Source organism: Manis javanica, chromosome 15, assembly GCF_040802235.1.
Source record: "Manis javanica isolate MJ-LG chromosome 15, MJ_LKY, whole genome shotgun sequence".
Classification (NCBI taxonomy): domain Eukaryota; kingdom Metazoa; phylum Chordata; class Mammalia; order Pholidota; family Manidae; genus Manis; species Manis javanica.
Window position 1 is genome coordinate 55593284 of NC_133170.1, and position 102003 is coordinate 55695286.

Consider the following 102003-nt stretch of genomic DNA (forward strand, 5'->3'; position numbering starts at 1 on the left):
CATAGGGGTTCCTCCTGGCCCTGTTAATGTCAGGGCCAAGCCCTGGGAGGATGGCTCCCTAGAGCCCAGCCTTGCTGGGGCAGGGGTGGGGTGGGAGGGAATGGAGTGGGGACTGGCCATGTTGGATGTGACCCAGCAGCACTGGGGTGCCCGTTTTAGGAGAGGCACTAGCTTCTACTCTTGGGATCAGCATCAGCTGGTGGAGGCAATAGATGAGTATCAGATATTATTAGCAAGACATGTACAGAAAGAGGCCCCAGCTCAACCAATAATTCTGAATTCACAGAAGAGCAGAAGAAAATCATAGGTAAAATTGCAACATGCTTGGAATTACACAGTGCAGCTTTACAATCCACACAGTCCCAAGAAGAATTTAAACTGGAGGATCTGAAGAGGCTAGATCCAATCTTAAAGAATATTCTTACATATAATAAAGAATTCCCATTTGATATTCAGCCTGTTCCCTTAGGAAGAATTATAGCCACAACAGTTTGAGGGGATGAAGCAATTTGCCTTGATAAATTACTTTGTTGTTCACTCCAATCCTAGAGTGTAAACTCCTCAAGGGGCAAGAACCACATGTTCTCCATGTCAAATTTTCTAAGTGGCCATCTTGTCTATTTATCTATCAGAGTGCTTGGCAGCACTCTATGCCCTGTGAAGTACTTAGTATCTTTTGTTTGATGTTGCTGACAAGACCTCAAAAATAATCCCTTAACAAAAACCTATTCAAATGTAGCAAAACTGGGAAAAAAATAAAAGTGGTTCCTTATGGGGATGATGGGCTGAAATTGGAAAGGGGCCCAGAGAGGGGCCTTTGGAGAAGGGGAGGCAACCAAGTGTTGCTTATTGAACTGGAGGGTGGTTATAAGGGATCCACGATAATATAACTCATTAGGTAAGTTATTTATTTTTTGTCCCTTTCTGTATCTGTTTTTAAAACAAGTTGGAAAACTACTGTTTACTTTTTACAAGGTTTAAAAAAAACCACCATATCTGTGTTCCAAACAACCTTTGATTTTGTGTAACTAAATAACTAAAATTCCATATCCTCATTCCTTTCTCCTTTCCCGCTGGATATTTCCTTGAGTAACTGAGAAACGATCACTGGCTCTTCCTTCTTCAGTTCTTTTCAAGCCGACTGTGTCTCCTAGTTCTGGGAAGCCCTTTCCAAACTCCACAATTGTAGTCCAGTACTAAAGAGCAAGGGCTCCAGAAGCAGGCACACTGGAGCTGGAATTTCCAGCTTGGACAGTTAATAACTGTGTGACTGTGGGCAAGTTACTCAACCTGTCTGAGCCTTAGTTCCTTCTTTGGCAAAATAGGGACAACACTGAACTCACTGTGTAGTTGGGGGAGTTTCCACATGATGACCATAAGACATGTGGCATATATAGGATGTTAGCTGATAAAAGCAGAATTCAACCTGTAGCAAATGTCCTCATTTTGATAAGGGTGTTAAGATATGGTCTAAAGATCTAACGATTAAATAATAGTTTCATATTAATTTGTTAATTTTGATCATTGCAATGTGGTTATGGAAGAGAATGTCCTCGTTTTAAGAAACAAAAGGGCATAATTTTCACAGGTGACTCTAAAGCAGTTCAGAAAAAAAAAGTGTATACATGCGCACAGCATGATAAAGCAAAATGTGGCAAAATGGTGACATTTGGGGAATCAGTCAAGGGATTCTTTGTACTCTTTTTTTCCAGCATTTTTCTAAGTCTGTATTGCCAAATGAAGATGTTTAAAAAAAATACTTAGTGAAAGGAAAGGAGCGACACACAACAGCAATTCACCGGAGAGTTCCGCTTTATTAGGGAAAGGTACTGGGTTATATAGGAAGGGGCATAGGGTGATTGTGGTGTTACTTCTACGGGGCTGGTGGCTGTTGGCTAGGTGCTGGGATTGGGAGGGGGGCGAGAGGTGATTGGGCTTCAGGTGGCGCCGGCGGGAACCGAGGACCCCGAAAAGAAGCCGGAAGTTTGCCATCTTACTGGTGGGGACCCTTCACTTAGCACAGGCAGGTTCAGCTTTTCCCACCTTCTTTGCCAGTTTATGGACCCAAGGTGATCATACACAGTGAGCTATTTAACTGCATTGAGATAGAAAGGGTTTAGTGTAGGGGTTGACAAATAGGGATTGCCTGTTATTGTATAGTCTGCCAGTTGAGAATTGTGTTAAAAATTTCAAATGGTTGGGAAAAAATCAAAAGAAGAATAGTATTTTGTGCAATTTGAAAATGCGATGAGATTCAGATGCCAGTGTCCATAAATAAACTTGTATTTAGAACACAGCCACTTCTGATCTATACATTGCAGACTTCTGCTTCACACTAATGGCAGCATCCAACAGGTGAAACAGACCTTATGGACCACAAAACCTAAAATATTTTCTATCTGGCCTTTTATGGTAAAAGCTTTCCCAGAAAGTATAGATTGTAGTTTGTTTCTGAGATTGTACATTTTTTCCCTTTTTAAAAGCTGAAGTATAGTTGATACACAATGTTTCTGAGATTTGCATTGTATTGAACTAGCACCTGTAACAACAGCCATTGTTCTGCTGAGTGCTTTACCAGAGCTCACCCTGCCTCACAAACTAGCTAAATAACTTGCTAATAGCCACAGATCTAGGAAGTGATGGAACCCCTTAGTCACAGCGCCTGACTTCACAGTTACTTTTACAAGGCCATGCTTCTGTCCACGCTCTATTTTTTAGATCCTGTCCAAGTGTGCATGTAGCATGTGCTGGGATGTAAAACCTCCAGCTCCAGGTTGTGGGGGATATGAAATAATCACAAGAAGGTTGTCAGCCTGTAGGGATTCATCTCCAGTGAGAAAGGTGTACGCATACACAACTAAATGTGGTGCAAACTCAAAGATAGATGAGTGCTAATCAAAGTGTGGTCTGAGGACCAGGGGCATGAGGTAAGCACAGAAATTCAGACCAGATATTTAAAAACGTGTAGCAATTTGGGAAAGTTTGTTAGATCTAATGATGAAAAAGTGGATGTGAATCTTGTATGTATATTTTTATTTTCTTTTTCTGGTGATTTATTTTTACCATATTTTTACAATAGGATCAGTCCTTGAGAGACAGTGTGGGTAAAATTCTAGTATTTCCATAATATCTCTCCTGGCTTTGGTATATCTGCATATCAACAGGCATTCAGAGGTGGAGAGAAGTATGGCTTTAGTGCATTTGCATCTTTCCTCAGGGGTGGAGAAGTTCATCGCCATATCAATGGGTAATCTCCTGGGCAACAGAGGGTTTATCTGTACCTGAGAGGTGAGGGGGAGGGCTGGTGTTGTGGCTGCTTGAGCAGGAGAGAGATGGGCCAGACTGCAGTTTTGTAAGCAATAAACGGGGTTTAAACTTTATTTCTCCCTTTGACTGATTTCGGTTTTTAGAGGTATTTTGCCCCAGGATTTCCTTTCCCCAGACTTACAATTGGCATAGTCAGCAGGATTCCTGTGAACCCGAAATCTGTCATAATAGGTGCGACCTTTGGGAGGGCCTCCCCTAGAAATGATGGGGAGAAGTGGCGCTCGCACCGAGGGACATGTGTCTACACTCGTGTGGTCATGGAGGCGCCACCACCGCTGCTGGCCATGCCAACCCCAGCCTGTGGCCCGAGCCTAAGGCTACTACTTCTGCCACTGCTGCTGTTCTTGCTGCCAGCCAGAGCCTGGCCACAACCATGGAAAAGAGCAGAGGTCCAGGTCACCTTGATAGAGAAGCAACTGGCTGCTGTGTACCAAGCCTTGCTGGCTACAGAGCCCATCGCCGGAATAGCTCTGACCAAGGTAATAACCTCCTATTGAAGGGCCCCCACCAGTAAGATGGCAAACTTCCGGCTTCTCTTTGGGGTCCTCAGTTCCCGCCGGCGCCACCTGAAGCCCAATCACCTCTCGCCCCCCTCCCAATCCCAGCACCTAGCCAACAGCCACCAGCCCCGTAGAAGTGACACCTCAATCAATTCATGCCCCTTCCTATATAACCCAGCACCTTTCCCTAATAAAGCGGAATTCTCCGGTGAATTGCTGCTGTGTGTCGCTCCTTTCCTTTCATTGGTGTCGAAACCCGGGAGACGGGACACCCCAACGGGGCCCCGTCTTTCCCCCGACACCAGCAGCAGCTTGCCCTCGTCCTCTTTTTCCGGCACTGGCTCATCACACTCACCAATCCTCTCTGGCCTTTAGGTAAGTTTTCCCCCCGGAGTGGGCCACTCTTCCCTGAGCTATTGCAGTGCCATTGACCGTGATCATCCGGCAAGGCCCTTACTCTCAGGTACGAGGAGGGAACTCTCCCCGCCTCAGGCCTTCATGGCTGCGGCGGACCCTCAGGCCCCCCTCCAACAGCCATAAACGAGGTGACTCCTTTGCAGATGAGAACGCTCCCTTCCCCACCCCCACCCCCGTTCTGTCCGCCGAAATCTGTTCTGTCTGCTGAAAATTCCTAGTGCTAGGTACCTCGTGACTCCGGCAAACCGCCTTCTTAGGGAAGTCTGGGTGACGACCCACACTTCCTAAGAAATTCCGACTCATATACGAGTTTCTGCAGACCACCAAGGATCATCGGGGACGCCCTTTGTCTCCTTGCGGTCTGCTTCCAGTCCGAGGATCTCGGTTCGTCTTCCCCTGTTTGTCTCCTTCTCTGTCCTTTAGCCATGGGAGCCTCCTCATCCCTCCCTGAAAGTTCACCTCTTGAATACCTGCTTAAGCATCTGGCTACCCTCTCCCTGATGCCTGATATAAAACCAAAACTTCTCCGTAAATATTGCTCCCAAGATTGGCCAACATACCCCCTAGACAATAACAACCAATGGCCCGCAGGGGGAACTCTTGATCCTAACACCACTCGTGATCTTTTTAACTACTGCCAGCGCCTGAAAAAATGGAAGGAGATTCCCTATATCGAAGCTTTCTGCCTCTTCCCCCCCCCCCTGCCCCCTCTCAGGTTCTCCTAGCCTGCAAGCCGCCACCCCCGCAGAAGCCTCCCGTTCACTCCCTTCCCCTTCTTCTCCTACAACAGTCCTCTCCCTTCCTCCCCCACCATCTCCTCCCCCATCTCACCTCCTCCGCCTTCGTCCCCCGCAGATTAAGCCTGAGCCTTTCAGCCCCCGCTTTAACTAGGTCCCGGGGGCCTCCTCTGTCTTTGCCCTCAACACCTGTTTCTCCCCTGTTAGAGACCGCCTTTGTCTTCTCACATGTTTGTAGGGAGAATGGGAAAGCACCTTCCCCCATGTCTGAACACAGCATGGGAAAGCACAAGCTAGAGAACAACCAGTGCAATCCTTAGAAGTTATCTGTCCACAAAAACATATCTTGTCCTCGAAGATGAGCCAAGACTCCTCACTCTGAAAATAGGGAGACCTTGAAGATGTGTAGAAACACCGCCCCTGCTTCTAGCTATACCCTTCCCCTACTTGCCCATGTGGCAGGAATGGAGAACAAAGAACATTCTGTTTACGCATTCCATAAGCAATTAACTGGAGCCCTGCTGTAGCTCAGTTAGTAGAGCATGGGACTCTTAACCTCAGAGTCAGGAGTTCAAGCCCAACTAGAGTGGCAGAGGCAAGCAGCTGGGCTGCTAGCTGGTGACACGTGGGTCCGATTCTATCTTTCTTTATTTTCTTTGACCCCCTTCCACACTTCAAGACATGCTCGACTAGGCGCAGCTAGACCGCGTCACTCCCCCACAGACTGAGCCAGAACCCTTCAGTCCCCCTCAGACTCGGTCCTGAGGGCCTCCCAAAATTATCGCCCCCCTCCGAGAGGTAGCAGGATCCGAAAGCATCAAGCGCGTTCACGTCCCTTTCTCCTTAGGAAATTTAGCCCAACTAGAGAAATGCCTAGGTTCCTTTTCCACTGATCCCACGACATACATCAGGGAGTTTCAATGGACCCTCCAGTCTTACAGCCTCACGCATCATGACATTTTCATGCTCCTGGCCAATACTCTCCTCCCTGAAGAGCGTAGACGAGTTTGGGACTTCACTCAAACGCACGCTACCGAAACCCACAGGACTGACCCCACCTATCCCCCTGGCCCCACTGCTGTCCCCGAACAAGACCCTCACTGAGATTATAACACCGCCATGGGTCTCCGCTCTTGAGATATTTTTGCCTCCTACTTAACAGCAAGTCTGAAAAAGACAGCTCGTAAAGTAGTCAATTTTCAAAAGCTCCAAGACATAATTCAAAAGAGAGATGAAACCCCCTCTGAGTTCTTAGACAGACTCACTCAAGCCCTATTACAGTATACCAGCCTGGACCCAGAAACACCTGAAGGAAGACATGTCCTTATGACATACTTCCCAGCTCAAAGCTACCCCGACATTAAAGCTAAACTCAAAAAGTTAGAACAGGGCCCCGCTACCCCACAGACTGAGATCCTAACAGTGGCCTTTAAAGTCTTCCATAACCGGGAGGAGGAGAAAGAACACCGTAAACAAAAGGCTGATCAGGCGAATTTCCAAATGTTGGCCCAGCTGATAAAACCACAACCTGGGCGCCCCTCTACAAACAAGCCCCCACCAGGAGCTTGTTTCAAGTGTGGAAAAGAGGGATATCCCCCAGATCTCCTACCACCCCATGCCCCAGATGCCACAAAAAGGGCCACTGGGGGTCTGATTGCCCAACCACCCGAAGGGGAGGCTGGACAAACAACCACCATCCTAAGCCCGCCGTAGTGGGGCTGGCAGAAGAAGATTGACGGGGACCGGGGGCTTCTCGCCCAACCATTTCCATCACCAAACAGGAGCCCAGGGTTACTTTAACAGTAGACGGTCGCCCCATCTCCTTCCTCCTAGATACAGGAGCCGCCTTCTCAGTCTTGCGAGAATACCGGGGCCCTACCACGCCAGCCATTACTCCTATAGTTGGGGTAGGAGGTAAACAGATTTTCCCATTAAAACCCCCCCCTTTTATGCACAATCCTAGACAATCCCATACCTTTCTCCCACTCCTTCCTGGTTATGCCCCAGTGTCCCATCCCTTTACTAGGATGAGACATCCTTTCCCTCCTCCACGTTTCCATAACTATATCCACTCCCACAGCCCCCAGTACTCCCTTTCTGATGGCCCTCATAGCCGATAACCCCCCTCTACCCAATGAAAGCTCCGGTTCCACCCTCATGCACCCTGCAAATCCCAAAGTTTGGGACATTACAAGCCCCTCCGTGGCCCTATGTCCCCCTGCCTCTATCAAATTACGTGACCCCTCTCAGTATATCTGTCAGGCCCAATACCCACTAACCACTTCAGCCCTCATAGGCCTCCAACCCATCATTCAAGATCTCTTGAACAAAAATTACCTCAGACCCACTCACTCCCCGTTTAATACCCCCATATTAGCTGTTAAAAAAAACAATGGACCTTCGCCGTATCAACATGGCCGTTGTCCCTATCCATCCCTTAGTTCCAAATCCATACACCCTTTTATTGCAGATCCCTGCCTCGGTATCCTACTTCTCAGTCCTAGATCTCAAGGACGCATTTTTTTCTATCCCTCTGGACCCCTCCTCCCAAGATTTTTTCGCCTTCACCTGGACGGACCCATGCACAAGACTTTCTGAACAACTTACTTAGACAGTTTTGCCACAAGGCTTCTGAGATAGCCCCCATATTTTTGGTCAAGTCCTAGCTCAGGACCTCAAACAGTTTCATCATGATCACCCCAAGTCCACTTTATTACAATATGTAGATGATCTTCTACTCTGCAGTCCCTCGTGGGAACAGTCTCAACTTGACACTGCATCTCTACTTAACCTTCTAGCTTCCAGAAGTTACTGGGTATCCCCTGTCAAAGCTCAAATCTCTTCCACTTCTGTCACTTACCTTGGATTCCTTCTGTCTCAACAAAGAAAGTCCATTATCTTAGACAGAAAATGACTCCTCTCTGACCTGCCCGTTCCCAAAACCAAGACAGAAATCCTTTCCTTTCTAGGCTTGGCTGGGAATTTTAGAGCGCGGATCCCTAACTTCTCCCTGTTGGCAAGACCCCTATACGACCTCAGCAAGGGCCCCCTGAAGAACCATTATCATCCTCACCCCGACACTCCTTCATTAAGGTCCGTCAAGCCCTTTTAGAAGCTCCAGCTCTCCATCTCCCTGATTTGTCAAAACCCTTCTCATTATACATTCATGAGAGGTCCAGTCAAGCTCTAGGAGTCCTAGGCCAATATTATGGCCCATCCTTTGCCCCAGTAGCTTATCTCTCCAAGCAATTAGATCCCACAGTTTGGGGATGGGCCCCCTGCCTACAGGCATTAGCAGCTGGACAACTCTTGCAGAAAGAAGTTCATAAACTAACATTCGGAGCGCCCCTTACCATTCTGTCCCCACATCACCTAAAAGATCTCTTAACCTACAAAAGTTTACAGACTCTCCCTCCCTCCAGACTCCTGACCTTACTGTCCTCTTTCCTCCAAAATCCAAACATTTCTTTCCTCCCCTGCCAGCCCCTGAATCCGGCCACTCTTCTTCCTCTGCCCTACTCTCCTCATACTCCCTCGCATGATTGCCTGGAAGCCCTTCACAACTTCCTTCCGTGCCACTCCACGATCTCCGAAGGAGCCCTCTCACACTCCGACTTCATCTGGTTTACTGATGGGTCCTCCTTTAAACATGAGGGCACCCACTACTCAGGATACGCAGTAGTGTCCCTCGAAGATGTCATTGAGGCACAAGCCCTACCCCCCGGTACAACCAATCAACAGGCCGAACTCATTGCAGCCACCAGAGCTTGCACTCTGGCCCGGGACATGTCTCTCACACTGTACACTGATTGCAAATATGTATTCCACATTCTCTTGTCTCACGCTGCAGTATGGAAAGAACGAGGCCTCCTCACCATGAAAGGAAATTCCATAACTAATTCAGCCTTAATTACTAAACTTCTAGGGGCTTCACAACTCCCACACTGACTAGGCATAGTCCACTGCAAATCACATCAAAAGGATGACTCCCCCATTGCAAGAGGTAACAACAAGGCCGACAGAGTAGCCCGGTCAGTTGCCCTATCAGAAGACACACCAGACAACAATCCATCTGCCCTTGCAGTTTTAGCCTTATCACAAGACACCCTCTGCTCCCAGGACAAAGAGTCTCTCTTCCGCATCTTACATGACCTGTTCCATCCCACCCCCAATCCTTGATCCATTTTTTACAATCTTTTTTTCCTCTCTCTCCTGAAGACAAAACCCTACTTAACCAAATCACCTGCAAATGCACCATCTGCCAACGCACTAACCCTAATACCCCTCTCAAGGCCTGACCCTTCCTGGCTCATCAAGCAAGGGGTAATGTCCCTGCTGCAGATTGGCAAATAGACTTCACTAACATGCCCCCTGTACGGCGTACCAGATACCTACTCGTGTTAGTAGATACATTTTCAGGATGGGTCGAAACTTTCCCCCCACTAACAAACGAGCGTCTGCAGTTGCCTCTATCCTCCTCCACCCAGATCTTTCCTAGGTTCGGGATGCCCACTTCCCTCCAATCAGATAAAGGCCCTGAGTTCACTGCCCAAATTATCTAGAACCTCTCCAAGTCGCTCTCGCTCCCCTGGCATTTACATTGTCCTTATCGACCACAAGCTTCGGGAAAAGTAGAAAGAGCCAATAGGACTCTAAAAGACATCCTGACCAAACTATCTCTAGAACTACACCTTGACTGGGTTCGCTTACTTCCCTTAGCTCTACTCCGCATTCGGGCCCTCCCAAAGAAACCTTCCTTCTTGTCGCCCTTTGAGATCATGTACAGCCGCCCGATTCTACCCCCGGGGCTCCCTTCCCACAAAGGACCAATTCCTCCCAATATAGCCCTTCCACTACTCTCTCTCCTCCGCACTGAATTGTGGAAATATCAGGATTGGCTCCTTCCTGATCCATCCGCCTCCCAAAATCCTCCTATCTTACAGCCCGGCCAACTAGTGTTTTATAAGCCACCAGAGGATCGGCCCTCTCTCATCCCGAAGTGGGAAGGTCCACACTCAGTTATTCTCTGCACCCCCTCGGCCGCCAAGCTCTCATTGCCTGATAACTCTGTCACCCCTTGGATTCATATCTCCAGGTTGAAACCAAATACCCAAGACCCACCTTCTCTGGACACCCAAGACCCATCAGTCACAATCTAGAGTCCTTCGGATACAGCCCAAGACGCTGTCTACTCTACCACGCCTCATCCCTCTGATCCCTTGAAGCTCCGCATCTCCCGTGCACCCCCTTTGCCATCCATACCTGAATCATGACTTTTTCCTCCTTTACTGCTCTCTTGCTTTTTTCCCTCATTCCTATTGTCTTCCCTGCCGCCCCACCCTCCTTTGTACGGCGATTCAAAGTCAAGCAGACTTACACACAGCATCAAACAAAAGTTACTGCCCTCATTGCCACATCAGACTGCCCTCTGAAAGGCTGCTCTGAGCCTTTGTACCTCCACTTTCCTCCCTCCACCGAAGTATTCATTTACAGCTACCTTTATTCTCCCTACCTCTGCTTCCTCTATGACCAAAGACAAGCCTATTGCAGGCGATGGCAAGACACCTACGGGGGATGCCCCTACTGGTCTTGCACCATTCACTACATGGGTGACTTCCAGTACCCACAGTATTACTCCTCCAACCGTTTCATGAAATATCCCAACGGCTCATTCTCCTTATCAATCCCAAATCCCTGGGACTCTCGATGGGCTGCTGGAGTAACAGCCTCAGTTTACTACAAGGGGTCCTCGACCCCCCATGGTACCCTTCATATCTCTCGAGAGTATGTTCCCTCTCGCTCCCAGATCTCTCAAGTTGCATCAGATATCAGACATTCTGAAAAAGTCATTATCCAAACTCTTGATGGCGCCTCTTCATCTTCTTATTCCTCCTACTCTTGGTTACAGCTCATTCAAGACACCACCATCTTTCTCAACCACACCCTCAACACCGCCAATTGTTTCTTGTGCGCATCACTACAGAGCCCACTGCTGGCCGCCGTGCCCTTAATATTTCCAACTACTTCCATGCAGAAGGACAACCCCTCTGCCCCCTGGGAGACATACCCCTATGGGAACCAGAATACGCAGATAATATCACCATCCACCACTGTGTAGGCCCAACTCCACCCCCCTCCAGTGCACTTCACTGCCTCTCTATCTACACCCCTGCCTCCGGCTCTAAGACTTTTACACAACTGGGACACTTCTTTTGGTGTAATGGCAGTCTTTTCAACTCACTGCCTCTCAACTCTGATACACCCTGCATTCTCGTCACCCTAATCCCACAGCTTACACTTTACAGCATGGCAGAATTTCTTGAGCTCCAACCTCCCTTGCCCTCACGCACAAAAAGGGCTGCTTTCCTTCCCATCATGGTTGGTATCTCTTTGATCACCTCAGCCATTGGGGCAGGGTTTTCAGGAGGAGCCTTGGGTCACTCTCTATGGGCAGTTAGAGATCTCGACGCCAAACTTGAGGGAGCCCTGACATCCACTGCCGATTCCCTGGCTTCTCTCCAAAGACAGGTCACTTCGCTAGCTAAAGTCACCCTTCAAAATCGGCGGGCCCTAGATCTGCTTACAGTCGAGAAGGGCGGCACCTGCGTCTTCCTCCGGGAAGAGTGCTGCTATTACATCAACGAATCCAGCATTGTAGAAACTAACATTACGAAACTCACCATCCTTGCCTCCAGTCTCCACTCTGCTTCCAATTCCAACCCATTCTCTTCAATACTAACAAACCCCCTCCTCACCTGGCTCTGGCCCATTGCAGGCCCCATAATAATCATTCTTCTTGCCTGTCTCTTCTTACCCTGTATAATAAAGTTCATCAAACCCCAAGTCGGAAAAATCTCTAATCAAGCTTTCAACCAGCTTTTACTCAGGAACTACCAGCTTCTGGCCACAGAAGACCCCTCACCCTCACGTGACCTCCTCACCACATGCTGAGATGGACCCCTCTCTCCACTGGAAACTGTTCCTGGAAACAATGGCCACAGACGCCTGGCTCCTGACACCCATATCCTCTTGGCACCATTAGAATCAACAGGTCCTCGACCTATGGTTACAGGGAACCTTCATTGATTTCCAACCTGAAGAAGTCCACATCTACTCGTCCTTACTGTGGGGAGTCCTATCTACCCTTTCCTCCCGGTCCTCAAGCCCTCACTCCCTTCTCCGCCCCCATTCAGCAGGAAGCAGCCAGAGAGAAAGCAACGTCCACAACCCCATAGAGAAGAAAGGGGGGAATGAAGGGCCCCCACCAGTAAGATGGCAAACTTCCGGCTTCTCTTCAGGGTCCTCAGTTCCCGCTGGCGCCACCTGAAGCCCAATCACCTCTCGCTCCCCTCCCAATCCCAGCACCTAGCCAACAGCCACCAGCCTGTAGAAGTGACACCTCAATCAATTCATGCCCCTTCCTATATAACCCAACACCTTTCCCTAATAAAGCGGAATTCTCCGGTGAATTGCTGCTGTGTGTCGCTCCTTTCCTTTCACCTATCCCATCACAGGGTGGGTGCAAGACTGGACCCAAAGGCCATGGAGTGGCATGGCACAGACACCTCAAAAGACAATGTGCGCCCAGCGGTGTGGCTTGTCTTTCACCTTTGAAGAAGTTAGCCGAGCCCAGAAGGAGGAGTGCCCTGCATGTTGTGCAGATCAGCAAACCACCAAGAGCGACCTAGAGCGTCTCTCTGCAGCCTATGGTCAGTCGCTGGTGACTGAGAGCAATCAAGGTACCCACTTTATTGGACATGCATTGCAAGGATGGGTGCAGCAATTAGGAGTAATATGGACATGGCCCTGGATATTTCAACACATGGACCAGCGATGGCTGGCTCTTCTGGCACCTTGGGGAAAAGGCCTGGAAGCTGGCCTTCTCTGTATTCCTGGAATAACAGCAAATTGGCCCTCAAGAATCACGGTTATTTGCTTCTATCATCTTTGTGTCCTGGATGTGCCCTCTGGCTGCAGCTGCCACGTGATGGCTGGAATGGTCAAGCTTTAGACTTATTCTGCATGGGACTTTGAACCTAGTTGAATCCTCTGGCTTGAGAATTATGATTGTATTGCTGTTGTTAAGAAAATAATGTTTAAAGAGAGGCTTGACTTTGTCTAATGTTTGGTAAAAGTTTTGTGAGCAATCTAGAATGATTGTTAGGAATGAGTAAACATGTAGAAACGTATTTTGTGCTTAGTGAGACATTGTTTTGTAAAGTACATTTACTTAATCTGCGTAAGCTGAATCCTTTGGTTTGAGGATTATCAAGATTTTATTGCTGTAGCTTTTGCATGTTACTAGCTTGGTTGGAAGAGGGAGATTGAGTAAATTGTAAGGCGAGATTTCTGGAGGGGTGGACTGTGGATAAAATTGTAGTATTTCCAGAATATCTCTCCTGGCTTTGGTATATCTGCATATCAACAGGCATTCAGAGGTGGAGAGAAGTATGGCTTTTGTACATTTGCATCTTTCTTCAGGGATGGAGAAGTTCATCTCCATATCAATGGGTAATTACCTGGGCAACAGAGGGCTTTTCTGTACCTGAGAGGTGAGGCAGAGGGCTGGTGTTGTGGCTGCTTGAGCAGGAGAGAGAGATGGGCCAGACTGCAGTTTTGTAAGCAATAAATGGGTTTTAAACTTTATTTCTCCCTTTGACTGATTTCGGTTTTTAGAGGTATTTTGCCCAGAGATTTCCTTTCCCTGGATTTATAGATAGGAAAGGGCACCGATAACCACAGAAACAAATTTGATCCTTCACCAAAGGCAGTTTGAGGAGCATAGAGGTCTTATCAGTAGCCTAAGAACAATGAAGCCGAGGGAGATGCACAGGCCAATAACACAGATGAAACTGTTTTGCAACAGGTCTTTGAATGCAAGTTAAGAACCAACCTGAACTCTTGTGACCCATCTATTTTCCTCTTTGGCCCTAACAGAGCTTTCCTATTCAGTAAATTGTGAAGTAATCGGCCAATAGTTTTCCCGCAGTTCCAGTCCAAGTTAGCAGCTGTGTGTCAGGAACTGGACCATGCTGTATAGCAGTCATGAGTATTAGGATGAACTTTCCCCTGTTCTCAATCTTCCTTGCGGGAGTTCCAGATATCTAAAAACATAAAATGCCCCAAGTGAGGCCTGCCTTAGGGGAAAAAAATGCTGACTCTGTAGGAAACACTCTTTTCTCCTACCTTCTCTGTATATCCTTACTATCTGTCAGTGGCATCTGCACCCCAAGGGCTCTCAGCTGCAGCTCTGCAAGGTCATTTTCCTCTCCATGTTTGATCTAATCCGTCTGTTTCTTCTTCTTACAGGCACCTAGATTTAGCCCACCCCTTCTTTCTTATAGCCTCATCTGCAACTGTGGCTTACTTCTCTGAAGGATTGGTTTTCTAGCTCAACTGAAGGTTACAATTAGATACAGCCAGAATGGCTATTTGTTTCAACAATCACCATGTTGGCCTGTCAGTGTCTTAAATTTTATATAATACTGGAGTTACTGATGTTTAATCAGATTAATTTATATAATGTGGATTTTCATCTTTTCAAAAATCAGAAGGTCTGGCCACACTGGGCCCACAATGTCACGGCATAACTGTAGACCAGAGATACACATTGGGACATTCTTGAGGCAGGTTAGGTCTGTCTGGATGGTCACAATCTCCATCTGATTTACCTCAATTTTCACAAGACCTGCAGGCCCTATGAGAGACTTAAGTTTGCAACTTCTGGGTAGGTCAGAGGGTGTCAGTGGTGATCTGATCACTACCTCAGTGATGGCTATCAAACACACCCATATGAGGCCTCAGATTCCCCAGTCACTGTCCTTTGAACCCTAGGCTGCCTGCTGTACCTCAGCTGCCCTTGCAGCACATGTGTGGCCCCAAGCCAACCACCTGGAGTCTCTGGCTCCTCCAGATACTCTTGACCTCACTGAAACAAAGCACCGTGTTTCTCAAGCAGCTGCTAAAGAGGTTGGTGGGGGTGTAACCTAGAAGGGCAGGAATAAGGTATTAATTAGCATTTAGCTCTGGCCTCAGGCTCTGTTTCTAGGGAGCCCAAGATGAGATAATTGTTTGTTCCATAGGAGGAAATTGCTCGGCACCCTACCATTTCCTGAATGCATTTCTTTAGCTTTTTGCAACTCTGGGTTTGGGAATATCCTCTTAAGAGTTTGTTTTTAGGACCATCACAACTCATTTCCAATTCAAACCCCAGATTTCATGCCTCTTTCTTAGTGAAGTGATTAGTTATTGCACTGGCTGAAGGAGTTCTTTCCTTCCAGAAATTTCCATTGCACTCTATCTATATCTAACTTATGATATTTATCTTTCTCCATTGTGTGGCTCTCCCTGTTCCCTGCTTTAACTCAGGCCCTCATCTTTCTTATGAGATCACTTTGGGGGCCTCCTACACTGGTTTTTGGCCCCTAGTCCCATCCCCTGCTCCTGATTCCTCAATTTAGCCGTTGTTTCTCTGTCTGCCAGGAGCCTTCTTCCTTTCTTTCCTTGCTTCTCCAGCCAACTTCTATTCCATCTTTTCAGACCTTTTAAAGGAGTTCAAGCATGGGTTCTTGCAAGAAACCTTCCCAGACTCACCCTCAGACTAGATTACTGCTATAGAATAATGTGTGTTCCCTCAGATACATGTGTTGAAACCTAATCTCCAATGTGACAGCATTAGGAGGTGGGATCGTTGGGTGATTAGGTCACGACAGCAGGGCCCTCATGGATGGGATTGGTGCCCTTTATAAAGGAGACCCCAGAGAGTGACCTAGACCCTCTGTCATGTGGGGACAAGTGAGAAGGTGGCTGTCATGAATCAGGAAGTGGGCTCTCACCAGACACCACATCTGCTGGCATCTTCATCTTGGACTTCTCAGCCTCCAGAGTGGTGAGAAATAAGCTTGGGTGTTCATAAACTACCTTGTCTGTGGTATTTCTATTAAAGCAGCCTGAATAGACTAAGACAGGCACACAGCCCTCTTTGGGGTCCACACAGTATTCAGTCTGTTTCTATTCCAGCTTTAATAGTAGGATAATTGAAGGCTTACTTATCCATCCTCCTCAGACCTTGAATTCCCCAAGAAAAAGTTTGTAATTTTTTTCTAACACAGTGCCTGGCACACTATATAGTTCACTATAGGTTTACATAATGAATAATAAAAAAAATAGCTGTCTTATTCTTTACTGGACTTGAAGTCCTTTGCAGTCAAGGATATATGCCTGATTCACCTTTGCATTCCAGCACCAAGGATCAGGAGAATGCTGAACAGTGTATGGAAAGAATGAGTAAATTCATGACATGATGGAGAATTTGTCATTAAAGTCACCTGGCAGAACTCTGGCTCGAGGAGACACTGTTAGCCCTGAACAGCTCCACAGGCAGGCGGCAGGCAAGCCAGACCCTGTCTGGGTTCACTTCCTTTTACGAAGTGTGCAGAAGCAACTGTACCTCAGCCTCCACGTGCCCACCCACCATCTTGCTCCTCAGAGGCAGGACACTTTCCTCTGCTACCCCTGCTCCCTTGCCCCCACTTTGTGTACTCCTGCCACCTGGCCTCCTCTCAGTCTCATGTACCCTCCACGTCTCCTCCCCTAGAGCCACCTTCTTTGGGGACTGCACTATGTGGAGGTGACCTGGCATCCAAACAGGGATCCCAGAACATGGACATGTAGAGGGTTGGCCAAAGGTAATGAGGGACAGCTCCTCCATGGTGACCAGCCAGGACCAAATGATGTTTCAGCAGAGGCCACAGCATACCTGCAGATAGGGACTGTCTCCAGGGGAACAGGGGAACTCTCTTCCCTGCCTGCTCCCTCCATGCCCCTTCCCCTATTTAGGTCTCTGCTCAGATGTCCTCCTTATGCAATCTGCTCTTTGTCCCATCCACTTCTTCAGCTTTCTTTATATCACTATTGCAGTTTTTTTCTAAAAATTGTTTTTAAAATCATGAGTAACTATAAAATAATATCTTAAAAATATATGTGTAACATATAATAAGTGAGAGTGAACATGCAATACTCGCTCCCATCCGCTGGCCTCATGTGACCCTCTCCCAATCCCATGCCCCTCCTTCCACCTTATAGGAAAACACTAGTTTCTGTTTTTGGCTTTTTCATTAGTTTTACCCTATATGAATGTGTGAGGTAAGACTCTATTATTTGCATTCCTAAATAATATTTTGCATCCTTTAGCATATTTTTAAACTTTAGACAAATGCAATTGTTCTTTTTTTTCCCCCAAGGTTGAACAGTGTTTATATGTGTAGCTATAATTCATTCACTTTCCCTTGCTGTAAGATATTTTTCTATATGCACATACTCTCAGTTCTCAAAAAAAAATCCACTCTTCTGTTTATGGACAGGTCCTGTTTTCTGCTGTTAAGAATAGTGCTGCTGTATCTTACCAAAAACACTTACTAATTACACAGGAAAAAAAGGAAGCGGAGAAAATGGACAAGACCTTAACAAAGTAATCAAAATGAACATTACTTATCCAGCACAGACACTGTTCTGCCCATGTGACACCCGAGAAGATGAACATCTCTTCTGTGATATCCTAGTCAGAGGAGCTTAATCTGAATCTAATCACAAGGAAACATCAGAACCCCAAACGAGGAACCTTTTATAAAATAACTGGCCTGTATTCTTTTTAAAAATAGACATTGTTTTTACTAGAGCAGTTTTAGATTTGCAGCAACATTGAGCAGAAGGTATAGAGATTTTCAATACTATTTCCTGCCATAGCATATGCACAGCTTTCACCACCATCAAAATCCCACACCAGATTTGTACCTTTGTTACAATCAATGAAATTACATCAACACATCACAATGCCCCGAAGTCCATAGCTCACTTTACTGTTCACTCTTGGTGGTGTACATTCTACACCATCAAGACAAGATCAAGGGTTTTGACAAATGTCTAATGACATTTATTTAGTACAGTATCATATACAACAGTTTTACTGCCCTAAAAATCCTGTCTGAGCCTGTTCATCTCTCTCTCCCCCTAACACATGGCAACCATGATCGTATTGCCATCTTCATAGTTTTGCCTTTTCCAGCATGTCCTATAGTTGGAATCATACAGTATGCAGCCTCTTCAGATTGGTTTCTTTTTCTTAGTAGCGTTTAAGTTTCTATGTCTTTTCAGGGCTTGATGGTTCATTTCTTTTTAGTATTGAATAATATTTCATTGTCTGCATACACCATGGTTTACTTATTCAATCACCTGTTGAAGGACATCTCGTTAGCTTGCAGGTCTTCACACTTATGAATAAAGCTCCTATAAACATTTGTGTACTAGTTTTTGTGTAGACATGTTTTTGACTCATTTTGGTAAATACCAATGAGTGCAATTGCTGGATAGTATTGTAAGAGTATGTTTAGTTTGGTAAGAGACTGCCAAACTGTCTTCTAAAGTTTCTGTACCATTCTGCATTCCCACCAGCAATGAATAAGAATTCCTGTTGCTCACATTCTTTTCAGAATTTGGTGTTGTCAATATTTTGGATTTTGGCCATTCTGATAGGTGTGTAGTGGTTCTCGTTGTTTTAGTCTGTGTTCTTAAAAATTTTTCAGAGAAAAAAGTGCAAAGACGTTATTACAACATTGACAAAATTTTAATTGGGAATGCAGATTAAAGTCTTCTATTAAAGTCTTAAGTTTCCTTAATTTGATCATCTGTAGTTTCATTCTTAGGACATATATAGTGAAAGATTAAGGGGCAAGGGCGCCTGATGTATGTAAACAATTCACAAATGTCAGGAAAAAAAGCATATAAAGGAAGGAAATGTGACATGCCCTTAGTTTGAGTGCGGATGAATGATATGTACGAGTTTGTACTAACTAGTCTTGCATTTTTTCTGTAAACCATTTAAAAATAAAAAGTTTAAATAATTTTTAAAAAGTGCTGCCTTTAATATCCCATCCAAATATTTTGATGCAGTTTCTCGAGCATATTCGGAAGCGTGGAATCACAGACTCGCAAGGTGTGTGCCTCTTCAACTTGATTAGCTAAATAGTTACAAAGTGTTACTGACACCCTTATTGATTTTATTTATCTATTTATTGTCTTTCTCACTGAACGTAAGGTCGTTGGCAGTGCTCTAGAAGTGAGTAGGCCTTGCACCCGCAGCATCAGCCTCACCGAGGTGCTGGTTAGAAGGGCATACCCTCAGACGCCCACTCCAGACTTGATGAACCAGAAACTCGGGGGCAGGGAGCACCACCCGGGTTATCTGCACTTTCACAAGTCCTCTAAGTGATTATAACGCTTTAGTAGCGCCAATCAACGATCCATTAGGGCCGCGCCTGTCTTGCAGAGCGCCGTTTCCAAGACCAGTGGACGGCGATGCTGGACCACGGGTCCGGAGGGTGCCGGAGACAGCACGCAGCGCGTCCTCCCAGGGCACCTCCCCGCTCCGGCACCTCCGCTGGACCCCTGGCTGGGTGGGGAGGGGCGGCCGGACGGGGCGGGCCGGAGGCTGGCGTCCCGCCTCCCGAGCAGCGGCTGGCCGCGACGTGCCCTCTCTTCCTTCCCTTCCTCCTTTCTTCCTTTTCTTCCTCCCTCCTTCCGCCGGCGCGATGGAGCCGGGGCGCGGGGCGGCCACGGCGCTACTGGCGCTGCTGTGCGCGGGCTGCGCGCTGCGCTCGGCGCGCGCCCAATACGAGCACTACAGCTTCCGCAGCTTCCCGCGGGACGAGCTGATGCCAATCGAGTCGGCCTACCGGCACGCGCTGGATCAATACAGCGGCGAGCACTGGGCAGAGAGCGTGGGCTACCTGGAGATCAGCCTGCGGCTGCACCGCCTGCTGCGCGACAGCGAGGCCTTCTGCCACCGCAACTGCAGCGTGGCGCCCCAGCCCGCGCCGGCCGCCGGCCTCGCCCGCTACCCCGAGCTGCGCCTCTTCGGGGGCCTGCTGCGCCGCGCGCACTGCCTCAAGCGCTGCAAGCAGGGCCTGCCAGCCTTCCGCCAGTCGCAGCCCAGCCGCGAAGTGCTGGCCGACTTCCAGAGCCGAGAGCCCTACAAGTTCCTGCAGTTCGCCTACTTCAAGGCAAGTCAGCAGGCCCCGCCCCGCCCCAGGCTCAGCCCCGCCCCGCCCCAGGCTCAGACCTGCCCCCGTACCCCGCCCCGCCCCAGGCCCCGCCCCCAGGTCCCGCCCCTCCCCGCCCCTCCGCCCCGGGCCGCGTCCAGCCGTCCTACCCTGACCGCGTTCCCTCCCACGCAGCCCCGCGGAAGGACGCTTTCCAAATCCTGGCCCGCTTCTTCTTTAGTAGAGATGAGAGTACATTTCTGGAAGGACTGTTCTGAGGCAGAGAATACGTACAAAGAACGTCAAGCAAAGTGTGGCACCCAACAAAGTGCCTGACAAGTATTAGCGCTATTTGAACACAGACCCCTTTTCTCTATACACCATTAAAATCCCCTCTTCGAAGAGAGTGGCGACTTTGAGGAATGGGACGGAAGCAGACCTGGGGAACCGCCGGTGGTGTCCGGGGTCACCCCGTACCGGGGGCAGAGCTGCGACCCGCTGTGGGCGCTCCCTAGGGTCTGTCGTGAAGAACCCGCACAGCCGTCTTCCTCCTCGTGGCTGCTGCCGTTCTGTCTGTGATGGCTAGCTAAAAATAGCCACAAATTGCAGTTCTCGACCTTTTGAGCCCCTGCTCTCGGGACCCATAAATTTGAAGAATGGGCTGAATTTCCTGTTACCGGATAAAAAGGCTTTCAGTTGGCATGTCTTTATCAGGTTTTGCCAAAAGCTCTCTCCAAGCCCAGTTTCTACTTTAACTAATTGAAAAGGATTTTTGTGGGAATATTTTGCATTTATTTTAATGGAAACGAAGATCTCATAGGCATTTCCCAGATTTTCTGCTGACAGAGCTACCTGTATGTTGCATTTCCCAGATTTTCTGCTGACAGAGCTACCTGTATGTTGCATTAGTAACAACAATAAAATAGCACAAAATCCCAAAGAGGAGAAAAGCTGGTGATTTCTATCCTTAGCTACACTTTTATATACTGTCAGTTCTATGGACGTTTGTCCTGGAAATAAAAAAACAAAAACAAAAAAACAGTTTTAAAATAGAACTAAGGGGTAAGATTAATAAAGTTCCAGGACATTAAAAAATGATGACTGGCTCATTAAAAAACTTGTTTAAATTAAAAATGACTCGTTTTTCTCTCTTATTTGTATTGCTTTTAGCAAATAGAGTCTAAACCAAATTTGAGCCACATAATCAAGGGGGAAATGTTTTACTTTTAAACATGTAAAATAGCTCTGATTTATATACAGACGAGTTAATTCAAAACAAGTGATACAGGGAGGAAGGAAAGAGCATTGTGCTTAATATGATCAGAAGGCATAGGTTTTCTTCATCATTGCATCCTGGAAGGTTAAAGTGGTCATAGCTTCTCTTCAAAACTTTTTATAGGTCTTGTAACAATCACGTGAGAGTCAGTAAAATACCATCTGTCTTAGTATTTTGAGATCTCTTACAGGTCAGTACTAGGTTAGGAATTTTACTAATAAACCAGAGTGGTGGTCACTTATGGTCACTTAATTGCTTCAACTAAAAATCACCAAATAATCCATTTTAGGTGGCGATGTTGTGTGGCTTATTTTTTTCCTTAATGATGTTTATATTTTCAAGCTCAGTTTATGGGTAGGGAGACTGATTGGTGACAGGCACATTCATGCCATCTGGCACCAGCTGTTGGAGGTAGATGGTGCTGCCTGCTGTCCTGGGACTGAGGTGCCATTCTGATTTGCAGGCCTCTGTTTCAGTGATTAGGGACAAACGCCTGAGCTGAACCCATGGATGACAATGGTGAGTTTGGGCTGTCAGAATGAGAGGTGTGGGTGTGTGATCATGTAGAGGAGGGGCTGTGCCCCTGGGGTGTGGCCCTCAAGCTCACACTAGGTTTCATGTCACCAGCCTACCTTAGATCCTCATCAGCTGTGGGTTTTCTTCATGGCCACCATCTCTGTGAAATGCTCATCTCCCCATAGGCTGAGCAAAGGGTGGGTCCCAGCACTTTATGTAAAGTCCTACTGATTGTTTAACTCTGAGTGGAAGTAGAGCCAGCCCCCTCGCAGACTCTTACCACCCTACACCCCTCTCTAAGCGCTCCTCTGAGAATTAGAGAATCCAGTTTCATTGGCAAATGCTTTAAAAGGGCCATGTTCATACCATCTCCCTCCCTTCTAGCTGCCAAACTAGACTTTTTCAGCCAGGAGTGTAGACTTTCTGTAGAACTCTTCCCACGGCTGACCCACTTCAGGCCACTGGCTGCCATTTCCAAAATATCAGCATCAGTGTCTGGAGTCTTCCCTCACTGCCACCCACCTCTGCCCCAATGCAGCCACTGCCACTGTCTCCAAATGACTTGGCTCTAATTCTGGGGCAATTCTGTACAGATATGTGCTACCCTTTAATTTTCAGAAATCCAGAGTGTACCAAATGTCCCTTTGTTTTCTCTCTCCAAACCTGACTCCCTGCTTCCCACCTTTGAGTGTCCCTCTGGATTGGCTGAAGGACTCTCTGTACATATGTGGGTGTCTTCCCTCCTCTCACTGGGTTGTGCCATGATTCCAGGGGTGGCCAGAGCCACAACATGAAGGTGGGGGTCCTCTGGTTGTTAATTGTGTGTTCACATGAGGTGTACAGACCCACTTGCCTGCCATCTTGAGGTCCCCTGACAACAGGCCATTCCTTCCGAGGACTTCAGCCCCCTTGGCCCAGAAGAGGCCAAACCTGAAGGTCTAGGGCCACAGAGCTGGCTGCTCCTGCAGTCCCCAAGGGAAACTTTGTGTTCTGGCCTGGGAGAGTGCCCCCCTCTCTTTTTCCTCCAGGCCAGTCAGCTTCTTCCTGCAGCTCCCTCCCCGACTCCTCACCTCGTCACTCCTGCTTAGGCCTCTCAGGAGTGCAGGACTCCTGTCATATGGGTAATTTCTACATTCTGACCAGACAGCTACCTCCTTTGAGGCAGTGAACCCAGAATCAGCTGACCACCGCTTAAATGGGGAGAAGAGAAAGAGGAAAAGACAGGGAAATGCAAATTCATTTTATGAAAATATTATATAGTCATAATGTCATGTTCAGATCACTGTGTCCTGCCATGTCCCAGGAACTGTGCCAGGTGCCAGGAACATAGACATGAATGACACTGCTGGGTCCATCAAGGATCATAGTCTGGAGGGAGAGATAGACACATACTAGCTGAGACTACAGAGCTCTGAGAAAGGTGGGAAGACAGAACACAGGGTAAGGTAGAAGAGAGGCAATTGATCAGGGTTCCTAGGAGGTAGGGAAACTTACGTGGATGTAGGTACATGCCACAGGTGTTTTTTTTCCTTGGTTGCTCATTGTTACATACCTACTTCTTAGGAGTGCCTCACAGGTAGGAGGCTCTCAACAAATATTTCCCAAGTGAGTGGGTAAGTGAGGAGGCAATGGAAGTCATCGAGAATGGGGAAGCAGCAGGTTCCATGAGAGATGTGGGAAAATATCACTCTATTTGTTAAGGTTCCAGCAGAATACCCATGGTACTGTCATATTGGGTAGTTGGAGGAACATTTAGTAAGGTAGTTATTTAGAAAGTTCTAGTAACGGTGGGTGTGACTACCCATAGACCAAGAAAGGCAAAGGAGAGATCAACTTCTAGAACCTGGAGAGAGAGAGAGTATATGGAGAAGCCACCGTGTGGGGAGCTGTGACCTTCAGCTAAGGGACAATGGCGGCCTGCGGAGATTGTGCAGGGAGGGAGCCAGGAGACAAATCACCCAGCCTGACTTTCCTTGCTTCCTTCAGGCTTGTCCTCATTGGTGACCCCCAAGGGGAGCTGGAAGGTAAAAGAGTCCATTCCTGATGGACCCTGGATGTCACTGAGCTGGACACACTGTGAAGGAACAAAAAGTTACCTGAAGGACTGAATGGACATTCTTGTTTTGCAAAAATCACTACTCATCACCTATTGGGTAGCTCTCATCTTTCTCCTTTGTTCATAGGCAAATAATCTTCCAAAAGCCATTGCAGCTGCTCACACATTTCTACTGAAGCATCCTGATGATGAAATGATGAAGAGAAACATGGCATATTACAAGAGCTTACCCGACGCCGAGGACTATATTAAAGACTTGGAAACCAAGTCATATGAGGTATAGTTGGATTTCTACACAACGGTTCTTCACCATGTGAACTGCCGAAGAAGTATGTTCCAGTGATCGGCTATTTACATCTCAGGCCCCCTAGTGATCTTTGATGATGTTGATGAATATTAGGACAATAGAAAAGATTGACTTGTGAGCACAAAGTTGACCCATTTAAGAATGAGATTTTACATTTCATGATGCTTTTGAAGCCATCTTTCCTTTAAATGCTGTAGGGGAGTTCTGAGGACGATTGGTGATAACAAGAGGAAGAATCTAATAACCCTGCCAAGGGTTTCCTATGGTCTGGGCCTGTTAAGGCTCAGGCGCTGGGGGCATGGGTACCGAGGAAGGGAGGCAGGGTTGAAAACAGAGGGATGTATTGACAATATCCATAGGGAGCTGTGAGGTCCCAAGTCTGCCTACAGGGTTTCCTGCAGTGTGACCAGATTGCAAGTCACTTATTCACTCATGGTGACCCTCAAACATAATATGCGAAGTCTTTTTACTGGATAGCCCTTCAGTGTTCCAGGGAAGAGCACTCCAGCCTCCTGAAGGACTGCTGGGGGCACCCATGCTTGTCTGCTGGTGTCTGGACCAAGTCTGGGGAGAGGGAGGGAGACCCTGTGGCCTCTAGGCCTTCAGCCCCATGCCTTGGCCCCAGCTCTGCTCTGCCTCATCCCTGACCCCTCAGCCCTGTGGACAGAATCTCTAGAATCAGTCACCAATCTCTGGTGAGGAGTAGCTTTGAGAGGTGTGATCCCTGGGGTGGGCAGGTGAGTGCTGGGAGGGAGCTTAGGGCTCTAACAGCCCTGTTCAGGCTTTTAGGCTGGCTTTCCATTGCATGCCTTGCACCAGCCGTCTGTGGTCCCCAGTGCCTGCAAGAGCCAACAGGTGGTAGCTCATGTCCCCTGCAGACCCTCCTATGATAATTGGCTTTCTGTCTTTCCAAAAGTTGTTGAAGTCTCTTGTCTGCTGTTTGCTTCTTTTCCATTCTCCCATGAAAAGGATTTGTGCCTTCTTACTTTTCTTCACTGTTGATTTCGTGGGGTTTGGGGAGCAGAGCTAGACCTCTCTTTCCCCCTTTGGAGTCCTGTGGGGTACTGTGGGGCTGCCCACATGTGTGCCCCCTGAGGATCCCTCCTCTTTGTGGCTTTCTTCCTGCTGCTTCTACAGAGCCAGCTGCCTGGAGCACTGCTTATTTACTCAGCCTCTAGGAGAGGCTCCTGCAATTTTCTATCTGTCTTGTTTCCAGGGATGCTGCCTGCCCAGGAGGTTTGGGAGAAATCAGAGCAGTGGCCCACCTTCTCTACCTGCCACCTTCAGCTTGGTAAAAATCCCAGGCCCAAGCGGTGGCCCTCAGATACCCCCATTCTGGAGCAGCTGGTAAAGGAACTCCAAGTCGAGTCCTATGCTTTTTTCAAGACCTGTCCTGGCTCCTCCGAGTGAGCAGGGTTTTGCATGTATCTGTTGGGAAAGAATTGGTTTGGAGATGCAGGGAAGTCAGAATGAAAGGTGAGGAAGGAATTCATTAAAGTAAGAGTGGCAGGGAATGGCAGCTGCCTTGCAGGAAGCAGAGAGCAAGAAAGAACAGAGGCAGGAAAGGGAAGCTCATTGAACTCCTGCTTGGCATTGGGCAAATCTCTTGCCAACTCCTAAAACCAGGGTCACCTGGCATCCAGTGTCTGCTTGAATCTGCTTGGCACGGGAACTAAGTTCATACCACCCCAGGATTTGGAGGAGCCACAGAGCACTGGATGGAAGGAGATTATCTTCTGAGAACTTCTCAAAGGCAAAGAAAGGAGATTTTCAGGCAGGTTACTGCAAGATCGTACAGCTGCAGTCCTGTGGGTCACCCAGGCAATGGGAACTTGCAAGCCTAAGTCAGACCTCTTAATAGCCCTTCACTTCTTATCTGGAGTAGAACAGAGAGAGTGGCACACTTAAAGAAAGGGGAGTGTGGGTAATCTCAGAGAGGAGGCATGCTTGAGGTTTAGGGTTTGGGGTTTTATAGGGCCTTTTGGGTAAGGGTCAGCATAGAATTCCTTTGAAGTTTTGTCTTAAGAACAGGGTTATTTAAGTGACTGTGTTGGTCCGGATCTCAGCATTCTTTATCCACATAGGTTTATTTACAGGTCTATCTCCTGTTCTGGTTATAAAGCTACCTGATGAAGGGGCTGGAAGAAGAGAAATAACAACATATAGATTAAATTAAAGAATAAGTTGGGCCTTTTTTGCAGGCTAAGTTGATTTTACAATGGCATGATCTAATTGGTACAATCAAGACATGGACTGAGCTCTAATACTTTACCTGGAGAATATCTGGACATTCCAAGTTACTCCTAGCTTTTGAAACTTCAGCGAATTAACTCATTAATTCTGTGGGTCCTTTCTGGCTCATTGGTCTTACCTGGTTAGCTCTTTGAGTCCCTTTTAGTGGACTCCACTGGCCTTATTCTCCCTACGACCTGGTCTTATCTTGTCTTTCTGCCTTACATATCCAAGATCTCTACTTATTTCTTGTGAGACCTAGCTGCTTCCTCAGCCCTAGTTATTTCTATTTTATCTGGTCCAGTTAAAAGTTAGCAGAAATTCCTTGACATTCCCACTGTCTGGCACACAGCCACCCTCCCCACTAACTAGGGTGGATGCATAGCCCTCCTATTTTATACTATACTGTTAGAGGGCACCTGTCCAACACTTGCTCTCAAGCTTGAGTCTTTCCCATGGTTCAGTTTTTAAAATGAAAAATGTCTCCCTTAAAATGTCCCCTCACACCTTTGTTGTCAGGCCTTTGTCCCATCCACTGTCTGCTGGTGTCCACTGCTCTGATTTCTGTTTTTATAGTTTTCCTTTTTCCTTGATTCTCATTTTACTTTATTATCATACTCCTGTTACTTTTTGAGTTAAAGTTAAGTGTCCCATTGTACACAGGGTAGAGAAGGCGAGATCTAAGTAAGTCATTGCTTGGCTTCATACTTAAAAGTCAGCATAGTTTCTTCAGAACTAATGAAAGTGGAGCTGTGTGGTGGTTCGATTCCTTTTTGGGGGGCGGATCTGTCTCCCTTCATGTCCGGGAACCTCACCGGCTCCCACCTGCCTTCCAGACCCTGTTCATCCGCGCGGTGCGTGCGTACAACGGTGAGAACTGGAGGACAGCCATCACGGACATGGAGCTGGCCCTTCCTGACTTCTTTAAGGCCTTTTACGAGTGTCTCGCAGCCTGTGAGGGCTCCAGGGAGATCAAGGACTTCAAGGATTTCTACCTTTCCATAGCAGGTTGGCAGTGGGTTGTATCCTGGCTGGAAATGGGACAGCCCCCTGTGGAATCAGCAAGCCGTCTGGGTGACTTGAGAGGCCCCTGAGGAACCGTTGAGCTTAAATGTGAATGTCTGACACTTACACAGACCAGCCTTTAGCTTTGGCGGGGCTTCTGGAGAAGTAGCCAAGCACAGTGTTCAAGCACTGGCTCCGAGAGGAGGTCTTCCTTCCCAGCCGTTCCCAATTATAGATTCCCCACAGGCTTTTGGAGAAATAAAAATGGGCCCAAGAGCAACTCATGACTCACATGACTGAGATAACTTTGATCATGGAATTTTCCAGCACCATAAAGGTAGAATGGAAACAACAGTGAACCTTTTAAGTTCTCATGACAGTGACTTTCAGAAAAGTTTCCTGATTATAGAACAATGCCTGCTCATTATAGGAAGTTTAGAAATCACAGAAAGGAATGAAGAGAGAAAGAAAATTTTAAACTCTACCCGGAGATAGCCCAGATCTCCCCAGGGTGTATGACATTTAGTGAGCACTGTTGCTCCAGAAAATGGGAAATGGCCAAGAAGAGATTTCCCAAAATATCTGGAGAGCATTGATCCTTGAACTGCACCTCACAGAAAGGATGCCCCAGTCAAACACGTCTGGGAATGTGTCTGCTGCTCCGAGTGCCGCCGTATACTTTAATGGCTAATGGCTTGTGGAAATCTTGCAGTATGACAGCTCTTTTAAGTTACTGAACCCAGGGTTTTGGTTTGCTTTTTATCATTTTTGTTCATGAATCTCTTTTTCCACAGAGGAGCTTGTTTTTTTCTTAACAAAGCCTTTTTATTGTGGAAAATTTCAAACATATGCCAAAGATAAAGAGAAGAGTATAATGGACCCTCGTGTACCTATGACCCAGCTTCACAGCTGTCACCTCACAGCCACGGGGGCTTCGTCTGATTCTCACCTACTAACCCTCATGTTATTTTGAAGCCAATCTCAGATGCTCTATCCCTTCATTTATAATATGTCAATACGTGTATCTCTAAAAGACAAGAGCTTATTTTTTTTTAAATAACCACCAAACTATTCCACCTGAAAGAATTTTAACAATATTTCTTTGATCTTCATCAGCTATCCAGTGTCTCAGTCATCTCAGAAATGTTGCACATTTAGTTAAGAGTTTATTTGAATCAGGATCCAAAGAGGGTTGTTACATTGCATTTGGTTCTCTTCTTAACATTTTTATTTTGGTAGCATATATATAACATAAAATATTACTATTTTAAGTGTCCTTATGCATCCCAGCCCTGTGGCATGATGTGCATTCACCTTGTTGGGCAGCTGTCCATACTGAACCTTTTCTATCCATCTCCAGAACCTGTTCATCCTCCCAAACTGAAGCCCTGAACCCAGGAAATGCGAACTCCCGTCCTCTCCCCCGGCCCCCGACCACCACCAGTCTACTCTCTGTCTCTATGGATTTAACTCCCCTAGGTACCGTACATAAGTAGAATTATTCAATATCTGTCCTTCAGTGACTGGCTTATTGCACCAACCATAGTGTTCTCACCATGTCCCAGCAAATTGGTTATCTTTTAAATCTCTTTTACTTTATAGGTTCCTCCTCTGTAACTTTTTCCTCCCTCGCTATTGAGAAAACCCGCCATTTGTCCTATAGAGATTCCCACCGTCCGGAATCGCTGATTATGAACCTGTGGTCCTCTGTCCTCTGTATTTCTTATAAATTGGTAGGTAGATGGAGAAGCTTGATCAGGCTCAGATTTTTCGGTTTTTTTTTTTTTTTTTTAGTGGGATTGGGGCCAAGAGGACTTCCAAACTGGTGCTGAGTTCTCCTAGCAGGAAGCACAGAATGTCTGGTTGTCTCTCTCTTTGTAACGTTCGCAGCTGCTGGTGCTCCTGCCTGGACCTCACATAGCATCTCTTGGTGACAGGTCATTCCTTCCAACCTCCTGTCCTGCCTACAGTGCTAGGAAGTTTTCCCTAGACTCAGAATAAAGAGAGGAGTGCCAGCCTGGTGCTTGCTTAGAGCTGCAGTGTTTTGATTATAGATAAAAAATAGGTATGAGAAAAGATAACATTTATTAAGCTCTAACTAGATACCAGGCTCTGTTCTATGCTCTTTATGTGTATTATCTCAATTTGCAGCCCTATGAGGAAGGTACTAGCATTCTCCCCATTTTACAGCTGGGAAAGCTGGGCACAAAGAGGTTAAGAACTGTGCTTACTGTCTTCAGGGAAGGTCTGGGATTTGCCCCCAGGCATCTTACTGTAGCGTCTTACCTCTTAATTCCAATAAAATAGTCTCACCTTCTGAGGTACATCATACTTAATTTCAAACTTTATTTTATTTTTGAATAGATAATGTATGTGCATAGTTCAATCTCTGAAAGACACCAAAGGATATACTATGAAAAATAAGTCTTCATCTGTATAGTAAGGATCTGGCGATAGATGGCACATGAGCATCAGGGAAGTTCAAGAAGAATTTGTCTACGAAGGGGTTATTTACAGAAGTGTGGGTAGAGGGGAAACCCAAGGGGGCAGAATAGTACCTGGGGCTGCTAGGAGCTGATTTACATTACCTAGGCTGAAGGGAGGTGAGGAGTCACAGGTAGCTAGGAGGAAGTCTTGCTCCCATCCATCTCTTCTGCCCATTCCACTCACCCCCAAAGGTACTGTGTTTATTAGCTTCTGCTTTATACTTTAAAGGTTTTTTTTTGACAAAAATAAGCAGAGATCACTTTATCTTTGATATACTGTAGTCTTATCTATATATTTGTTATGTATGTGTGTGTATATATAGATAGATGACATAAGATCTTATGTAAGTATATATGTCTTATCTACCTATATATCTCATCTGTAAGATATGTATCTATACCTGTATCTGTCTGTATCTAGGTAGACAGACAGATAGATAGATGCTTAGGGATTTTTTTTAGTTTTTATTTTTAAATAATTTCAAACCTGTAGAGAAGTTGCAAGAATAATACAAAGAACTCAATATAGTCCTTACCCATATTTACTAATTTTTAACACTGATTGTACCATACTTACTTTGTCACTGTCTCTATATGTATGTGTATAATTATTTCAGAGCCATTTAAAAATAGGTTGGATACATCATGACCTTTTAACCCCAAACCTCAGTGTATTTCCTAGGCACAGTAATATTCTCTACATAGCCACAGTACAGTCATTAAATCCAGGCAACTTAATATTAATCCAATACTTTAATCCAGTCTACAGGCCATATTCCAATGTTGTCAACTAGCCCACCAACAATGTCTTTCTGGCAACATTTTTCCTGGTACAGTCCAGTCCGGGATCATGTTTCCTATTTACTTGTCATTTCTTCAATCTGGAATAGTTTCTTGGACTTCTTTGTCTTCTTATGCCATTGACATTTTCTAAGAATCAGACCAATTACTTTGTAGAATATTCCTCAATTTGGGTTTCTATGACTTGTCCTCAGAGTTACCTTCAGGTTGTGCATTTTTGGCTGGAACATTACAGAAGTGTGCTTCTGAGGGTATCTCATCCAGATGTGCATGGTGTCTGCCCATTATTGGTGATGTTAATTTTTAAATATTTGATTAAGGTGTTTTCCAGTTTTCCCACAACATAATTACTACTTTTGTTTTATGAGATTAATGATTTGTGGAGAGATACTTCAAGACTGGCTCAATTTGCTCCCCCCTCCACCCCACCCCCACACACTCACTGATTTAAGTCTATTGCACAGAGAGTGTGTCATTCTTTTTGACTGTTGCCAAGTACTCCAATGAGGAGTTGGGGGCGTGGTGATGTACTGCTGTTTGTTCAGCTGTGTAATGGACATTTCGTTTATTCCAATCTTTCGTTCTTGCATATAGTGCTGCAATGGAGAACTTCAGGTTTTGTGTTTTGTTTTTGTACTAAGGGTGGAGATGTGTTTTCAAGGTCAACATATGTGGGATTGACAGTTCCAAGAGTAAATGTCTCTGTAAATTATTTAGTATTTTAAGTTACCATTTTATATTCCTACCAGAAATGTAGGAGAGTACCTTATTACCCACGGTCTTGCCAAGAAAATGTGTATCATCCTCTGGCTGCATGAAGGGGGAAAAGCATCAAGGGTCATGTGGGTGGCTTTTAGGGCCCAGTCCTGGAAGTAGCATTTATGGGTTTTTGCTATCCACATTTCCCTGGTCTAGACACGGTCCCCACCCACCTGCAGAGGAGGTTGGGAAATGTAGTTTTTGACATTGCTCTCTGTTATATTTCAGTCCACATATTCTCTTTTAAAGTCTGTATAGATTTTATTGTTTGTAGGTACTGTAATATGTCAATCACCATCCTATTGATTGGCATTTAGATTTTCAGGGTTTATTTGTTGTTACAAATAGTGCTATGACTAATAATATTTCCCAAAGCTGATTTCTGGGTCAGAGGGTATGAAAACCTTTGACACATAGTGCCCGATGGCTCTCCAAAACATTTACTCCTATTCTGCTTCTACCAACAGAATATGAGTGTCCGTTTCTTCATTCTCTCCCTAACACTGGGTGTTTTCAAATTTAAAAGATGTTGCCAATTTAACAGTCTAAACTATTTTAGATGGGATTGTATTTCTCAATTACACATGAGGTTTAGTGTCTTTTTACAGTGATTATTAGCCATTTTTATAATTTGTTTTCTGTTAACATCCATTGGCCTCTTCCTATTGACTTTAAGGAACTTTGTATAATAGACTTTAGCCTTTTAGCATCAGTGTTACAAATATGTTACATTTACCATTTTCACCTTTTCCTTTATCCTTTGGGGTGGGGTGAAAGCACTCTGAAGGAAGTGATAACTGCACTGCTCTGAAAATTTGTGTGTATTCTCTCAGATCACTACATAGAAGTTCTACAATGCAAAATACAGTGTGAAGAGAACCTCACCCCAGTTATAGGAGGCTACCCGGTGGAGAAATTTGTGGCTACCATGTATCATTATTTGCAGTTCGCTTATTACAAATGTAAGTAATCATTTTCTATGAGATCTTGGACAAGGTACTTAATCCTTCTGAGACTCGGCTTCCCCATCTGTAAAATAGGTGTAATGACTCTTACCTATGGCTATTGAAAGAATTCGTCAAGCATTGACAGCTTGGTGCTGGGCTTTACACAGATTAGCAGCATGGCCTGGTGACTCAGGGCACAGGCCTTGGAACCAGACTGCCCGGGTTTAAATTCCAGCTTCATCACTTACTAACTTCTCTGTGTCTTGGTTTCCTCCTCTGTAATGCAGAGGGAACAGTATTAACCTCATAAGATTGTCTCAAGGATTTAATGAGTTGGCAGACGTGGGCTGTGCGGATATTCCCACCCTGGCACACAGCAAACTTTGCATTTGCTCCTTTTATCATTATTGCCTTTCAGCCCCACTATCGGCCTTACTTTTCTGGCAGAGTTTCATTCCAGGGGATCTGAAGTTAGAGTTTATCAGAACATTCCAAGTGGACAGATGGGAGAAATGCAGGATTAGAGAGAAAGTCGTTCAGAGTTCAGGCTCAGAGCCTGTCTTTTCAGCATGTCCTCCTCTCCCTGTGGCTGACGTGCTGAGTGCCACTCCTTTGAGCAGTCTGCGCCTCAGCGGTTCAGTGACAAGCACAGGAGATTATCGGGGCTGATCCGAGCAAGAACTGCTCTGCCCTCCTGATGAAGTGTGTGGGCACAGGGCAGGCTTCCACCGAGATTCCCCTAGGCCATCCTTCAAACTCGGGATCCAGAGATATCCTGGGAAGAGAGAATAGTGACCTTGGCTTTCACAACCCTCCTTCCCTGCTGTGGCCCTTTCGTTCTTTGCTGGCTTCCTCCTCCTGCAACAGCCACCTGCCCTTTTAGCCCACCTCCTGCCCTTGAGGACCTAGTGCACATTGAAAGACTTGCTGCTGAAGGGCTAAAAGGGAAAAAAATTGCTTTTCCTATATAGATGTATATTTACATAGAGCATAGATAGGATGTTTTAAATTGTTTGCTGCTAATGAGGATTGTTCCTGAGAAGGCCCTACACCAGTCTTGAGTAAGGTAATGTGCCCCTTTCAGCAGTGAACCTCATCTTGCAGCAATCTGCACCTCACCTAAAGATGCAGTGAAATGTCCAGAAATGCCTGTCCTTTAGGACATTTCTGAGATCAAAAGGAAGGAGAGGTGTGTCTTAAAACAGATGTCCTTCCCAGAAGTCCCCTTGCATGGAGAGCAAGGATGACATTTTATCCCTCATCCAGGCACCAGCTGTTTGGTACAGGATTATTTGGAGTACAGCATGAGAATTTATACTATAAATCTGTGAGCACACTTTCTTATATTAGACAGCATGGAGCCCACAGTAGGTCCCCAGCAACTATGTATTGATTGTATTCAGACTACTGGAATTCTAAAATTCTTTTAGGTGGAATAGTTTGGTGTTGAAGGGGCAGTATTTTACGAGGCAATATTTTTGCATATGAAGAGCCCTCTCTTTTAATAGAAGTGACTGATAAGTACCTTTTTTCAAGAAGTCTTGAAGCAGGCTTATTGCAGCAGACCAAACATCTTGGGGGTGGATGTACAGAGAGACATCCAGAGCAGACCACCCCGTCCCATCCCCCGCCCCCAATACTTGCTTATATTCACCTCTGCTTGGGAGAGCCCTGTTTTAATGAGAATTATGAAAAATTATGTACATGGGTTTTTCAAAAACTTACTCTGGAAACTTAAAGACATTAGAGAGGGTGGTATAGTGAACTCTAGTGTGCCCATCACCCAACTTCAACTTTTATTAACACTTTGCCCCTCTTGGGTTCACGGTTTAAAGATTATCTTTTGGAGGAACATATCAGCTGATGCTTTTATTTCATTTTCATGAATATCTGTGCTGGCACATGGCTGAGCTGGCCCATGTTGGACTTTGGAACTTGAGGGAATCTTTCAGGTTCAGCCCTCTGAGAAGGGCTGGGTTCTGTGTGCACAAAGCCAGATGACTGGGAAGTTAGCAGGGTTCTGGGCACCTCCGGGCTCCAGCCCACTGGTCCTCTGAAGTCCTCACATGCTGTGGAAGTTACCCTGTGTAGCAGAAGCTTGGCAAAGACTTACAAACGCCGGTGGACCAAAACCTCCAGTTTTGCTTGCTAGGAAATCTTCACTTTGTAGGCTTATAGGAAGCAGTACAAGTAAAATTTACTTCTTGAGATTGGCTTCTTGGAAGTCAGCCCTGTTTTGGACATTTTCTAGATTATCCATCATACTGAACTTTTTGAGGGTAGGTGCTACATTTGAACCCTCTCCCAGCTCAGCTGGTCTGTTAAGTGCCCCGAAGTGCAGGTTTAAAGTTGTCATTATAGGAAACAGCCACTGGGCGGCACAATTTTTCCACACCAAAGCTTTGGTTACTGAGGCCAACCAGAGCGTTAGCAAAGGTAGGTTCCTCGGTTGTAAATTGGAGAGTCCTGTGTCAGGATAAATATCCAGGATCTTGTAGCTTATCACCTCTCTCCCTTTGCACCCAACCCCCTAGACAAATCCCACTGCCTGCACAACCCCTATGCTGAAGGTGGTGCAACTCTAAGAAGGGATGCTGGGGTAGGAACCCCCAGTCTCCAGATGTCAAGACTAGTGGCTTTTCAAACCTCTTCCAGCCCAGAGGTTTTTTTAGGTTTGGTTTAGCTGTGGGAGGGCTCACCTGGATCTGGGATTGTGGTCCTATCCAGGTGGGACCAGGTACATCCCTCCATCCGTTCCTCAGCCCCAGGATGGTCCCAGCCTGGAGACCCTGCCTTCTCAGGCTCCAAGGATGTGACACCAGTGCAGGTAGGCATTTCTGCTAAGACATATGCCTAACAAGCAACTCCCTGTTTCAAAGCTGATTTCCAGGCTGCCAACGGGGACCGAGTCTGGGACCTGCCCACTAGGGATGATTCCCACTGGTCACTGGTTTTTCTTTCCAAAGGAGGGGCTGCAGAGGTACTTGTCCATGGCCTTAAGCTTTCAGAAGCTGTGCTCCAAGGAAAGGCAGCTGATGAGAGGAATGGCAGGGCCTGTTTTTCTGATTTCCTCTTCATCTTTTCTCCCTGCCCTCAGTGAACGACCTGAAGAATGCGGCCCCCTGTGCAGTCAGCTATCTGCTCTTTGACCACGATGACAAGGTCATGCGGCAGAACCTGGTGTATTACCAGTACCACAGGGACAAGTGGGGCCTCTTGGACGAGCATTTCCAGCCCAGACCCGTAAGGGCCATTGCATGAGGCGTGAGGTTTCTGTCCCCTTCATTCTTACTTTCAGGAGCTTGCTTTGTACCTTAACAGAAGTTATCTCAGAAATGAAGGGAAGCTCATTTTTCCCTGTATTTTTTTGTCTTTTAACATTTCACTGCTTTATTCTGATTTCTAAATCAGTAAAAACCACAGAGTCTAAACATTATGGAAATATTTTACTTAGAAAGAGAAATTTCATCCTAATCTTGTAACTCCTGTTTACCCCGTGCCTTACAGCTATCCAGTTACTCATACATAAGCAGGCATGCATTTATTTTTACAGAAACAGGATCATACCTTACATACTGTTTTGCCACTTGCTTTGTCTTTCTAACAATTCATTGCAAACATTTTCCGTGTCATGCACACGTACCTACTTATTACTATTTTTTTAACAGCTCCCTGGTAGGCTCACTTATGGATGGACCATCATTTAATTCCCTTGATGGACAAACTCAGCTTTGCATGTGCTGTCAGGGAACTCCATAGATAGGTTACTTTCAAAGGATCTTTTCTGATTGATCTTTGCCCTTTGACTTCTATTTTCATTAGGATTTCCATACGCTGTCCCACTTTGCCGTACGTACATTTCCCTTTACACCTCACTCTGTTGCTGACACATGCACACACTCTCTCTCATTCACTTGGGGTTGGCCATTTTTTAAAAAAATTGAGGTCTAATCCATACACAATAAAATTCATACTTTGAATTGCACAGTTTAGTGGGTTTTACTACATTCCTTGAGCTGTGAGGCCATGACCACTATCTGATTTTGAACATTTTCATCACCCCCCCAAAGAAATCCATACCCCACTCCCCAGACTCCCTGTTGTAACATTAAAAGTTTGGTCATATAAACTGTTCTCCATGTCTGAACAGGAAGCCGTTCAGTTCTTTAACGTGACCACACTCCAGAAAGAGCTGTATGACTTTGCTAAGGAAAATATCATGGATGATGATGAGGTAAGTTTTCATGTTTAGCAGACGTCTGGCTAAGATAAAATGTTACTCACATCTATGCTAAAATCACTGGAAGGACGAGTATTCCTGAAATAAGAAATGGAACGGGACCTTGAGAGATACCCTTTCTGTGAGCATTTTAATGAATGCCAGAGCGTTGGTTCAGGGAGGAATGGCTTTGTGGGAAACTCAGGTTGCAGACCTTATTTCTGGCTAGGGAGTATGGAGTGATGCTCCCGGAATCTCTCACAGGAGTCCTCCAACCACTATTTCTTAGCTTTATAAAAACACAGGGCATTTTTCATTATTCAGCACTGTGCAAACACTTGGAACCCCACCCCCATCCTGATTTTTCTATGAGATGATTTATTTATTTATTTTATAAATTAGATCTTTGTTGTCCATCATTTTCTCATTCTCTGAGCTTGCTTGACATTCCTGATTCTCACTAGCAGACTCCTTTTCCATTGCTCCTGGGGCAGTCCTTTTGTGGTGGGGCAGCCTAGTCACAGAAAAGTCACAGCATTGGGGAAGTACGTAGACTTGATTTGGGACAGACTGAAACATTCTTTCTCAGACAGCGGGGGCCTCACCAGCCATTGGAGCTGGAAGGGAGCTGGTTCTGGCCTGACTCCTCACTTCATAGATGAAGAGCATGGGGGACAGGAAGGTTCTGCTAGCTGCTTGGCCAGACCCAAAGGCCCCGAGCCTCCAGGCCTGCTCTTTCCACTGCCCTGGTTTTCAGTGAATGCGTCTAAATAAGACCTTGCCATGGAATTTGTCTTCTGTGTATATGTTTGCATGGGAAGGAGGACCCATCATGGGATTAGCTATGTCCACCTCATGGGGTCGGGAGAATGAAATACTGTGTTGCACATGGAAGTGCTTTATGAACTAGAAAACAGTAAAAGCGGATAGATCATCATGTGTTGGGTTGTGATCCCTTGATGCCAAGCCTCAGGTAAGATCACAAGGAGGTCACTGGTCAGACACAAACGAGGTTGGCTACTGTGGTTTGGAAAGTGGAGAAAAATATATTTAGAAAAAGAGGGACCAGTTGAGTTTCTAATTATCCAGAGGTAAGTGACTATTGCTCATTTGGTATATATGCCACTTCTTTCTTTCTTTCTTTTTTTTTTTTTTTTATTGAAGGGTAGTTGACACACAGTATTACTTTAGTTTCAGGTGTACAACACAGTGATTTAACTTTTATATACATGATAATTCTAGGTACCAGCTATCACCATACCAAGTTGTTATAATATTTTGACTATATTCCTTACGCTATACATTACATCCCGGTTACTTATTTATTTTACAATTGGAAGTGTGTACTATTTTTTTTTTTTTTTTTTTTGTGAGGGCATCTCTTATATTTATTGATCAAATGGTTGTTAACCACAATAAAATTCTGTATAGGGGGGTCAATGCTCAATGCACAATCATTAATCCACCCCAAGCCTAATTTTCGTCAGTCTCCAATCTTCTGAAGCATAACGAACAAGTTCTTACATGGAGAACAAATTCTTACATAGTGAATAAGTTACATGGTGAACATTACAGGGCAGTCGTCACAGAGGCTTTTGGTTTTGATCATGCATTATGGACTATAAACAGTCAGTTCAAATATGAATATTCATTTGATTTTTATACTTGATTTATATGTGGATACCACATTTCTCTCTTTATTATTATTATTTTTAATAAAATGCTGAAGTGGTAGGTAGATACAAGATAAAGGTAGAAAACATAGTTTAGTGTTGTAAGAGAGCAAATGTAGATGATCAGGTGTGTGCCTGTAGACTATGTGTTAATCCAAGCTAGACAAGGGCAATAAAACATCCACGTATGCAGAAGATTTCTCTCAGAACAGGGGGGAGGGAGGTTCTAAGCCTCACCTCTGTTGATCCCCATTTTCTCGCCTGATGGCCCTCCTGCGACTGTGCCTGTCTTAGGTTGTTCCTCCCTTGAGGAATCTTACCCGTCTCTGGCTAACCAGTCATCTTCTGGGTACATGCCACTTCTTTCTATGGCTTTTCCATTTGGCATTGTAATATGAAAGGTTTCCCTTGTTATGATTTTCTAGATCTAGCTTTACTGAAATATTCACATACCATGAAATTCTCCTTTCCAAAGTGTAGAGTTTAATAGTTTTAGTATATTCACAAAGTGGTGCATCCATCCCTACTATCTAAGAGCCCTTTCATCACCCCAAAAAGAAACCCCAAACCTATTAGTCACTTCCCATTCTGTGCCTGCCCCCCACTGCTCTCCCACCTCTCCTCTCAGCCTCTGGCACCTCCTCACCTACTTTCTATCTGTATGGACTTGCCTGTTCTAGGCATTTCATGTAAATGGGATGGGATGGTGTGTGGTTTTTTGTGACTGTCTTTCTTTCACAGAGCATAATGTTTTCAAGGTTCAACCATGTCATAACATGCATCATGTTACATGTAAAAATTCATTTTTATTGCTGAATAATATTCTACTATATGGATATACTGTATTTGTTTATCAATTCCTCTGTTGACAGACGTTTGAGTTGTTTCCACTTTTTGGCTGTTTTGAAAAATGATGCTCTTAACACCTGTGTACAAATTTTGTTTGGGCAAAAGTTTTCAATATACCCAGATGTATATACCTCGGAGTGGAATTGCTGAGTTATGTAGTAAATCTGTGGTTAACTTGTGGAGGAACTGCCAGATTGTTTTCCAAAGGGGCTGTACCATTTTGCATTCCCATCAGCAGTGTAGGAGCATTCCAGTTTGCGGCATCTCCATAAACACTTGATGATGTCATCTTTTTTGTCATAGCCATCTAGTGGGTGTGAAGTGGTATCTCACTGTGGTTTTGATGTTTGTTTCCCTAAAGACTAGTCATGTTGAACATCTTTTCATAGGCTTATTAGCTATTTGTATATCTTCTTTGGAGAAATATCTTGTCTAGTCCAATCCTTTACCCTATTTTAATAGGGTTATTTATCTTTTTATTGTTGAATTGTAAGAGTTCTTTGTATGTGTTGTAGTTATAAGTTCCCTGTCAGATATATGAATTGCAGGTATGGGTTGTCTTTTCATTTTCTTCATGGTGTCTTAAAGCATAAAATTTTAAGTTTTGATGAAATCCAATTTATCTATTTTTTGTTGTTGCTTGTGTTTTTGGTATCATATCTAAGAAACTATTGCCTAATCCAAAGTCACAAAAACTTCTACATTTTCCTAAGATTTTTATGTTCAACACTTATATTTAGACCTATAATCTATTTCAAGTTAATTTTACATATGATGTGAAGTAGGGGCCCAACTTCATTCTTTTGGATGTGGATATGCATCCAAACTGGCTAGTGGGTATACAGTTGTCCCAGCACCATTTGTTGAAGAGACTTCTTTTCCCATGGAATTGCCTTTGCACCCTTATAGGAAATCAGTTGACTATAAATGTGAGGGTTTATTTCTGGATTCTCAGTTCTATTCCACCAATCTAGATTTATATTCTTACTCCAGCACCACACTGTCTTGAACACTGTTGCTTTCTACTACATCTTGAAATTGGAAGTGTGAGTCTTCCAACTTCATTCTTCTTTTTCTAGATTGTTTTGCCTATTCTGGAACCCTTGCATTTCCACATGAATTAAAGCATCAGCTTATCGATTTCCGCAAAAGAAAGCTGGGATTTTTAATATCAATTATGCTAAATCTGAAGATTTCTTTAGATAGTGTTGACATCTTAACAACAGTAAGTCTAATGATCCATGAACATGAGATGTCTTTCCACTTATTTAGATATTTAATTTCCTTCAACAGTGTTTTCTTAAGTTTTGCTATTCTTGATGCTATTTCAAGTAAGATCGTTTTCTTATTTTTATTTTCTGGTTGTTCACTGCTAGTGTACAATAATACAATTGATGTTTGTATATTGATATGACAATCCTGCAAATCTATTGAACTTACTGGCCTTAATAGTTTTTTTATGTGTATTCCTTAGGAGTTTCTATATATAAGATCATGTTATCTACAAATAGAGGTAGTTTTACTTCTTCTTTTCCAATCTGGATGTCTTTTATTTATTTATTTTTGCTAATTGCTGTGGCTAAAACCTTTAGGACAGTGTTGAATACAAATGGAGAGAGTGGACATCCTTGTCTTGTTCCCAATCTTAGAATGAAACCATTCTGTGTCAGCATTGAGTATATTGTTAGCTATGTAGTATTTTTAGGTGCTCTTGTCAAGTTGAGGAAGTTCCCCTTGCATTCCTATTTGTTGAATGTTTTTATCATGAAGTGGTGTTGAAATTTGTCAAATGCTTTTTTTCCTGTATTTGTTGAGATGATTTTGTGGTTTTTGTTAACCTTGTTCGGTAATGTTCATTATAAACATGACTTTTTAATGACTCATGTTCCATGGTACGAATTTTTAAAATAAAGCTCTTTTTATAGGCATTTAGGTTGCTTCCAACTTTTTGCTTTTACAAGCAATGCAGCAGTGACTAAATCGGCTACCTCCTCTCTGGTCATTTCCTTAGTATAAATTCCCAGGGATGAAATTCTTGGGTCTAAGGCTATGAACACAGAAGACTTTTGATGTAAAAAAAAAAACAGTGTCATAGAAAAAATTCATACATTATCTGAACAAGAAGAGACCTTTTAGGAGATTCAGTAAAGCTCTCTCATGTTACAGACGAGAAAACAAATTCAGGAAAGGTAGAGTGGTGTGCTTACCTTTCAAGATAAAAGGACTCTGTTGAAAGTCCTGGAAGTAATTAGCTTATTAATTGAGGCTTTAGAATTGTGAAATAATTGATCCATCTCTAAAGAATGAGCTATTTTCTACATATCAAATTACAGCAAGTAATCATGAAACAAAATGTATTTTTTGTTTCTTTTCAATACAATAAAATTCTTAGTTTAATCTTTAAAATTTCCAAAGGACAAAATACTACTTTGACACAAATCATCAATACAACTTAGCTACTGATATTTGATAGCTAAGCTATCAAATAGCTTAGCTATTTGATATTAATATATATTGATAGTTCTTCTTTATCATCTCTCTGGGGTTGAAACGTATGGACGAGGACCTGAAAGTGTGCACACTGGTTGAAAATTTTGCAGAGGCCTATTAGAGTTTCAGACACTTTGGAACGCAGGCTGAAAATGCTTCATGTTTCAGGTTCTGAACATTGTGTGCTTTGGGAAAGTCTAAAAGAAGCAGGTAACTTGCTGGGGTTATTGATTGAAGGAGTGCTCTCGGGCAGGAAAGAAGTGAGGGACAGGGCTGGGGAAGGGGCTGTGAAATTTTGTGGTCTCAGGAGAGTCAAGCTGAGCTGATTCCGTGGGAGCTTGGGAGCAGGAGTTGTACCACAAGGCTCTTCCTGCCTTCTGTGCCACTCCTATGAGTCTCTTGTTGGTTGTTGACAGCCCTCGGAGGTTGGTGTAGACACGCCCTGGTGGAGCTGCTCCTTTTGGCCAAGGTCCATTGTCCAGAGATGGGGCAGCTAACAGCCATTAGCAAGGACACTCCCAGTGGCTGGGGGCAGGCTGCACAGAAGGTAGATCTGAGTGGGGCACCCATAGCCTTACTACATCCTGATATGTATGGGGGATGTATTTCTTTCATCCATATTGCCGTGGGCACTTATTAGTCAGCTGAAGGCAAGTAATACCATCATCCGCAGGTCACAGCAGCCACACAGCAGGAAATAGTAACTCTGGGAACAGATATCATGGCCATACACCTAACCCCTCTACTACACTATGTTTTCTTTTTGGGGTCCAGAAAGCAACTGAAAACATTTTTTTTTAAGTAATAGTCTTCTACTCCTGTAAATCTAGTCTCTAATCTCAGGCATGATATGGTATAAGTATTTGGTAAAAATCATAAGGCCTCATTTTGTGTCTCATGTACTCTATAGATTTTCCATCTATGTGCAAATGCTGAGAGATTTAATGACTCTCTGTGTTAAAATATCGAAAGGAGCCAATAGGCTCTTGGCCTGGGGTAGTGAGCTCTGTGTGGGAGGCCAAGCTTCAGCAGGGGGTAGTCAGCATCAGTGGGGCTGGCCTGACTGGCCTTCCTGGGGGGGTTGGCCTTGGTGATTCCCTGCATGCTTTGCAGTAAAGGGAGTGGGTGTCATCGGCCGGTGACCCAGGTGTGATGTGGAGAGAAATCAGTGCATAGAAGGAAATCAGCAAGTACATGGGCAGTTTCAGGTGGAGGCTTAAGACTGACTGCAGTAGGGGGAGCAGGTGGGGAGCAGGGAGACTTCTGTCTCCCTGTACTGACAGTGGGCAAGGGGGTTCCCTGTTCAGAAGTCTCTGTTTTAGGCGGAGTGACTGTCACGTCACAGCAGCAGTATCCGCGTGCCGCCCTTAGCAGGCTCACCGAGCACCTTGCTTGGGCCAGGCTCTGGAGATGAAGTATTGCCCAGGCCCTGGTCCTTGAAAAGCTGGTGGTCTGGCAGTCAGGGCAGAAAGGGAACAGGCAGGAAGTGTTCCTGGAAGATGACTGCTATTGGGGGGAAGGGGTGCAGGACAAGGGGACACTGACAGGGCCTTTCAGAGGGTGGCTGGACTGCCCATGTCATACAGGCCCTCTGTGGGGGTTACCGAGCACTTGACTCCAGGTTCACATGGCGTGGAAGCCAGATCTGTTTCCAGGGAGAAGTCAGGGCCTGGGCCCAAGGGCGGTGCAGAAAGGCTGCTCCAGCCCCAGCAGGCAGTCGGCAGTGGCCTCCCAGAAACAGTCTCTGCTCCCCAGCATTTTTCAAGTCAGGCAGCCCACTTACCAGAGGTGTCATGTGGTCTCTTTCAGGGAGAGGTTGTGGAGTACGTGGATGACCTCTTGGATCTGGAAGAGACTGGCTAGTCCGCAGCCGCCAGAGACTCCCCTCGCTGTGCAGGAAAATTCTTTGTGTTTCTTTACCCAGTGGCCCAAGTTATGGACACCTCAAGGCCTTCTCTTTACTCTGTGGAGTAAAAGGGGAGCCTCCATTTCTCACTACGTATAAGGTGTGAGCCAGCCTTCCCCCTGACCACATCTGCCTTCCCTGTGTTCACACCTGTCACCCCATGTTCACACCCACCTCCCCATCATCTCACCTGCCTTCTCCATGTTCATGCTGCCTTTCTTACCATTTTCGTTGGGAGAACAGTCTTTCAGAGTTTTTTTTGTTTCTTTTCAAGAGAATTAGTATTATTTTTTAAATAAGAAAAATACTCCTAAAAGGCGATGATTGTGAAAACCTACTTTGGCCTTTCTGTTCTTCCAGATATTAGTCTCCCTTGTCCCCAAGCCCTGATCCAGGAAAGGTGGTGGAGGACAAAGGCTAACTTTATCCACGCCCCATGATGGACTACCCATGGCCTGCCCTGCACCATTCTGGCACCCACTGAGAAAGAAGTTGGGTAGACATTGCAGAATACAGAAATGTGGCTTTTTCTAGCACTTTTGCAGTTCCAAAGTCTTACAATGGTGCTTGATCCCATTTGAGGACAGTACGCAGTTATACATCTTAGAGTTGGAAATGGAAGAACTCAGAGTCTAGTTTGGTTCATCGTTTCAATAAATATTTAATGAGCACCTACTATGTGCTAACCATTGACCTGGGCGCTGGCAATATTGCACAGAGTAACAGAAAAAAATTCCCTGCACTCCTGGAGCCTACATTCTATAAGGAGATACAGACAAGAAATAAACAAGAATAAATACATATAAGGTATCAAGGGTGATAATTGCTATGGAGAAAAATAAAGCAGAGAAGGGCTAAGGAAGCCTGGGGGTGAGGCTGAAGTTTTAAATAGGATGGTCAGGGAAGGCCTCACCAAGAAAGAGACATCAGAGCTGAGAGCTAAGGGAAGTAGGTCTCAAGGAAAAGCATTCCAGGCAGAGGGAACCGCACATGCAAAGCTTTATGGTGAGAACATGCTGTGGTCAAGGAACAGCAAGGCCAAGGAAAGGAGTGGTAAGGGGAAGAATGGAAGGAGATTAGGCTGGGAAGGCATAAGCATGTGGGGGTGGGAGAGGCCAGATGGCTTAGGACCTTATCAGCCAGTGTGAGGCCTTTGGCTTCTACTCTGAGTGAGGGGAAAGCCTTTGGAAGGTTTGAGTAAAAGAGTGCCTTAGTGATGTGTGTCACAGGGGTCACACTGGCTTCGTGTTGTGCAAAGCCCGAAAGTGAGCAAGGCTGGGTGCAGGGGTGACAGACAGGAGGCTGTGCAAAACTCCATGTGCAGGGAATGCTGGCTTGGACCTGCTGCATGGCAGCAATGGACGTGGTGAGAGGTGGTCAGACAGTAGGTTTATTTGAAAGCAGGGCCAGTAGGATTGTTGACAGACTGGATTTGGAGTGTTAGAGAAAGAGGGAGGTCATGGTGACCTCAAGGTCTCTGGCCTGAATGTAACGGAATTGCTGTTTACTGAGGTGGAGAAGATGGCAGGCTGTCTGAGGTTGGGATGGGAGATGTTGGCTGAAATAAAATGTGAGCATTTTCTCAGGTCAGATCTTCAGCAGAGCCTGAACAGGGATCCAGATGCATGTGGTTTATGGAGGGGGTACGTGCAGGGAAGCCTGGGAAGGCCCCTGCCAGGCAATGTCACAGAAGCAGGATGTGCCTTTGAAGGTGAACAGCTTGGTTAGTGAGGGATGCCCTCTGGGAAGGGGCACAGCCAGCAGGAGGCACAGTGAGGGACAGGGTGGGCCTGGGGCCAGCTCACAGTGCCCATGGCTGAGTCATCTGCACAAAAGTGGTGTTCACAGTCCCAAGGCTGGCTGGGGTCACAGATCCTATGTATATATTGGGAAGCAAGAGTGAGGGGCCACAGACAGGGTCCTGGGAAATGAGACACCAGAGCCTGAGAGAAGTTGCCCAGGAGGTGGGAGACAACCAGGAGTGTGTGGTGCTCTGGGAGGAATCTGTGCTGTTGACTTGTCCCTCCTCCAATGGGCCACAGTCTAGTTGGGACCCTCTGAGGATGGGGCAATGGGGGCTGGCCCTGCTTTGGGCGCCAGGACTCCCACAGCAACGTGGAAAGGACTACAAGGAGATATGCAGGCTGGCGGGCTTCAGGTCCTAGCGAGTGATGAGGATACACTAGCTTATTTTTCCCAGGCTTCCTTAGGCCCTGGCTGGGCCTCCTCCCCAGAGCACTTCCTCTCTTCTTTGCCAAGGGCTCCTGCCAGGGCTCAGCTCCACATAGTCACCTGTACCTGCAATGGGCTGAACTTGCCTGCTTTGGGCAGCAGAGGCTGCACGGGGGTGGGGGTGGGGTCCCAGGGCACCACCCATGCCTGCACGTGTCCCTAAGGAGCCTTTTCTGGCCAACCAGCCAGTAGTCAGGTCCTGCATGGCTCCCCAGAAGGCTGCTTCCCTGTCCTTCCCTCACGTCCCTCTCCACCAGATAAACTTCCATTTGCAGGACTGTGAAGTAGGGGGACCCTGCCCCGGGGCGCCTGAGTCCAGGAGAGAGGTACCAGCAGCTCTTAGCTCCCCTCACAGTTCCTGGCTGCAGGCATCCCTCTGCCTGAGTAGGAAAATGAGGACTGCCCACACTCGTCTCTGCGTGCCCTGCAGGCTTCCATTCGCTCCTCTTCCTGAGTCCTCTGGGGGCTTTTGTAGACAGTGGTGTTCCGCAGGGGCAGGTGGTGGCTGTGGCAGGGCCTCATTCACTCTGAACTTGGCTCTTTCCACAGGGGATTGAAAAGCACCTCCACTCCCATCCTAGCATGTCCCTTGAGGAAGAAACCCCAGACACAGTCTGATCAGCATTGCAGCACTTGGCTTTGATCCAAGGCTGTGGAACTGAGTCACTAATGTTTTTACTTCAGGGGAAACCAAACCAGTTTTAAACAACCACAAAAAGGTGAGGCGAGTCCTCCAAACCTGCCATGAACCTCCAGTGTGCAGGCTGCACTCAGTGACCTCAGCCCAGCACCTCCCTGACACCTCCCTGGACACGTCTCTTGGACGAGGCTAGGAGATTCCTGCCCTGAGACCTCATGGGTTCAGCATCAGTTGGCCTGTTTTTTGAAAAAACAAACACATTTGTAAGCTTTGCGGGAGTTTCCAGGTCCAGCCTCAGATGCCTTGCCTGCCCTCTGACCCACCTGCCTGCAACCCAGAGGTGGTTCTGTTTGGTTTTCTCAGGCTGGTCCAACGGGCGGCTGCTGGCCCCCAGGGTGTGGCCATGTGTCCACTCAGACAGCCCAGGCGGGGCCACCATCTGGGAAGGGTCTGCCATCCTTCCCCTTCGGCCGTCTGAGCCTGCAGGCTTTTCATTAGCAGTGAGGGACTGAGGGTGCGTACCCATGTGTAAAAGGAGCCGAGTGACTGAAATACCTCCCATTCCAACATATTCAACATACCAGTATCTTTCTGAGTTTTGAGATTTTGTAATTACTGCCACTAACCTAAACTCACCTCTGGGAAAACAGCAGGGTATGTTGACCACAGAGGCCACCTTAGGAAATGTTGCTTTTCTGAGTTCTTACTAAGGGAATTTTAAGAGCACAAAAATTGTATTGAAGCAAACTTGGTCGCAAACACAAAATGATCTGTTAGATTGTCAGTGGGAAAGGGTTTATTATGACTACTGGTGGAATAAACAGCGGCTGGTTTCTGCCAACATTTATGGAAATAGTGTTTTTAGTTTCAAATGTGAGCTGTAAACCTAAGCTACTTCAACTTTTTTTTTTTTTGAATCAATACTTAAACTGTGGGGAAGAGCGGGACTTGTGCCAGAGAAAACATTCTCATTTAATAGTGTTTGCACATGGAACTGCAATGCAGTTTGTTGCAAGGCCCCGAGAAAACCCCCAACCAATCCTTCATTGCAGCTGTCTGAACTCTTGATCTTCTGCCATCCTCCAAACAGTGACTTCTTTTTTCTGGTGATTCCAGGCTTGAATGACCTAGTGTGGAGAGTTTAAACTATATACAAGGCGGGGGGCAGGGGGAAGGAAAGGAACCTTAAATAAGCCTCAGCCAACGGTTTTGTGTATAGGACTTCCTGTGCCTGTAGCTAGGGGCAAGGCTGGGCCCCACCCTGTCCTGTGGCATCTCCCTTGAGAGGGAAGAGACGCTGATAGACCAGCTTTGCTCTGACTGACCCGCTCCTACCTCCAAATGAGAGTCAGGAGCGCCTGAGATTTATGCCACGGTACAGCTCTTCTCTCTGTAGAGTGGGCATGGGAGCGGCCCTACCTTAGCACCAGTCGCTGGCCTGCCCCAAATAGCTGCCTCTGGAGGGTTGTTGAATGAATGAGTGAGTCAGCTCATTTTCTGGGAGCTGATAGGGTAAGATACTGGTGCCCCGTTTTACAAGAAAAGGATAGGATGGAATCAAGCGATTTGGCCAAGAGATACAAGATCAATCCCAGAGGTTTATCACTTTAAGGTGGGGGTCAGTAGGCCAAACTATAAACATTGCTAATGTCTTTTCCACCTCCTTTCCTTGGGTTAGAGCAGTATGTACAATCTCACTTTTATGGGAAGTTAGAACTTGGGAATCATTGAAACAAAGATTTTAAAAAATGGTGATCTTAAATGTTTTATTTTGCTGATTCTCTACTGTTTTCTTTCACTACTGGATGTGACCATCTGAACCAGCCCCAGTCAGTTATAATCCACCCCTAGGGCACATGTCGTAATGAGCTTTGCTTCCTCAGGTCTGTGAGATTTCAGACTTCATCTAGTGAAGCGGAACCCTGGCCCCAAGGACTCTTGGATGGCACATAGCAGGACTTGGGGGGTCTTTGCTAGCCATGGGTGGGCCAAGGAGGTAGATATCCTACCTCTCCGCTAGGAAAAACATTTGGAATCCAGGACTTGCTTTGGATCTGATGAGCTGGTCCCTTGCTGCCAATGTCTTGACGAGTACAAAAATATTCACTGTTTCAAACAAGGACCAGAAACCTCTTCAGGCCTGACTGCCAGCAAGCTGCCATGCTCCATGCATGTTGCTGCAGAGCGAGGAGAAAGAGAAAAGGGTTCAGGGAAGCAGCTGGAAAGAGTGAGGGACAACTGGAGCCACAGCAGGGGCTTGTGGAATGAGGAGCTCAAAAACATCAGCGGTTTGAGGAGGTGGAGGACAGGGGGATTTTGTTGAAGTCAGCCCAAGAGTTCTGGAGGGAGCCGTGTGAAGGTCCGGATGGCGACGGAGACTGAGTGGAGATGCAGGGAATGAGTTTGCATGTTTTGAATGTCTTGGGTCCGGGTCCCTTGGAGCAAAGCAGGGTGTAAGTGATGGTGTGCTCTGCAGAGTAGGGGTGAGGGAAGCAGGAAGGAGCTATCAAGGGTGAGGCCTCCCTGGAGACCAGCCTCAGCCTGACCCCACAGGAGCTCTGGAGCAGGAATTACACTGCACAGTGGTCCCACCTGGAGGCAGGGAGGCTGGCCCTCTGTATGCCTGATTCTTAGTCCCAGGCTGCAGGATAGAGGATGCTCCTGGTGAGGGAACTAACTCCCAAGTGGCAGGGTGCGTTTGTGCATTTTGAGCATTTTTGCAGCCAGTGTTCAGGGCAGCCTGAGGATAGGATCATTGGCCTAGAGCAGGGGATCTGGCTGGCCACCAGCAGTGTCCACAACACTGGCTGACTCAGGAGGCATGGGATCCTGGTGGTCAAAGAAGTGAAATGGAGCCGACAGCAGATGGGGTTGGTGCTGATCTCCTCTGACCTGGATCTCCCCTTGCCTCTCCAGATTTCTTTCCCACCCTGCCCTTGGCCCAGCGGCCTGAGCCCTCCAGCCAGCATTGCCACTGCTGGGGCTCCCGCACACTGAATTCTGAGACATGCCAGCAGGAGACTGCAGGGTGAGAGAGGAGGCCCAGGTCTAAAACTCCCTGCCCCCTCCGGGCCTCAGCTGGGCAGTGGCTGAGCCCTCCTAGAGGCTGAATCTTGCCCCTCAGTGCCTTTCCGCTCCCCAACCCCCACCATCCTTTGATGGTTCTTCTAACTCTGCCCACACTTTTGTGACTAGTCCCTACATCTAATCCTCTTGAACTGTTCGTTTGCATATCCAGTCAGCTAGAAGGGGGGAGTGATCAGCTCTGGTTCTCTTAGGCTGGTGCTTCTCACACATCACCAAGCTCACCTGCAGAGAAAATGAAAGTTCCTATGGCCAGGATTCTCACCTGACCCTGGTTGGCTCGCTCAGTGCACACGTGTGGGCAATACGTTATTATTGACTCTATAGAAAGAGCTCCGCCCAGTACTCTGGGCTGCACGGCTGCAGGAGAGCAGATGCTGGAGTGGTGGCAGCGCCGAGGACAGAGACTGAGATGGCTGCGGAGGTGGAGAGGCCCTGACACAGAGATGGAGATGGATTACGGACCTGCAGACTGTGGGATGTAGACACGATTCTGGTGTTTGATGTGAGAATAAAGCCAGGTATAAATCCTTTTACCTCAAGAACGTTCCACTGTCATTTCTCAGTCTCAGTGAATCCATAGTGAATTTGCCCAGGGCTGAAACCCTCAGGCAAGACAACACCCCTCACCTGGGCACACTCCTTACCCCTCATCTGGGCATCGTGCTAGAAGCAGAGTCTGAGTCAGCAAGCCTGAGACTGCATTTCTAACAAGCTCCCCACAAACTTTGAGCAGTGAGGGCCTGGGCTTTTTGCTGTAGCGAAGGGCATGGCCTCTGGGTGATGTGAGGAAGGGGGAAGGAGGTGGGGAGGGGACAGGAGCTGGGTAGACCTTCCTGGAATTCTGCTGTAGGAAGCAACATGGCTGGGAGGTAGGCTTAGAGAGGGTGGTCTTAGATGTAGCAAAGACATTATTTTCAAGATTACTGGAGAATCTTTTTTTTAATATAAATTATTGTGATGTAACCCAATACATTAAACAACTGTTTGGGGAAATAATTATTAAAATATCTCAGATGCTTTGTGTTAATGACCACCCCTCCACCCCACAGTTTCCATGAACATTAAATATTTACCAGTCTCAAAGCATGCATAATGGCATATCATTGAGGTTTACCAGGTTTTAGTCATTCTCTTTCTACACGCATTTTTAGTTAGATCCTATAACATTAATTTAGATGACAACAAATCAAACTGAAGTGTTGGGTTTATTTTGCAGTCCCATGTCTATAAAATGATAAATTTACTTGTATTAATGTATTTGTAATCAACTTATTAATACATCTGTATTAACATTACCTATTTTGGTGTTGGTATTGTCAATGTTCTTGGGTTATTACATAATAATAGTTGAATAACATAATCCCAATGTTGGGACAAAGGTTATTTCATACAGTAAAAAATAGAAAAGTTATCTTGAAACAGATTAGAGAAGAATCTAATTTATATGTATATACAGCCTCTGGCTTTTATTCTGTTGTGTTTTGCTCTGGCTACACACAGAAAGCACTTCATTCCTATTCTAGATTTCATCTGATGTATAGGTATTCTATTTGGTACCTTCAGACCTTTGTTTTACCCAGTGATGGGGGACTAAGGTATTTGATTTTGCTGTACTGTCTTTATAGCTACTTAGCCTATTATTTTTCCAAAGCTTGCACCAGAAAGAGATGGCAGGCTAGAAAACATGTTCCAAGAATTTTCTTCCTTAGGTAATGTATCACCAACAACTTTCAAAGATCAGTTCTCTTATGCCACACAAAAACACTAAGATTCTTACAGTGTCTCAAAAGAAATGTATTGCCTCCATCACTTTTTTACCACGGAAAACTATTTCTAAGAAAGTGATTCCTGTTAGAAAAAATAAAGAATTCAGTTTGTGCCAATCCGTAAGAGACTGCTGGAGATGGCATTTCGACAGCTTCACATGCTGCTTTCTGTGCCTCTAGAGCTTCCGCTGGCCTCAAAGCTCACAGCTTATGTTATCACAAACTCATTATGTTACGTTGTAACAAAACCCCATGACACTCAACCTTGAGTGTGCATTGAACTCACCTGGAGGCTGGTTAAAACACAGCCCAGACCCACCCCAGGTGGGTTCTGCTTTATGAGTCCATGAGGTGGAACCAGAGAATTTGCACCTCCAGCAAGTTCCCAGGTGATGTCCATACTGCTGGTCTGAGGAGCACACTTTGAGAACCACTGTCATAAGCAATACATGCTGAGCCACCATAAGATGATTGAGACAATATGAAATGGGACCCTTGATAGCTTGGACTCATCCCATATCCTACTGTCTCGATCATCCTGGACTCGAGCTGTTTCCATACAGCTCACAATTGCCACAACAAAGCAGATATTGGCACAGCTCATTTCGTATTCCTTTTTAATTCCACTGCTTCTCCATCAAATAGGACCCCATACTTGATAGCCTTGTCCTTAGCCCTCTTAAAACCTTTTTTTCCTCCCACATCACTCTCTCTCTCACTGGAGGTCAGAGACATGATTAATTTAGAGAGAAGAAAGCAAGAACTAAGTTTTTTGTTAGTCTTTGCAAAAAGTCTAAGACATTCCTAGGCACAGACCGGTCATGGACACCTGGGCCACCACTTCAGAGAAGAAATGTTATTGACCAGTACAAAACTAACCTCTCTTTTAAAAAATGGTGGGCTGTCCCACAGCATGGATGGAGCAGAGGGGGACCTGTGCTCTGCCACTGCTCACCTTGCCCCGACACAACGTCTGTTCTAAAGTCTCTCCAATTCCAACAAAGCATTAAAGAAAAACCTCGGAGCTTCTGGACAGTGTCCTGATTCTTGGCTCTTTGCCCTCAGTGACATCACATTAAAAGGAAACAAGCCATTGTTCTTGTACAGTCCTCCTCTCCCAACAACTATCTGTGTTCTAAATAACGCTGCTCGCAAATGCTCAGTTTATCACGCCTTTCTCAAAAATTCCAGGTCACGGAGTCAGTCATTTTCTTAAGAAAGGAAAAGAAGAACATGGTATGAGGAACTGAGAGGTGCATTTTGAGCTTATGTTGAAATTCGGCCTGGAGCACAGGTCTGGGATTAGTGCAGAACATTCCAGGGCAGGTCGGGAAGGAGATACTGACGCTGGTGTAACACCGCCGAGGCCTTCCTACTGGGCCAGGTGCCTCCAGAGACACACTTCTCGGCCTACAAAACAAAGACCTCGGGCAGTAGAGCAGGGAAAGACGAGCCGTGCTCCACCTGCTTCATGCCTGAGTAGCCGTGTCAATCAATGTGGAGGCATGGTTTATTTTTCTCCAGGTGGCTTTGGGAGAACCTGCTCCAAAGGTGGCTAGACCCTCTCCATCTCAATCTGCTGGTGGTAGTGCCGAGCCTGCCGTGGGCCGACGTTCAGCTTGTACACAGAGCTCTTGTGCTGGCACTTATGGTAGCCCCATGCTGCCCCCACACCCACCAGGAGCAGCAGCAGGCATAGCACAGTGGCAATGGTGGCAATGATGGGGCCTCTGCTGAGGCGGGGACACACATCCCCTACACATGGCTCCACCGTTGGAAGGAGCTCCTCACGGGCACCTGGGCCAGGGCCTTCCTGTCCCAAGAAGTCCTCAGACAGCAGGTATGGGAAGCCCTCCTGGACCTCAGGAGCAACGGTTTCCATTGGTGTCTGGCTGGCTGCCCTGGCAGTTGAGGAAATGTGGTTGGGCGTCTCCCGGAGAGCAGGTATCACAGCCTCTAGGGTCGAGCTGGTGATATCATAGGGTAGGGCAGCCATGGGTGACTTCTCTGTGGCAAATCTCCAAGGAACAGTTGACTGGTACCTGGTCAAATCATCAGCCCCCTCGCTGGGACTCTCAGTGGCAGACACGTGCATAGGTTTGAGAGCCAGAACTTCTGTGTCTAATGTTTGAGACGGAAGGACTGAGTTATGGGCCATGTCCTCCCTTGGTGTGAGGGTGGGACTCCGAGGCTTCTTAACTTCCAGAAGAAAGGGCTGAGCCGGGGTAACAAGAACACTTTCTTCCAGCCCTACTGACCCCTCTCCCCTGTCCTCACCTCCCTCCTCTTCTGCTTCCTCTGCCTCTGTCTTCCTCCAAGCGCCGTCAGTCACAGGATAGCCATCTAACCAGGACTCATCGCTGCTGCTCACCACTGGGTCCCCTGCCTTACTGTCATTCCTGCCCACAAATGGCCCCAAGGGGTCATCCGTGCTGCCATAAATCACCTTGGCTTCAGGTCCACCTGAAGCCTGCGCAAGGCTACTGTGCTCGTCTCCAGAAGGAAACTGCTTTTTGGTGTCATCATCCATCTCCTTTTCCAGTTCTGGCCTGTGGAAGGTCTCAGCAGGAAGCCAGAACAAGTACTTCTGGTTTGCTTGGGACCCTGGCAGGTCTGTGGGGACACTGTGCCCTGGGCTGGGCAGGCCTGTAGTTGGCACAAAGACTGTATCTCGGGCTATGTGTTTTCTCCCCACAGAAATGGAGACCAGATGGTCCTGTTTAGGAGGCCCCTCAGAGGCCTCTCCCTGACCCCTGTCTTCCTCTGCCTCTGTCCGGGAATCCTTCATGAGCTCCCTGAATGACACAGATCTGTCATCAGGGAAATTATCTTCATAGTCAATATGTGCCTCAGCCTCATCTGGAAGGAAAGGAGGGAAAACCTCATTAGGTCCAAGGTCACAGCATAGGACAAAAGATAGGGAGGAAAATGCACCAAGACTGGAACAGATGAAATAAAACTGTCATTCACAGAGCCTATGGCTGTGTATCACAGATGATCTACATATAGTGGTTACAACCAATGTGAGTTTATCAAGGACACTGGGGCTATGGTCACTATAAAACATTAACTGTATTTATTATACACCAGCAATAGACAGAAAATAAAAATGGAAAAAGATGTCTGTCATAGCATTCAAAACATCAAACATCTAGGAATAAAGCTAACAAAAGATGTGTAAGATTTCTACATGGAATGGTATAAAGACAACCTAAATAAATGAAGGGATATACCATGATTGTGTAGTGGAAGACTCAAAATTGTTCAGTTGTCAATTCTGTCCAAGGTGATGATACATATAGATTTACTACAACCCCAATAAAATCCTCAGATATTGAAAAGCTGATGCTAAAATTTGTGGGAGTGCAAAGGGCTAAGAATAGACAAGGTGAACTTGAAAAGAAGGAAAAAAGCTGGAGGATGTCCGCTCTAAGATTTCAAGATTTACTATGAAACTGGAGTGCTTTTTAAGACTGTGGTACTGGCACAAGGGTAGATAATTGGGTTACATGAAATTTGAAAACTTCTGTTCATCAAAAGCCACCATGAAGAGAGTTGACATGCAAGCCACAGACAGGAAGACACTTGCAAGACATATAACCTCCAAAGTGTTTGTATCCAGAATTTATAAAGAATTCCTACAAATCAATAATAAATAGGCAGACAAAGCCTAGAAAAGTTGTCAAGATACTTGAATTGGCACATCACAAAAAAAGATATCTCAATAGTCATTAAACATATGTAAAGATGCTTACCCTTATTAGTAATAGAGAAATGCTAATTGCAGCTGTAAAGAGATACCATTACATAGCGCCAGAATGGCTAGAATTCAGCAGACTGACAATACCTAGTGTCAACAAGGGTGTGCAGCACTGTTGTGGGGTGTGAATTGGAACAATAACTATGGAAAAGTGTTTTGGGACACTGCTGCTGAAATTGGACATATGCATGCTCCAGGCATGGCAGCAATTCTACTGAGCGTATACTCAACAGTAACGTGCACACTTGGGCACCAAGAGACATGCACAAGAACCTTCATAATCCAGACCTGGAAACAATCCCAATGTCCACCATCAGCAGGACTGATACACAAACTGTAGTAAATTTATACAGTGAGAATCTGTGCATCAGTCTAATCAAATCAACCACTGCTTCCAACAAGGACATGGATGAATCTTGCCACCATAACGTTGAGCAGAAGAAACCAGACACAAAGAACACACTCTGTGTGATTCTACTTACATAAGGTTCAGAAAAGGCAAACTAGTCTATGATGTGAAAAGTCAGGATGGTGGTCACACATGGACAGGAGGGAAGAGGTGATGAGTCTGGGCACAGCTGGAATTTGGGGGGTATTGGCAACATTCTACTTCCTGACCTGTGTTGGGGCTGTGTTTATTTTCTGGTAATTCATTGATCTGTTCCCTTAGGGTAGGTATGTATGAAATGTTTTTTAAAAAACACTGCTCTTTGTAAGACTTCTGAGTCCTGAGACTAGCTGTGAAGTCTTCTGAATCCAGCTGAGTGAGTGAAGGAGGTCCTGTGGCTTGAAGACCAGGACGTAAGGGCAGCAGGTCAGGAAGGCTCAAGTTGTATCCTCAGGAAAGAGCAGCCCACTGGGCTTTCAAAGTTAAGTCCTATTGGAAGACATATTTAATCATTAAAACAGAAAGGCTTCCTATGACACAGTGATAAAATAAGAAATATATATCCAGTCTTTGCCCTTGGTTCCTGGCACAGAACCCCTAAAGCCCTTGGAATTTCCTGAGTGATGGGCATAAGAACATCTTTTGTTATTCATAACAAGCTCCTTTCAACCATACCTGGTTTATGCTGGTCAGCCCCTGATAGATTCAGGATGGGGGCTGGATACCAGAGGAACCAACCCCTTGATTAGAGGGTCGAAACTTTCAGCCTCATGTCCTAACCTCTGGGTAGGGGAGAGGGGCTGGAGATTGAGCTAATCACCAGTGGCCGTGATTTAATCACCCATGCCTAGGCAATTATGATTCCATAACACCCCCTACACCACAGGATTTGAAGAGCTTCTGGGCTGGTGAAGTTCGTGTGGCAGGAGGGCGGTGACCCCGACATCCTGGGTATGGAAGTTCCCTTGCTCTGGACTCTTCCAAACCTCCCGATGTGTATATCTCCACCTGGTTGTTCATCTGTATACTTTACAACAAACTGGAAAGTGTAAGTAAAGAGCCTTTCTGAGTTCTATGGGCCATTCTAGTGAATTAGTGAGCCTGAGGAGGGCGCTGTAAGAATCCCCAATTTATAGGCAGGCAGTAGTACAGCAGGCCCAGGACTTGTGACTGGCATCTGAAGTGGGGACAGTCTCATGGGACTGAGCCCTTAACCAATGGGTCTGTACCAATTTGGCTGGTTCATGTTAGCATTGAATTAAATTGTAGGACACCCAGGTGGTGTCTGGAAATTTGGAGAATTGGTTGTTGGTGGGAGGAAACACCCCCACCCCATTTGGTATCAGAAGGGCTTTGTGGAAAGAAGCAACTCATAGTAGTTTTTCCCTGACTTCACTTTGCAATGTGAAAGCCCAAAGTGCAGAGCTCCAGAACCAAGGTCTGGATGGTAGGAGGTGTCACGCAGTGCATTTGTGGGCTCTGAAACTGGGGTAGTGGGCATTTGGTGTATTTCCTCATTTCTGCATCAAGTCCTTCTGCAACATGATTGTGTAGCTCTTCCCCTCAGAGAATGGTGCCTTTTTCCATCTCTGGAATCTGGAATCTACAGAACACAGTGAAAGCCGTGCATGCTTCTGTGCTCTCTCAGAACCCCGCCAGCTGCCAGGTGAACAAGCCCAGGAGCGCCAGCTGAAGGATGAGAGACCATGTGCAGGAGAGGCAAACTGTCCCAGCGGAGGCCATCCTAAACCCCCAGCTTCAGTCCACCAGGGAGCTGACCACATTCACCTAAGTGAGCTAGCCAAGACCAGGACGATCCAGCTATGCCCAGCCCAAACTGCTGACACAAAGCATTAGAGCCAAATAAATGTTTGTTATTTCGAACCAGTAAGTTTTTTGGGGTGGTTCATGTGCAGAAAAAGCTAACTAGTACACTTGCGAGGAGCTGTTTGAGGGCAGGTACTGAGGTATTACGGCTTCAGGTGGAACAGAGCTCAGCCCACCATAGGTATTCTTGAATAACTGAAGGAATAAATGGCCCTGGGAGGCAAAGGAAGGAAAATCTGCAGTCACTCAGACCCCAAGATGGTCCCGATGCCTGCCTCAGAACCGCTCAGAATTAAGATCCATTTCCAGGAGCACAATGCCCTGAACACAAGAGGACTATGGGCTCAATTACTTGTAACCATAGTCTCGTATAACACCCCGAAGACCTCAGAAAAGATGCCGTTACTAAAGGACTACTTATATACACAGACATATGTGGGGGCATGTACCCCCTCAACACACACGCACCCTTCACACGCTGGTGAGCAAACGAGCCAGGTTCCCTGGCCTGTGAGAACATCTGTTCTTTCCCAGCTTCTCCTTGGTGCCCCTGTGCCTACCAGTTCAAAGGGCACCTGACTTGGACATTCCAGATTCATTACAATGAAGTTTCGATTCCTTTCCATCAAAATTTTGTCCTGATGAAGAGGCTTGCCATTCCACACATCTGACAGGTAATTTCTGCCGCAAATCTGCCATATCCAATTTGTTTTTTAAAAGAACATATTTTATGGCACCGCAGAAAAAAATTAATATATTTGCAAAACAATATACACTTGCCAGTTGTCTCCCAGAGGTTCTGTTGTTGAGGATGAATACGCCTGTATTCTCAGCTAGAACAGAGTCGCCTTCCACGATGGGGACAGGCAGGAAGCAGGTCTCTCCAAGGAGCTCTCACTCACTTGAAATCACAGACTATTACCTCATGTGTGATCCACAACAGAATGCCTCCTACAGGCGTTGTTTTACTAGGGAGTGTCCCTTTGTGGCCCCCTCGCAGCCCTAGGTCACCAAACTGTCAAGAGCCCACAAATGGTTCTGTTTTATCCTAGGAACTGGTTTATTAATTTCTGGTTAAATTCTGATACAGCATTCATTTTCTTTCAGGTCATCAGCTGTGGCTCATTGCCTACTGGGTGTAAATAGGCTAAAGGAACCATCATTTGCCGAGTTTTGCCATAGTGAAAGCTGGCAGGGGGCCCACGTGCAGGTGGGCAGCCGAGCAAGAGTGCTCCCTCACTCTTTCCTGACCACCTTACAATGCCAAGCCAACGCCAAGATGGACCGGCCCGTGGGTACACAGAAGTCTATCCAAATAACCAACGGCTGAACAGAAGTGTGAGCGAGGGATGCTCAAACTCTCCCAGCGCTGTGCAGTATCTGTTGCCTTGACACATCCTCACAAGCCCCTGTGGTTTCTTCTCCCCACACCCCGTTTTCCAGTCTTATCACATCTACATGCTCCATTGTTCTTGCTTCTTCTGATTGCCCCCCTCTGTTCTGCTTTCTTTATCTTCTACCTCATCATGTACATTCTAGGCCACATGAGTATGTCATTGAAGGCATATGCAAAAATCACATTTTCATCAGGGTGGATTATACGCAAACTTGAAGATATCTGAGTGTTTCAGTTCAAACAGCATCACATATTTTCTCTCCCCATACCTATTAAAAGTGAGGAAACTCCAAGATAAATTTAAAAAACATGTACACACACATACACACACACAAAATGAGGCTTGCTGAATGTGAATTTTTTTAAATGAGGAAACTATACTAAACGTTACAGAAAATTTCTTTTACCAACAACAACCATGCATGGAAAAGGGCATAATATATTACAACAAATTTCAAAAACTAGTTACCAAGAGGAGAAGCAGAAGATTCTGGAATAGAGTACAGAAGGGCAACATGGTTCAGCTCCTAACCCACCCTCACCCTTCAAAAACTGTCCTGGGGAGTCAACAAATCCCAGAGAAAAGCCAAGTAGGTGAAGGGAAACAGATCAGTAACCAGCAAGTCTGGTTCTTCCTGATGGAATCCAAAATGCCAGGACTTTGCATTGCACAGGTGAAGTAAACCTTGACATATAAGACATTTAACAGCATTCCTGAAGGGAAAGCAGAGCTCGGATATTTTAAAACAGAGAAGTGTGTTTTGTTTTTGTTTTTTTACTTTTTGTGAAAGTAAAACTACATACGTACCACTACAGCTGAGTTGTCCCCTTCCAGCTACCATTCCCACTTCTGGATGAAAGGGAGATGCATGTAAAAGGCAAAGCACCTAGCTTAGAAGAAATAATAGTTTAAGGGACAGAACAAATCCCTTACAATTGTTTCACACTACAGAACTTAACAAGAAGGTGAGTATAAAGCAAAAGCTCAAAGGCAAGGTGATAAAATAACAGAACGTTATGAAAAGGGTGATTTTGAACTTTGGGAATCAAGTTGAAGATCAATGTCACATATGACAGAACTGAAAAAATAAATTAGAAACTGCAAGGGACAGAACAGATTGAAAATTTTACAAAACAGAAAAAACCATGAAGGCACATATTCAAGAGTCACTGCAAAGCTCAAGCAGAATAAATTCACAGAGTTGCATGTAGGCACACATGGGAGGCGGGGCAAAGGGCAACTGCTGTTTAATGGGTATAAAGTCTCAGGTTTGCAAGATGAAAATGTTCTGGAAAGCTTCACAACAATGTGAATATATTTAACACTACATAACTGAACACTTAAAAATGGGTAAGATGGTAAGCCCTGTGTTAAATGTTTTTTACCACATTTTTTTTTAGAAAAGGAAAGGATTAATAAATTAGTTTCCACTAAAATTCTATTCATCAAAGATAACAAGAAGAAAATGAAAAGGCAATTTACCCTGGCAGAAGATATTTTTTGCAAAATATATAACCTTAAAAGTTCTGGTATCTAGAATAATATAAAGAACTTCTGAAAAACTATATGAAATAATGGAAAACAAATAAACATGGAAAGCCCAGTAGAAAAAATGGGCAAGAGAATTAAAGGGGAATTTCACAAATGAGATACTCAAATAGCCAATAAACATATGTAAGGTGCTCAACATCATTAAAATAGGGGAAATTCAAATAAAGAAATATTATATATAACCTTATAAAAAATAAGACTGATAGTACCAACTGTTGGTAAAGATATGTGAGGCTCCTGGAACTCTCACACTGCTAGTGGGAGTGTAAATTTGTACAACATTTTGAAAACTGGTTCAGCATTATCTACTAAAGTTGAATATATATATGCCCTGAGCAATTTAACTCAGGGATTTGAAGGAATATACTAAAGAGGGATGCATGCAACATGGACACCAAAAGACTGGAATGAGAATGTTGTTTCAAATCCCACACTGGAAACAACAAAAATGCTCATCAATAGTAGAATAGAATACTCTACAGCAGAGAAAAAGAATGAACTACAGCTTCAGAGCAATATGAATGTGTCTCAGACATGGTGTTGGGCTAATGAAGCCACATACAAGAGTACATACTCTACCTTCTCCTGAAATAAGAGTTTGAGCAGGGAAATTGTAGCTCATGGCTTCAGAATTCTAGATAGTGATTATTCACAGGGATGTAGTGACTGGAAGGCAACATTAGGAGTGTTTTGGGATTGCTGGGGATGATCAACTTCTTGATGACCTGGGTGATGGTTACATGGGTGTATTTATAGTATGATGATACACTGACCTCTACAACTTTAGATTTTTTAAACATTCTGCATTTATGTTACTCTTGAATAAAAATTTGAACAATCAAAAGAACACAGTACACAGCATGTCCCAGGAAAAACTGACACAGAATTTGGCTACTGAATGCCAATAATTCAGGCAGAAAAGGTAAGTCACACACAAGGACAAAAATTAAATCAAGCTTGCAAAAGAACACTGTCTATGATCTTTCAGCAAAAAAAATTTAATTCAACAGTATTATACTTTGTTAGGATGTCACTCAATTATAAAGACAGCAAGCATTCATTCTTCTTAGGGTGTTTATACTTTGAAATATTTTGAGAATATATTATATGCTATTAGGCATGTGTAACTTAGACTAAGTTAGCAGTGGATAGTTAGCTCTGTCACCAGGGAACACCCTCTAGATGTGGCTACAAGTACTTTTGTTATCTGTATCTTCATCAAAACCATTGCTTTGCTCATTAGCACTCTGAATATCTGAAATGGCTTTCTGTTGATGAAATTAGTGGCTACTGACTACCATGATAAATATTAGAAATGGGATCTCACTGAAATCTGAAAGGTGTTTCTGATATGGGGATTGGCTCAAGATATTTTAGAGACACTTCTGATCCTTAGATGGATGGGGTAGACCAATGTAGACCTAAATGGTGCTGGAGATTTAAACCCTAAATGGTCTCATTTGGGAGTAATGTGTTACTAAGTTATGGGAACAGCATGCATCTGGACTGGCCATGACCCTGCTCTCACTCGGCCACAGCCCAGCTCCTCCCAGCCCAGGAACTCCAAGAACAACACATGTCCCCTCTGCCTTTGTATCCCCAGGACACAGCATGGTACCTAGCATGTAGTAGACACTCTGTAAATGTTGTTGAGCGAATAAACAAGTGATTGAAAAGGTAAATAAGTGAATTAGTGAGTGGTGGAAGCCCATTCTGATAAAGTTTGATTCAGCTGGGAAGACCCTCAGCCAGGGCATTATTTGATTTGACAGTAGCAAAGAACAGTAGGGAACCCCTTCATTCTGGTACTGGGCATAATCCATGTCTGCTAAATTCTTTTTCCCCTGTAATCCACCCATAAGCTTCAAAATGTCATTAAATCAAAAGGCATCTGGAATATGAGCAGGCCATGAGCCACGTTCTCTTCCCCTACCCCCTATCATGCAGGAAACACCAGTCCAGTGTATAATTCAAGTGCTGAGGGTTTGGGAAAGGTCAGCACCTCTGGCTGTGGGTAGGCCCGTGTTGACTTGGATCATTATGGTCAGGCTGAGCCCCATGCATGTGTGTGTGTGCATGTGTATCATGAGGGTCTGCCCCCAGACCTTCCTGAGCCTGGAGCATCTCCGGACACCATCTGGGTCCGGAGCCAAGTTCCCCCTGTTTCCCCAGGTTTGCAGGCCAAGGCCCTGGCTTAGCAGCAGGTTCTCACTGTGTCACAATTTTCCCTAAACCTCGAATGACGATGAGGACACCAACTGTTTACAAATCATCAACCCCCAAAAAAGTATTCCAAGCTTGTTTTTCTCCTCATGACTGACAATAAGTGAAGCTTGTTCTTCACTGGATTTCAACCAGATATTAAATTCTGCCCATGCGAGGAAAAGCCCAGCTCCGTGCCTAAGAGGTGCTATTTCTCTCACCTCCCCTCTGCTTTCCCGAGTCTGCCCTCTCCTTAATCAGCCCACCAGCCTTCCAGCCCCCTCCCCCAGGCTCCCCAGAAACCTGTGCTCACATGCCCAGGGCCTTCTCATTGAGACCCACGAGTTCAGGAAATGTAAACTTCACGGGTTTTCTCTGCAAAAATCAGGTCACTCCCTGAGTGTTTACATTTAGCTGTTACTTTAGTAAAACAGAAGAGCACAGATAGGGAACTCAGGAGGGAAAGGAGAAGGCAGGCTGCTGTGGCCTGTGTTCGCCAGGGTGTGAATGGTGAGGGGCTGACCTCAAGACCAGAGCCCAGAATTCTCTTTTTCATATTGTCACATTTCTGGAAGCCCACACATACCTTCCTTTTTTCCCCTGGTCTTGGCTACACAGCTTTTAAAAATAGTAATTTTGAAATAGACAACCAGACAAGCCAGAAATAACCACTGGTTCAATGTACCTCTGAACAAATATGGCAATATTGACAAGGAAATTCTAAATTCAGTTTCAAGTTCATGCTTTGAAGGAAGTGAAGTCTAAAAATGGGGAGAAACAGAAATTGAAGTTAATGTAAGAAAATGAAAAAAAAAACAGGCTTTAGAAATGAGAGAAAAGAGGGAATGGTCAGTTTGCAGAGGAGCTGGTGCGGCCCCATGCTGTGTGCCCCTGGAGGTTTGGAGGTCTCAGAGGAAGCATCCAGACACAATACAGATGTTGGAACGAGACATGCCTGGCTTTGTATCTGGCTTTGCTTCCTTCTGGCTATGCGATGCAAGCAAGTCACTGAGCCTTTCTGTACCTCAGGTTTCCCATCTGTCAATTGGAGCTAGCCATTTCCGTTCCCAGACATTGAAGAATAAATGATATAAAGTGTGTAAAACTTCTGTCGAGGAGACTTGGGGGGTGGAAATGATGATTGTGGTGGAGGTTTCATGGATGTATACCCCTGTAACAACTCAGAAACTTTTATACTTTAGAAGGGTGTAGTTGATTGTATGCAAATTAAACCTCAATAGCGTTGCTAAAAAACAGAACAAAACTCCCAAAGACAGCTCCCAGGGTAGAGACGGCACGGAGCGTTTGGTTTATGGTGGTTCTTTTCTCAGTGCCTGGCTGGGCAACATGCCGTGCTTTCACGGCTGAGGCAGGCCAGGAGAGGGACAAAGAAAGGTTGTCTATTTGTTGTAGGATTCAGAGGTGGTGGGGCTGGCAGGCTGCCGTGGACGTCGGGGGCACTCCCTTCCCTGATGCTACAACCAGAAGTACAAACAGAACCTACAGAGCTGCGGTGAAATGTCAGAGGCTTTCTCAGCTGGTCTCACCGCAGGGCGAATCACACAGGAAGCTCCTGTGGGCCTCTCACTTCCCCAGTTGTCTGTCCTACTGCTCTTGGAGCAGCTAGCCCTCCCGCCCCACCCACACGTACAGGATGATTCCGAACCCGGGGCAGGGGCCGCAGGACTGCTGAGTGCTGCAGTCAGGGACGGGTAGAGGGGCTAGAGGCCATGTGAGGCCAGGACAGTGAGTGGGGAAGAATCATCCGCCAAGGGAACTGCAGAGGCTCCTTAGGAAGGCCACACGTGGGGCCCCTGTGGGCACCGACACCAGGGTCATGTGGCCAGGGTGGCCACTTGGAGTGCTGAGAGGTCCAGACTGTTCTTAGGGTGCATGTGACCAGAGAGAAAACATGGCCTTGAAGACATATGGCATGTGGCAAAACAGGAAACCAACCCTAGCGGCGCACACGCTTTGGGAGCAGAGCACCTGGATTATCAGGGCAATAACTAATAGTACTTAGATACTGAGAATATCAGAAAGGGATGGCAGACATTCCCTGCTGCCCCGCTGGGAACGGAAACCAAGAAGATCTGTGGATTCACACAGGATGATGGAAAACGAAATGGCCAGACCCCGACCTGGCCTCTGGGAACCAAAGCTAGAAAAATCCCAACACACAGAGGGGAGAAGATGGCAGGGAAATAAGTCCTCATTCATGTTGATTAACAGTCAAGGCCAGTGTTCCTGTGCTTAAGTGAGGGACCTCACTACCACTTGAGGCGGCACCCCAGCTTTGTGGTGAACATAAGACCCAGGTGTCATGTGACCCTCATGCACCACCCTGCACCCACCCAGGAGTCTGTGCTCCCAGGGCTTCACTCCTGCTCATTACTGTACATTGCACATTTCAGCAAGCTCATTCAGGCAGTCCCCTTCTTACTAATGATTTTCTTTTTTAACCGCTGTTCTATGGAACTGAAGCTTTAATAAGCAACTAAGTTCTCCAGGGTAGCAGACGCTGCTGGTGTCCCACCTTCCAGGCCAATGCACCCACCCCCCAGCTGCTGAGAACAGGCAGCTAAAGGTTCACAGCTGCCCCCTTCTTTAGAGAACTGCCCTTGGTGGAATGGGAGCTTGACTTGGGAGGTAACGTGCCCTCTGTGCCCAGCCCCACAGCCAGAGACAGACAGATATTGGCTGGTCCCCTGGCTTCCATAAGGGACCAGCCATGTGGTGCAATTCATGGGATCAGACAAAGCAAGAATCTAGCAGAGGCCACATCCTTAACTCCTTCCCCTACTCCCATCCTGCATCTCTAATGCTTTCTCCCTCAATAAACCATGTACATCTGACAGGTTCTGCTACTAGAGAGTCTAGCCCAAGACATCCAGTCAAGTCTTCAACTGTGTATACAGCACCCAATTTGAATGCCATTGTGTTCACAGTGGCCCTGAGGGCCTAAGTCCCCAGGATCTCTGAGACCAAACTCGTCTGAGTCCCAAGTTCCTTTAAGTCTTAACCTCCAGGGAACCCAGCCTTAGGCTCCCTGGGCCTGTCAAGAGGGGAAATGAGGGCAGTGTCCTGGCAAGTTCATGGGCAGGGGGTTTGGAGTGGGCCCCAGCAACTCACAAGGAAACAGCAAAGTTCTGGAGTAAGGTTGGGGGACATCCCTGTACAGAGGGCATGGGGGAGGGAGGGTCAGTAGCCAGACCCCAGTACAGGGGAGGTAAGCCCTCCCAGGAGAAGTGAGGCCATGTGCCCCCTGCTGCTGGCCTCCAGACCTGAGGCGCCTGATGCCAGGACCAACTTCTGCCCCATGTAACAGCCAGCTGCAGTCCCACAACGCCTTCAATCACTGTTGTAAGGGGAGTGTCCTCCACAAACCCCCTTAGATCCCCAAGTGAGAGGGCCTAAGCACTCTCCTTGATCAGCATGGAGGCAAATGGGAAAGAACGAGCCATTCCCTGAGCCCAGCCCACAGGGCAGGTCCTGTGCTAAGCCTGAACCTGCAGGACAGATTCTACATAATAAGTAGTATCCATTTTTCCCTCTGAGCAAATGAAGGCTCAGGAGAGTCAAGAATATCGCTCAGTTCCCCTTCTACTCTAAACTTTTCCATTGTCATTTAAGTAAGTTTAAGTCACTCTCATCTTAAAATAACACAAACAAGTAAGCAAGCAAACAAAACAAACCCTGACAACCTCTTTGGCCCCCTGATGCTCTTCCAGTTCTGTTCTACCCTGTCTCTTCTCTAATAGTCTTCAAAACAGCAGAAATTGGAGAATGAATTGTCTGCCCTTGGTCCTCTTACTCACCCAGCTCATTCCTGTACTCGCTGCACTGCATTGCACTCCGCATAGACCCACTGAAAGTATAAGCCACCAGAACCTTCCTACACTGTGAAACCAGGGCATACTTTTTAGCTTTCATTACAGGCATGCCTTATTTTATGGCTCTTCACTTTATTGTGTCTTACAGATTGTGATTTTTACAAATTGAAGGTCTGGAGCAAGTCTATTTCTAATAGCATTCGCTCACTTCATGTCTTGTTTTAAACTTCATTATTATTATATTTGTTAGGGTGATCTGTGAGCAGTGATTACCACTCCACTCTCTGTAAGCTCAGATGGTGGTTAACATTTTTTAGCAACAAAGTTTTTTTTTAAAATTAAAGTTTGTATGTTGTTTTTTTAGACATAGTGCTATTTGTACAGTTAAGAAACTACAGTAAAGTGCAAACATAAGTTTTATATGCCCTAGGAAACGAAAACATTCATTTGACTTGCTGGATTGTGACATTCGCTTTATTGCAGTGGTCTGGAACTGAAAGTACAATATCTCCAAGATACGCTTGTACTTGGTCTCTGCAGCCTATAAGCCCACTGAGCAGTACTTCCATCTAGAAACACATACTTCCTTCAGAATTTCACTGTCTGCAACACCTTCTTTTTCCACTTTTCCTTCTACTGCATCATCTACTGCTTTTCTGTGTCCTTTGAGGCACCTCAAAAAATTGGTTTGCTCCAATTTTCTTATGGATTGGAACAGTTTTGCTCAACTCTGTACACACAGCACTGAGGGCCCTGCCAAATGAAGGGATGTGAGGTGGGCGAATGAACAGCCAATCAGCCAGTACAGGGAAGAGTTGTTATCCAAACCCAGACGGATCCAACTCCAAACTTTTGTTTGACCTACTCTCCCAGTTGACTTTTCTCCAATCCCAAGCAGTTCCCTAATCAAAAAAGCTGTTGTTCACTGGAAAAATAAATGTGCAAAATGGAGTGAAAGCCTAGGTGAAGATATTCTTGTAACACACACACACACACACACACACACACACACACACACATACACACCCCCTTTCTTATAATGCTAAATCTATAACAAATCTTACATGCAAATTATAAGAACCCCTATATGCAGCCAAGTGTTAGAAACCAGGATGCCTTCCTAACAGCGGAAAGCTCTGCAGTGAGAAAACAGACACCATTTCAGACACACAAAATCTGCACTTAGTTCTCATCCTGCTGGGGCCAGTAATGGCTCATGGAATGGTGTGGCTTCGGTGCCTCTCATTTACACTCTCACGGTGCATATGGGTCTGCTTTGAGGAGACACATTCAACAAACAGGAAGCTTGGGCTTTATGCCTGATTTTCTTAGGTGAATGATCAGAATGAGCAAGGGGCTCCTGCCTGCCGCAAACGAACAGCAACAGAAGCAAGAGGAGGAACTTTCTGGAAGATTGTGCAGAGTGCTTCTAGCTCTTGTCCTAGTCTGTAACATTTTGTTACCAGTATGCAGCAAGGCGAGTGGATACATTGAGAGAACATTTTGAAGAAGCTTTTATAACAATTTGAAACAAGAACTTTATGTCTGTTTAACAAAAAATAGTGTTTATATTTGGGAGAACTTTGTTTATTTAGCTTTATATTAATTCATTTTTATTGCATGTTACTAAAGTATCAGTCTGCTAATGACTAGAAAATAATTTTAATGGTCCACAGACAGTTTGAGAGGTAGTGAAATAGCCAATAATAATAATAAGAACCCCACTATTCATTAAAGACACTCTAAGAGGAAAAAGGTAAGTTGAAGAATGGGAGAAAATATTTGCAACACGTTAAGAAAGTTTTACATAAAAAAGAAATCCTACCTTATGTAAATAATCAATTCCAATCAATTAGAAAAATGGGTGAGACACCTGGACAGACACTTTACAGAGGAAAGGCTAGTTAATGCACAGTCAACATCGGATAAGTCCCACCTCACCATCACTGGACAAATGAAAGTTACAGCTCCAAGTCACCACAGAGTCAGTCGCCAGATTGGCAGAAAGGTATCAGTCCTGAAGGTGGGAGAAGCTGAAGAACAAGAGCTCTTGGACACAGCTGGTGGGCCGGTCACAAAATGGAGAAAACTCCCTGGCCTCAGCCACCTGCCAAGCCACATACACACCTACCCTGTGGGGATAGCAAGTCCATTCCCAGGAACCAACAGAAATGTGTTCACACGTGAACCACATGACGTGGATGAGAACAGTCGTGGCAGTGTAGTCTGTGACAGCCACAAAATGAGAACAAGCCAGGTGCCCAGCAGCAGACTGCAGAGAGAAGTGATGCTGTGTCTCACCACAGAGATGACAGCCCCAGCTCAGGCCAAAGTGAAGCTGAGTCTCATGGATGAGACAGCCCCCCAGTCTTGTGGTGGGACATCTGTAGGCCCTTCTAGGGACAAATCATCCCATACATTCAGTAAGTAACATCGTGGTGCTAGAGTCCGTCCCCTCTATGGAGCCAGCCTCCGCTTGGTACCCAGGTGCTGGGGTCAGGAAGGTGGTACCTGAGGAGTCTCAGGGTGAAGGAGCCCAGTGAGGTCAGCGGACAGTTCAGGGTCTGGTACGAAGTCTGCGGCATAGGAGCCATGAGAGAGGAGGGGACTGGAGAGGCCAGGCCGGGCTGTACCTGGAGACAGTGATTTCTGCTACTAAGAAAATTCCCAAGGGGCTTGGAAGAGGTGGGATGCAGAAGCCTAGGAGCCTCAGGTATAGAGTGATAATGGAATGGGGATACCTGTGTGGGGGTCATCAGATCAGGTTTGGGGAGCTCAGTGCCCACCACAAGTCTTTTTAGTCTTAACTAAATATTCAGACTCACATGACCTCCACAGGCTACAGGCCAGGGAATCAAGAAGGCAGCAGGGCAGCCGCCTACAATTCTTGTTGGGGGGAGCAGCCCGCACAGCTGGCCTAGGGTCATTGTCCCTGTTTCCCCCGACCCCCCAGTGATTACACAGGTGCAAGGGAACAGGACGTGCATGTGTAGAGGTGCACCTAGCCCGATTTACAAGGCCAAGAGCTTTGTCACAGCCCAGAGCCTAGCTCCCAGGGTCCCCACAAAGGGCATGTCCAGCTACAGTGACCACACTCAGGGAAGCCCAAAGCTGGCCTTCCTAACCTGTGTTCATGAGAGCCCACCCATCGGGGTCATTTGCATCATAGCAGTACTGCCTGGTACCATCTCTTGATCAGGTTTGCTGGAAAACAAGCTAGAAAGCCAATCCAGGGTCAGCTCTGTCCTCAGACAAGAAGGGGGAGTTTTGTTCCCTCTTGGCCCCCAGCAGGGAAGAAGAGGAGCGGGGCTGAGGGCACCCTGCATCCATATTTGCAATGCTGCAGGAGTACCCAGGGGAGATGCTGCTGGGTCCAGAGCCTCTTTCTAAGGGGCCTTGGTGGAGAGGAACCCACCAGGAGCCCCCAGCAGAAACAGAGCCACTGTCTCAATGTGAGGGCCCGTGGCCCAGGGCTTACCTGTCCCGCAGGCCTGCACCAGGCCGAACCACTCTCCGCAGCTGTTACACAGCAAGGTGAAGGCGGGGTGGTGCTGGCCCGCTGCCTGACCTGGGGTGCACACGTACAGCAGCTCGTCCCCCATCTCCAGGCGGCTGCGCCCCTGCAGGATGGCATGGGGAAATGATGGCGGGTCTCCACACGGTTTCTCTGGGGAGAGGAACCACAGTCAGCTATACCAAACTGGACAGAACTTTTGCAGCCTGGGAGAAAACAAACTTAGAAAGCAACTCACTCTTCCATGGGTGCTGCCTGTCCCCCCCAGGGGTCATGGGGCTGTTTCCCCTTCGCCCTGGAATCCCCAGAGCCTGGCAGAATGCCTGCCACAGGGAGGCACTCTGCAAATACTCGCCGAAGGAATAAATGTGCTATAACTTTGTATTTTAAAATGTCTAGGCAACATTACCCTTCATGCCTTCTTATGCTTGCAGCAGCTCCATTTTGTCTTATGCACCGAAGTGAACAGGTCCTCTGTCAAAAAGCTAAAATGTTACAGACTAGAGAGCACAGAACATGCCCCTCCCCTTCTCTGACCCCAGTCCTGCCGGTCACACCCTTATCAGTTTGGTAATATAAATAAATATAGATTCAGACACAGGTACTCACAAACCTGCAGACCCATAGGTAGATCCACTGATGTATCAATTGACAAATATACATATAAAAATACATATAGTTCTTTGTGTGTGTGTGGTTTTCAATATAAATGGGATTACATAGGTACTACTGAGTACCTGTTTCAAAAACATACCAACTATTTTTTAGAACAGTTTTAGATTCACAGCAAAAGTGAGTACAGAGTAGAGAGAGTTCCTGTACACCCTCTGTCCCCACACCTGAGGGCCTCCCACCGATCAACATCTGATGAATCCACACAGACACATCATTATTGCCCCGGTTCTGTGGTTTATTTACGTTGGGTTCGTGCTTGGATCTGAAGAAGGAGAAGGGCCTTCTGCCTCTCCCTGGAGCCTCTTCTGGCGCCTGCCCTCCGGGTCCCAGAGTCCATCTTGGGAAAGACAGACCCATCTCCTTCCAACCCCTTGCCCTAGTTCTCTTGTGAGAATGTTTTTACTGCTGTGTATTTTTTTTTTTTTACTGCAAATGAGCCTTTTAGTAATGAAGGTAGAACTGGTTTTTGTTAGAACTTGTAAACTACTTATGAAAAACCTGTGGCTGGTCCAGGAGGTGGCCACTAAGGGTCCCCAAGGCTTCAGCCAGCGATGGAGCTTAGAAGGTGAGGAGAGGGGAGCCCTGGCTTTCCTCCTTCCACACCAGCTGAGCCCTTGGGTGAGACCCTACAGCTCAAATGTCCATGGGACAGGTCCCCACACACAGCCAGGTCATGTGGAGGGAAGATGGTTTCAGAACAGGGCAGGGCCAGCCAAGTAGATTTCTAGCCCTGAGGTGGGCAGGGGGCACTTGTAATGTGGTGTGAGGCCTCTCTTCCACTTCATCCTCTCAAGTAGAGATAAATTCCAGTTCAAATGTAAAAAAATGTCTTAGTGGGAAAGCTTCAAATTTCCCACCATTGAGTTTTTTTGTAGATGTTATTTATCAAGTTGAAGAACTTCTCTATTCCTAGTTTGCTGAGAGTTGTCATCATGAATGGGTGTTGATTTTGTCCAATGCTTTTTCTGCATCTATCAGTATGATTGTGTGCTTTTTTCTCTGTAGCCTGTTGATGCAATGGGTTATATTAATTGATTTTTGAATGCTGAACAAACCTTGCATACCAGGGATAAATCAGTTATGGTATATAAATTTTTTTTATATATTGTTGGATTCAAACTGCTAATATTTTGTTGAGGATTTTTATATCTCTGTTCATTGCATATTGGTCTGTAGTTTTCTGTAATGTCTTTGTCTCATTAAGATGATGATCATAAAATGAGTTATTTGTACTCCCTCTGCTTCTAACTTTTGGAAGAGATTATAGAGAACTGTTATAATTTCTTCCTTATATGTTTGGTGGAATTCACCAGTGGACCTGATCCTTTCTGTTTTGGAAGGTTTTAATTACTGATTCGATGTCCTTCCTTACATTCTGGTCCAGAAACTAAAAGTCCTTTTTCTTTAATATTTTGGAGTTCTTTCCACATTAGTATTATAAGTTACTTCAATTGTTTGAAAGGCTACATTATAGCACAAATTATTTAATCATTATACAGAAATTTATGTTGATTCTAAGTTTTCACTATTATAAACAATGTACAATGAACAGTTCATACAATATTTTTGTACATATTGTTAGGATAATCTTCTAGGAGTGGAATTGCTGCATCAAAGTGATGCAGAGATGACTTTTCTTATCAAGTTTCCTATTCTAATACTTTACGTTGGAAAGGAAAGCCTTTAGTCTTTATGCAAGACCAAAAATAGAAAAGATGAAAGTAGAAAATACCACTTGTGCTGTAAGCTGACAGCTTATAGTCTTGGTAGCACTTTCTCAAAGACAGTCACTGCCTGTTTATCCTTTAACAGGAGATATTTTTAATGAAAAAGGGTGTGGCTGTACTTCAGGAAGTCAGCACAAAGTGCTGCATTTTAACCCAACTCCCTTGACTGGGTAGCCCAGGAGATCAAGTGTTTATTTCACCTATGCAGCAAATAGGGACAGGATGCCATTTGAAAGCTGCCACAAAGCCAGGAGTACCCCACTGAGCAGAGAGGCACCATCCCTGGGTTCACTTGGTCTGGGCAGGGCATCCTGAGAGGGGTGGACCAGTCATCAGCCTCAGTCAAGGAAGGCTGCTCGAATTCCAGCTGATACCTCAAGGGCAAAAGGCTCTGTCTCCCTCTCCACCATCCGCAGCCACCTATGACTCAGGCTGGACGCCCAGTCCTTTCTCCTCTTACTGGAACCTACTTTTGGGAAACTGGATGCTCTTCAGCAAACACCCACTCTTGAAACCCTGGGAAATCCCATCGGTCTCACCCAGCTCTGTCTGTGGAGTGCACCACCAACTCCTCAGAAGGAAGATACAGGACAGGGTAAGGGAGCTGAAAGCAGATAATGAGGAATGTCAGGCCAAATCCTACCAGACTCATGGGATCGTCTTCCTTAAGTTCCAGAATATCAGGGGCTAGAATCTGGCTCCAGCGAGTCTGGGCACACATACCATATGTTTCTGGATTTCCCACAAATGTTCAAGACAGGAAACACACTGCTTCTTTGGAGGTGTGATTTCAGAAGCTCCAGACACCAGTTCCGTGCATTAACACAACCAAGTGCCAAAAACACCACTCATGCCCTGTGCTCCTTGAATTAGCTCCTGTTACTAACCTTCCCATCTTGACGCTCACAGGGGAGCTCTGGAAAACAGCTGGCTGTCTATCTTGAGCCTACTCTCCTCTGGAGGAAAACTTATGTTTGAGCAGTCCTTACTGCCACCTTTCAATTACTCTGGAGGTAGGGGGTGTGGTTTGTGGATTTCTCAGACCTTAGAGCGGGGTTCCAACAGTTTCAACATAAAGAGCAATTTCTATTATTTCTTCCAAGAAAAGAGATTTTATGAAAGATCTTGTCTTTCAAAGCATTAATAAGGAATGACTCTTTTTTTTTTTTTCAATTTAAAAGGACACAGTTGCTTGCCCATCAGAGCTTCTGCTAACCAGTTTCTGTAGTGTTTAGAACTCATGAAAGTTGATGCTTTTCTTTTGAGAAATTTTAGGACTTCCATCAGGACTTTTGAAATTCTAAAAAAGAGTGTGAAAACCCCTATTACTGTTTCACAAAAGAAAGATGTAGAAATTCAGGCAGAAATGCTTAACCCTTCCTCCTTCCTTTTGGTATTACCTAAGGTCATCTTCTGTGCCCACCTGTCCAGCTCCCACCGAACCTACTCTGCCAAATACACCACCAGCATAGTCCCTCCAACCCCATCCAATTTTATCATTACTTCTCGAACTTTGTATCAGTGCTTCTCAAACTTGAACATGCATCAGAATTACCTGAAGGCCTTGTAACACAAACACACACACACTGCTATGTTTTTGAGTTTCTGACTCAGTAGGTCATGGTTAGGGCCCAGGAGTTTGCATTTATAACAAATGCCCAGGTGCTGTTTATACTGCTGGACCAGGAATCATTCTTGGAGAACTACTGCTGTAAATAAAAATCTACCCTCAAGAGCAGGTAAAACTAAAATAGGGTGACAGAAATCAGACCAGAGGTTGCCTCTAGCTCTGCTGGAACGGGAAAGGGGATCTGGGGAAAAGTCTGGGGTGAAGGAAATTCTGTTGATTGGGTATAGATTACACTGGTGTATGCATTTGTCAAAACTCAGCAAATTTAAGACCTGTGCATTTTGCTGATTAAATTACACCTCAATGAAATGTTAATCTAAAAAATACCTCCCCTCCAGAAAATCTGTAGTTTATTCAGCATGAGGTATAAATGGTTGGAAATTATTCACAGCCTCTTCCAAGGAAATTGAATTTGACAAGAATCTATGTCTTAAGAGAATAGTTTCTAACTTGTGGGCCTTCTACCCTAGAAGCACTACAGTATTTACAATGTGGAGAGAAGTTCATACACAACTAAATCCTGGGGCAAGCAATACATTTAAATCAATTACTTACGCATGGAATCTACATGCTACTAGATCCTGAGTTTCCCATCTGTAGAGAAAATGGAAGTTCCATGGCCAGAAGTCTCACCTGACCCTGGTCTGCTTGCCCACTGCTCCTGTGCAATGCTCGCAGGTGCAGGCTTGCACACGTGTGGGCAGTGAGTTATTATTGACTCTATGTAAAGAGCTCTGCCCAGAGCTCTGGGGCTGCTAGGCAGTGGAGAGGCCTGGAGGTAGAGACCAGCTTGCTGCACGCAGCTGTGCCCTGAGGCAGATGGGATTCTAGTGTTTGATCTCCCACCATGAAAATAAAGCTGGATATAAACTCTTTTACCCCCAAGAACTTTCTGTTATCATTTTTCAGTCTCACCGAATTCAGAGTGAACTTGCCCGGGGCTGAAACCCTCAGGAAAGACACCATCCTAAACAATTATTTTTAAAATGTTCTAGAATGAAAATGATATCCTGTCTGGCATTTGTTTTAAAATATCTCAATGGGAGAAAAACATTGCAGGAAGTAGATGAAACTAAATTGGCAAAATATTAACTTTTGAATCTGGGTAATGGGCAAATGAGGATTTGTTACATTAATCCCTCTACTTTTCTGTTTGTTTAAAAATTTTCAAGATAAAATGTTTCAAAATTGTCCAAATAGGTAATTCTTACACAAGTCAGAAAACTTGGAAAACTCACAGGGAAAAAACATCACAGGAAATATAAACATTCTCCTTTAATTTCACCAATGATAATCACTGTTAACATCATTTTTACTCTTTCAGCTTTACACACACACACACACACACACACACACACACACACACACAGTATTTTGCCACACTATAACAGTTTTGTTTTGCAGCTTGTTTGTTATTGCAAAAAATTTTCCTGTCAACAAATATTTTATTATTTGAATTTATGTTATGTATCACATATTGGGCTATATATTATTCTATTTGTATGGATTTATCACAATGGACCCCCACTGTTAGACATTAACTTTGTTTTTGTTTTCCCCTACTAAGTAGTGAACATCTCTGTCACATATCTTTGTACTTTTCCAAGCTAATTTTCTTAGCATAATATACTCACAATGGACTTGATGGATGAAAGGGCATATATATTTTTACAGCATCTGATAAGTTTTGCTAAGTTGCATATGAGTGTTTCAGAGTCTACACCCCTATCAATGGTATATAAATTTGTCTGTTTCTCCTCAGAACACGGGACTATCACTTTTTATATATACTTTGATAATTTCATGGGCTGAAAAGTGATTTCTTATACTAACATGCATATCTTTAATTGGCAAAAAAGTTGGATATTTATTGACTGTATTTCTCTAAAAATATTTCTTTATTGTGGTCTTTGTCTTTTTGTTGTCAATCTATCTTTTTCTATCAATCTTTTTCTTATCAAGAGATCTGCATATATTAGGACAATAATCCACTGTCTTATTTTACCAAATTCTTAACCAACAACCTAGTACTAACTACCAAGTAACCCTCCATCCTCTCCCCACTGATGTGAAGTTTCACCATTCCCCTTACCTCATAACTGGGTATGTTGGTTCTGTTTGGGTGTGTTCAGCCTTGTGCACTGAAGTATCTGTTATTTGTACATCAGTATCAAATGACTCAGTACTGAAGTGTGTTTTAAGCCTCTATTTGATGAATGGTAAGAAGTCGGTAAGATTAAAGCACAGAGTACAAGGGAGATAGCAGGCGTAAGTTTGTGGAGGGCCTTTTATGCCAGGTAGGAAGTCTCAAATTTGTCTGGCAGAGAATGAGGAGCAATGGAAGAGTTTAAAAAAGGACATAACATGATCCCCTTGGTAGTTTGGAAGGAGCACTGCTTGCAAGGTAGAGAATGATGGAGGAAACCAGCCTGAAAACTGGAGGACCAGTGGGGAGGCCACTGGCGATGTCCAGGAAAGCATGGCAGGAGCTGATGTGAGGCGCAGATGGCAAGAAGCAGGTGAATCTGAGAAATACCGAGAAGGGTAGTTTTCACAGAATTTAGGATTGGCAAGTTGTGGGTAAGGGAGAAGATTGGGAGGTTGAAGGATATGAGTGGAATTTGAAGTTCAGAGAGAAGCATCTATAAGTAGCTGCTTGTATGGAACGTGAGGCTTAGTGGAGAGAACTAGGCTTAAGGAAACAGTTTGGGATTAATGAGGATTTATGAAAATTGATGCCATTGGAGTGTTAAGTGAGGGGAGATGAAGGTCCAGGTCAGAGCCCCGAGGAGGTGAGCAGAGAACGAAGAGTTCACAAAAGATATCACTGCAGCAAGACAGATACAAATAAAACCCAAAGTAAGTCAAGGGAAAATGTGTTTCAGGGACAAGGCATGGTCAGGTACTTAAGGCTGCAGAAGCAGCAAGCAAAATCAGCTGAGAACTGGCCACTATAGCGAGTCGAAGGGAAGCTACGAGTAGCCCTGGTGAGGATGTTTTCACTGAAGTGATGGGACAGAGGCCAGAAAGCAGTGGACCTCAGAGTACCGCAGGTGGGATCATGGAGACCACGAAAGTAGAATAATTTAGGGCCGTGAAGGGGAGGATGAGAAAATGAATTAAACACTTTCAAAACTGTTCCAAATCATTTTATTTGCTCTGCCTCCTTAAAATAATTCCCTCTTTTCAAAATGCTGAGCCTTCTTACTTGCTTGTAATTCTTCTGTTTGCTGTTCCCCAAATGGACCAGTGGTGTGCTAATGGACGTGACAAGGAGCTGGTGGGGGCAAGGGAGGAAACGGCTGGTATGACAGTGGTTGACCATGTCCGGGGCAGGCACAACAGACAAAGTCTCAGTGCAATTTATGACCCATAAATAGTCCTCAATACATTGTAGCTATATAGAAAGAGTCTGAAATAATTAAAGATGCACAAAAGGTATGTGTATGAGGATGTTCAATCATGGTATTATTAGAGAGAAAACCAAGAAACTACTCAAATATCTAAGAACAGGAAAATGTTTGATTAAACATTAAAATTATTCTTTGAAGCATATTCAGTGTCAGGGGAAGACAAATTATTGAGTGAAAAAAGTCAGAATGCAAACCTACGTATTGTCCATAGAATTCCAATTTGGTTAACTAAATAAAAATGCGGGGGGAAAAAGACTGATACTAAAGTACATTTGTCAGGACAGACTGATCATGAGTGATTTTAATTTTCTTTAGACTTTCCACTGCAATGACCACCTACCCATGTTTATAATTAGAAAATGTATTAAAAGTGTAAAATGGAACTAATGACACCTATCCCATAGGGTTGTTACCATAATTAAATGAGTTTATGCCTTGCCCACTGCCCGCTGCACACATGAAACTTTATACAGACATGAATAAAAATGAGTTCCATTTCTCAATACTTGACGACTGATGGCCTTTTGAATCAATCTTCAAGTAATGATGGTACTAATGGAATGCCCAGTTCTCTCAAACCAAATGTAGCCAAGCACATGATGGCTGTATAGGAATTGAATGCCATCTGAAGAGGGGCAAAACAACATCTTCATAAGAAGATTGGAATGGATATGGGCCGTATTTCCCCTTGTTGATATGGCAATAATGGTGGGCAACAGAGGCCTGGGTCAAAGGCTTGGTTCAGGGTGAAAAGCAGCTGGCACAGCTGGTTGGGAACACAGAGGGATCAGTAACAGATAAAAATTCTTAGAATTGGGCTTTGGCCCATGAGAATAGAAAATAATTGGTTTAACTTTAGATGGTGACACGGGATCCCCTGGCCCACCATGGGCATGTGCTGCATTTCTGGCTCTGTTGGGTTATCTTGGCTCAACAGCAATGGACTTCTGTACCAAGCAGGGTGAGTCACAGATCCGACCACACCCGTTCTACCACTCACATACTCTCCACTGCTGGTAAGTAAGTTCCCATGGGAAATCTTTAAATCAAGCCTGTAAATATTAATATCAGCTAGGGTGACCTTATAATTTATTATCCATGTAAGGACACTTTTGAAAATAAGAGGGAGCCTTGTTAATAATTACAGTGGGAAAACCAGCATAAACACAAACTGTCGTGGGCAGACTGGAAGGCAGGGTCACATACCTCTCAGCTGGAACAGTAGTCCCTGGGAAGAGGAGCTATTCAAGAGTCAAAAGAAAAGAGAGCCTCAGAAAACAAAAATCCTTTAGTGTCTGGGTTTGAGTCCTATACTTACTAGCTGTGTGACTTGGGCAAGTTACTTACCCTTGCTATGCCTCAGTTTCCTCATCTGTAAAATAGGGAAAACAGCAGTAACTTTCTGTAGGGTTGTTGTGAAGATTAAATGAGTGAGCACAGGTAACAAGGTGTTAGCTGTTATTATCCTCTTCCTGAAGTTAAACATCTGAAGCACATGCTGAAGCCTTAATTACAGCTGTAGGCTTAAGGTCGGCAGAAGTGGTGGAGATGACCCACCAAGACTGACTGGGTCTTAGGGCTGGGAAGAGCAGCTCCCAGGAGCTGTGTGACTGAAGAAAATGCCCCACACCTCTCTGTCCCTCGGTTTCCTCATCTGAATGAAAAGAATGACAATACCCTCCTTACAGTATTGCTCTGAGGATTAAATAATAGATGGAGGAAAGCAATGGAAGAAGAGAATTTTAGAATTGTAAAGCTGCTTATTTTTTTCATGTTCTCTTTTTTGTTTTTATTCAGTATTATTTTTATAAAGAAAACACCAATTTTACACATACAGCTTAATAAGTTTTGGTAAACTTTACTTTGGTAAAAATACCACAAGCAAGGCATTGAACAGCTCGCCTAAACTATCTCCTTGCCCTCCCCATCTCCACCAGCAAACACTGTTCTACTTTCTCTTGCTGGCAGTTCACTTTTTCTAGAATTTCATGCAAATGGAATAATACAGTATGCAACCTTTTATGTTTGGCTTTTTCACTTAGCATAACGTTATTGAAATTCATTGGTTTTACATGTATTAATATTTCATTCTTTTTATTGCCAAATAATAATCCATGATATGGATGTACCACAATATTTCACCAGTTGATGGACATTTGGGTTGCTCCAGTTTCTGCTTTTATGATAAAGTTGCAATGAACTTTATCCTAAGTGTACCCATTTTTGTGTGGCATGTGTGGGGAAAATGGAAATTCCTATGGCCAGGATCCTCACCTGACTCTAAACTACTTAATGATGTAATTGGCCTACTGCTAGGCTACTGCTTCCACACCCATAGGCAATAAGCTATTACTGAACGAGTCACTATGTAAAGAGCTATGCCCAGTGCTCTGGGTGGAGGCAGAGATGGAGGAGGATTATGGCCCTGCAGACTGTTGGATGCAGATGTGATTCTAGTGCTCAACATGCTGCTGGGAGAATAAAGCCAGGTAAAGACCCTTTTACCCCAAGATGTTCCATTGTCATTTCTCAGTCTCACTGACTCCATAGCAAACTTGCCCAGGGCTGAAACCCTCAGGCAAGACAGCATGTTTCTCCTGGGGCTGACACCTAGATGCAGAATTGCTTGGATGTATGGTATATGCATATTAAACTTTGTTCAGTGATTTTGAAAGAAATGATTGGTTGATTCAGTGGAAATAGTGTGACATCAAGGTGAAGAAACCATGTTATTATCACTCTCTTATTAAAATTCCTGGGCAACTAGATACTAGTCATAGTCACAGATGGTGCTTGTTTGGTCCCACTAGTGCCAGGGACTGGGCTGAATGATTCACTGCATTATCCCACTCTGTCCTGTGACAACTCTACATATGGATTCGAATATTATTCCCAGGGCAGGTACAAGGTAGAGCTAATATTTGAACCCAGGAATTCTGGGTACAGATGCCATGGGTGTAAGCACTAGGCACTATTGTGTTCCAGATGTTTCCTCTGAACACACAATCAAGCACAATGGCCCGCCCAGAGCTAGTCTTCCTGGAACTTAGGATCTTCAATTTCTAGCCCTTGCTTCCCCTGTTCTCTCTGTCTGTAACGGCCTCTCCTCCATTCCCTATTATCCCCATGAAACAAAATCCTTCAAATTCCACCCCAACTGCCACTGCCTCAGTAAGTCTCCCCAATCACCTTCCTGCTTTGTGTCATGGAAATGCGTTCCTCCCTTACTGCTAACTCCCCGAGGGTGGGGATGAGTCCTCTATGCCTATCTATCAGTCATATATCTACCCTCTCTCTCTCTCTCTGTATCTGAAGCATCCACAAGTCTGAGCACTGGACTTTGCACTACCCTTGGACAAAGAAATAAGTGAATGGCCAAAGCTAGGTCAATGGTAATGAGCTCAGAGTCTTCCACATTCTTTTGGGAGACCGTGACCCAAATAGGTTCTATCAGCTGTGCAGGGGAAGGGCAGCCAGACCAGCCATGGCTTAGTGGGGAGAAACCCTGTGGGTGCATCAGCAATAGGGGGACGGTGAGAGAGACACGAAGCCTCCAGGCCCCACGCCATCAACCCCACAGACCAGCTGCCAAGAGGAGCACCACAGGGAACCTGAGCCGAGGCAGCTTGTTTCATCAGCATCCAGCCAGTTAAAAATAACTTCATTTAATAGTTTGAGTGAGATCACCACAGGGCTAGCAATTCACTGTCAGTGAAACAAAAGTACTGGAAGAAAGGGAGAAAAGTCTCTGTCTATGAGGAACTCTATTTCAAAAGAAGCAACACAGGAGGAAATTGCCTGATCACTGCCTGGGCGCTGCTTTCCTCCCGGCCCTCCGTGAGGCACACGTCTGCCATCTTTGGCATTACTGTTTGTCACTCTTCCCGTCTTGCCAAAGTGAAGCAGTGGCACAGGGTAAGGCCAGGAAACATCACAGGAAAAAGGCAGCCTTGGCAGGTGACAGTGGCCGGCTGTGTGCTGACCCGGGCTCCTTGGCACGCAGAAGTCGCCTGCTGACCGCGCCCTCAGAAAGGCCCCTGAGCAGTACAGAGGAGCCGCACATGCTCCTTCCACAGGATGGGAGGCAGAGAAACAGGGCCAGAGCTGTCTGAGCAGCCCTGGGGAATCTATCCTGCTTCTTTACTCATGTACCTGTCTAGGTCTAGCATCTGTCTGGAGAGAGAGAAGCAAGCAAATGGGACAACATGAGAACACTGGTGAATCTGGATAAAGGGTTTTACAGGAATTCCTTATTCTTACGATTGTTCTGTGACTTGGTTACAGTAACCAAGTTACAGAGAAACCCAAGAGATAGCAGCCCTCTGACTCTAATGTTCCATTCGTGGCCCACATGAAGCCTCCCCACAAATCAGGCCCTGCAGGAGCAAGACTCCAGGCTTCTCCATATAAGCCCCTCCATGTTGACCTGGAGGTGAGGGGAGGCCGGGCCAGCCTCCCCTAGGCTGCTCTGGGACGCCGAGCTCTCAGTCTGCCTGATGAATCACACATGGTGCTCACCCCACTAAAATGGCATCGGTCTTCCCAGACATGTATGGGTGTCATGCATGTACTTCATATACTGGCTCCCTGTGACTCAGAGCGTTTTTTTTTTTGTTTTTGGGTTTTTTCTTTCTCTGTTGTTTTTGGAGGAGTATGTAGACCATTGTAATTTTTTGAGATTTTTAATTTTTATATAATTTCAAAGTAACAGAAAAATTGTAAGAATAGGAAATTCCGATAAAACCCTTTATCCAGGTTCACCAGTGTGATTTTGTTTTGTCCCATTTGCTTTATCATTTTTTTCTTTCTAGATAGATAGATGAGAAATATAGTTATGTCTAGCTATAGATAGGTATATGGAGACACAAATGTATATCAGATATATGAATATGTATATATATGTATCTATATCTGTAATTATTTTCTGAACCATTGAGAATAAGTTGTATATATGATGTCCTTTTGTCCCAAAAATGTTGGTATGCATTTCCAAGAAAAAGGATACTCTCTTATATAAACCAGGATTTTAAGCATTGATACATCTAATTATCTCATTCATAATCCATATGTGATTTCATCAATTAGGGCCATTTTTTTACTGGTCCAGGATTCAATCCAGGATCACAAATTACATTTCACCGTCAGGTTGTTTTTTTTTTTTAGTCTATTTAGTCTAGAACAGTTGCTTCGCCTTTCTTGTCTTTCTAATCCTTGACATTTTTTAGAGTATAGGCCATTCATTTTGTACGTTCAGCAGTTTGAGTTCAATTAATGTTTCCTTATGATTAGATTCAAGTTATCTATTTTTGACAGGAATGTGACTGAACTGAAGGCATGTTCCTCTGAGGGCAATACAGCAGGAGACACATTACACGGGTTTGGCAGTAACTCAGTTTTGGAGTCACTATTATGGCTTTGACCTTGGTGCCTGATGGGCTGTAAACAGATGTTTCCAACCTCTGGCTCCATAAACTGAAGTTGTGGCCCAAAGGGGCACACAATTGCGTATATACAACCTGTTGGAAGTCTTGTGAGACAGGAAGCCCAGGCTAGCCTGTTGGATGTTGAGGAACACATGGGTTGGTGGCCCCCATCACCACAGCCAACAGCCAGCCGACTCTCAGTAGCAGGGCCACCTAACCAGCAGCTGACTGTAGCCTCATGAGTGAGCCCAGCCTAAACCAGCATCAGAACACACATTACTGGTCAAAAAAAACAGTGAACTAAATAAATAGTTCTTATTTTAAACCAGTACATTTTGGGGTTGTATGTTACATACCAAAAGCTAACGGATACCTCTTGTGTTCATGAGGAGAATGAGGTAAGCCTCAGAAGCCCTACATATTCATTTGAGATTACTGAGGAAAGAAGACAGTGCTGTTTTCTTTCTGACTCTGTCTCGTCTCCCTCAGGGATCTGAATCTTTGTCTATGATTGGATTCAAAGGATGGTTTTAGATTACTTCTGTGGATTTTAAAAGCAAACCATTGTTCTCCCCAGGCTTTTCCAGAGCGAGGCCACATCCTTCAGTCATTCGATTGGATGGATACATGCTATCAGGAGACTCTCCCAAAGCTCTTCCATAGCGATCAACAAATGAAAAATGAAGAAGCACCCCTGGAAGGAGACCCCATCACGGCAGAGAAGCCTATCACTGCCTCTGACCTGTTCCCTGGAGCTTACAATTTGGTGCCTCTGGGATGCAACCTGAGAGTTTGTATTTCTACCAAGTTCACCTGGTATTTCTCATCAGCTGGGAGGTTTGGAAAACTGCACTAGAGAAGTAGTCCTCAGACTAGACTGCATGCTAAAATCACTGGGAAGCTTAAGAAACCTCAATGTCCAGAACATTTATATCAGAATTTCGAGGGCTAACACCAGGCATCAGTATTTCTTAAAATTTTCCAGATGAGACCCATGTGCAGCCAAGGAGTGCCCGTGCTGACCTCTGTGTCCAGTGAGTAGGCAGCTGGCTTTCTCTCATTTGCATGAACGTTCACTTTGAAGAGCCTGTGTTCTTATAATGAAGATGTCTTTCTTTCAGCACCCATGAAATACAGCCCTGGAGATTCCTCACTACTTGGCTGATTTCCCAGAAGGAAGTTGAATTTTCCTTCCTAGGAGCAATTTCCTAAACCCTATGAGTTTTCTTTAGGGGAAAAAGGATTTTTTTTTCTTTTTAGTATGATCATGAAGAGAGATGAATGGGCAAGCTATATCAGCAACTACATAAGCTGCTGTTAGGGGTCCGCCCGTAGTTCTGAGATACCTTTACCATTCCCATGCATAGGGGCTCCTGGTAGGACCTGTGCATCTTTGTTGGTGGTGGCACTCAGGCACCTGGAACCCTTTGCCTGGGCTCACAAAACCCAGAAGAACCTGGGAATTTACATCTCCCCAAAGCAGCGCTTAACCAATGAGTGACAGGTGCAGCATTATAAATACCCCTGCTCTCTCACCCCTGATCAGGAAAACTGTGGTGACCTACACTGTCTCAAGAGATCCCCTGAAGGACTGAGCCAGTTATCCCCACCTCACCACCACTGTGCGTCTTGCTTAGTGTTGCACCACTGCTTGGCCTGCTTCCTTTCTCCGTCCACTTCCCCACTGCCCCATTGGCTTTCCTTTGGAAGACTTCCTGATACACCATATCCCGGGAACCCTCATCTCAAGGTCTGTTTCTAGATGGCCACCCCACGAGCACACCCTCCAGAACCTTCACTAAAGCTCTGGCACTGACCTTCATCCTTAATACAAAGGGCATTGTATGTGCCACCAGGAACCGGGTTGCTGGCAATTGTCACATCAACAGCTCTCCTGATGTGCTGTTCACCACTCCCCTTGCTACACACAGTTGTCCTGAAACAAAGATGACACTGGGTTAGAAGAGCTAACTAAAAATGGGAAAGAATGATTCTTTTCTGTTACCAGCTCTGAATCGACAGAGATTTTTATGATTCAGGAGCTTTGGCTGAAAACATCTAAATGGAAACTCTCCCCAAAGGTCTAAAATCAGGAAGATAGAGTTGTGGTAACATGTATCATTTCAGGTTTCACTGTTGATTTCTTCTAGTATATGTTTATTTTTATTTAATAAAATATTGCCCGTCTCTTTATTAGTTCCCTTCTTTTTTGAGGGGGGACATTTTTCTGTTCCTTTTCAGATTTCTTAAGATGGATCATTAATTAGTCCATGAACCTTTTCCTTTTGTTTTTTTCTGTTATGCAATCATTTTATTTGATCCATTTTTTTTTACAGATTTTATTTATTTATTTTTCTGATTTATTTGTTTGTTTTTAAATCTTGGTATCATTAATCTACAATTACATGAACAACATTATGTTTACTAGGCTCCCCCCTTCACCAAGTCCCCCCTACATACCGCATCATAGTCACTGTCCATCAGTGTAGTAAGATGCTGTAAAATCACTACTTGTCTTCTCTGTGTTGCATGCCCTCCCCGTGCCCCACCCCACACTATACATGCTAATCATAATGCTCTCTTTCTTTTTCCCTGCCCTTATCCCTCCCTTCCAACCCATCCTCCCCAGTTCCTTTCCCTTTGGTAACTGTTAGTCCATTCTTGGGTTCTGTGATTCTGCTGCTGTTTTGTTCCTTCAGTTTTCCTTTGTTCTTTTCTTTTTTTTTTTTTTGAGAGGGCATCTCTCATATTTATTGATCAAATGGTTGTTAACAACAATAAAATTCAGTGTAGGGGGGTCAATGCTCAATGTACAATCATTAATCCATCTCAAGCCTAATTCTCGTCAGTCTCCAATCTTCTGAAGCATAACGAACAATTTCTTACATGGTGAACGAATTCTTACATAGTGAACAGTACAAGGGCATTCATCACAGAAACATTCGGTTTTGATCACGCATTATGAATTATAAACAATCAGGTCAAATATGAATATTCGTTTGATTTTTATACTTGATTTATATGTGGATCCCACATATCTCCCTTTATTATTATTATTATTTTTATTTTTAATAAAATGCTGAAGTGGTAGGTAGATGCAAGATAAAGGTAGAAAACATAGTTTAGTGCTGTAAGAGGGCAAATGTAGATGATCAGGTGTGTGCCTATGGACTAAGTATTAATCCAAGCTAGACAAGGGCAGCAAAACATCCATGGATGCAGAAGATTTCTCTCAAAGCAGGGGGATGAGGTTCTGAGCCTCACCTCTGTTGATCCCCAATTTCTCACCTGATGGCCCCCCTGCGACTGTGCCTGTCTTAGGTTGTTCCTCCCTTGAGGAATCTTACCCGTCTCTGGCTAACCAGTCATCTTCCGGGGCCATACAGGGAAATGTAAAGTTGGTAAGTGAGAGAGAAGCCATATTGTTTGAAAAGGTTAGCTTTTTACTTCTTTGCAGATTTATGCCCTGTGGCTTCTATGCCCAGCACTAGTCTCGAGGTATCTTTACCACCTGGAGGAATTATGATACTCGGTAAATTCGATATGAGGCACGAATTCTATTTAAGGGTTGTAATTAGGAAGGAAGAAGAAAAGCTATAGAGGTAGCATATGGAAGAAAACATGGGAGGATTGATTATTTCTTTGACATATCTTCTTGTAGAGTACCTTAAGCATGTATAGGTTTTAAACTACTAACTAATTTGCACACACATATTAACATAATAGGAATACGGTGACATAAACAAAGCAAACTATAATTACCATCCATCTCCAGTGAAGCCAAGAAAACCATTTAGGCACCCTAGGCATTTGTGAAAATTTGTCTATGATATGATGGATATTGTCCTACTGTACTTGAACAGTCTGAGAGAAATCAGACAAATTAAAGCAGCCCATTTCTGGGATCTGTTCACATCCCATATGTTCTTTTAACCGTAGATAGTCTATAGTCATAAGATTTTGGAGTGCTACAACTTGCACCCCTCCCAACTCCTGGTTGAGTTCCAACAGTACAGATCTGGTTATTTGACCCATTTTTAAAAACAAAACACAGTATACTCTAAACATTTTCATATTCATAGAATCAGTCACAGATTTTGACAATGCAATTGTTGAGATGAGCTTTTTTTTTTTTAACAGTTGTGCTTATCGAGGTAACAGCTCAGTTCATAGAAGCAGTACTGTATTCTAACAAAACAGTGCCTCATTGCCATTCAGTCAGCCATTTTTTCAATATAAATGCAGTTGTGCAGCTTTGGTGGTATGGTGGTGAGCATAGCTGCCTTTCAATATAAATGCAGTGCTTCTTTTTTTTTTCATGTTGAGAATATTTATTTATTTATTTATTTATTTATTTATTTATTTATTTATTTATTTATTTTTTGAGAGGGCATCTCTCATATTCATTGATCAAATGGTTATTAACAACAATAAAATTCTGTACAGGGGACTCAATGCACAATCATTAATCAACCCCAAGCCTAGTTCTCAACAGTCTCCAATCTTCTGAAGCATAATGAACAAGTTCTTACATGGTGAACAAATTCTTACATAGTGAATAAGTTCTTACATGGTGAACAGTGCAAGGGCAGTCATTACAGAAACTTTCGGTTTTGATTTTTCCTTTTTTAACACGAACATTTAGTGCTTTACTCTTCTCTCTAGGTATAGCTTTAGTAGTACTCCATGAGTTCGAATATGTTATACTTTAATATTATTTGATTCTACATATATGTTAATTTCCATTATAACTTATTTTTGCACCATAATTTATTTAGAGGTATCTTGTGTAAATGTCAAATAGTAGAATTCTAAAATCCATCTTATAATCTCTGTTTTCTAAATGGAGCATTTCATCTACTTCATTTAATCACAGATTTCTTTGAGTTTAAATCTGCCATTTTCTATTAGTCTGCCCATTCTTTCTTCCTCTCTTCTCTTTTCCCTATTTAGATGGTTTGAATTCTTTTCTTTTCCTTTTTTTTGGCATTCCTGTTTCCTCTGTATTGATTTGGGAGCTATATATCCTTTTGCTATTCTTTTTTTTAATTGAGTTATCATTGATGTACAATCTTATATTGATTTCAAATGTACAACACAGTGGTTCAACAGTTACCCACATCATCAAATCTTCACCCCCTCCAGTGTGGCCACCATCTGTCAGTGTAGAAAGATGCTACAAAATCACTGACCATATTCTCCATGTTGTACTACCATCCCTGCAAACAACTTATACTGTGATTGCAAATTACTGTGACCCTTACCCCCCTTACTCTCCCCTCTCCTTTTGCTCTTCTTTTAGTTGTTACCTCAGAGTTTATAAATGCTTCCTTGACTTATTAAAATTTTTATTACTTTTATCCTCTTCCCCAACAACACAACTTAAAATACTTAAAATACAATTGTAGTATCATACTTAAAATATTTCCTGGCTTATACACAATTTTTTTTAGTGTTTCATATTATTACTGCTTTGTATAATTACATAATTTCAATTTACCCCCATATTTACTCTTTCCATTCATCCTTTTTTGCCTCTTCAGCCTTCCACCTGCAATTATTTTCCTCTTGCCTGAAGAGTACCTTAGAGTGTTTCTTGTAGTGTAAATCTGATATAATGAATTTTCTCACCTTTAGTCTGTCTGAAAATGTATTTATTTTACCTTTGTTCTGGGAAAATATTTTCACTGGGTATAGAATCCTAGGTTGGCAGTGATTTTTCTTCAGCACTTTGAAGGTTATCCCTCAGTTGTCTCTGGGCTTTCATTGTCAGTTTGCTGTCACTCCTTTGATGGTACTCTTTCTTTTTCTCATTATTACTTTTAATATTGATTTCTTCATATTTAATTCTTATCAGTTTTCCCATGATGTGCCAAGTTGTGAATTTCTTCTTATTTGTCTTCCTTGGACTTTGTAGGGCTTCTTGAATCTGTAACTGGGTGTTTTCCATCAGTTATGGATAAGACTCATATGCTTTTGCTCTATCTTTCTCTTCTTTAGAATTCCTACATGTATCTTCTTTACCTTTTAACTATATTTTTCATCTTTTTTTCTTCTTCTCTTTATTCTGGATATCTTCCAGTTCACTAATTTTCTGTTTGGCTCTTTTCAACCAGCTATTAAATCCATCCATTACACTCTAAATTTCAGTTACTGTATTTTTCACTTCTAGAGTTTCCACTTGGTTATTTTTAGTTTTCAACCTCCTGCCAAAATTCTCCTCCTTGTTTTTGTATCTTCAAACATTTTAAAGAGTTATTTAAAATTTTTCATCTACCAATAAAATTTTTCATCTAGAGTTTCTATTGGCTATTTTTATTCTTGTTGCTTTGTTTCCTCATGTGACTAGTTATTTTATATTGTGTGACAACATGATAGTAGCAGAGTTATGAAAAATATCCACACTGACTACACTATGGAAACACATGCATGGAACATATTTTGTCTATTTAGGAAACTGTATGTAAAATATAAGGCAGAGAGGGCCAGTGTTCTAGATTCACTAAAAATATCTGGATATAGCCTAAGTGTCCTCTTTATTCAATTGATGTTTTAGAGATGTGAGTAAGCATGGCTGTGTGTTTTCTATGGCCATTTGCCAGCCAGACATCTTCAGGGTCATTATCAACCAAACTAGTTCTTGGAGCCCATATTGCTTGTTCAAATTCCTGTGGCATGATGGAGAATATGGAATGGCTCCTGCCTTCTCTGCATATGACTAAAGAGGCAGTCTGCAGAATTAATGGTGAGTTTGGCTACAAGAATGATTTCTCAACAAGGATTTTGTGAGTTGGGAACTCAGATGAGGCACAATAGGAATGGTTTGCCTTGTCTCTGCTCTGTATTGTCTACAGCCTGAGCTAAGAAGACTCATAAGCTGGTGATAAACACAACAGTTGGGAGCTAGAATCACCTGAGGCATCTTCACTCACATTTCTGGCAGTTCATGCTGACTATTGACTGGGACATTGTGTGGGGCACCACCATGTGGCCTGGGCTTCCTCACAGCATGGTCCTCTTAGGATAATCAGACTTCTTCTGACATTTCAAAAGTGAGTGTCTGCAGAAATCCAGTTATGGATTTTTCTGACCCAATCTCAGAAGTCACATGGTATCACACCTGCTATATTCTATGAGCTGAGGAGTACCCTGCTATCCCTGATTCAAAGGGAGAGGACATAGACTCTATTTTTCAATGGGAGTCAATGTGAAAGAATTTGTGGCAAGGCAATATTTTAAAACTTCCATACCATCTTCCTGTTCAGATGTATGCAGATAAATATATGCAGAGAAAAAGAGATAAAGAATACACACCAAACAGTTAAGAGTCATTCACCTCTGAAGTAGGAAAAACGAGACACTCACTTTGTACTATGACTTGAAATGTTAACAAGCATGCATTATTTTTATAAGTTAAAAAGGAAATTCAAAATAACAGAGTAAGGAGGAAAAACTGACAGAACTCAAGAAAAGTATATGAGAACTCAAGACAAGAATGCACTGGAAACCACTGCCAATGTGCTTTGCCTATCCCGGCACTTCAGCAGAACAGTTGTTGAGCCCCATATAAACCCCAGTGTGGCAGCAGGGACAAGTTGGAAGGGCAGCTCCCCTCGCTTGCCTGACGTACCCCAGTGTGCCGTCCGCCAACCAGCCCGTGGCACACACTGCAGAAGCACAGTCCTGGACCACCCTCCGCAGCTCGTCCGCGGACACCAGGTGAGCATCCCTGCTCCTGCAGGAAAGGCGAGCTGCCTCCAGTTCCAGGCCCTGAGAGCCATCCTGAGACTCCAGCACAAAGAGCTTCCCTGTGTGGGGACAAACACAAACAGGCTGACTCCAGGATCCATGGGAATTTAATCCCAGCAAACGTACTCTCTGGCAGACGACTGTCAGAACTTAGTTTCCTACTTGCCCAAAGACCCAAGAGCAACTACCCGCATTGCACTTATCCTTGGGATCACGTGATGACAACTGCACGGTGTTTCGATCCATTTTTTGCTCTTGTCTTCTTTCCACCACCATCACACACATACATAAACTTGCAAACCTGGGACTCAGGATGAGAGTGAACCAGGATAAACAATACCTTTCCACTCATATTCAAGAGATTTTGGAAGAGATGCCTTAGTGCTAGGAACCCAAGTACTAATCCTCATTGGGAATTGCAGTCCTAACAAAAATTGATATCTAAGATAATTCAAGCCATGGATTTAGCTTAAAGTGGTCTGAGACTGATAGGAACAAATATAAATCTTCTCTGATGGAAAAATGTACCCATGTTTTATGCTTCAGGATATCTTGTACAAATACTTTTTTCAAAGGTGATGACCACCACAGTGAAATACAGTTAAGTGTACAAGGAAACAAAGCAGCATGACTGAGAAGCAACAGATAAAACATGCAGCAGAAACTAACCTAAAAATAAGTCTGATATGGTCTTAATGGGCACAGATTATAAAACAATGGGGCACAGTGTTTAAAGGAATAATATACACGCTGAAAAATACCTGCAAAGAACAGGAAACTATAAAAAGTGGCTTTGCTGATTTGAAAAAGAACCAAATAGATATCTAGAAATTAAAAGTACAACAATAAGTTTAAAATGCAATGGATGCTTTTGGGTGCATTATCAGACACAGTTGAACAAGGAACATATCCTTGAAAAAGAACCCAGAAGAAATCATCCAAAATGTAGTAAAGAGACAAAAAAGATGGAAAATATTAGGACAATAAAGAGACATGGAGAAAAGAATAAGGGTTAACATGTACTTTAATCAGAATTCCCATAAAGAAGAGAGAAAATGAGGTGGAAGCAATATCTAAAGACAAATGCCTGAGAATTGTATACAGCTGATAAATATTCTAATACATAAATTATATCCAACAACAAATCCCAAAATAGAAAAACAATTCTATAAGGAGATACATAGCAGTGATGTTGCAAAACAATAAAGTCAAAGGGAACATTACCAAAGCAGACAGAGAGAAAGGACAGAATACTTTCAAAGTACCAGCAGTTAGACTGACTTCTAAAATAGTAGCAATGGAAGCAAAAATACAGTTATTATAAGAAAATAGCTCAAATTTAGAATTCTATATTCAATGAGAATATATTTCAAGAACAATGGTGAAGGAAACACATTTTTTCAGATAAGCCAAAAACCAAGACAGTCTGCCATCAGCAGATCCTCCTTGTAGGAAATATTAAAAGTATTTCAAGAAGAAAGAAAATCATCTAAGAGGCAGGAAGGAATGAAAGGGAGGGAAATCAATACATGATTAAATAAAAATGAATATTGATTATATGAAGTGGCCCCTGACAGCATACACATTCCTCCCAAGTGCACATGGAATATTCTTCAGGATAGACCTTAGAGTAGGCCATAAAATAAGCCACAATATATTGAAAAAGATTAAAATTGTATAAAGTATGTTTGCTAATTATGATGGAATGTAATTGGAAATTAATAACAGAAATAAATTGAGAAACTCATAAATAGGTGGAAATGAAGCAATGCACTCCTAAAGAACAGATGAGTCAAAGGAGAAAGTATAAGTGAAATTAGAAAATACTTCGAAATGAATGAAAACAGAACATACCAAAAGTTACTGGATTCAGCCATTGCACTGCTTAGAGGGAAATTTATAATTGTAAATGCCTACATTAGAATAAGAAAAAAGGTCTCAAATAAAAATCCTAACCTTCACTTTAAAACACTGGAAAAGAAGAGCAAACTAAGTCCAAAGCAAACAAAGAAAGGAAATAATAAGAATCAGGGGAGAAATTAATGAAACAGAAAAGGAAAAACAATAAGAAAATCAGTAAGAACCAAATGTTGGACTTTGGAAAGATCAACAAAATTGACAGACATTTAGCTAAAATGACCAGGAAAATAAAGAAAGAAGACTTAAATTATTAAAATCAGGATGACAGAGCAGACATTATTCCAAACTTACAGAAATAGAAAAGATGATAAAGTACTATTATAAAATGTATGACAACAAATTAGATAACTTAGGTGAAATGGAAAAATTCCTAGGACACAATAACTGAAATTGACTCAAAAAGAAATTGAAAATTTGAATAGACCTATAAGAAGTAGAGATTGAATTAGTAACTTAAAAATTTCCCACAAAGAAAAACATAGGTTCCAGTGGCTTCACTGGTAAACTCTACCAAACACCTAGAGAGGAATTAATACCAGTTATCTACAAATTCATCTAAAAAAACAGAGCAGGAGGGAACACCACATCCCAACTCATTCTATGAGGCCACCATTGCTCTGACACCAAAACCAGACAAAAGACATCACAAGAAAAGGAAACTACAGGCCAATATCTCTTATGAATATAGACACAAAAATCCTCAACAAAAGACTAGCAAAGCAAATCTAGCAGCAGAAAAAAAAGAGCTATATTCCATAACCAAGTAGGATCTATCCCAGGAATACATGATTGGTTTAACAACCTCAAGTTAATTAACGCAATACACCATCTCAATAAAATAAAAAACTACCTGATCATTTCAATAAAAAAAAGCACCTGCCAAAATTCAACAATCTTTTATAATAAAAACATAGAACAAACTAGGAATGAAGGGGATTTCTTCAACCTGATAAAGAGCATCTAGAAAAAAAAATGCAATAGTTAACATCATACTTAATGGTGCAAGACTTGTCAACAAGGATGTCTACTTATGCTGTTTCTACTCAATATTACACTGGTGGTGCTAGCCAGGACAATTAGACAAAAAACTGCAATGCAAGACATCTGGATTGGATAGAAGAAGTAAAACTATCTCTGTTTGCAAATGACATGATCTTGCATATAGAAAATCCTAAGAAATCCACTAAAAAACTACTAGAACTAGTTCAGCAAGGTTGTATTATACAAGATCAATATGCAAAAAAATAATTGTATTTCTTTGCACTTGCAATGGACAACCCAAAAATGAAAGTACAACAATTCCATTAAAATAGCACCAAAAAGAATAAAATACTTAGAATAAATTTAACACAAATGTGTAAAATGTATACTCTGAAGATCACAAAATACTATTGAAAGAAATTAAAGACCCAAATAGAAAGACATTCCATGAATTGTTAAGATGGCGATTTCTCCCAAATAGATCTATAGATTCTGCATTATTTCCATCCAAATCCCAGCTGCTTTTGTGGATCTTAAAATTCATGTGGAAACTAAAGGGTCCCAGAATAAGTTGCAGGTCTCACCCTTCCTGATTTTAAACTCATGACAAAGCTACAGTAATCAAGACAATGTGGAACTGGCATAAGGACAGACTTACAGGCAAATGGAATTGAGATTCCAGAAATAAACCTTCACATTTACAGTTGATTGAGTCTCAACATGGGCATCAAGATCATTCAGTGGGGAAAGAAGAGTCTTTTCAAGAAATGGGGCTAGGATAACTGGATAGTCACATGCAAAAGAATGAAGTTGGATTCCTGTCTCATGTTCTACACAGAAATTAACTCAAAGTGCACCTAAATGTGAGAGCTACAACTATAACCCTTAGAAGAAAACATAGGAGGAAATCTTCGACCTTGTATTATGCAACTGTTTCTTAGATGTAACATCAAAAAAGCACAAGGAACCAAAGAGAAAATAGGTAAATTGGACTTTGTCAAAATTAAAAACATTTTGCTTTGAGGGCAAAATCCAGAAAGTGAAAGGACAACCCACCAATGAGAGAAACTTTTTGCAAATATATGTCTAATAAGAAAGTTGTACATAGACTAGGTAAAGAACACCAACAACTCAACAAAAACCAAAAAACAGACTGATTAAAAAGTGGGCAAAAGACTTGAAAAGACATTTCTCCAAAGAATATGTACAAATAGCCAACAGGACATGAAAAGATGCCCAATATCAGTAAACATAAGGGAAATGCAAATCAAAACCACAGTGAAATACCACTTGATACCCATTAGGGTGGCTGTTATTAAAAAAATAACAAGTGTTGGCAAAGACATGGAGAAATTGGGACCTTTATGCATTGTCAGTGAGACTGCAAAATGCAGTTGCTGTGGAAAACAGTATGGTGATTCCTCAAAAAATTACATGTAGTGTCACTATATGATCTAATAATTCCACTTCTGGGTATATGCTGAAAGAAGTAAAGGCAGGGACTTGAATGATTGTACATGTTCATAGCAGAACTATTCCAAATAGCCACAGATAGAAGCAACTGAAGGATCCATCAACAGATGAATGGATAAACAAGCTGTGGTGAGAATATATGTCAGAATATTACCTTGCCTTGAAAAGGATGGATATTTTAACACATGCTATAACATGGATAAACCTGAAGACATTACGTTAAATGAAATAAACCTATCAAAAAAGGATAAAAAATGTACGATTCCATTTCTATGAGGTTCCTAGAATAGTCAAATTCATAGAGACAGAAAATAGAAATGTGGCTCCTGGGGGCTTGGGAGGAGGGAAATTAGGAGTTATTGTTTAATGCCTACAGGATTTCAGTTGGGGAAGAGGAAAAGTTCTGAGATGGATGGTAGTGATGGTTGCACAACAATGTGAATGTACTTAATGCAAACTGTGTATTTTTAAACAGTTAAAACAATATAAAAATGGGCAAAGGATCTGAACAGATATTTCTTCAAAGAAGGTATACAAATGGCCAATGAGCACATGAACCGATGCTCAAAATCATTCACCATAAGAGAAAGGCAAATCAACACCACAATGAGATATTACTTCATACCCACTAGGATGGCTATCACCAAGAAGACAGGTAATAAGTGATGGTGAGGGTGTGGAGAAACTGGAACCCTCATATACTGTTGGTGGAAATGTAAAATAGGGCAGCTGCTTTGGAAAACCATCTGGCAGTCTCTCAAATAACTAAACATAGAGTTACCATATGCCCCAGCTGAATACCCAAGAGAACTGAAAACACATGTTTATGTAAAAACTTCTATGAATGTTCATAGCAGCATTATTTACAATGAATGACAAATTAAAATTTGTAATAGCCACAAAGTGGAATTAATCCAATGACCATCAACTGTTAAATGGATCAACAAAGTATGATATATCCAGTCAGTGGAATATTTTTTGGCAATAAAATCAACTACTTATACATGCTTCAAATGGATGAATCTTGAAAACATGTCAAGTGAAAGAAGCCAGTCACAACAGCCCATACATTGTATGATTCCACTTACATGAAATGTCCAGAACAGGCAAATTTATAGAGACAGAAAGTAGGTAAGTGTTTGCCTAGGACTTGGAGGGCTGGGGAGAAAGGAGGAATGAATGCTAATGGAAACAGAGTTTATTTTGGAGTAATAAAAGTGTTCTAAAATTGTGTGTGGTGATTCATAACTCTGTGAGTATACTAAAAACCACTGAATCATCCACTTTAAATGGGTGAATTGTATGCTATATGAATTATATTTCAACAAAGCTGTTATTTCAAAAGGCATTGCTAAAAAAGAACAGGTTCTCTTATAATAACAGTTATTTCATGAGTTAATGTAAAAGAATTTTGAACACAAATAACTCTACACTCTAAAAAGGCAAGATTAATAAAACTACAAGGAGAAATAGAAAAATCCACAATGCTTATGGAAATTTTAACCACTATCTTCCTCAGTAATTGATAAAAGAGAAAAATAAAGAAAAAGGGATATAGAAGATTCAAACAACAAAATTAACATGCCTGACGTAAGGATCAATGTGTAGTACTGCAAGCTACAGAATACACATTTTAGGCAAACACAAGACATTTGTAAAATTGTTCAGGTGCTGAGCTATAAGACAAATTGAAAAAATTTCAACAGACCCACATTATACAAAGCATGTTTTAAAACCACAATACAAACAACCTAAAATCACTAGTTTTATTCATCAAACATGTAACAATAGTATTTCTTATGGGCCAAATTGCCTTACAAATACTCATTAAATTAATCCTTATACCAACTGTATAATGTAGGTATTATTATTATTATCTCTATTTTATAATCTATTAACTATAATATCTATAATCTCTATTATCTATAATCTATAGATAATCTACAATCTGTGGATAATATGTAACATATAATATCTATTATCTGTATTTTAAAGTTAAGGTTTAGTATTAATGATTTATCCAAAATCACACAGCTGGGATAGAAAAAATGACCCCATGTCAGTAAGCCTAACCACTGTGTTACACTGACTCTCAATAACAAGGGAATAACCAGGAAGATCCCCTTGTGCATGGAAATTATAAAATATGCTTCTAAGTGAACCATGGGTTCAAAAAGGAAACCACAGTGGAAATGGATGAACATTTTTACCGAAGTGACAAAAACTGTGGAGAAACTAAAGTATATGTAAGGGAAATTTATAGCCTCAAACACTCATTTTACAAAAGAATGATTGATAATCAATGTTCTAAGTTTCTATCTCAGAAAGACTGAAAAAAGAACACAGAATTAAAGAATATAGAACTAAAGAAGTAGAAAGAAGGAAATAATAAAGATACAGCAGAAACCAATTGAAATGGAAAGCAGATGTACAGTAGAGAAAATAAGGCCAAATATTGCTTCTTTCCAAAGAATGATAAAATTGATAAACCTCTATCAAGACAAAAACAGAGAAAATACAAATCATTAGTATCAAGAATGGAAGGGGACATCACTACAGATCCTGTGGACACTGAAAAGATATAATGAGATCATTATGTTATGTATGTACCCTACATTTGACAATTTAGATGAAGTGGACAAATTTCTTTAAAAACCAAACTTAGCAGAACTGACACAAATAAATAAGAAAATCTTAATATATCTTTATCTTCTAAAAAAATTTAATCCATCATTTAAACTCTACCCATGAGAAAAACTTCAAACACACAGGACTTCTCTACCAAACACTAAAAACAAGCAAACAAAACAAAATAAAACTCACAGAAACCTTTTCAGAGAATAGAAGAGAGAAGAACTTCCCAATTTATTTTAGGAACCGTCATAATTTTGATGACACTACCTGACAAGAATACTATAAGAAATGAAAATTATAGGCCAAAATAGTTCATAGACATGGGCTCGATCCTAAATCTGTTTCCTTCACTCCCACCTCAGTTCTAGGTCATCTCTTCTCACTCTAAAACCTTCCTGTAGGACTCCTTCCACACATACGTTTTCAAAGAATATCCTTACACAGATGACAGCTTTTCCTCATCAGTCCAGACCCTTTCCATTTACCCCCATCCACCTCTTCACCCCACCCTCTTTCACCTGGACAACTGAAGTAACATCCTGTATGGTCTTTGTATAACCAGTCTTGCCCTGGTGCCATCTATTCTCACTGTATCCGAATCAGGATGATCTTTTCAAAATGCAGATCTGATCAGTCACTGTACTACTGGAAGACATTCATTGGCTTCCTTTCCTTCTCTGGATTAAAACAAAGCTTAGCCTATGAGACCCTGCATCATCACACCCATACCAGTTTCTCTAACATCATCTCAAACCATTTCTCCTTGGACCTCTGGCTCTAGCCACTCTCTCATCACATGTCCCATTTTCTCTGTCCCTCAGTTTCTATGCACACATTATTCTCTACCCAGACACTCTTTTTTACCCCTCTTTGCCCAGTAAATTTTCACTCATTTTTCAGATCCTCCTACACCAAGTCAAAATCTCCCAGTATGTGCTTTCATAATACCTCAATCCTTTAATCTTATCACTTATTTAAACTGCAATTTCACATTCATTCATGTAATTATATGTTTAGTGGCTTTCCCTCCTACCTCCTCATTGAATTTTAAGCTCCCTGTTAGGAAGGACCGGTTTCTCCTCACTACTGTGTCCTCAACAGCAGGACAGTAGCTAGCATATAATACTCAATAAATCATCTGTCAAGTTAATGAATCTTTTCCTGTAATCATTACCCAAACCCAGTTAATTTGCATTCAGCTAATTGAAGAGTTTTCAGTTTCAAAAGTACTTTAAAATTGCAATAGCAGGTCTCTGTATGTGCGAAATGCATATGTAAACTAAATAATTTTCATTTGACTTTATCTCCTTGACTTACTCTTTAATAAGTCCATGGGGTTTTTAATAACCTCAATTCTCTCTCTTGCAACGTCTGTAACCCATCACAGTTTAGCTAAACATTTCTCCTTCCTCTTCCATTGCTGTAGAACACAAATAATTAAATGTGGAAAATGGTGGTAGTTATGCATATATTTAGTACAGGAAAGAACCCTTTCATAATATAGGTTATAATTCTTCAATGGCTTTATAATAAAAGTTGGAGCTCAGCAAATGGAGCTTCTTGAATGCAAGTATATAATTCTCCATTGGGGAGGAGGAGAGAAGGAAGGAAAAGACAAGGAAGAAACATATTTCTGGCAAGTGGTAGTAAGAAAACATACTCTGGTGCTATTGTTACATTTTCCTTGTCCAGTGATATTTCTACCTTTAATTTTCTATGACCCACATGAAGCCAGAGAGGCACAAAATATTGATCCATATCCATCTGGCATTGCATTTAAGCAGTTATAATAGGGTGAGACTAAAGCCTTGTGACTTGCAGAGATATTTCTTTACAAGGATTTAAAATTGGTACAATAGTATACATTGTTCAAAAGTTAATACTTGCTCCAATTTATCCTACTTGCCTTATTTAAAATCGGCTTAATTTTTCCTGACTCAATGTCAGAAGTCAGGCAAAAAACAAGAAAAATAGCTGCAGTAAAGAGTTAACAGTGGATTGGCTGCTAATAGGCAGGGATTTCTTTTTGGGTGATGGAAACGTTCAGGAATTGATAGTGGTAATGACAGTGGTGATGCACAATGAATATACTAAAAATCACGAAATTGTACATTTTAAAATTGTAAATTTTATGTAAATCAGACCTCGAGTAAGAAATTAACAGCGATCACTAGGAGCTTTTGAATTAAAAATGTTTTCTTTTCTAACACTGAGGATATAGAGAAACAACACATTCATCCTTAATTAGAAGCAAAGAGTTCTTCAAGTTGGCACTTCGGACAAAGAGCGCACCAAAAATTCTAAGATAGTATCTGGAGGTTTTTTCTTGCACTCCTTTCCCTAACCATCATTATTTTGTTGTTGTTAAGTCTTCTAGTTTTACCTGATATTGTTTGCTAAATAGCAATGACATTTTTAAATATAAAGAGCATCCTAAATCAGCCAAGAGTTTTTCTCCTTCAGCAATCTAATTTGTCCCAAGCTTGAATTTATTAGAAACCCTTCGTGGATGGGAGAACTGCTGGCTTCTTTTCTTTCAAATTCTCCTGCACCAAGTCGGGGAGGGGGTTTGGGTTGTTCCAAAATCAAAATTCAGCTGAATTAGCATTTCGAAAGTGAGTTGATGTAGGGCTTTGATCCTGCTAATTCAAGGGAACTACTGAAAGCTGAATTCAGGTTCAAAAACCAAACAGAAAGGTGGGTCAGTTCTCAGAATCGGCAATAATCTGGTCCTTGCTTTTTTATGTAGCCTCTTGTTGAACAGCATCCTTACCTCGCACTCCCGGCTCTAGCCCCTGTCTGTCTTGAATCCCATTCTTCCTGCACCCACAGGGCCTTTGCATGTGCTATTCCTTCTCCCCAGGGCACTCTCTTCTCTCCTTTGGCTACTTGGTTCCCACTCATCTTTTCGACCTTTCCAGACCAAGCCTACGTACTGAGGGGGTCTTATAAATCACTACAGCAGGAGCGCATTTAGTAGATGCTGAAAACTACCCCTTGACAGAGGAGGCTCTCGGGCACCCTAGAAGTGACTTCATTTTAAAGACCTTTCCCGGAGATCCTGGGAAAGCTGGAGGCGGGAGTCAGGACCCACGCACCGGCTTCCTCGGGTGCGCGAAGACTGGCTTCCTGGGCGAGGGGCAGGAGCCAGCCGGGCCGGCGGGCTGCCGGGGAACGCGCGGTCGCAGGCTCCCGCCCCGGCTGCTTGGGTCCTGGCTGGTCCGAAGGGGCGCCTCCGTGAGCTGCGCTTCTACCCCCTACCCCGCGGCCCCCGGGCCCTCGAGGACACTCACCGTCCGCCCGCACCGGGAGGCGCGCCAGACCGAGTGCGAGCAGCGCCGCCGCCCAGAGCCAGGCGCGCGGGCCGGGCCACTCTGCAGCCATAGTCCGGGCGTCCGGGGCCGCCGGGTTCGGGCTCGGGCTCGGGCTCGGGCTGCGGTCTGGCTGCCGCGCCACGGCCCCGCGTGCGCCGCGCTTTGCTCTGTTCGGCTCCGCGGCGCGCTGCGCTCTCCTCCGCTCTACTGCGCGCTGTGCTCTGCTGTGCGCTCCGCTCCCCTCCGCTCCTCCGCTCGCGTCTGCACTGCGCTCTCCTCCGTGCCCCGCTCCGAGCCCCGCTCCTCTCTGCTCCCCTCCTCGCTCCGCGCCCCACGCCTGAGGGAGAAGCGCCGGGCCCGGGAGGCTGCGGACGCCGGAGCTGCCCTGCGCCGCGAGCTCCCGGGGGTCTTGTCCGAGGCGTCGGGTTGGCGGCTGCGCTCGGCTCCGCCTTCGTGCCGGTCACCTGGAGGCGTCGGTGCAGAAGACGGCCAGTGCCCCGAGCGGCGGGGGCGGGAGCGCAGAGAGCCGGCTGCGAAGGACCCCCGCCTGCTGAGGACCCTCAGCGCGCGGGTGACGCAGTCCGGGAGGCCAAACTCCTCGCGAGGACCGTGGAAAACCAATGCCTGACTCTGTTCTGTGCCTCTTGACTTTCCAGCTGGCGACCTCCTACGGAGGAGGCACCTTTTTACGAAAAAGAAGGCTCTAACTTGCCAACCCCAGTCTAGGAGAGAAACACACGGAATAGAGAGACTCTTCTTCCCTAAAGAGTAGCTTAAGTCACTCAGAAGGAGGCATTTTGGGGACGCTTCCTTCACGACTTTTCCAAGGACACTAACATTTCTTAAAGAACATGTGTTGGAGAGGGATCAGATTCGGGTTGTTTCCTCTTGGGCTGCAAATCTACGTTCTAAATAAGTGTCCCAGTGAATTCTGCTGTAGGGGTCCCTGCACTGAATTAATTCCTTCCTCTAGCTCACCCGCTCTCTGTCCTGTCTCCCAACATCAGCACTCTCGGTTTGCATACTTCATAGGGCGTAATAGCAGTCAGCATCGAATAACTGGGCATGGGTGGCACTCAACAGTTCACAAAACCCTTCCATCTTCATGTACTGGTCAACGAACAACGACTGAGCGCCCACAGCGTGCCTGCCCCGTGCTAGACCTTGAATGAGGCTACAATCTGTAAAAAAAAATGCCCATGTATAAAATCATACAGATACTTAAGGAACGTCGAACAAGTGATTCGTGCCAAAAAGAACAGATGAGTTGGGAGCGAAGAAGAAGGGGATTGAGGGGTATTTTGATTGGTACACATGGTGTGGGGTGTG

The 102003-nt window shown here is 44.1% G+C and overlaps 2 protein-coding genes and 1 long non-coding RNA gene across 8 annotated transcripts; 2 read left to right on the forward strand and 1 right to left on the reverse strand.

Moving 5' to 3' along the window:
* The first annotated feature begins 19094 nt into the window (after window positions 1-19094).
* On the forward strand, window positions 19095-57223 carry CRTAP (cartilage associated protein). Of its 5 annotated transcripts, none has more exons than XM_073223906.1 (8): window positions 19095-20037; window positions 23992-24141; window positions 25388-25462; window positions 27240-27411; window positions 32288-32416; window positions 35499-35644; window positions 36552-36635; window positions 49822-50041. In XM_073223906.1, exons 1-8 carry the CDS (start codon window positions 19567-19569, stop codon window positions 49903-49905), a joined length of 1311 nt encoding a protein of 436 aa, XP_073080007.1. In that variant the 5' UTR covers window positions 19095-19566; the 3' UTR covers window positions 49906-50041. The 5 variants fall into 5 exon arrangements, with proteins under 5 accessions (XP_073080007.1, XP_073080008.1, XP_036864542.1 ...); XM_073223907.1 differs by lacking the exon at window positions 49822-50041 and adding an exon at window positions 57060-57223 and having other exon boundaries at window positions 19098-20037; XM_037008647.2 differs by lacking the exon at window positions 49822-50041 and adding an exon at window positions 43442-44231 and having other exon boundaries at window positions 19104-20037.
* On the forward strand, window positions 27419-29179 carry LOC140846632 (uncharacterized). Its single transcript, XR_012125956.1, has 3 exons — window positions 27419-27745; window positions 28769-28887; window positions 29011-29179. It is a non-coding gene; the product is annotated as an uncharacterized lncRNA (long non-coding RNA).
* On the reverse strand, window positions 52813-101393 carry SUSD5 (sushi domain containing 5). Of its 2 annotated transcripts, XM_037008646.2 has the most exons (5): window positions 100654-101390; window positions 90234-90411; window positions 84421-84539; window positions 69700-69888; window positions 52813-54122 (listed from the first exon to the last, which is right to left on the reverse strand). In XM_037008646.2, the coding sequence occupies exons 1-5, from the start codon at window positions 100742-100744 to the stop codon at window positions 52819-52821; spliced, it is 1881 nt and encodes a 626-aa protein (XP_036864541.2). In that variant the 5' UTR covers window positions 100745-101390; the 3' UTR covers window positions 52813-52818. The 2 variants fall into 2 exon arrangements, with proteins under 2 accessions (XP_036864541.2, XP_073080006.1); XM_073223905.1 differs by lacking the exon at window positions 69700-69888 and having other exon boundaries at window positions 100654-101393.
* Window positions 101394-102003: the final 610 nt, after the last annotated feature.

Excerpts from the sequence above, each read along its gene's own strand:
- CRTAP (XM_073223906.1), top strand. The coding sequence starts at position 19,567 with ATGGAGCCGGGGCGCGGGGCGGCCACGGCGCTACTGGCGCTGCTGTGC. Across the intron at positions 25,463-27,239 it reads TACCTGCCACCTTCAGCTTG|ACCCTGTTCATCCGCGCGGT; the intron begins GTAAAAATCCCA and ends CCTGCCTTCCAG. Across the intron at positions 35,645-36,551 it reads AGCATTTCCAGCCCAGACCC|GAAGCCGTTCAGTTCTTTAA; the intron begins GTAAGGGCCATT and ends ATGTCTGAACAG.
- SUSD5 (XM_037008646.2), bottom strand. The coding sequence starts at position 100,744 with ATGGCTGCAGAGTGGCCCGGCCCGCGCGCCTGGCTCTGGGCGGCGGCG. Across the intron at positions 90,412-100,653 it reads CCTCCCGGTGCGGGCGGACG|GGAAGCTCTTTGTGCTGGAG; the intron begins GTGAGTGTCCTC and ends GTCCCCACACAG. Across the intron at positions 69,889-84,420 it reads CCTTTGTATTAAGGATGAAG|AGAAACCGTGTGGAGACCCG; the intron begins GTCAGTGCCAGA and ends TCCTCTCCCCAG.